The 144,179-nt window shown below is 37.3% G+C and overlaps 1 protein-coding gene across 1 annotated transcript; it reads left to right on the plus strand.

Moving 5' to 3' along the window:
* Positions 1 to 29,075: 29,075 nt before the first annotated feature.
* Positions 29,076 to 91,147, plus strand: LOC128664909 (integral membrane protein 2B-like). Its single transcript, XM_053719701.1, has 2 exons — positions 29,076 to 29,282; positions 90,433 to 91,147. The coding sequence occupies exons 1-2, from the start codon at positions 29,076 to 29,078 to the stop codon at positions 91,126 to 91,128; spliced, it is 903 nt and encodes a 300-aa protein (XP_053575676.1). The 3' UTR covers positions 91,129 to 91,147.
* Positions 91,148 to 144,179: the final 53,032 nt, after the last annotated feature.

Here is a 144,179-nt window from a genome sequence, read left to right on the forward strand (position 1 = left end):
AAAAGTAGAGACCAGACTAGTTTTAACAAACAGTCACTGGAGGAAAAACAAAGTTTTAGCTAAAGGACTTGGAGGTATTCATGAAACACAAACTGAGCTTGTCTGCATGATTACCAAGTAAATAGATGCAGGTGAGAAAGCATTTTATAGGCAAGTTGAATAGTTCAGGTTTGCACATTTAAAGGAGAAGTAGAACTATAGAAAATGTAAAGAAATCCATGTAATTCATTACATAACTTTCCCCCAAAGGATCCACTCAGTGGGTCAAGGCTTAGGAAACCTTCTGTGAAACAGGGAAACCAAACGAGGGGCTGAAAGGTTGGTTGAGGGTTCCCAGGAATCTTCAATTCATCCAAATCCGAACCAACGAATGAGATACTTTAGGTCCCCCCTGAAGTGCCTAGAGTCCAGGATAGATTTGACCTCAAATTCTTCATCAGATAATAGAGGATCTGGGGTTCCAACATGAGATAAAGCTTAAGCAAGGAGACATGAAATGTCGGATAAATTTTATACTTAGATGGGAGTTGTAAAGTCAGAGCATTGTCATTGACAATTCTAAGGACCGGAAAGGTCCGATGAAACGGGCACTGAATTTTCTAGAGGTAGCGTGAATTTTGAAATGTTTAGTTGAGAGCCAAACCGAATCACCTATTTTGTAAGCAGATGGTCTTCTCCTTTTCCTGTCATAGTAGAACTTTTGTCTTTCTTGTGCAGACCTAATATTTTCCTGAAGAGTAGAGAAATTGTGAGAGAGAGAAATAAGTTAAATCATTCAGATGTGGGTAAACGGTTTCACAAAATGAAGTGAAATGTAGGATGGAAAGCGTATTTTGCAAAAAAAGGGGTTTGTTTAGTCGATGTATTGACAGTGTTGTTGTAGGTGAATTCTGCTGTTGGAAGTAAGGACATCCAGTTGTCCTGTTCAGCATTACAGTAGCAACGTATATACTGTTCAAGGCATTGGTTGGTACGTTCACACTGCCCTTTGGTTTGGGGATGATAAGCTGAAGTAAACCAATGTTGAATTTGGAGAATTCTGCACAATTCTTTCCAAAATATGGAAGTAAATTGTGCACAACAATCAGTTGTAATAGACTTTGGAAGACCATGTAAGTTAACAATGTTATTTAGGAATAACCAAGCAGTTTGGGAGGCAGTAGGTAGAGAAGAGAAGGGTATGATGTTGAGCCATCTTGGTCATCAAGTCAACCACAACTAAGATGGTTGAACAATTATCAGATCTGGGTAAATCCATGATGAAATCCATGTTAATTTCACTCCAAGGTCTTTTGGGAATGGGCAGAGAAAGGAGCAGACCATAAGGAAAATTCTTATCTGTTTTAGCAGTGGCACAAATGGAACATGTTTGTACATAACTTTTAGTATCCTTAGATGTAGTGGGCCACTAAAAATTTCTTTTTATAAGATAAAATGTTTTTTGCTCACCTGGATGTCCCGCTAGGGGTGAGTCGTGAACTGTATAGAGGATCTCTTTTCTGATTTCTGGTGGGATGTATAACCGATCTCCATGATAATATTCCCCGTTAATCAAGTTCAGAGAAGAGATGGGTTTATCATCATCTGAGTTTTGGCAGGATTGGATATGTGTAGGAGAGAAGACATTGAAGGCAATAACTAAATCAGAAGGAATAACCAGGTTGTCATTTGGTTGTCTTTTCTAGATAAAGCATCTGCCTTGCCATTTCTGCTGCCAGGCCTATAAGTAATCAGAAAGTTAAACTGAGTAAAGAATAGATTCCAACAAACTTGCCTTGAGGATAAAGTTTTTGTGACTTTCAGATATTGGAAGTTTCGATGATCTGTAAAAATAAGGATGGGAAGGATTGTACATTCTAAAAGGTGTCTCCAATGCTCTAAGGCAATTTTAATGGTGAACAATTATTTTCCCCAATGGGATAATTAATTTCAGCAGCATTCATGACCCTAGAAAAGTAGGCTACTGGGTGGATGGGATGAAGTAAAGATTTCTTTCTAATGACACAGTGAATCCACGGATCATCTTAATTACTGTTGGGAATATCACTCCTGACCAGCAGGAGGAGGCAAAGAGCACCACAGCAAAAGCTGTTAAATACCACTCCCCCTACCCACAATTCCCAGTCATTCTCTTTGCTTGTATCAGTTGCAAGGAGGGGTAAAGATAGGTGTCAGATTCTTCAATCAAGAGTTTGTTATTTTTTAAGCAGAGCAAGTTTGCTCTGGTTTTCTTTGAGGTTTAGCCGTAGTCCATGTCAGTCTCTTCAGTAGAGCAAGTGGTGGCTTTTAAGCATTTGGGAACTTGTGGGGTATTTCATGCTGCCCTTGGTTGAAAGTTTGAGTAAATTTACTCAGCCTTTTCTTTTTTCCACAGGTCAATTTGAGGTAGGAAGCCCCTCTCATACCAAGTGAGCTTTCCTGCTGCCGGACAGATTTTTGAGGTAAGTGCCTATTTCTTTCCCTGTTTTAATATAGGAGAATTTGGCACTTTGACAGCTAATTCTGTCTAAATATACAATCAGCCTTCTAGGTTAACGGTTTATTGTATGGCAGTTTTGCAGGCATTGGGGATGTTTGGAGGCTCAGTTTATTATGTTTTCACTTTGGTGTACATGTTTTTTGTTTGTGTATTAATGGCTACCGGGAGGTTTGTTAGGCCACCCCCACAATATGAGGGCTTATCTGAGATAGCTAGAACATTTTTGACGCCCTTTTAGCTGTTTCCTGTTGTTCCTGGATGTTGCAGCTCTACTGCATAGCTCCTCAGAGGTGGTTCAGCGTTCTCTCCGGTGCTGCTGTACGGGGGACCAGATCATATTCTGACTTTGTTTCCGGCAGCAAGGAGGCCAGGTAGACATCTCAGCAGAGCTTGCTGAGGTGTGGCGGTTGCCTGTTGTTTTTTGTGGGGCTGTTGCTCGGTTTATATTTAAGTTTCTGTCTGAATTTCAGGGACTATAATGTCTCTTTTTGCATTAATTTTGTGAATTATTGTTGCTGCAAGATTTATTGTGCAGTTTATTTAAGGATTTTCTAGTTTGTTTGTTTTTTAAAAAAGGGTCTGTTTAAAATTTAAATGGACAGTAACGTTTTTTTGTTTCATTAAAATTCTGATTTGAACTTTTTTTTTCTTCCTTTGGAATAAGATGGACCAAGAGGCCCTTTTTGTTCTTTTTGTATTGAGAGAACAATACATTACAAGGATAGACTTTTTGATTCTGAGCCTTCATTGTCTAGGGCAGATGTTGTTCAGGAGTCTCCTGTTCAGCTTTCTCCTCATACGTACCAATCTTCTGCAGTGCCCTGTGTTGCGTCTCAGGTTGTTTTTTCCTTGCAGGATATGGCTACCCATATATCCTTGGCAGTATCTGAGGCTTTGTCTGCTTTTCCTATGTTACAGGGGAAGTTCAAGAGGAAGTATAAGGTTTCTGATTCTGTTGCAAGTGTGTCTAGTGTTTCTGAGGAGGAAGATACTTCAGTAGCATCTGAGGGTGAGATCTCGGATTCTGATAGTGTAAATCTTTCTTCTGAACCTGAGGTTGTTTCCTTTAGGTTTAAGCTGGAGCCCCTCCGTTTGTTACTTAAGGAGGTTTTGGCTACCTTGGATGACTCTGAGGCGTCAGTCATGGTTATTCCTAAGAAATCTAGTAAACGTAATACGTTTTTTGATGTCCCTTCCTTGGTGGAGGTTTTTCCAATACCAGATCATGTTTCAGATATTATTGCACAATAATGGGAGAAGCCTTGGATTCCTTTTTCCCCTTCTCCAATTTTTAGGAAGATGTTTCCTATTTCTGATTCTATTAAGGAATCTTGGCAGATGGTTCCTAAGGTGGAGGGAGCAGTTTCCACTCTGACCAAGAGGACCACTATTCCTTTTGAGGACAGCTGTTCCTTTAAAGATCCTATGGATGAGAAGTTGGAAGCTTTGCTTAAAAAGATTTATGTTCACCAGGGGTATCAATGGCAACCGGCTGCATGTATGGCTACGGTTACTAGTGCGGCGGCATATTGGTTTGATGCATTGTCTGATATATTTTATTCAGCAAGGTACTCCTCTTGAAGAAATTCAAGATAGAATTAAGGCTTTGAAGTTGGCTAATTCCTTTATTGCAGATGCTTCTCTACAGGTCATCAAGTTGGGAGCTAAAATTTCTGGTTTTGTCATTTTAGCTCGCAGAGCTTTATGGTTAAAATCCTGGTCTGTGGATGTGTCCTCTAAGTCTAAGCTTTTGTCTATTCCTTACAAGGGTAAGACCTTGTTTGGGCCAGGTTTGGCTGAGATTATTTCTGATATTATGGGAGGGAAGGGGCATTCTCTTCCTTAGGATAAAAGAAATAAACAGAAGGGCCGACAGAGTAATTTTCGTTCCTTTTGTAACTTCTCTGGTAAATCTTCCTCTTCTTCCTGCAAGCAGGAATAGTCCAAGCCATCTTGGAAGTCAAATCAGTCTTGGAATAAAGGGAAGCAGTCCATTAAGCCTGTTGCTGACTCAAAATCAGCATGAAGGGTCTGCCCCGAATTTGGGAATGGGGGGCAGACTCTTTCTTCGCTCAATTTTGGGTTTGAGATATTCAGGATCCCTGGGTGGTAGCTATCATGTCCCAGGGTTACAAACTGGAGTTCAAGATCCCTGGGTGGTAGATATCATGTCCCAGGGTTACAAACTGGAGTTCAAGAACTGGAGTTCAAGAACCCAGAGGCAGATTTCTTCTCTCCAGGTTATCTGTAAACCAGATAAAAGGAGAGGCATTCTTACGTTGTGTTCAAAATCTTTCCGACATTGGAGTGATAGTTCCTGTTTTGGTTCAGGTACAGGGTCTGGGTTTTTATTCCAATCTCTTCGTCATTCCCAAAATGGAGGGAACTTTCAGACCTATTTTAGATCTCAAGAGTGTAAACAAGTTTCTCATGGTTCCGTCTTTCAAGATGGAAACTATTTGTTCCATTCTTCCTTTGGTTCAGGAAGGTCAGTTCATGACCATAGCGGATCTTAAGGATGCGTATCTGCATATTCCCATTCACAGGGATCATCACAGGTTCCTAAGATTTTCATTTCTAGACAAACATTTTCAGTTTGTAGCTCTTCCTTTTGGTCTGGCAACAGCTCCCAGAATTTTTTCAAAGGTCCTGGGAGCATTGTTGGCGGTGCTTTGATTGAAGGGTATTGCAGTGGCTTCTTATATGGACGACATTCTAGTTCAGGCTCCATCTTTTCAACTAGCAAACTCCCACACGTAGTTGTTGTTGTTTTTTCTGCGCTCCTACAGTTGGAAGGTGAATTTAGGAAAAAGTTCCTTAATTCTGACTACAAGAGTGGCATTTTTGGGGACCATTATAGATTCTCTAGAGATGAAAAATTTTCTGACAGAAGCAAGAAAGTCAAAGATTTTCAATATGAGTCTTGCTCTTCAGTCCCTTCCTTGGCCGTCAGTGGCTCAGTGCATGGAGGTTATTGGTCTGATGGTTTCAGTCATGGACATCATTCCATTTGCTCGGTTCCATCTCAGACCTCTGCAGTTATGCTTGCTCAGGAAGTGGAACAGGGATTGTGTGGATCTATCTCCAAAGATTGTTCTAGATCAGATGTCCAGAGATTCTCTTCCATGGTGGTTGCCTCAGGATCTTCTCTCTCAGGGAACTTGCTTTCATAGACCTGCCTGGGTGATTGTAACCACGGATGCCAGTTTGCTGGGCTCGGTTGCTGTCCGGGATTCATTAAGGGCTCAGGGTCTATGGACTCGGGAGGAGTCGGTTCTTCCAATAAATTTTTTGGAACTAGGAGCAATTTTCAATGCTCTTCTAGCCTGGCCTCAGCTAGCTTCAACCCAGTTTATCAGGTTTCAGTTGGACAACATAACGTCAGTGGCTTACATCAATTATCAGGGAGGAACTCAGAGTTCCTTGGCCATGACAGAGTTAGCCAAGATTATTCAGTGGGCGGAGATTCACAACTGTTGTCTGTCTGCTATCCATATTCCAGGGGTGGCCAATTGGGAAGCGGATTTTCTGAGCAGACAGACTTTTCATCCAGGGGAGTGGGAACTTCATCCAGAAGTATTTTCCAGCTTGATTCTCAGTTGGGGGCAGCCGGAGTTGGATCTCATGGCATCTTGTCAGAATGCCAAGCTCCCGAGGTACGGGTTGAGGTCAAAGGATCCTCAGGCTGTTCTGATAGATGCTCTGGCAGTTCCTTGGACTTTCAGTCTGGCATATGTGTTCCCTCCATTTGCTCTTCTTCCTCGGGTCATTGCTCAGGTCAAACAAGAGAGGGCATTGGTGATTCTCATTGCTCTAGCAGGGCCTCGCAGAATCTGGTTTGCAGATCTGGTGGAGAGGTTTTCCCTTCCACCTTGGCATCTTCCATTAAGGAAGGACCCACTTCTGCAGGGTCCCTTCCGTCCTCCAAATCTGGTTTCTCTGAAGATGACTGCTTGGAGATTGAACGCTTGATTCATTCTAAGTGTGGTTTTTCTGAGTCAGCCATTGAGACTATGATTCAGGCTCATAAGCCTGTGCTAGGAATATTTATTATAACATTTTGTGTAAATATTTGTAGTGGTGTGAATCCAAAGGCTACTTGTAGAGTAGAGTTAGGATTCCTAGGATTTTGTCTTTGGAAAAAAGGTTTATCTGCTAGTACCCTGAAGGGTCAAATTTCTGCTTTATCTATTTTATTGCACAAGCGCCTGGCAGATGTGCCAGATGTTCATTCTTTTTGTAAGACCTTGGTTAGAATCTGGTGTTTAAGTCTACTACTCCACCTTGGAGTCTTAATTTGGTTCTTAGAGTCCTTCAACAGGCTCCGTTTGAACCTATGCATTCTTTGGATATTAAGATGTTATCTTGGAAGGGTTTGTTTCTGGTGGCTATTTCTTCGGCTCAAAGCGTTTCGGAACTTTCAGCCTTACAGTATGAATCACCTTTTCTTATTTTTCACTCTGATAAGGTAGTTCTGCGTACTGCCTTGGGTTTTCTTCTGATAAGAATATTAATCAAGAGATTGTTGTTCCTTCTTTGTGTCCTAATCCTTCTTCTCATAAGGAGCGTTTGTTGCACAACCTGGATGTGGTTCGTGCATTGAAATATTATTTGCAGGCGACTAAGGATTTTTGCCAGTCTTCTTCTTTATTTGTTGTCTTTTCTGGGAAGCGTAAGGGTAAGAAAGCTACGGCTACTTCTCTTTCTTGTTGGTTGAGGAGTGTTATTCGCTTAGAATATGAGACTGCTGGTCAGAAGCCTCCTGAGAGAATCATGGCTCATTCCACGAGGGCTGTTTCATCTTCTTGTGCTTTCAAAAATTGAGCTTCTGTAGATTAGCTTTGCAAGGCTGTGACTTGCTCATCTTTGCATACTTTTTCTAAATTTTACAAATTTGATACTTTTGCTTCAGCAGAGGCTTATTTTGGGAGAAAGGTTCTTCAAGCAGTGGTGCCTTCTGTTTAGGTTAACTGTCTTGTCCCTCCCTTATCATCCGTGTCCTCTAGCTTGAGTATTGGTTCCCAACAGTAATTAAAATGATCTGTGGACTCACCATGTCCTTAGAAAGAAAACATTATTTATTCTTACATGATAAATGTATTTCTTTCTTGACACGTTGAGTCCACGGCCCGCTCTGTTTTTCAGACAGTTTTCTTTTCTATGAACTTTAGGCACCTCTGCACCTTATATTACTTCCTTTCTCCTTTCCCTTTGGTTGAATGACTGGGGATTGTGGGTAGGGGGAGTGGTATTTAACAGCTTTTGCTGTGGTGCTCTTTGCCTCCTCCTGCTGGTCAGGAATGATATTCCCAACAGTAATTAAGATGATCCGTGGACTCACAATGTCAATAAATAAATACATTTATCAGGTAAGAATAAATTATGTTTTTCTTTGAGAAAGGATAGCACCTTTTGCGTATTGGGATGCGTCAACTTCAAGGATGTATTGTTTAGAAGGGTCAGGAAACTGGAGAATCGGAGCTGTGGTGATTAACTTCTTCAAGTGATCGAAAGCAGAATTGGCAGAGTTAGTCCAGCGAAAAGGAACGTTGTCTTTTTTAGTAAGATCCATGATGGGCTTGGTTATAGCAGCAAAGTTTTTTACAAACTTCCTGTAGAAACTGGAAAAACCCATGAAACATTGTATTTCCTTTTTGGTTTTTTGGTGTTTTCCAATCCCTAATAACCTGAACCTTACTAGTCTCCATCTCGATACCAGAGGGTGAAATCTGGTAAACTAAAAAAAGTGATCCTATTAGTGTTAAAAGTACACTTTTCTAGCTTAGCATACAAGCTATATTGTCTTAGACGAGATAGAACTGTTTTTACATGAATGATATGTTCATCATAATTAGAGGAATAAATAAGAATGTCATTGAAATAGATGACTAAGTAGATGTCAAGAATATTTCTGAAAACATAATTTATGAAATTCTGAAAAGTCGGGGGTGCATTGCAGAGGCCAAAGTGCATGACAGCATATTCAAAGAAACCATATCTAGTGCGGAAAGCTGTCAGCCATTCGTCCCCCTCTCGCATTCCTAACAAGGTTGTAGCTCCCTGGAGACGTTCTATCAATTCAGGAATTAGAGGTAGGGGATAGAGATTCTTAATGGTTTGCTTATTTAATTGTCTATAGTCTATAATCGGATGTAATGCTCCATCTTTGTTCTGAACAAAGAAAATCCCTGCTCTGGCCGGAGAGGTTGAGGGTTTAAAAAAACCTTTCGCGAGATTCTCATCAATGTAATTTTTAAGATGTTCTAATTCTGGCTGAGAGAAGGGATATATATGACCACAGGGTTTTGTGTCACCTGGAAGCAGATCTATAGGGCAATCATAAATTCTGTGTGGGGGCAGTTAAGTAGCCTCTTTAGGATCAAAAACATCCTTTAAATCAGAATAAACTGTTGGTACTTCAGTATTAGTAATGTGTACGATGTTGGAGGAAGATACACAATTCTCCTTGCAGTAGTCTGAAGAAAAGTGTAATGAAGAATCGACCCAGTTTATAACTGGTTGATGTAACCTAAGCCAATCCAAACCCAGGACAGCTGTAAAAAATGGGAGAAGTAATAACATTGCATGACATTGTTTCAGAGTGTGAATAATGTGTTGTGACAAGAAGGAGAATTGTGTCATGAATGATAGGACCAGAACTGATTTCCTTGCCATCAATAACTCTGACAGAGACAGGTGATGATTTTGCAATAAGGGGTATTTTATTTCTATTTACAAAAGCTGCATCTATATAATTAGCACAGGCACCAGAATCTATGACAGCCTCAATTGTCACCTTTTGGGATGCCCACTGAAGAGAAACAGAAAGGACACAATAAGTGAAGTTATGACATAAATTACTGAGACAAGTGTAGATGTTATGAATCTTACCCTTCTTTTGTTTTTTGAGGTTAGGACAGTCTTTCACGGCATGACTAGTAGCAGCACAGTACATGCAAAGATTAAGAGCTCTCCTCCAGAGCCTTTCTTCCTGTATCAGAGGTCCACGAATAAAGCTGATGCCCATGGGATTTTCCGAACTCTTATTATCTTCTATTGATAGATATAGCAAGGGTCATCAGGCCTTTGAGAGTATTAGAAAGTTCCATTTGGGATAAATCATCTTTTATGTACTCTGACAGGCCTAGTCTAAATTGGTTTCTGAGTGCTTTTAACTGTTTCAGGGACCTCATTGCCGTTTCAGCGAAGATTTGCTTATTGGGCTCCTCGTATATTAATGACATTTCTCTAAAAAAGATAACAACAGAATTGAGGATGGGATCATTAGATTCAAAAAAGGAATTAGCCCAAATTCGGGGTTCTCCTTGTAAAAAGGATATTACAGTGAGGACTTTAATTTTTTTCTGTGGGGTATGTCTTAGGTTTAAGGGTAAAGAGGAGAGCACAGGCATTCTTAAACTCTCTGTAAAGTGGCCTGTCTCCTTTAAATTTGTCAGGTAAACCCACAATTGATTCTGGAGTAAGTGTAGGAGGATTTTTTGCACTCTCATTTAAATATCTTTAAAGCTGTTTGTCCTCCAGTTGGAGTTGATGAATACAAAGTGAAGAGACAGGAGCATCGGCAGATGAAAATACAGCATATATTTTCCAAAATAACGCTGAATATAATAAAGCACAAAGTTCATGAATTATAACATAAGACTTCTTTGGCAATGCTTCAGTGAACACTGACAGCAGCTAGTTGTCCAAATGTGTGATAGAAGGTGCAAAACAGCTGACGCGTTTCGGCTCTTCAGCCGTAGTCTTAGCTGATAAAATTACTAAAAACAAGCAGCCTTTTTCAAGGGCTAACCCTTATCTCATTGGGCAACCAGTTGAGCCAATCCCTGCTCATTGGCAATTACAAGCAAGTCACACGTAAATACATACGGATTAATTTCATTGATATGTTCCAATTTATCAATTAATACAGACTATTCCATGGGGTTTACTCACTTATTTAAAGGTACACATTACCTGACAAACATATTTCATGTATTTCATTGCGGTAAAATGAATGCTCCTTCGCAAACTATATCTAGTGTACTGAGTGACGTAGACTCTTATAGAGGCAGGTAAGGAGTATGAATACACCTATAACATCTATAACAAGTGAAAACTATCTGTATATTGTAAATATGTTCACTTTATGAGCCAATAATATTTGTAGTTCCCTCAGTTTCATGTATGGGCTAAGCTGTCCTAGAACAGCTCGGAACTTACAGTCTGTATACAAAATTGTTAGTAGCCTATAGAATAAAGCTCAGGGTAGTGTGTAGAAATTAAGGTCTGTCTACGGGGAAGGAGCATTCATTTTACCGCAATGAAATACATGAAATATGTTTGTCAGGTAATGTGTACCTTTAAATAAGTGAGTAAACCCCATGGAATAGTCTGTATTAATTTATAAATTGAAACATATCAATGAAATTGATCCGTATGTATTTACGTGTGACTTGCTTGTAATTGCCAATAAGTAGGGATTGGCTCAACTGGTTGCCCAATGAGATGAGGGTTAGCCCTTGAAAAAGGGCGCTTGTTTTTAGTAATTTTATCAACTAAGACTACGGCTGAAGAGCCAAAACGCGTCAGCTGTTTTGCACCTTCTATCACACATTTGGACAACCAGCTGCTGTCAGTGTTCACTGAAGCATTGCCATGAACTTTGTGCTTTATTATATTCAGCGTTATTTTGGAAAATAAACACTGTATTTTCATCTGCCGGTGCTCCTGTCTCTTTACTTTGTATTCATTGCTAACCGGATTCCTTCGCAGTGAGCATGGACGCAGACATCCCCCATAGTGGAGTGCCTCCTCCCCCCTCTCTCCCGGATTGGACCAGAGCACATACCAGGTGGTGACATCCAGGGCTGACGACCAATCAAGTGAGTCGCACGCGTCTGAAGAGGGTGTGGTCTGTATGGTGACGTACAGCTGGCAGACTCAAGGAGTTCCTGGGCACCACGGGCGATAAGGTATCGCAGGATAGAAGAAGGGCCCCCGATGAACAAGGACCGATAGTATCCTGTGTCCAGAGGCCAGACCGGAAACAGATCACCCCCAAGGACTGGACGCGGTAAGTCGGCCCCTAGAGTCGCACAGTTTTATTCATAGTGTGTAGGACTTTTTGTTACTCCAATTGGAGGTCTCTGACATGCTGTGATAGGAGATCTACTTTTTGAGTTAGATTCATGACATGAGCTGGGAGATCTGCTGGATTCATGGTTAATTTTTATGAAAAAAAGGCTTGGTAATATGTCAGAGTTGTCAGACTTATCAAGTAGATAAAACAGCTCCCAATTATCTGCTGAGGAAAAAATAATATGTAGAATCACAACTGCAAATCCTTGGCTATTTTATTTATTACAAATCCTTTATCTTTGAATGAGTAAGTGCTTTATACAATTTAGTTTACAAATGTTTCTCAGAAAGAATGTTAGAGTTAAGAAATAACAAATGGATACATGTGAACAAATAAACTACAAGGAACACTTAATTGCAATTTATGCCTGTTGGAGCTGTTTAATCTCCCCCTGTTACAAACATCATAATACAATAGGTTTGAGGAGACTTGTCCCTGTATTAGAGTTTTGTAAGGGGTACTGATATCAGATACAGGATTGACATGCATGTAAGGTGAAATTAGTGAGCAAAATGGAGACTAGGAAAGTAGTGAAACAACAAGCTTACCGGAGCTGTTACTTCTCTGTGCGGACAGTACAGTAGCAGGGAAACGCTGTGAAGGAGGCGGCGGTGACGTCACACTACTGCGTAGATCCCAGAAGAGACTAAGTTGAAACGGAGCTGTAGGAGAATTCTTCTGAGTACAGAGCAAAGTACTTTAGAAAAGAAGAGACCAGACTAGTTTAAACAAACAGTCACTGGAGGAAAAACAAAGTTTTAGCTAAAGGACTTGGAGCCAGGTATTCATGAAACACAAACTGAGCTTGTCTGCATGAGAATACAGATTACCAAGCAATTAGATGCAGGTGAGAGAGCATTTTATAGGCAAGTTAAATAGTTCAGGTTTTCACATTTAAGTAGAACAACTATAGAAAATGTAAAGAAATCCATTTAATTGATTACATAATGTTAATGTTTAGATAAGTTGGGATTCCAAAAGAAATATTAACAGACCAAGGTACTCCTTTTTTGTTGAGAATTACAAAGGAGTAATCTCCTTCATATAAAGCATCTGAAAACATCAGTGTACTACTGCAAACTGATGGTCTGGTAGAACGATTCAATAAAACACTTAAGGCTATGCTGAAAAAAGTAATTGATAAAGATGGGAAAAACTGGGGCTTCCTTTTGCCTTATTTAATGTTTGCTATCAGAGAGGTCCCTCAAGCTTCTACTGGGGTTTCGCCCTTTGAACTCTTATATGGAAGACACCCCAGAGGGTTGCTAGACATAGCTAAGGAGACTTGGGAACAGGAGTCAACCCCTCACAGAAGTGTAATAGAACATATAACTTAGATGCAGGAATGGATGACAGCCATTATGCCCATAGTTCGAGAGCACATGAAAAATGCAGAACAGCTATAACAGAAATGCCAGGGTTCTTGTGTTTAACCCTGGAGATAGATTTCTAGTTCTGGTTCCCACCATAGAGAACAAATTTTTGGCAACATGGAATGGACCATATGAAGTCATTGACAGAGTGGGGGAAGTAAGTAACAAAGTAAGACAACCTGAGAGGCGAAAGGAGGTACAGATTTACCATGTGAATTTACTTAAGCCATGGAAAGAAAGAGAAACACTTGCGGCTGTAAAAACAGCAGACCCCCCTACAATGAAGAAGAATAACCCTGTAGTCAACATCTCAGAAACCCTGACTATGCACCAGTAGACGGAGGTAAAAGACTTCATCAGACTGAATAAAGATGTTTTCTCCACAGTCCCACTACGATAATAAAGCATGACATTGTCCCTGAACCGGGGAAAATTATAAATCTAAAGCCATATAGAATACCTGAAGCCTGGAGGGAAGCAATCAAATCAGAAGTAAAGAAAATGCTGGACCTTGGGGTAATTGAAGAATCCCAAAGTGACTGGAGTAGTCCAATCATGCTTGTACGAAAGCCTGATGGCACAATCAGGTTTTGCAATGATTACCGTAAGCTGAATGCATTATATAAGTTTGAAGCATACCCCATAGCAAGGGTTGATGAACTCGTGGAGAGACTCGGGAGAGACAGGTACCTTGAGAGAAGAAAACACAGAGGCGCCAACATGGCCTAGTACCATCAAACAAGGGAAAAACAGTATGGTAGATGGAGGTACTCACATAGAGAAAGCACCCAATGAAGCTAGTAGGGTAGACTGGAACTAAAGCACTGGTCCAGCGCACTGTATATAGACAGACCAGGCACCCAATCAGGAGGTTGGCTGGTAAATCACTAGTACCTAGAAGTGAGAAAGCAGAGATATTGTCAGGACATTTCTCTGTTGGTGTATATCCCTTTAATTCCTTTCTATAAATCCTTGCACCTCCCACACACACCTGCCAATTCATTTGTTTGGTAGTGTAGTGTATTGTTCCTAAGAACAAGCTATCTCTGAACTCTCTTGGCTATATTTGATTATCAAATTAAATGATATCTTACAGCGCTCAAAGTATCCCAATCTTGCTTCTTGATAATGGGGTACCTAGCTGCCCCTGAGATTGATATGTATTAGTAGTGAAATATCAGAAAGCGCCTAACTAGAGGCTATTGGGAGGTGGGTTAAGAGATTAAATATGCTTTTCTATCAAGTGTAGATATTCTTGGTAAAAGACAACACAGTTTGATAAAAAAACAACAGAGTTTGATAAATTTAATACATTAAAGTAAATTTATACATATAATTAAAAACATTTAGTTAAGAACATGGATCCATGTACATATTATAAAATATTGTACAATATTAATCGATAAATAACAATTGTTTTAAAACACAAACTTATTCTAAAAATCACAAACTTGTTTTAAAAAATTACTTTAAATATTGGGTTGACAAGAAATTGTTGTTATTCAATTTCTTAAAATGTAGTTTGGGTGTATTGCACCAGTATATTGAGTGTCTCTAATTCCTTAGTGGAAATATCCTCCTCCATGAAAAATGTGAAAAAACAATGATGATTAAAAATAATATTGATGGTATAAAAAATAAAAGTGATTCCTTTAAAGTGTTCCAGAAAAAATTCTGTGTTAAAAACAAAAATTCAAAAATTCTGTGTTGAGAACAAAAAAATATTAGGCCCAGATTTGGAGTTTGGCGGTAGCCGTGAAAACCAGCGTTAGAAGCTCCTAACGCTGGTTTTAGGCTACCGCCGGTATTTGGAGTCAGTGATTAAAGGGTCTAACGCTCACTTTTCAGCCGCGACTTTTCCATACCGCAGATCCCCTTACGTCAATTGCGTATCCTATCTTTTCAATGGGATCTTCCTAACGCCGGTATTTAGAGTCGTTTCTGAAGTGAGCGTTAGAGCTCTAACGACAAAACTCCAGCCGCAGGAAAAAAGCAGGAGTTAAGAGCTTTCTGGGCTAACGCCGGTTCATAAAGCTCTTAACTACTGTGCTCTAAAGTACACTAACACCCATAAACTACCTATGTACCCCTAAACCGAGGTCCCCCCACATCGCCGACACTCGATTAATTTTTTTTAACCCCTAATCTGCTGACCGCCACCTACGTTATACTTATGTACCCCTAATCTGCTGCCCCTAACACCGCCGACCCCTGTATTATATTTATTAACCCCTAACCTGCCCCCCTCAACGTCGCCGCCAGCTACTTACAATAATTAACCCCTAATCTGCCGACCGCAAAGCGCCGCCACCTACGTTATCCTTATGTACCCCTAATCTGCTGCCCCTAACACCGCCGACCCCTATATTATATTTATTAACCCCTAATCTGCCCCCCACAACGTCGCCGACACCTGCCTACACTTATTAACCCCTAATCTGCCGAGCGGACCTGAGCGCTACTATAATAAAGTTATTAACCCCTAATCCGCATCACTAACCCTATCATAAATAGTATTAACCCCTAATCTGCCCTCCCTAACATCGCCGACACCTAACTTCAATTATTAACCCCTAATCTGACGACCGGAGCTCACCGCTATTCTAATAAATGTATTAACCCCTAAAGCTAAGTCTAACCTTAACACTAACACCCCCCTAAATTAAATATAATTTTAATCTAACGAAATTAATTAACTCTTATTAAATAAATTATTCCTATTTAAAGCTAAATACTTACCTGTAAAAAAAAATCCTAATATAGCTACAATATAAATTATAATTATATTATAGCTATTTTAGGATTAATATTTATTTTACAGGCAACTTGGTAATTATTTTAACTAGGTACAATAGCTATTAAATAGTTAAGAACTATTTAATAGTTACCTAGTTAAAATAATAACAAAATTACCTGTAAAATAAGTCCTAACCTAAGTTATAATTAAACCTAACACTACCCTATCAATAAATTAATTAAATAAAATACCTACAATTACCTACAATAAAACCTAACACTACACTATCAATAAATAAATTAAATACAATTTCTACAAATAACTACAATTACATAAACTAACTAAAGTACAAAAAATAAAAAAGAACTAAGTTACAAAAAATAAAAAAATATTTACAAACATAAGAAAAATATTACAACAATTTTAAACTAATTACACCTACTCTAAGCCCCCTAATAAAATAACAAAGACCCCCAAAATAAAAAAATGCCCTACCCTATTCTAAATTAATAAATTTAAAAGCTCTTTTACCTTACCAGCCCTGAACAGGGCCCTTTGCGGGGCATGCCCCAAGAAAATCAGATTGAGCTCGCATTCTATTGGCTGATCGGAACAGCCAATAGAATGCGAGCTCAATCTGATTGGCTGATTGGATCAGCCAATCGGATTGAACTTGATTCTGATTGGCTGATTCCATCAGCCAATCAGAATATTCCTACCTTAATTCCGATTGGCTGATAGAATCCTATCAGCCAATCGGAATTCGAGGGACGCCATCTTGGATGACGTCCCTTAAAGGAACCGTCATTCGTCGGGAGACGCCGGAAGAAGAGGATGGATCCGCGTCGGCTGCTTCAACATGGACCCGCTCCACACCGGATGGAAGAAGATCGAAGATGCCGCTTGGATGAAGATGTTTGCCGGTCCAGATGTCCTCTTCTTGCCGGATAGGAGGAAGACTTTGGACCCTCTTCTGGACTTCTTCAGTGGATGTCTAGCCCCCGCTTGGGTTGGATGAAGATATCGGAGCCAGGACCGATCGGTGATACCCGGTGAGGTGAAGACAAGGTAGGAAGATCTTCAGGGGCTTAGTGTTAGGTTTATTTAAGGGGGGTTTGGGTTAGATTAGGGGTATGTGGGTGGTGGGTTGTAATGTTGGCGGGGGTATTGTATGTTTTTTTTTACAGGCAAAAGAGCTGATTTTCTTGGGGCATGCCCCGCAAAGGGCCCTGTTCAGGGCTGGTAAGGTAAAAGAGCTTTTAAATTTATTAATTTAGAATAGGGTAGGGCATTTTTTTATTTTGGGGGTCTTTGTTATTTTATTAGGGGGCTTAGAGTAGGTGTAATTAGTTTAAAATTGTTGTAATATTTTTCTTATGTTTGTAAATATTTTTTTATTTTTTGTAACTTAGTTCTTTTTTATTTTTTGTACTTTAGTTAGTTTATGTAATTGTAGTTATTTGTAGAAATTGTATTTAATTTATTTATTGATAGTGTAGTGTTAGGTTTTATTGTAGGTAATTGTAGGTATTTTATTTAATTAATTTATTGATAGTCTAGTGTTAGGTTTATTTGTAACTTAGGTTAGGACTTATTTTACAGGTAATTTTGTTATTATTTTAACTAGGTAACTATTAAATAGTTCTTAACTATTTAATAGCTATTGTACCTAGTTAAAATAATTACCAAGTTGCCTGTAAAATAAATATTAATCCTAAAATAGCTATAATATAATTATAATTTATATTGTAGCTATATTAGGATTTTTTTACAGGTAAGTATTTAGCTTTAAATAGGAATAATTTATTTAATAAGAGTTAATTAATTTCGTTAGATTAAAATTATATTTAATTTAGGGGGGTGTTAGTATTAGGGTTAGACTTAGCTTTAGGGGTTAATACATTTATTAGAATAGCGGTGAGCTCCGGTTGTCAGATTAGGGGTTAATAATTGAAGTTAGGTGTCGGCGATGTTAGGGAGGGCAGATTAGGGGTTAATACTATTTATGATAGGGTTAGTGAGGCGGATTAGGGGTTAATAACTTTATTATAGTAGCGCTCAGGTCCGCTCGGCAGATTAGGGGTTAATAAGTGTAGGCAGGTGTCGGCGACGTTGAGGGGGGCAGATTAGGGGTTAATAAATATAATATAGGGGTCGGCGGTGTTAGGGGCAGCAGATTAGGGGTACTTAAGGATAACGTAGGTGGCGGCGCTTTGCGGTCAGCAGATTAGGGGTTAATTATTGTAAGTAGCTGGCAGCGACGTTGTGGGGGGCAGGTTAGGGGTTAATAAATATAATATAGGGGTCGGCGGTGTTAGGGGCAGCAGATTAGGGGTACATAGGGATAATGTAAGTTGCGGCGGTTTACGGAGCGGAAGATTAGGGGTTAATAATATAATGCAGGGGTCAGCGATAGCGGGGGCGGCAGATTAGGGGTTAATAAGTGTAAGGGTAGGGGTGTTTAGACTCGGGGTACATGTTAGAGTGTTAGGTGCAGACTTAGGAAGTGTTTCCCCATAGGAAACAATGGGGCTGCGTTAGGAGCTGAACGCTGCTTTTTTGCAGGTGTTAGGTTTTTTTTCAGCTCAAACAGCCCCATTGTTTCCTATGGGAGATTCGTGCACGAGCACGTTTTTTAGGCTGGCCGCGTCCGTAAGCAACTCTGGTATCGAGAGTTGCATTTGCGGTAAAAATGCTCTACGCTCCTTTTTTGGAGCCTAACGCAGCATTTTTTGGGACTCTCGATACCAGAGTTAATTTTATGGTGCGGCCAGAAAAAAGCCCGCGTAGCGTTAACAGCCCATCTACCGCCAAACTCCAAATCTAGGCCTTAGTGTTTTAAAATCGGAAATATGTAGATCAAAAATAAATTGAATAAAATATGATAAAAGTGTAGAAAATTTAACTCAAAAATTTGTAGTGATCCAAAAGTGATGATAGTGAAAAATTAGTTGGTGAAAAAAAGGTTGTATGGTATGGGTGTAGCTCCAAATCCTTTATCAATAGTTATTTGATGGTATAAAGTAAATGTGTTGATAATAATGATGATTTAAAATCCTCCTTTCCTTTCTGGCAAATGCCTTGTTGTTGGAGTGTTTTCTAGGGTGTTCAGTCTATATTATAAGACTCTATCCTCATAAAACCTGTAAACAACAAAACAACATAGTGCAATAATGCTACAAATAGAAAAGAAAGTAATGGAATATTGCTCACCAAATTCTGTCAACGCGTTTCGGCCTCTCAGTTAGGCCTTTTTCAAGACTATGTTTTCTGGTGAGTTATGGTGGCTATTTAAGAAAGGACAATTCCTAAGGCTTAAAAAGAACTGTTCCAACCCAAATAAATGGGAAGAACAAGTGACCACCTTAAAAGAAAAATTTTTGGAAAGAGGCTATGACGAGGAAAGTCTCAATAGGAACATCGAAGAAGTACGACAGAGGGATAGGAGAGAACTTCTAACATATAAATCTAAGAAAACAAATATAAACCCAGAGGATGACCATCTCACCATTCCTTTTATCACAGAATTCAGTGAAAACAGAAGAACTGTGGAAAAAATCATAGAAAAACACTGGCCACTTCTTAAAGACGACGAGGTGTTAGGAGATAAGCTAACTACCCGACCAGTCTTTATATACAAGAAAACAGAGAATTTAAAAAACCTAGTGTACCGAGAAACATAAAGAATAAAACCAGAGATGTATTTGGGAAAGAAATTAAAGGTTTCTTCCCTTGCTTGAACTGCAAAGCGTGCAAAAGAGGCATTAAAACGAAGGAAATTATCTCGCATAACACAAAGGTCAAGTACAGGATCAATGACCTGATAAGATGCACCAGCAAGAGAGTAATCTATCTGATATGGTGTAGCTGTGGGCTCCAATATATAGGACAAACATCCCGAGTCCTTAAAGATAGAATTAGGGAGCATTTACTAAAAATCAAACACAAAAACACAGAAACTGCACTGTACAGACACTTTACGAATCATCACCAGGGAAATAAGAAAGATTTCCACTATACAGGAATACAAATAGTGAAACCGAATTGGAGAGGAGGCAACTACGAAAAAAGTCTACTAACTGCCGAATCCAGATGGATCTTTGATATGGACAGTCTATACCCTAGGGGATTGAATAACAGGGAAGACTTCTCACACTTATTTAATCTTAAATGATAAATTGGTAAAACTGTAGTGACAAATTACACGAATCGTTACGAGATGACACATAGCCAATCAGCATGTATTTTCATACTAGCTCCTAAAGCTATCCGTCACCAAACACTTCAGCACCAACATAGGACCTCACTTTGGGAGTAATAGTACCTGTATAAGAAAAAGATCTAGATATATCCATAGAATATTTATCTCCAGTTTTATTCCTAGTCTTACTCCTAACAATATTCAGATAACTAGTACCAATTAATACCCTCCATTTCAGCTTATGGGACTATAATAATTAGTGGACCAGACCATCCAGATAATATACCAACAGATAGATGAAAAGCAAAAATCAGGACCTCATTATTAACAAGATTACTATTTTTAGAGACATTTTGAGAGTTTTAGATTTTAATATATTACCTGCACTAATTTCTAGTATTTTATTATTATATGATTTTAATAAACATCCAAAGGGTCTCTTAATATATTAAAAATCTTATGACCAGCAATAGAGTTTTTACTATTTTATAATTTATTTTAAATATAAATTTTATACTCATTTCCAAGTTCATTTCTCCCCCTTTTTCAAGTATTTATTTTTAGTAGATTTTTTATAATATGTTCGTTCCACGTTCCAGCAATAGAGTATTTTATATGATTCAATTTTAAATATCAATTTTACACGAATTTCCAAGTTCATTTTTATCCCCTTTTTAAAGTATTAACCTCTTAGTAGATTCTTCTATAGTATGTTCGTTCCATGTAGGAACGATCGTAAAAGGCATCCATAAAACAAACCAAACCCTTGGTACCTAAAAAATCTCCGCTAAATTATCTGTCACCTCTGTAAAACACAACACCGGAGGTATTGTCATGGCAACCGACAATGTTTGTAAACACTGGGTAGACCGGAAGTGACGTAAGAGACAAGACGTCACTTCCGGTTTTACTTAGATACAAACATCCGGTTCAACGAGTGAAACCTTCCACATCTGACACTTCCGGTTTCACTAAACCACAAACATCCGGTTTTAACGAGGGGACAAAACAAACGAAATGTAAGCAACCAAGCAGAAAATACTAAATGGAATCCCAATATAAAGAGAATCAACAATAGAACACTTAGAATAATGAAACAGAAAAAAGAGTTCATAGGAAAACCGTAAGGGAAAGATAATACTTCCGGGTCAAGTTAGGCTAACGTTTTTTGGCGCCAAATACACGACCCCCTGATTGGTAGAACACACCTTAAATAGCCACCATAACTCACCAGAAAACATAGTCTTGAAAAAGGCCTAACTGAGAGGCCGAAACGCGTTGACAGAATTTGGTGAGCAATATTCCATTACGTTCTTTTCTATTTGTAGCATTATTGCACTATGTTGTTTTGTTGTTTACAGGTTTTATGAGGATAGAGTCTTATAATATAGACTGAACACCCTAGAAAACACTCCAACAACAAGGCATTTGCCAGAAAGGAAAGGAGGATTTTAAATCATCATTATTATCAACACATTTACTTTATACCATCAAATAACTATTGATAAAGGATTTGGAGCTACACCCATACCATACAACCTTTTTTTCACCAACTAATTTTTCACTATCATCACTTTTGGATCACTACAAATTTTTGAGTTAAATTTTCTACACTTTTATCATATTTTATTCAATTTATTTTTGATCTACATATTTCCGATTTTAAAACACTAATATTTTTTTGTTCTCAACACAGAATTTTTGAATTTTTGTTTTTAACACAGAATTTTTTCTGGAACACTTTAAAGGAATCACTTTTATTTTTTATACCATCAATATTATTTTTAATCATCATTGTTTTTTCACATTTTTCATGGAGGAGGATATTTCCACTAAGGAATTAGAGACACTCAATATACTGGTGCAATACACCCAAACTACATTTTAAGAAATTGAATAACAACAATTTCTTGTCAACCCAATATTTAAAGTAATTTTTTAAAACAAGTTTGTGATTTTTAGAATAAGTTTGTGTTTTAAAACAATTGTTATTTATTGATTAATATTGTACAATATTTTATAATATGTACATGGATCCATGTTCTTAACTAAATGTTTTTAATTATATGTATAAATTTACTTTAATGTATTAAATTTATCAAACTCTTATATTGCTTACATATTCATCTTTATACAACCTTGTGTTGTCTTTTACCAAGAATATCTACACTTGATAGAAAAGCATATTTAATCTCTTAACCCACCTCCCAATAGCCTCTAGTTAGGCGCTTTCTGATATTTCACTACTAATATATATTTGATTATCAGTCAGTTTCCTATCATACTTTCCACTCCTGGAGGACTACATCAAGCAAGCTACTGGTATCACAAAATCTATACTTATAACAACTTCTCCTATGCATTGCGGTCCTGAGTATTTACGGATTACCAGAATACCGGATACTGCTAAGCAGACACAAGACCCCAGCAAGGTTACCAGTCATCTTATTGTTGCAGTATCTTATCCTGCCTCTGCCTATAATTTACTGCCTTTACAACACTTAAACTGTAACCACCAAGTAAGCAAGCTTTATTGTTGCTAGTAAGTTCTCTCACCACAACCGCTGCATTTTCTATCAATCCTGCTTGAGAAAACTGCAAACCAAAACTGTCAGCATTTCCAGCTCCCTGATTGGCGGATCCCCACACACCCTCTCTGCAGCGACACAGAAAACACACAGAGCCGATTCTAAGCCTGTCAGTGTTTCAGCCTCTCCTATTGGCTGGCCTCCACACACCCACTCTGCAGAGTCACAGAGAACCACAGAGCAGATATTTAGCCTGCATGTTTACACTGCTGCAAACACCCACGTTTAACAACAGAGGCTACAGCAGGATTCACATTGAGTCTGCTTACAGGCAAGTAAAGAACTTTTATACTACTAAGTAAAAACGGACTTACAACATCCTCTTTCTACAATAGCTCACAAAGCTATACTAAGCTGTATAGGACTCATTCTCTCCTGTAACAAGATAATAAGCAAACAAATAACAATTGAGTATACTACATAGAATTACTGTCCAAAATTAAGTAGTCTGCAGTTGAGATCCATAGACTTTTTCAAATCAGCACTGAGATATATGACATATTAATTGGCCACCATTATGGATCCAGCAGACTTACCTAACATAGTATACAGTTTATCACAGCAGGTAGATCAACTCACACAGGGGTTAAAAGAATTGCAAGTACAAAATCACAGCCTCAGGGCAATAATTAAAGATAACACCCCAGAACCACAGGTCTGTCTGCCAGAAAGATTCTCAGGTGACAGAAGGGTATTCCGGCAATTCCGCAATGCTTGCAACCTTCTTTTCCAAATTAGACCTAAAACCTACCATTCTGAGAGGATAAAGGTAATGACTGTCATCTCTTTTTTATCCGGAGAACCTAGAGTATTGGCAGACTCATTCTACGAAAGTAACAACCCCATACTAGGATCACTCTCAGAATTCTTCACACAAATTAGTTCTTTATACGAAGACAGCCAGAAGCAACTAACCGCTGAAGCTAAAATGCGATCTCTGAAGCAGGACAGGCGCCCAGTCGAGGAAAACAGAGTTTAAGCTCTACATCAAGGATTCAGAATGGAGTGATGTTGCACTGCGTAACCAGTACCGTCTAGGTTTATCAGACTCCCTCAAGGATGAACTTGCTAGGATCGAGCTCCCCAGAACTCTAGATGGATTGATCAAACTCTCCATACAGATTGACAGACGTCTCTGAGAGAGACGTGCAGAATGCCAACAACCAGAATACACCCTGAAGTACTCAGCTTTAGCATCTCCTGGCAAGGAACCTGCAGTACCAATGGAAATAGGATTCACCAAAGGCCCTCTGCAACCCGAAGAAAGACTTTGCCGTAAACAAAAGAACCTCTGTATGTAATGTACATCCCCAAGTCACACAGTGAAGGATTGTCATATTTTGCAACGGCAGAAGAGAAGTAAGTTCTATAATATTAACAACTGTCTTACAAATAAAGTCTCTAATATTGCTTACTTTACCCTGTCTCTGTCTCTCCAGTGGGATCATCAAACACTACAATCTGAAGCCATTGTGAATTCCAGAGCCTATTCCAATTTCATTGATTTGTCACTTTTTAAAAAGAATAAAATACCACTTCAATTAAAAGCAAAACCTGTGTCAATTTGAGTCATTGATGGTTCCTATGTTAGATCTTGTCCTATCACTCACTACACCATCCCTCTTAAGGTCACCATAGGTATCCTGGCTTCAATTACACCAACCTCATATTCACTGGCAGTCTCTCCAAGTAGATTTGGATTCAACCTATTGCCAAAATACGTGCTACCCCCACCAGCATCTCTTACAGCTTTCCCAGGTAACCATACCTGAACAATATCAAGACTTCCTTGACGTCTTTGATAAAAAGCAAGCAGAATCACTTCCTCCACATCAAATATATGATTGTCCCATTGACCTTCTACCCGGATCTAGTATACCTTATGGGCACATATACCCGTTATCACAACCAGAGTTGTAATACTTGAAAACATATCTAGAAGAAAATCTGCAGAAAAGTTTCATCAGACCTTCAACATCACCTGCTGGAGCAGGTATCTTCTTCGTGAAGAACAAAGACAACTCACTCCGACCCATTATCGACTACCACGAACTTAACAAGAGGACAAGGAAAAACAGATACCCTCTACCCCTCATACTGGAATTAGTCGAACGACTCAGCCAAGCAACTATCTATACCAAAATAGACCTCAGAGGGGCGTACAACTTGGTCAGGATAAGAGAGGGGGATGAGTGGCTCAAAGCGTTTAGGACTCGGTATGGCCTGTACAAGTACACTGTGATGCCATTCTGCAATGCCCCCGCCATGTTCCAGTATTTCATAAATGACATCTTCAGAGATCTATTGGATGTGTGCCTGGTGATCTACCTCGACGATATCCTGATCTATTCAGACAACATGGAAAACCATATTAAACATATACGTTGAGTACTAGGTCTACTAAGGACACATCAGCTCTATGCAAAGTTAGAAAAGTGTTCTTTCCAATCTACGGAAATATCATTCCTAGGATACCACATTTCATCCTCAGGTATCAAGATGGAAGATGGCAAAATAGACACTATAAAGAAATGGCCAACACCTACTTGCAAAAAAGACATCCAGCGCTTCCTTGGATTCGCAAATGTTTACCGCAGGTTCATTAAAGGTTTCTCCCAAATTGCCAAGCCACTCAGTAGGCTTACCGGTAACCTAGGCCATTTCTCCTGGAATTCAGAGGCTCGAAAGGCATTCAAAACACTAAAAGAATCATTTACTATAGCCCCAATTCTTCAGTTTCCGAACTTGGACCACCAGTTCATTCTTGAGGTGGATGCCTCCAAATATGCTATGGGTGCAATCCTGTCGCAAAGAAGTTCCCCATCGGAGCCAATACATCCCATAGCCTATTACTCCAGATTGATGACTCCACCAGAGATAAACTACCCTATCGGTGAAAAGGAACTTCTCATAATTAAAGCCTCTCTAGAACACTGGAGACACCTTCTTGAAGGAATGAAACTACCAATACTTATTTACACAGATCACCGTAACCTTGAATACTTGCAATCCAGTAAAACCTTATCTGCTCGAAAACTCCAATGGAGTATGTTTTCCACTAGATTCAACTTCCACATCACTTACCGCCCTGGATCAAAAAACAGTAAAGCTGATGCTCTCTCCAGACAACTACACCCACTGACTCGAAACACCTCTCCCCAGTCTATACTGACACCAGAACACTTCATTGGCACTACTACTAGCTGTTATAATATCTTCCGATCTAAACAAAACAAGGATACTACTTATCCAAAGGATCGCTTACAAATCCATCCAGACAGTCTCAGATATGCCAATGGCAAGATATATATTCCTCCCACCTTGAGGAATTCCATACTCCAGAATCACCATGACTCACGTCTAGCTGGACATCTTGGAGTCCACAAGACCACCAAATTAATTAAAAGGAATTATTGGTGGCCTAAAGTTCACAAAACAGTCAAAAACTACATCAAGAGCTGTCAGATATGCGCTACTTAGAAATCTGAAAAATTCCGACCTTATGGCCTGCTGAAACCTCTTCCAGTACCAGAAAGACCTTGGCACAAAGTAGGCATGGATTTCATTGTCGAACTTCCTCCATCTAACAATTGTAACACCATCATGGTAGTCGTTGATCTACTCACCAAAATGGCTCACTTCATACCGTACAAAAAACTGCCTTCATCCTCGGAAACAGCTGACTTATTCCTAACCCACATAGTACGCCTACATGGAATTCCTAGTGATAGGTAGGGGCAGCCAATTCACCTCCAGATTCTGGAGACAACTCTGCACCGTTCTCAAAAACAATCACCGCTATAGTACTGCTTATCATCCCCAAACGAACGGTCAATCATAACGGGTAAATCAATGGCTTGAGCAATACATTAGATATTACTGTGCTTATCAGTAAGACCGGTGGTACCATGACATACCTATGGCAGAATATGACTATAACAACTCCTCAAACAACTCCACCAAGTGCTCCCCTCTTTATTCAAACTATGGATTTCATCCAACATTTCACTTGTACCCTTACTTAAACACCATATCACCACAAGTTGACGAGACTGCTAACTCTTTAACAGAGATTTTTACTTTTCTACAAGACAATATAAAAGCAGCTCAAGACAGACAAAAGAAATATTTTGACTGCAAAAGGAGGAGACCTCCCCCATACTCGATAGGGGATATGGTATGGCTCTCCACTCAACATCTGAAGATGAACACACCCTGCAAGAAATTCTCCTATCTCTTCATAGGACCCTTTGAGATCACTAAAGTGGTGAACGATAATGCTGTAACTTTGGCTCAGCCAGCGGACTTCCGTATTCACCCAACATTCCACGTCTCTTTGTTGAAACCCTTCACTCCAACGAGACTCCAAACTACGGTCTTACCTCAAGTACCAGTACTGGTTGAAGAAGAGCTTTTTGAAATTGGTTCCATTTTGGATTCTCGCCTATTTCGTGGGGTACTGCATTATCTCATTTGGTGGAAGAGTTACACATCTGATGAGGATTCCTGGGAGCCTTCCACGAACTTGAATGCATCTTGCTTGGTTGCTCAGTTCATCGAGCACATCCTGATCTCTGTTGGTGTATATCCCTTTAATTCCTTTCTATAAATCCTTGCACCTCCCACACACACCTGCCAATTCATTTGTTTGATAGTGTAGTGTATTGTTCCTAAGAACAAGCTATCTCTGTACTCTCTTGGCTATTTCTGATTATCAGTCAGTTTCCTATCATACTTTCCACTCCTGGAGGACTACATCAAGCAAGCTACTGGTATCACAAAAAATATACTTATAACAACTTCTCCTATGCATTGCGGTCCTGATATTATGGATTACCAGAATACCGGATACTGCTAAGCAGACACAAGGCCCCAGCAAGGTTATCAGTCAAGCTTATTGTTGCAGTATCTTATCCTGTTTGTAAATGAGAGAAAGTGCTGAAAGTCCTGCAAGCATATGACCGATTTTATTCAGTTAAATCAATATTGAAGTTGGAGTTAAGAACGTTAGGTAACAAATACTGACATTAAGGTTCACCTTATATGAGTTGAAGATCTTACTTGATATTTGTGAGGAGTTTCGTTCCGTGAGCAGATGACCTGCAGGATTAGGGAGCAGTGTCCATTGCAGCTGTACAGCTGAGACCGGAGAGCATGTGACGTCACCGCTAGGAAAGAAGAGTTGGTTCCGAATGCTAGAGGTGCGCTGTGAAGCGCTGTCTAAGCCACAATTCTAGGATCCAATAATGAAAGTACTAGGAACGTATTTTTAAGGGAACTTCTTAGGAAAGAACTACAGAGTGTAGTCAGGCTTGACTAGTAATCCCCTGTGCATCTTAGTAAGTGGAGCAGGAAGAGGAAAAAATTACCAAGCAAAGTTTGAGGGGAAGGCTAGGCATTTATACCGTATAAGCTTAGGTACCTCCCTTATTTAAAGGTACAAGATGTTACCTGAAAGTTACACTTTTATTTTACAGCATAATTATTTTTTGTATCAAAGTAGATATTATTTATAGATAAAAGGAACGGCCATGGGCACCAGGTTCGACCCTAGTTTTGCGAATTTTTTCATGGGACAATTAAAAAAAGTATATATATATGAATACCTTTTCGCAGAGAACCTGGTGTTCTATGACCGGTATATAGACGACCTCTTATTCATCTTTAGAGGTCCTCATTCACTTATTTTAGATTTCATTGATCATCTTAATAATAATTCTTTTGGAATATCCTTCACACACAACATCCAAAAAGATAAGATCAAATTTCTGAATCTGATCTTGGGGAGGGGTTGTGATGGAGCTGTGTCTTCTGAAATCTTTTTTAAAAACAGTGGATTGTAGCAGCATTTTCCATTATGAGAGCAACAAAATCAGAGGTGTAAAAATAATGTGCCATATGGCCAATTTAGAAGGATCAGGAGTAAGTGCTCCACACTAGCGGACTATGATGAGCAGGCTAGGGTAATTGGGGACAGATTTTTGGAGAAGGGTTACCCAGAAGAACTTGTGACTAGAGAATTGGTGAGAGTTAGAAAGGAAGATAGAGAACAATATTTTCTGAGGAAAAATAAGAAACAGGATAACTTTAAGGATACGAACCCTCCACTTTTCATCACTAGATATAACTCCAACTATCGGGTTAATAAAATCCTTTCGAAACGGCCTATACTGACCAATAATCCTTTATTAAAGAAAATCATTGGTCCCAAACCAAAAGTGGTCTTTAGAAGAGCCCCCACTCTTAAGACCACTTTAGCTCCCAGTAAAGTAGTGAGGGACAAATATAAAGGAGATATTGCATCACAGCTCAGACAATCAGAGAGGGTTTCCCTTAGGTATAAGATCTCAAAGTGTTGTAGGAAATGTTGTGTTATGTGTAGTCACATTTCACACAGAGTATCTACTTTGACATCCCACAGCACGGGTGAGATCTTCAACATAAAAAGTTTTATGACCTGCGAATCATCATTTGTTATTTATTTGTTAAGTTGCAAATGTGGGGTCCAGTATGTTGGCTGTACCTGCCGCAATATGAAAAAAAGATGGGGGGAACATGCATCTAACATCAAAACCAAAGCCCACAGTGTCTCTAGAAATTGTGTCCTTCTACATGGGGGACAAAAGAATCCCATTAGCATTCTGCCCTATATCACATAGTAATGCCTTCATGACTTTGAGGAGAAGAGAATCCTATTGGATTACCAAACTACAGACACTCCAACCCAATGGTCTCAATGAGAATCTTGACATGGCAGCTTTTGTATAACTTCATCAAGAGCTTACCATTAGTTGCTAGTGGATATATACTCATACCCATACACATATACATTTATGTTTGGGTACAATGTGCATGTATATTAGTAGCATCCACATGATTATATATGATCTGTTATTAACATATACACATGTATTGTAGAAACCTTTACACACACATAGGTGACATGCAAATGTTTATATTTCTCTTTTTTCTCACATTTACTACAGATATCCTACACCCCTCATGGTCTTATAGGAGTATTAGGTTCTTTATATCACTTTTTTACTGATTACTAGAATATGACATATTACTTCATTTTTACCTTTAAGTGAAATTCTGATATTTAGGCTTTCTAGCCAACATATTTCTCAGTAGGTGGCACTCCCCTTGACACTGTTTTTACACATGGTGCTTTACTACTTTAGCTTGTTTTGAAACTATTGAGCACTATTATGATACCCTAGCTGAATCATTATCAGTTCCTGATGTTATCTAATCCTGGTCTTGTGTTAACATAATGATTCCTGACTTTTGGGTACTTTTATTGTTTATGTTTTCTTCTGATATGATTATTAATATTTTGCCCTCTTATTTTATTATTATTTAATGTAATTAGCATTTTTGGTCACCACGGTGACTGCAACTAATTTTCACTTTTTATGATTGCGATCACTCTTTTTTCATTTATTAGCATATATATTGTTTTACCCTCACATAATTTTAAATAAGGTGTTTATTACATTGTATATTTAGTGGGTATTAACACCCTTTCCATATCACTTCCCTTTTGAATATTATCACTCCACAATGTTGTAGATATTGTTTGGCTATTATGATTTTGTCATGCCAGTATAGCCTTATGGCTCTTAAGTTTGTGCACACACAGGTTACGGTTATCTATTTCAAATAACGATACTATCACATTGCATATTTAGTGGGTATTATCACCCTTTATACATCAATTTCCTAACAATATTACTACAGCACAATTTTGTGAAGATTGTTTTGCTTTCTTTAGATATTGGTATGCCATTATAGCCATCTGGTTCTCAGGTTTGTACACACATAGGGAACGGTTCCCTTTATGGAGGCGGATATTTACCCTGAGTTGTGACAGTTTCGCCATCCCTTGCACTGGGCCTATGGGGTCGTTTCAATTGGGTCTGAGGACACATACCCCTGGTTGGGGGAGGGACCCGGTAGCTTGGTGTGATGGTGGCAATTTTGCCGCATATTACAAATTTGAAGCCTCGGATCTCCTAACAGGCTTGTTTACACATGTTTTTTCCTTTTTCTATAGCACCTTTGTTATACTTAGCGGGTCACACAAAAATATATGAATAACAGATAGTTACGCTAAGTCATGCTTCTCCTTTAGGAGTGGGCACACCTTAGGGGGGTCCAGGTTTTTTTTTGGGGGAGGGGGGATTGTATATTTGTTTATATGCTCTTTGGGTGCGTGTGTATATATATATATATATATATATATATATATATATATATATGTATGTATATATATATATATATATATATATATATATATATATATATATTTATTTTTTCTTTTTGGGTTTGCAAACTTCAACATTTAGACATGTGTCCTTTATGATTAGCAATTATTGATAACCTTTTTTTAAAGATTTTTTTATAGGCCTGCATCCCACAGTATAGCCGATTGTGTGTTTATATTATATTTTTGATGTTAGGTTGTCATGGTAGCCCACGCTATTAAGATTCATTCACAGATGTTACAACTTGATTGTTTGCACTGATTTGACTGCTAATGTTTGGCTACCAGGATAACTGATGTAATAGTATGTTATGCAAAGGTTTTGGTTATTGTCTAATTAACCAATCACAGGATTGGACATGTTTTATATAACAAGTGTATCATTCATTATTATATTGTATTGCCTGAAGAAACAGCCTTTGAGAGGCTGAGAAACGCGTTGCTCTGTTTTAATAAAGAATTGTTTTTATGATACATTTGCTATCTTTTGGATCTTTTAACCTTTTGTTTGGTGGAGTTGAGAGCGGATCCAGTTTACAAGAATGTGCAGTCTACTGGGCAGCTGAGAGGTCCCAGATCATTTATACTGCACCTGGAGGTGCGCTACATATTGTAAGTGTTACCATTCATTACTACTCGGCCTGAATATACTGTATTAGGCTATGGTAGCTCTGCTTTCTCACTTCTAGGTACTAGTGATTTACCTGCCAACCTCCTGATTGGGTGCCTGGTCTGTCTATATACAGTTGCTTTAGTTCAAGTCTGCCCTACTAGCACTATTGGGTGCTTTCCCTATGTGAGTACCTCCATCTACCACACCGTTTTTCCCTTGTTTGTTGGTACTAGGTCATGTTGGCACCTCTGTGTTTTCTCCTCTCCAGATCACTGCATACCAGGGATTGATCATCCTTTTAACAGAGTGCTGCCTCCATATTGGATTTCAATTACTTTTATGCTAACACCCTATATTGGTTGATGTGTTTTATATTTTGTTTTGGAAGTTTGCCTCTATACATCACTCCCATTGTATGAGACAGCTACCTTACCACAATGGATTTAACCAAGGGTTATTGGCAAGTGCCACTTACAGGATGGGTAAAGGGAAAGATTGCCTTCTCTACTCCAGATGGGCTCTTCCAATACAAGGTGTTACCTTTTGGCCTACATGGGGCTCCAGCAACATTTCAAAGAATGATGGACAGGATCTTAAGACCACATGCTCGTTATGCCGCAGCTTACTTAGGATCCGGGACAAGCACAAGCGATGGGCTGCCCACCCGCATCCCTGCAATGTCTCCCTCCCATCAATGATTGGCACCATGCTGGCCAATGCAGAGACGGCCACAGAGTGGCTCTCTCTGCATCGGATGCTAAAAAAAACGGTATTGCAGGATGCTTCAATATCGAGTCATCACTGCAATACCCTTAAAGCAGCTGGAAGCGATCATGATTGCTTCCAGTGCTTTAAAACCCTGAGGATGTACAGTGGTCATTAAGTGACATTTTTTGTAGGACGTACCCTGTACGTCCTTGGTTTTTAAGGGGTTAATACTTGCATTTCTGTAATGTTAATATACAATCTTTTCATTCATAAAGGCAGTTTGCCTCAGCAATCGCACAGGTGTGAAGCAGCGAAGGAACCCTAAAACATGTTGAACCTCCACCATGTTTGACTGTAGGGACTGTATTCTTTTCCTTAAAAGCCTCATTTATTTTTTCTCAAAACAGTAGAATGATGGGCTTTACCAAAAAACTGTAATTCTGTTTTGTCTGTCCACAGCACATTCTACCAAAAGAATTTTGGCTTCCTCAGGTAAGTTTTGGAAAACTTCAATCTTTTTTATGTTTCTATGTCAGCAGTGGGGTCCCCCTGGGTCTCCTACAAAGCATCCTTTTTCATTCAGATGGCGACGCATAGTGCGAGCTGACATATTTGTACCCTGTGCCTGAAGTTCAGCTTGAATTTGTCTGGAAGCTGATCAAGGTTCTTTATCCACCATTTGAACAATCCTTCGTTGCAATCTTTGATCAATTTTTCTCTTTCGCCCATGTCCAGGGAGATTAGTTCAAGTGCCATGGGCTGTAAACTTCTTGACAATGTTGTGCACAGTGGACACAGGAACATTACGATCTTTGGAGATGGACTTGTAACCTTAAGATTGTACATGCTGTTCTACTATTTTTTTCTCAAATCCTCAGACAATTCTTTGCTGCTTTTTCTCTTCTCCATGCTCAGTGTGGCACATAGACACACACAACAGAAAGGTTGAGTCGATTTTTCACCATTTTAACTGGTTACCGGTGTGAATTCTAAATGGTAAGCACCTGTTAATTGATACAGGTGAGTTAAATTACAAAATACAGGAGCATCACAAACTTGGAATGCAATTATTTCTTACAATTTTGAGAAGGTGCCAATAATTTTGTCCATTTCATTTTTGCAGGTTTGCATAGAATGTGTCATATTTGGCTTTTTTTCTCTGCTTGGAAAGAAGAGTGGTCCAAAATTCCAGTAGTGAGGTGTAAGAAACTCATTGATGGTTACAGGAAGTGATTGATGTCACACCAAGGGGTGTGCTACCAAATATTAAATTGAGGGTGCCAATAGTTTTGTCCAATCCATTGTTTTGCTTAGAGTGTGCCAGATTTTGCTTCCCCCCCCCCGCTTTTTTGTGTCATACCAATACAAACAAAAGAAATAAACATGAGAATGCCTAAACATTTGTAATTGCAACAATGTTTACTGCCCATGGCACTGTTGCTAATCTCCCTGGACGTTGATCAAAAATTGCAACGAAAAATTGTTCGAATGATGGATAAAGAACCTTGATCAACTTCCAGACAAATTAAAGCTGACCTTCAGGCACAAGGTAAAAATGTGTCAGCTCGCAATATACGTTGCCATCTGAATGAAAAGGGATGCTATGGTAGGAGACCCAGGAGGACCCCACTGCTGACACAGAAACATAAAAAAGCCAGATTGGAGTTTGCCAAAACTTACCTGAGGAAGCCAAAATCCTTTTGGGAGAATGTGCTGTGGACAGACGAAACAAAATTACAGCTTTTTGGTAAAGACCATCATTCTACTGTTTTCAGAAAAAGAAATGAGTCTTTTAAAGAACAGAATACAGTCCCCTTTTTTAAGAAGGTGCCAATAATTTTGTCCAGTCCATTTTTTGAGTTTTGCGAGGAATATGTCAGATTTGGCTTTTTTTCTACACTTTTTTTTATAATACCAATACAAACAAAAGAAATAAACATACGAATGCCTAAACATTTGTAACTGCAACAATTTTCTGTGTGTAGTGGTGCATTATCTGACAGAAATGCAGGGGTGCCAATATTTTTGGCAATGACTGTATGTGGGTACATATGTATTTATGTATGTTTATATATGTATTTACAGACATATATTCACATATAAACACAAATACATGTGTAATCTGGCCCAATGATTTCTAAACATTGGCTTATATTGTTTTTCCAGAACGAAGTTGATAACTCCCAAAAAATGTAAAAAATTATTTTCCTGTTAACCTCATAATATCAATATTAAAAATTAAAAACCATAGGATAAGACAAAATGAAACAGGTGAAGTGCCTGTATGTTGACGAATCCCTTTTAATAATGTATTGTAATACTAATATGTTCCATTTGCAATTAACCTGTTGTGCTCTGGGCATTATGGGTACACTGCATACAGAAACTTGTTAGCTTGTTCTATGACAATTTACCACCTGGGTGTAACCGCATATAGCCCAGTAATGCTTTTCACAGAGAAGAACTTTCCTGAAGTATATATATATATATACTGTAAGTCTTATCCCACCTAGCAAGGTCAATCCAGTCCCTTGCTGAACAAGGAACATGGCAAACCCAGACAATAGTTTCGCCCTTCAATAGGTCTTGTCATTGAGGTGCAGATATATTTCTCTAAGCACATTGAGCAAGGAGTCCACATATGTTTTCCCCTTTTCCCTATTAGGGAGACTAAATACATACAGAAAGAGAAGCGCACTCTCAAGAATGAACACCAGCTCAAAAACTTGATAGCTTGTTCTATGACAATTTACCACCTGGGTGCAGCTTATTTTAGCCCAATAATGCTTTTAACATTGAAGAACTTTCCTGAAGTAAATAAGTCTGATTCAGTATAACAAGTTCAGTCCAGCCCCGAAATACCCAGCAACCCCAGACAACCAATTCAGCCTTCATTGGGACTTGTCAGTGAGGTGCAGCCATACTCCTTTATGCACATTGGGCAAGGAATCCATGCTTGGTTTCCCATTTTCTGCTTAAGTAGACTGAAAACATACAGAAAGAGAAGCTCACTCTCACAAACAAACACCAGCACAATAACTTGTTAGCTTGTTCTATAGTGATGTACCACCTGGGTGCAGCTTCTTTTAGCCCAATAATGCTTTTAAAAGAGAAGAACGTTCCTGAATTATATCAAGGGGAAAACAGGCTTGGACTCCTTGCGCACATGTCCTAGATAAATGTAACTGCACCTCGCTGACGAGCTAGCCCAATGAGGCCGAAACGTACCTCTGAGGTTTGTTGTTTTCTCCTGTTCAGAGGAGAGTTGCCTGGTATTTCAGGGCTGGACTGTCATTGGGCAGGAGCAGACTGATATGCTACAGGATATTTATTCTCTGTGAATGGTATAGTGGACTAAAAGAGACTTCACCCTGAGGGGCACTGGCCTTATGAAGGAGCATGGGACTTTTTCTAACTGTATTCTGTCTCAGTTGAGTGTGTCTCTCTTTTTTTTTTATAATTATGGGTACAGTGGTCATGTGTGTTTAATGGGTTATTGAGTGCGCTACTTTGTGATAATGTAACAGTGCTTATTATTTTTTATATTTTTTTAACTTTTCCTGATTAAGAAGTAGCCTTTGTAGCTGTTTGGTGATGTTATCCTATATGGTGGAGGCAATGTGAATGTGTTTTGTGCAGGCACTCTGAAACGCACTCTTGTGACCGTGTTTGGACTTATGTGCATGAAGAAGTGTCCCCTATAAAAATCCAGCCTGGAAAACGACAGTTTCAAATTATTGTACTATGCATATGTTCAATAAAGATGAAAATTCTTAAACAAACAAACCAGGTCTCGAAGGTGCAACTCTTGTTTAAGGGTCTCTTAGAAAGATACAATGTAGCACGGTAGAGGGTGGTCATGATTTACAGTTGAAGTAAAGTTAACATCCAGTAAAAAAAAAGTGTTTTGCATAGAAACTCATAGTCACCATTTTGTTCTTAGTTCACCCCAAAATGGAAATGGTGCTTTAACCAACACTTCTTGTAAACTATGTTTAAAAAAAATACTTGTAAAATTTGCAAAATTACCATATAGCAATAGAAAAAGAGTGCCGAGCCTGTCAATCCTGACAGCCTAAATGATGCTTTAATATGGGTTAAAGGGATATGAAACACATCAATCTTTCTTCATTCTCTTGATATCTTTATTTGAAAAAGCAGGAATGTAAGCTTAGGAGCAAGCCCATTTATGGTTCAGCACCCTGAATAGTGCTTGATGATTGGTGGCTACATTTATCATGTAAAACCAAAAATGGTCTTGAAAAATTGTGATTCAAATAAGTATTGTTCAGGCTTAGTCAGGGCATATCCAGTGTCTAAACCAATGTCTCCTCTTTGGAATATTAATTAGTTTTTTTTAAAAAACTTTATCATTTCCTAGCCTTATACTTCCTCTTCTTGACTATATGTGGGACTGGAATATCAAATAGGTGGGAGGGATTAGGTACTTTTAGGACTTTAGGAATCTTTGTCTCCTCCTATTTTGGCCAGGATTTGAATCCCAGGAGTAACATTTTGTGGACTCTCACCACAATGGAAAAAATTAATTTATCAGGTAAGCATACATTCTGTTTGTGCAGCCATAATTTGCACTTTTTATTTTTTAATAGTTGCTTTTCCTGTATATCTTGTTTACAGTGCAGAATTTCATATACGAAATGCATAAACTTGTGATAATTTCTGTCCCTCTAACTGCTGACGGACTATACACTAGGAATGAATTGAATTTTAATTACTCTAGACCATATGCACTTTTTATTTTTTAATAGTTGCTTTTCCTGTATATCTTGTTTACAGTGCAGAATTTCATATACGAAATGCATAAACTTGTGATAATTTCTGTCCCTCTAACTGCTGACGGACTATACACTAGGAATGAATTGAATTTTAATTACTCTAGACCATATGTACAAATACACATGTAAAATATAATCTGCGGCTATTTATGAGTGTATTGTACATGTACAGGATAATAGAATTACTCTAGACCATATGTACAAATATACAAGTAAAATGTCCTCTGTGACTGATTCTGAGTGTATTGTACATGTGCAGGATAATAGAATTACTCTAGAGCAGGGGTGTCCAAACTTTGCTCTCCAGAGGTTTTGGAACTACATTTCCGATGATGCATTTTATCTAGCTGAGCATCATGGGAAATGTAGTTCCAAAACCTCTGGAGAGCAAAGTTTGGAAACCCCTGCTCTAGAGCATATGTACAAATACACATGTAAAATGCCTTCTGTGGCTATTTCTGAGTGTATTGTACATGTGCAGGATAATAGAATTACTCTAGACCATATGTACAAATACACATGTAAAATGTCCTCTGTGGCTGATTCTGAGTGTATTGTACATGTGCAGGATTATAGAATTACTCTAGAGCATATGTACAAATACACATGTAAAATGTCCTCTGTGGCTGATTCTGAGTATATTGTACATGTGCATGATAATGCAATTACTCTAGACCATATGTACAAATACACATGTAAAATATCATCTGTGGCTATTTCTGAGTGTATTGTACATGTGCAGGATAATAGAATTACTCTAGACCATATGTACAAATACACATGTAAAATGTCCTCTGCGGCTATTTCTGAGTGTATTGTACATGTGCAGGATAATAGAATTACTCTAGAACATATGTACAAATACACATGTAAAATATCATCTGTGGCTGATTCTGAGTGTATTGTACATGTGCAGGATTATAGAATTACTCTAGACCATATGTACAACGACACATGTAAAATGTACTCTGTGACTGATTCTGAGTGTATTGTACATGTGCAGGATAATAGAATTACTCTAGAGCATATGTACAAATACACATGTAAAATGCCTTCTGTGGCTATTTCTGAGTGTATTGTACATGTGCAGGATAATAGAATTACTCTAGACCATATGTACAAATACACATGTAAAATGTCCTCTGTGGCTGATTCTGAGTGTATTGTACATGTGCAGGATAATAGAATTACTCTAGACCATATGTACAAATACACATGTAAAATGTCTTCTGTGGCTATTTCTGAGTGTATTGTACATGTGCAGGATTATAGAATTACTCTAGACCATATGTACAAACACACATGTAAAATGTCCTCTGCGGCTGATTCTCAGTGTATTGTACATGTGCAGGATTATAGAATTACTCTAGACCAGTGTTTTTCAACCAGTGTGCCACGGCACACTAGTGTGCCGTGAGAGATCCTCAGGTGTGCCGCGGGAGACTGAGAACAGTGACATATTTTTTAAATTTTGCTTGTTTTGATGTGACAGGCTCATCAGGCAGACAGGCAGGCATCATTTACAACCATGACATATTGGCATTCATTCACAGACAATCATTATGATGTATAATATATGCTGTATTAGGCTACAATGTGTGATTTTGTAAAATTTTGGGATGGTGGTGATGGTGGTGTGCCGCAGGATTTTTTAATGTAAAAAAGTGTGCCACGGCAAAAAAAATGTTGAAAATCACTGCTCTAGACCATATGTACAAATACACATGTAAAATGTCCTCTGTGGCTGATTCTCAGTGTATTGTACATGTGCAGGATTATAGAATTACTCTAGAGCAAATGTACAAATACACATGTAAAATGTCCTCTGTGGCTGATTCTCAGTGTATTGTACATGTGCAGGATTATAGAATTACGCTAGATCATATGTACAAATACACATGTAAAATGTCCTCTGTGGCTGATTCTGAGTGTATTGTACATGTGCAGGATAATATAATTACTCTAGATCATATGTACAAATACACATGTAAAATGTAATCTGCGGCTGATTCTCAGTGTATTGTACATGTGCAGGATAATAGAATTACTCTAGACCATGGCCTCTAGTTATCAATGTGTCTACTTACCTGCCTTCGACGGACCCAATACGCCCGACTAAACTCACCTCACATCGCTGCCGCAGACCTGAATACGCTTGCCAAAGTTATTAACAAAGCTGTCCAAAAGCCGCGCACCAAGTACGGGGCGATGAGCAGCGGACTGTGATAGTTATCACACATCGATCTCGCTGCTCTTCGGCTTTTCTACAGCTTTATTAATACCCCTATCACTAAGCACTCACACTATACTATACTGTTCTACCCCCTATACCGGCGCCACCGGAGCCCCCAGCAACTAAATAAAGTTATTACCCCCTAAACCGCCGCTCCTAGACCCCGCCGCAACTATAATAAAGGTATTAACCAATAAACCGCCGCTCCCGGACCCCGCCGCCACCTACATTATACCTATTAACCCCTATCCTGCCCCCCACTACCGCCGCCACCTATAATAAATTTATTAACCCCTATCCTGCCGATCCCGTACCCCGCCGCAACAAAATAAATTGTTTAACCCCTAAACCGCCGCTCCCCGACCCCGCCGCCACCTATATTAAACTTATTAACTCCTAATCTGCCCCCCCTACACCGTCGCAACCTATAATAAAATTATTAACCCCTAAACCTAAGTCTAACACTAACCCTAACACCCCCCTAACTTAAATATTAATTAAATAAATCTAAATAAATATTACTCTTATTAAATTAGTTATTCCTATTTAAAACTAAATACTTACCTATAAAATAAACCCTAAGATAGCTACAATAGTACTAATAATTATATTGTAGCTATTTTAGGATTTATTTTTATTTTACAGGCAAATTTCAATTTATTTTAACTAGGCACAATAGCTATTAAATAGTTATTAACTATTTAATAGCTACCTAGTTGAATTAAAGACAAATTTACCTGTAAAATAAAAACTAACCTAAGTTACAATTACACCTAACACTACACTATCATTAACTAAATTATTCCTATTTAAAAATAAATACTTACCTGTAAAATAAACCCTGTCGGCTAGATTTGGAGTTCGGCGGTAGATGGGTTGCTAACGCCACGCGTGTTTTATGTCTAACGCACGGCATTGTTTGACTCCGGTATTTAGAGTTCAAAACAGACCATCTAACGATGCTCCTAACGCGTGTATGTCACACGCGTAATACTGCCCGCGTAAGACAGTCTCCCATAGAGATCAATGGGAAAGCAAAAAAATAGCTTTTTTCAACTAACACTCGATCTCGCGAGAATACGCACAGCTCGGTCATATGACGCATACCACATCATGCACAACAATAACACGCCGCAAATGTCACAACAACAATCAATCAACAAAGCACACAAGCATTACACATTCACAAACGGGGGATTTGAAATAAAATTTAATACGGGGAATACGCATATACTTTAAGATGCGGAAAATCGCAAAATAACAACAAGGAATAAAAAATATATACATACACTAGAAAAATAATCGCATTCAATATCACTATATATTAGGACAAACATACATATATAACACTTCACTAATAACACACCATTGCAAATTCACATTTAAAAAGAATACTATTGAACAATGTTAGAGAAAACGACCACTATGACATCATCGCATTCTACACATTCCACAAATACTAACTCAAAATGAGCATGCGCAAATTCACACAACTAATACACATTGCACTAATAGTAATTGCTAATAAAGCACACCTGAACACAATTTACAACGGAAATTGGTACATCATTAAACATTTACACAGGGTATATAAGCACCACACAAGCAGGGCTTCTTTGACAGTGTTGCTGGTGGGTCTTTGGAGATTGGAGGTTTAAGATTAGAGAGTTGGTGCATTATTGTGAGTGAGTTAGTGTTAGCGTGAGAGAGTCAGTTGTTAGTGTTATCGTGAGTGAGTTAGTGGGAGTTAGTGGGAGTGGGAGAGAGTCTGTTAGTGGGAGCGTGAGTGAGTTAGTGGGAGTGGGAGTTGTTAGTGAGAGTTGTTAGTGGGAGCGTAAGTTACTGGTAGTTAGTGAGAGTTAGTTGGAGTGTTTGTTAGTGAGAATTAGTAGTAGTGTGTTAGTGAGAATTAGTAGTAGTGTGAGTTAGCGAGCGAGTGATTTTTCTGTACACGTAACACATTTACACGCAAACACATTCAATACATACATACACTTATCAATAACACTACATACACTCCATACCCCCTACCCCCTCATACTACACTCCATACCCCATTCCCTGTAGTCCCATTCCCTTTCATCCCATTTTCTCTTATCCCATACCCCATACCCATCCCATACCCATCCCCTAGTTACATTTAGTTTACATATCCTCCTTTTAGTCTTCTTCTTCTTTTGGTTTATTTAAATACGCCTTACCCTCTTTGTTTTTTTACATCCCTCTCACACTTTCAGCACTTTTTTTGTCTTTTTAGTTCTTTATTTTGACCCCCTTTCATTTCATCACACTCACTTTTTGTTTGATTATTTGGGGTTTAGTTTAGGGAACAGATGGAGGCCAGGCAGGGGAGAGGTAGAGGGGGGAGGAGAGGGAGGGGGAGAGGAACAGGGCAGGAAGGGGGGCAGGAAGGGGGGCAGGAAGCGGGGGTGGAAGCGGTGGGTGGACCCAGCCACTTGGTTCAAGATGAACAAGTGGCTGGGCCCAGTGGCGGACAGAGTAGGGCTTCACAGTCCGGGAAACAGAGGGCATCGCCACAGGGGAAGGCCAAGGTGACTAGGGAGGCGAGGTTTTCGATGGAGGAGAAGGAGGCCCTCATAGAGGCCTATATGGCCAGGTATAGGAGGCTGCAGCACCAGAAGACTACCCCGACTGACAAGAGGAGGCTCTGGAATGAGATAAGAAATGCAGTCAATGCAGTGGGTGGCCGGAACAGAAATCTTGATTCGATAAAACATCGCTACCGGGACTGTAAGATGGATCTCAAGAAAAAGTTAAGCCTGGAGGCCCGACATGCCACAGGAACCGGTGGCGGACCTGCCCTGGAAATAGAGTACTGCCGATGGGAGGAAATGTTGCGGCCCAGCATCTCCAAGGTGGAAATAGTCGGTATCGGAGGAATTGATACCGGGAACCTGCCACTTTCATCTGACGGTAAGCTCATTGAACAATAATTTCACATACGAATGTATTTCAAGGGACACTATACGCAAACCTTTACTTTCATGATTGAGGTAGCAAATACAATTTGACAAAACATTCAAATGTACTTATATTACCTAATTTGAATCATTCTTGAGATATATTTTAATTAAGAAATAGCCATGCACACGGTGAAACAATCACAGGAGGCAGCTATATTCAGCTAACAATCAGCATCTTATAAGCATATTTAGATATGCTTTTCAGCAAAGAATATCCAGAGAATGAAGCTAATTAGATAAGAAAAGTACATTAGAAAGTTGATAATAAATGTATGCTTCTAAATCATGAAAGATAAAACATTGGGTTTCATGTCCCTTTAAGGATCAGATTAATGCTATAAAGTTGTTTACACGCATTCACAATTACTTTGCGGTTACATCACTATCTAGGCTATAGGTTAGGTGTGCATTTAAACAGACTGAAAACAAACGCGAAAACATTCAGATTGACCAGAGATATCACAAACACAGTTTTGAAAAAGCGGAAATCGTATTGATTGTTTGTTAGATTTCAAAGTGGATTAATGATTCTGCATTTGTAATTGTATCGTAAGCTAAGTCATTTAAAGCTTGATTTGCAAATATGCTAATATATACATTTTTCTTTTTTTTTTTTTAATATACAGAGTCAGGGGAGGAGGCAGCACAAGAAACACAGCCTCATCTATCTCCCCGGGATGAGAGTGGTGGGGAGGAATTTCCACTTCAGAGGGAAGAGGCCCCCCGTGACGAAGAGCGCACGGAAGCTGATGAAGAGGCCCCGGAAGCAGAGGAGGAGCACGCAGAACCAGAGGACCCTCAAGGACCCGCACCCCGCCGTGCACGGGCACCCCGCCGTGCACGGGTACCCCGCCAAGCACAACAAGAGGAAATAGCGGAGGTGCGGGTTCTACTGGACTACATAGACCAGATGCGTAACTCCCGGATACAAAATATCGAAGGCCGCACTCGAATTCTTGATGGACAAAACCAAATAATAAACATACTCAATAGAATCGAACAAGGCCAAAACAAAATCTTTAATCTGCACCAAGAGATGTTCAATTTTTTCCGAGAGGCGCATGCTGGTCTACCTCCTGGTCCGCCTCCTGCTGCTGGGCCTCCTGCTGCTGGGCCTCTTGCTGCTGGGCCTCCTGCTGCCGGCCCATCTACTCCTGCCGGCCCATCTACTCCTGCCGGCCCATCTACTCCTGCCGGGCCATCTACTCCTGCCGGGCCATCTACTCCTCTTCAGCCATCTCATCCTCTTCAGCCATCTCCTCCTCTTCAGCCAGCTTCTCCTCCTCAGCCATCTTCTCCTCCTCAGCCATCTTCTCCTCCTCAGCCATCTTCTCCTCCTCACCTTGGTCATCCCAGTACTCTTCCTTCCACTCTTCCCACAACATCTCCAAGGAGAACTCTTCGGAGTCGGCAGTTGCCCCTCCCAGAGCCTCAGCCCCGTGGGAAGAGGGGAAGGAAGAGGAAGTAAGTATTTATTTTCATCTTTAATGTTTTTTTTATTTAATGTGTAATGGATAGGTATGTGATGATGTGGTTTTCATACACTTGTGGACCACACTCTGTATATAATCTACTTCTATGGGACCGGGTCCATGGAGGAAGATTGTTTGCAGAGTGTGGGTTATAAGTGTGTGAAAACCACATCATCACATACCTATCCTTGTTCATGATATTGATTGGTTTCTGTGATGTGATGTCCAAACTGTTTCCCGAATCGCAAACAAAATTACCATTACAATTATCCATGATGGCATATTACTGTTTGAATGCCAATAACACAGCTTAAAGGGACAGTCAGAAAATTATTGATTACAAAGAAAACACTGTATTACGCATTATCAAGTTGGAAACAACAAAACATGGAGAAATACGTGTGACTTATGTGCTTAACCTTGTATCTATGATTAGGAAAAATGACCACTTATTTGTTGTTCTGACATAACAACCTTTTAGATATCAATGATCAATACATGGTAAATAATATGCTGTATGAGCACAAGGTTTTACATATACAAATGCTATCCAAATGCCCTCTAGTGGTCAAATTGTATAATGATTACATGCACTCTTCAAGCTCGAAGAAATGAGCACACGAACCTCATAGGTTTAGCTAGCAAATTTAAATAAACAAAGACAAATGATTAATTGGTGAGAAACCTTTGATATCATTGATATTACAAAATTGACTTTTATAATAATGCAAAACATTATTTGTTTTCTAAACTGTCCCTTTAACAAAATTACATATGCTAACACATATTTGAAGCTTGTTGGTATATCTACATGTACTTGGTCAAAAATTAAATATTGAAATCAGATTTATATTGACGTGTTAAATAAAGTATATTTTCTTAAAGAGACATTATTGTGTTAAATTTTTTTTAGAAAGACATTTGTTTGAACAATGAATATGGTTTAAAGTCCTTTTAGGAGTGGGGGGTGAAAATATGCTAACAATAATATATTTGAAGATTAAACAATGTGGAACTCATACATGATACAAAAATCAACATTTGCATTAAAGGGACAGTATACTATATTTTTAACAGAACTGTATGTAATAGACACTACTACAAACAACAAGATTAACATATACTGATATCAATATTACAAAGCTTCAAACACTTTCAAAGAAAATCTGGTTAGCTCTATTGAAAATATAGATGAACCCCCATTACAACCGTAAAACAAGACAATACCCCATCATTAACATATGAAAAGACCCTTTACACAAACAGGAGAAAGCTGGAGATGGTACTCACATGAAACTCAGAGGCTGGGTGAGGAGTCTGAAAATTAATTACATTTTCTTTGAACAGAAGCAAAATGAAACGTGTATTTGTTAAACAATGGACTATCTAACTAGAGACAAAATAAAAAGTTTTGATTTATAATGTGAGTGTCTAATGAACCTTTAATAAAATATACAACGAAATTACATTTAGAAGAAGTCGGCATCATATATTTAGCATATGATAAAGCTAAATGCATATTGATTACTTTATTCTAACACAATAGCGCATATTTATTAATTAGATATCTTTAACATTAAAAACAACAGTCATTTTTATGAAAAAGGAACATATTGTTGACAAACATATTAAACAACATGGACTATAGAGATTTGCACTTGCCTCGAAATATCATATGCATGAAAACATTTTGCTTTCGTTCGTTTATTCAACCAGACATCCAGCAAAAGAGAATGTGGTGGTCTTTATCAGCTACGGGTCAACAATGTAACATGATGCAAATAATACATATTCGCAAGGTTTTTAAAATTGGCTGCAGTCACAAACGTGTTTAACGTGCACAAACAAATATTGCGGGACTACGTAATCCAATCATACGTTTTTTTACCTTTGCATGTGACGTCTTAACATGGCGCTTCCTTGATCACGTAAGAACGCCATCCAATAAAAGGCACATTCTTGATCACGTAAGAACGTCAGTCAATACAAGGAATCATTGGACAGCCTGGCAGGTGACGTTTTAAGCAACATGGCGCATCCGAGATAGCTGAAAAACCGCAGCCAATACAAGGACTCAGTTGACAGCTTGGCATATCACTAAAAAACGTATTTATATTTTAGGAACTAGTATGTGTCTAGATTGCTATCTAGGAATGTCACCAAATCATGAATCATCTTTTCAGACTTGACTGTCCCTTGAACTATAGCTATGGTGTATATCTTTAACATTTAAAAGATACACATGAGAAATACATATGCCATTGATGTTTTAAGATATGTTTTGATTGTTTTGGAATAACAATAATGATACATGGATTGATTAAACGTGTCATTTATTCAAGTTTAAATATGGTCAGCCTACCTATAGCCATATATGGGAGTAGAATTATTTTGTTAACATATTTTTAAAAAAATATTCATCATCTAAAATATTTGCATTACACACAGAGATTTATTTGGTTACACTTTTACAATAAGATAGAATAGAAAATGAAATACATGTGCTGTCAACATTACAATAAGATTGTTTATTAATAAGATTATATGTCCTTGTTCATGTAAAAAGGACAAAAACACTTTAGAAATGGAAATACATTCATTAACAATTGTGCTCACCATCCCTTAAAGGGACATTATTTTGTTTTTAAAAAGAGGATACACATAGACAATACTATTTCAATAAAATGAACACTTTACAGGGATTATATCATTGTATCAATCCTCAGATCATTTGTTAAAGGTGCATCAATTCATGCAGAGTTTCTAAATACACACATGGATGTGAAAATTTAAATATACATATATACACAAATAACAATCTATATATACATATATAAAAAAAATTACTATGCTAATCATAATCATGCAATGATAAAGCTAAGAGAAAAATATATAAAGACAAATAATAAGATTACATTGGAGATGTTAATCTTAGAGTCATTTACAATTGTCTTACATATATGATTTTTAATAAAAAAATATTTTTGGTGGGTCCCTTTAAGGATCAACAAGATAAACTAGAGCTTTAAAAAAATAACATGAAGAATGAGGACAAAGAATCGTGCAATTACATGTCTTTTATTAGTATGTAAGAAAACATCAACAACATTTAGATGCCATATGACAAGGTAACAGAGTGCATCACAGTCCATGAAGAGAGTTACCAAGGGCCACCATAGCCCCATTGGAGACATATGACAAGGTAACACAGTGCATCACAGTCCATGAAGAGAGTTGCCAAGGGCCACCATAGCCCCATTGGAGACATATGACAAGGTAAAAGAGTGCATCACAGTCCATGAAGAGAGTTGCCAAGGGCCACCATAGCCCCATTGGAGACATATGACAAGGTAAAAGAGTAAATCACAGTCCATGAAGAGAGTTGCCAAGGGCCACCATAGCCCCATTGGAGACATATGACAAGGTAAAAGAGTGCATCACAGTCCATGAAGAGAGTTGCCAAGGGCCACCATAGCCCCATTGGAGACATATGACAAGGTAAAAGAGTGCATCACAGTCCATGAAGAGAGTTGCCAAGGGCCACCATAGCCCCATTGGAGACATATGACAAGGTAAAAGAGTGCATCACAGTCCATGAAGAGAGTTGCCAAGGGCCACCATAGCCCCATTGGAGACATATGACAAGGTAACACAGTGCATCACAGTCCATGAAGAGAGTTGCCAAGGGCCACCATAGCCCCATTGGAGACATATGACAAAGTAACACAGTGCATCACAGTCCATGAAGAGAGTTGCCAAGGGCCACCATAGCCCCATTGGAGACATATGACAAGGTAAAAGAGTAAATCACAGTCCATGAAGAGAGTTGCCAAGGGCCACCATAGCCCCATTGGAGACATATGACAAGGTAAAAGAGTGCAACAGGCACAACAATAAACTTTTAAAAAGGTCAAATGGCAACAATAAAAAAAAACATCAACATGTGGACGGAGGATTCTTATCTGCCACCTTGGAGCATCTCCAGATCCTCCACTTACTGGTCATCCTCTTCATTGTCCTGTGCATGTCCAGCTCCAGATTCAGGCCTTGAACTTAATCGCATAATTTCATGCAGAGTCAAGTCCTGAACCCGGAGCTGGGCCTGCATAGTGTTGTTCATCCCTCTCAGGACAGCTGCGTTCCTCAACACGGCCTGCTCTACTCTTGCTATACCTTCTAGCATGAGCCATGCTGAGTCACAGCCTAAAATAAAGAATAAATTAAATATTAATGATAATTACACAACAGACGAAAAAATTAGAAAAGATACATTGTCATCATAAAGACAAATCATTCTTTACATCAATTAGTTTAAATTTATTCTTTACACATGAATTATGTTATTCAGACAGACCGAAATTATTAAAGGGACAGTTTACTCAAACATGTTGTCCCCTTTAATTGGTTTTAGATGATCCACTTATACAGCTTGAGTGTATAAAATCTTGTTAAAGGATTTACATTGTACTTACATTAGCAATTTAAATATTTTAATTATACTGTGGTAGGTACACCTATCCTTAAACATTTTGGCATTGAGGACAAGCTGTGTAAACATAGCAACCTGAAGAAATTACATTCCCACTGGGTTAGACAAGAGATAATGTATAAACATTTGTACATTAATTGTTGGATCCAAGTAGTGGTGATTGGTATATGTAGTGATATCCAATTAAAGGGACACTGAACCTAAATATTTAATTGACTGATTCAGATAGAGCATGACATTACAAATATTTAAAAATTACACATATTCTTTAAATGTTTGAATTCTATAGCTAGATTTTGAATGCAAGAATGTCGGTTTTTAGGGCAGGCCATATTTGTTTATCAACTTTGTTTGTCCCTGCTGGTTGATGGATACATTCATCCAACAATAAAGAAATGATGTCCACAATTATTTTATTTTTTAAAATAATTATAGGCATTTCTTTGTTTCAATAAAGATATCAAGAGAATGAAGAATAATTCATAAGAGTAGTAAATTATAAATTTGATTAACATTGCATGCTCTATTTGAATCACAATAGAAAATATTTTCCTTCAGTGTACCTTTAAGTATCTTATAATGTTGATTTTGAATGATACTTACAGCTGTGCCTGGGAAGGACAATCCGACACCCAGGACAATGAAGGTTGAGACAGGGGGAGGGATGGGATTGGCTTGGGGAGGGATGGGATTGGCTTGGGGAGGGATGAGCTGATGCTCCGGGGTAGGCCGTACAGCTGGGGAGTGGGGAGTTGGGGTCTGGGCAGCTGTACGGGCCATAATACGGGGAGAGCGGCGAAGGGGGTTGTAGGGGCGTTTTTTGGGAGGGGCAGGAAATGATAAATGGGAAGGGCCGGCAGGGGTCTGGGCATGGGCAGGAGTCTGGGCATGGGCAGTGGTCTGGGCATGGGCAGGGGTCTGTGTCTGGGCATGGGCAGGGGTCTGGGCATGGGCAGGGGTCTGGGCAGGGGTCTGGGCATGGGCAGGGGTCTGTGACTGGTCAGGGGACTGGGCAGGGGCGGAAACCAGATGACCAGAAGTGGTGGATCCATCTGAAAATTTAATAAATATATATTAACATCTCATACATCATGAAAACAAATCAACGCATTTCAAATTGATTATGTTTTCAATATACTTAGAAGTGTGTTTGAATTTGTAAACAATTATGAAATAAGGATATGGTATGCATATAGGCACTCAGATGAATATCAATTACTGTCTGTACAATTATAACATTATTATTGTGTTTTGGCCTGGAATATGCATGTGACATAATGATGGCATGAATTATACATTTTTAAAATTAAAAAAAATTTCATGCTGCCTGATATAGAAAGGGGGCAGTAGTGTATTTGAACAGACAAATAATATTCTTTTTTAAAGTGCAAAAGCTGTAGACTTTGAATGTCTTCAATGAAATGATTTCAAATAAAGCAACATGTTGGAAATATGATAGATATATTTCACATACCATTAGACTCCAAGGCAGCCTCTTCCTCCTCCGTCACATATGTTAAATCAATCTCTGTAAAACATAACATGTTGTGTACACGTTAAGAACAGATATTATAACATATGTTACTGTTGTTCAAAGACACACATCAATGTTGCATTAAAGATATACACACCCAAAGTTATGATTTACATCATTTTGATGGAGCATACAAATTACATTAGATTTGTTATTCTCAATGATTCATATTTTCGATGTATTGTTTGTATTAATTTAAAAATCATAAAAGCATAGTACATAGAACATTTAAGATTTCTCATGTGTGTATCACTTGATGACTGTTGTCAAAAATGAACATGGAAACAAACATATGCTATACATCTTCTGAATAACAAATGTGTAGACTAATAAAGTTTTAATTATTAATCTTTCAATATTAAAAGAAAATTAATATATAATCAGAAGAGAAAATTATATGTTTGTTTCAAATGTTATGCTTCATCAGAATCATGCTCATAATATTGATTACCAATACACCTTCAATGACATATAAATGAGTCAATGGACTTACCAGGAGACCGCAAAGGCGGCTCTATGTCACTGCTGGATTCCTGTGGGCTCACCACACCAACTCTCTCTATGAATGATATAGATATATATTAGGAAACACATTTGGGATATCACTAAATCACATCTGTATCGGATTTTAAGATTAATCAACTTGAAAATGTGAAGAATAGAGCAGTCATTAAACCAGAAAATGCTTGATTGAATCAAGGGGATTCTGTTAAAAATTATGTATTGAACATATGTTTAATTTCAGACTATATTAGACATCAAACTCATCTCATACGATGCTATTGCATATCTAAATATACCCATTGATCAATGTTCTTAAAAGAATACACACAAACCACATTTTGAAGAGCAGCTGTTGACAAATCTAAACAAACACATGTGGCACATCGAGCCATTTGTGCAATGTACAGTAATCTTGTTTAGGACACAACACATATTTATCACAATACAAAACCAAATTGATTAGTACAAATATGTAATCATGGTGCTGTTAGAGTATGCTGATATCTATAAAGTAACTCCAACAGTGAATATGTGAATTATATATCAATATTGTTTAATCCAAAGAATGTAAAGATGAATGAATCTATTGTTTATTAAAGGGACACTGACATGATTAATTTAAATCATTGATTTCTCTGTTCAAACTGTTCAAAATGATTTAACATTGACTCCTATTATAATTTGAATGTTGCTACATTTTAATCTTAAAGGCAGATAAGCAATATTGTATTCAATAAATATTGTTTGTTGAAGGTATCCACCAATCATCAATAAAAACCCAGGTTGTTCAACCAAAATTGAGATGCAGATAAACGTACATTCTTGATTTTAAAATACATTTAGCAATAGAATATTTCACATATGATGATAGTATTATATTTAAATGTTTATTAATATTGCATACTCTATCTGAATGACAACATTAATAATTGTAGATCAGTATCCCTTTAATATAAAATTATATTGATTTGACAATGTTGGTGTTAATGAATTCTCTACTCCATATGTTGATGTAATGAATGGGATTGAGCATGCAATTCAAATCTAATATGTTATTTAAGGATATCCGAAGAATTATTTAATTTTCATCTATTAAAGAGACATTACATATAAATATTGAACAATGTGTATTTAGTATGTAATGTTCAGTCCATGTTTCTAAGACAAATGTCAATTAAAATGAGACATACCATACTGTGACAAGCCCTGCCTTAAGGATCCAGCAGCAACATCCATATCTGTAATATATTAAATGAGGATTGCATATCATTAATACAAATCATGCCATGTTTAAAATCTTTACATTATTAGCAAATCAATTTAAAACTATTAATCCTTTGGTAGTCCCATGAGTTAATTGTTTCCTCAATTCAATTCATGATAAATATATCCTGTACTCTTATTTTCAATCAGTTGTGTTGTTTACTGTAGCTTTAATTATTTTTTGGTGTTATTTCATTCTCATCAATTGATGTGCATATGTTATAATTTATTTGGATTCTTCTTTTTTTATTATGTATAATATTGAAAATAAGAATACTGTATTCTTCACATACATAATAATTCACATTTCATTTTGAATAACATGTATAAAGCAATGCCACTTACAGCAAAGCCATGTTAACGTGTATGCGCAATTCCATTTTCGAGATCATTGCGCAATGATTCAAAGCGGAATTACGCATCCGTCATTTGACCAACATGTATAAAGCAATGCCACTTACAGCAAAGCCATGTTAACGTGTATGCGCAATTCCATTTTCGAGATCATTGCGCAATGATTCAAAGTGGAATTACGCATCCGTCATTTGACCAACATGTATAAAGCAATGCCACTTACAGCAAAGCCATGTTAACGTGTATGCGCAATTCCATTTTCGCGATCATTGCGCAATGATTCAAAGCTAAATTACGCATCCGTCATTTGACCAACATGTATAAAGCAATGCCACTTACAGCAAAGCCATGTTAACGTGTATGCGCAATTCCATTTTCGCGATCATTGCGCAATGATTCAAAGCGGAATTACGCATCCGTCATTTGACCAACATGTATAAAGCAATGCCACTTACAGCAAAGCCATGTTAACGTGTATGCGCAATTCCATTTTCGCGATCATTGCGCAATGATTCAAAGCGGAATTACGCATCCGTGGACCAGTGCAGCGCTCTCCTCCTTGGTGAACCTGGGAGCTGACATGCCTGCTCGGTTTGATAATATAATATATAAATATATAAATATATATACTGCCTGCAGGCATTAGAGAACTGACAAAGATGGCAACGTGTAATGGACTTTTATATGGTGAAGTAAACATGAGATGCACCATGGGACAAGTTATCTGTACATCTGATTGGATAAAAGTTTGAAATATTGTTAGAATGTCTGTGAGACCATCCTGACTCAAGTTGTGTTTGTGTGATGAACTCTGATTGGTCGTTCCTTAATGTTTCATATCTTAGTAACTTCCTTACACATACCTCATGGTGGTGCTGTAACTTCATTTTTCATGTAGACTTATTTGTAACTCATGGGCCTGTCATGCGGATATGTGTGACGCAGATTTAATATCCGTGATCCGTTAAATATTAATGATTAAATTCTATTTAACATCTAATACTGTCACATTATTAATGTTGTAGACATTTCTCGGTTTAATAACGGTCTGTTTCTTTAAAGGATTACTTTCTGTTATAATTTTTAAGCTAAACAACTAACATATTAAAGTTAATAAACATTAATTAAAACCTACTGACCTATATTTTCTCCAAAACGAAGTTTCATAACGTTCTAAAAGTGATATCTTTTATTCGCTGATGATGTCACGTTATCCTGCCCACTATTTTCAGTACTGAGTGTTCAAAATACTTAAACCAATAACTTTGTGTTTAAAGCGCCATTTTGAAACCTAGGTATTGTAAACGGATTGGTACAGAGCAAAGGATACCCACGGAGTGGGTTTGGAAAACAATTAAATTTGCAGACAAGATTTCTGATATACGGTAGAGATATGTTAATGAAATGCTATTGATAAAAAGCGTATTTGGGGTAGTTAGTTAGTAACAGGCATAGAAAATATTTACTTACAGTGGCCCTTTAATACAAATACACATTTAATATTGTATGTCTTTATTGTTCATAAAATCCATTTATTGACTTATTGTGAAGTATTGATATTGCTCTATTAAATGTATTTCATAATGCACATTGATTGTGTGCTATTGCGTGACATTAGACTTTAATGTTTAAAGATGCTAATCTGGTGTTTCAAGATGCGTTTCCCACGCAATATTTCTGAATGTTCAAATTCAGGTTATAAGGTCAGTAACTTGGATAATCTGTTTATAAATGTTAAACTACAGGTTTGTTTGTTATTAGTAAATAAACCTCGAGCTTGTAGTTGTCTGAAGTGCTCATCTATGTTATTGTGCAATGGCGTCTTTATTTTTAAATAGACATTACAAACAAACAATTGTATCAAATGATCTGTAGAGATAGAAAATTGTTTAGACTTTAAAATGTAAATCAATTTATCTTAGTATTTAGATATCCTCAACAGAAGAAATTTAAATGCACATGGTTGAGACAATCACATAAGGCATCTCTGTGCATCCACCAATCTTCATCTACTGAGCCTATCTCGATATGCTTTTCAAGCAAAGTATGTCAAGATAGGAAGAGAAGTAAATACACTCTTTAAATCTCTTAAAGGGACACTGTCCAAACAAATTTAGCGTTGGTGATTCAGATTGAGCATGAAATGTTAATCAACGTTATAATTTAATCCGATTCTCAAATGTTAACAATTATCTTGTTATCTTTCTTTGCAAATCAATAATGATATTTGACATTACGGACAATTGTTTCAAAAACCTGGGTTGTCCTTGATGATTGTTGGATAAATTAATCCACCACAAAAAACCAAGTTCAGTCCAGAGTACTGAAGCTAATAAATTATCTATTTAATGCCTTATTTTTAAAGTAATGATCACAAGGAGCATTCATAATATGAGACAATTTTTAAAGTTGCTTAAAATAGAATACTCATTCAGAATGTATAAATCATTAATTTTTTAACTGTCTCCCTTTAAGTATATTTTTAGTTCATGTCCCTTTAAATAAACATTTCACAATAATGCTTGAAATATCTGAAACCTAGGCACCTTCCTTTTGATAAATTAGTATAACATATGAGTCAATTAAATTTAGATTAACTTCTGGATTGTTTTACACACTGACTGAAATATATATTGTAAAGGAGGTATTTCGGAGTCTTCAGCTTAGAGGGACATTAAGCTATATGTTATGTATGCATTTTGGATAAGATTATAATATTTGAACAACTTAATATGTTTTGGTATTCAATCATTAGATTGTAATTATATATATTTTTGGATTAAATACATATCTACATAGGCTATTTTGATGCTGATTGTTGGTTGCACATAGATACCTTATGTAATTGACTAAGATATGTGCATTGATTTTTTTTTTTTACAAAGTATATTTAAAGACTGAATGTAATTCTATAGTACTTTCTAAATATGTTTAAATTCTTTTATGAATTATTTAAAAATCAATACACAATATACTTTGTGAATGTCCCTTTAAGGACCAAAACATTTGTAATGTTGATTTAACATTGTCAAAATAAACTAAAGGGGAATGAAAATTATATATAGATATGTGATGTCTAACCCAAGAGGTAAGATTTTAAAAACTACATAATATTATTAACTATAGTTAAATGACTCCACTAGAAAATCAAATCGATTAACCTGCCATCCAATAACTAGCTTGTGAAAAATATAAAGTTAAATGACCTACCATTTATAAATGTAAAAATTAAAATAATTTAGCAAATAATGTTTTGAGATACCTAAGGAAGATACAAGATCTTATAAAATTAATTTTACATTCAACAACACTGTCACTTTAATGTAATTGAACCACTTCCCCTTCTTAAAAGTGAAAAAAAATATTTTTTGTGAAATTGACTACATATCTGAAATTATTTTAACATCTAAGAATTTCAAAAGAAAAGCATTGATGGATCTCACTCCCCAATGAATGTTAAAAAAGATAGTTTAATGTAATATTCTCTGAATCAGTGGATTTTCAACAATTAATGCATTATTTGATCTTATGCATGTGCTTGTCAAATAGACAACTACCAGTCATGGGAGTCAAATTGATTTTTATTGACAGATTATATGGATATTTATTATAATCTGTTCCAAAGAGTGTATTTAATACTAAACTTGTTATTATTACCATTTTAAAATTTAATAGTTTCTGAACCAAAAATAAGAATATATTCCTGGAAGTCATCAGATGCCAATCTGAAATGTAAAAAAAAAGTTTACAAAAGTTAATACACACGTAGTCAAAGAATCATAAAATACATTTACAATCATCTTGTGTCTATGCTCTAACTTTGTTCAACATTTTTTAAAGATATTTATTAATTATATTTAAAAAAAAATATATGATTTTCGAATTATACATAAAAATGTATATCACATTTCAATAATATATATGTTAAACATAAATGTCATATTTCATGTCCATTCAAATACCTCTATATCAACTATAATATGTATTCCTTTTTATGATTGTGATCCTTAAATATCTAATGATGAAATATGTATGACTAATGTATGTAAGCTACCAATAATCAACATTCTTCCTGTGATTATTAACTAGCATGCATTGGTACACCAACCTGGATAATGCATGGTCTTTGAAAGTCAATTCAGGGCTAAACAGTTGATCTTCAATAGGTGTCTTATTCATCATTTCAAAAATAGAGGACTGAAATCCCATCTAAAAATTAGAAATTCATCTAAGTGTCTGATTGTGATCCTTAAATATCTAATTAAGAACTAAATATGACTAATGTATGGAAGCTACTAATATTCAACATTCTTCCTGTGATTCTTAACTAGCATGCATTGGTACACCAACCTGGATAATGCATGGTCTTTGAAAGTCAATTCAGGGGTAAAAAGTTGATCTTCAATAGGTGTCTTATTCATCATTTCAAAAATAGAGGACTGTGAAATACCATCTAAAAATTTGAAAATCATCTAAGTGTCTCCAATAGGATGCCTCAACAGCCTTATTCTATTAAATAGTTGGCACTTACCATGTGAACATGTCTTTGTATGCTTTTCAAGGTCAGCAGATTTGAAAGATAATGCCAGACATGATCCCATTGGTATACTTCAATTTCAATCTTGGCTTTTTCCACTGTCAGTCTGGGCAATCTTCACTGTCAGGCTTCTAATTCTTCCCTTTCAGTCTTTAGATTAAGTCAGCTACCTAATGGCATAAAAGGTTTATTCAAAATTACTACAAGTGTGTGAATCATTTCTCTAGCCCTCTCCCACCCCCCATTTCATAAGAAATTTCTGTCACTAGCTTACTGTGTAGCATCTTGTGTTATGTTCTATCAAGTGTGAAGATGAGTCATATTGAGCAGAACAAACCTCTAATGTGTGACATTGAACCATAGTCATGCTAGAGGATCCCTTTCTGAGTATTTTCATTTTAAGTAATGTGTAAACTAAATACTAGTTTATAAAATGTATGCCATATGATGTATTTGTGTACAATTCATGCCAGCAACAGTCCAGACATTTATACTTACCAGCTGATGTCCTCTTTAAAAACCAGGTGGCAAAGACTCGCTACAGGACCCAATGGCCAGAGCATCACCTATATTAATAAATGAAACACATTTTTAGCATTTGATGAACAATCCTAACATGTTTGCACAATTCTCTACTTGTCATTTCCCTACAGTTCACATCTATTGATAATACTCCAGTCTAACTTCTATTCTTTACCGTCTAAAGTTGCGGTTGATGATGTCTGCTCTGACATTGAGCCCCTCGTCCCGGAATGGCCCCTCTAGAACAGGATCATCCTCCTCATCTCTGAGGAGGTTTCTGTCCGGCTGGACGGCCTGCAGCATCCCAGCCCGCTGTGCAATATTATGCAGGACGCTACAGGCTACAACGATCTTAGCCACCTTCTTTGGGTTGTACTGGAGGGCTCCTCCCGACCTGTCCAGGCACCTGAACCTCATCTTCAGGAGCCCGAACATCCGTTCAACCACCTCCCTGGTTCTCTTATGAGCCCTATTGTAGCGCTCCTCAGACACATCAGTCGGGCTACGCAAGGGGGTAATGAGCCAAGGCCGGCTCATGTACCCAGAATCACCTATAAATTATGAACAGAACATAATTCCAACAGAATCCTCAAAATAGTATTTGTAGTACAATAAAAAGTTTTGTACACGATAATCCATTAACAAATGTTTATTTTAACTTTAAAATATCTAGTTCAATATTATTCTCTATCTTCCCATTTCAGCTAAGACATGCTACATATGCGTATTTCTCCTAAATCAAGCCTTGTGTAAAATGCTAACTACATGGTTACATTACATTCTCTATCTGAGCATTTAAGGTAAGACATGCTACATATCTGCATTGAACTAAAAGACATTTGCGGAAAGAGACAATGACATGGTTAAATTGCATTAGCTAATATCTTCACATTTCAGCTAAGACATGCTACATATGCGTATTTCTCCTAAATCAAGCCTTGTGTAAAATGCTAACTACATGGTTACATTACATTCTCTATCTGAGCATTTAAGGTAAGACATGCTACATATCTGCATTGAACTAAAAGACATTTGCGGAAAGAGACAATGACATGGTTAAATTGCATTAGCTAATATCTTCCCATTTCAGCTAAGACATGCTACATATGCGTATTTCTCCTAAATCAAGCCTTGTGTAAAATGCTAACTACATGGTTACATTACATTCTCTATCTGAGCATTTAAGGTAAGACATGCTACATATCTGCATTGAACTAAAAGACATTTGCGGAAAGAGACAATGACATGGTTAAATTGCATTAGCTAATATCTTCCCATTTCAGCTAAGACATGCTACATATGCGTATTTCTCCTAAATCAAGCCTTGTGTAAAATGCTAACTACATGGTTACATTACATTCTCTATCTGAGCATTTAAGGTAAGACATGCTACATATCTGCATTGAACTAAAAGACATTTGCGGAAAGAGACAATGACATGGTTAAATTGCATTAGCTAATATCTTCCCATTTCAGCTAAGACATGCTACATATGCGTATTTCTCCTAAATCAAGCCTTGTGTAAAATGCTAACTACATGGTTACATTACATTCTCTATCTGAGCATTTAAGGTAAGACATGCTACATATCTGCATTGAACTAAAAGACATTTGCGGAAAGAGACAATGACATGGTTAAATTGCATTAGCTAATATCTTCCCATTTCAGCTAAGACATGCTACATATGCATATTTCTCCTAAATCAAGCCTTGTGTAAAATGCTAACTACATGGTTACATTACATTCTCTATCTGAGCATTTAAGGTAACACATGCTACATATCTGCATTGAACTAAACGTAGACATTAGCGGGGGGGGAAATATATGGTTAAATTGCATCCTATAGCTGAACATTACACTAACATTTTAAAACTACAGTGGCAATTGTCAAACTAATTAACCATGTTGTGCACAAATACTCACCAACGAGATAACCAGGGGGCATTTGTCTTTCCTCAAACTGTCTCCACAGGGACGACAGAGAGAGGATGCGGGCATCATGACAAGCTCCTCCAAAATTCGCACACACATGCATAATCCTCATCTGTGCGTCACAAACATACTGCACGTTGAGGCTATGAAAATGTTTGCGATTTCTGAAGGGCGAGTCATCAATTGGAGCACGCAGCGCAATGTGGGTACAATCTATGGCTCCCAAGACATTGGGCATTTGAGCAATATCAAAGAATTCCCGCTTCAGGCTCCTCCAATCACCATCATTCTGTGGGAATCCTATGTATTGCTTACTGATACATACCATGGCGTCCAGAAAGTTATCAAACACCCCAGAGAATGTACCTTGAGCCAGGCCATGCATGTACAGTTCTCCGGATTGAAAACTCCCGGAGGCCAGGACGTATAGACAGCTTAGCATCCTACTCATGGCGGGAACAGCAGTCCTTATTCTTATACGTGGCTCCAAATGAGGTTTAAGAAGATCGTAAAGGCCAGTGAGCTGTTCGCGATCGAGCCGATACTTATCAAAAACCTCAAAGTCGCTCATGTTTTCCAAGGTGGGTCTCACCCTGTAGACACGAGGACCTCGAACCAGATGACCCCTTCGTCTCAGTCTGAGCTGCCGAGGCTGCCTGATTCGACCAACAGCTAGTTTGCCAATAGCAGCACCAGCAGCGTCTACCATGTCATCGTCATCCATCTTTCAAAACAGCGTAACAAGGTAAGCACTTGATCTGATGTGGATCACAAGTGATGCATTGGCCATGTTGTTTGGGGGATTTATAGTACGATTAGTCCAATGGTATTGAGTTTGTAATGATTGCTGATTGTATTCACCTGTTTGTATGTGAGCGGCGCGAATGCTTTCACAGTGGGCGTTTATTTGTTGTTTGCTGAAATGTTATTTTCAAACAATGATTCTCAATGTGAAAGTGTCAAATATCACACATACAGTGCATGTTTGTAATGTTTGTTCATATGCGTAATCAATATTTCTTAAACGCGATCTTATAGTAACAAGCACACGTCCAGGCTAACATGAATGAAAGTGCATAGTTGTGTATAATGTGCATCGAATGTGATCGATCAATGTTGCTGCAATATTGTTTGTAAACGATAAAGTAACAGCTGCCATCTGTAGTATTGTATATATAAGTGATTTCCGAGATGTCAATATTGTATGCGTCCCTTTAAAATCGCACTAATGCTGAATAACTTCCGGCTGTCATCTGTAGTATTGTATATATAAGTGATTTCCAAGCTGTCAATATTGGTTACATTACATTCTCTATCTGAGCATTTAAGGTAAGACATGCTACATATCTGCATTGAACTAAAAGACATTTGCGGAAAGAGACAATGACATGGTTAAATTGCATTAGCTAATATCTTCCCATTTCAGCTAAGACATGCTACATATGCGTATTTCTCCTAAATCAAGCCTTGTGTAAAATGCTAACTACATGGTTACATTACATTCTCTATCTGAGCATTTAAGGTAAGACATGCTACATATCTGCATTGAACTAAAAGACATTTGCGGAAAGAGACAATGACATGGTTAAATTGCATTAGCTAATATCTTCCCATTTCAGCTAAGACATGCTACATATGCGTATTTCTCCTAAATCAAGCCTTGTGTAAAATGCTAACTACATGGTTACATTACATTCTCTATCTGAGCATTTAAGGTAAGACATGCTACATATCTGCATTGAACTAAAAGACATTTGCGGAAAGAGACAATGACATGGTTAAATTGCATTAGCTAATATCTTCCCATTTCAGCTAAGACATGCTACATATGCATATTTCTCCTAAATCAAGCCTTGTGTAAAATGCTAACTACATGGTTACATTACATTCTCTATCTGAGCATTTAAGGTAACACATGCTACATATCTGCATTGAACTAAACGTAGACATTAGCGGGGGGGGGAAATATATGGTTAAATTGCATCCTATAGCTGAACATTACACTAACATTTTAAAACTACAGTGGCAATTGTCAAACTAATTAACCATGTTGTGCACAAATACTCACCAACGAGATAACCAGGGGGCATTTGTCTTTCCTCAAACTGTCTCCACAGGGACGACAGAGAGAGGATGCGGGCATCATGACAAGCTCCTCCAAAATTCGCACACACATGCATAATCCTCATCTGTGCGTCACAAACATACTGCACGTTGAGGCTATGAAAATGTTTGCGATTTCTGAAGGGCGAGTCATCAATTGGAGCACGCAGCGCAATGTGGGTACAATCTATGGCTCCCAAGACATTGGGCATTTGAGCAATATCAAAGAATTCCCGCTTCAGGCTCCTCCAATCACCATCATTCTGTGGGAATCCTATGTATTGCTTACTGATACATACCATGGCGTCCAGAAAGTTATCAAACACCCCAGAGAATGTACCTTGAGCCAGGCCATGCATGTACAGTTCTCCGGATTGAAAACTCCCGGAGGCCAGGACGTATAGACAGCTTAGCATCCTACTCATGGCGGGAACAGCAGTCCTTATTCTTATACGTGGCTCCAAATGAGGTTTAAGAAGATCGTAAAGGCCAGTGAGCTGTTCGCGATCGAGCCGATACTTATCAAAAACCTCAAAGTCGCTCATGTTTTCCAAGGTGGGTCTCACCCTGTAGACACGAGGACCTCGAACCAGATGACCCCTTCGTCTCAGTCTGAGCTGCCGAGGCTGCCTGATTCGACCAACAGCTAGTTTGCCAATAGCAGCACCAGCAGCGTCTACCATGTCATCGTCATCCATCTTTCAAAACAGCGTAACAAGGTAAGCACTTGATCTGATGTGGATCACAAGTGATGCATTGGCCATGTTGTTTGGGGGATTTATAGTACGATTAGTCCAATGGTATTGAGTTTGTAATGATTGCTGATTGTATTCACCTGTTTGTATGTGAGCGGCGCGAATGCTTTCACAGTGGGCGTTTATTTGTTGTTTGCTGAAATGTTATTTTCAAACAATGATTCTCAATGTGAAAGTGTCAAATATCACACATACAGTGCATGTTTGTAATGTTTGTTCATATGCGTAATCAATATTTCTTAAACGCGATCTTATAGTAACAAGCACACGTCCAGGCTAACATGAATGAAAGTGCATAGTTGTGTATAATGTGCATCGAATGTGATCGATCAATGTTGCTGCAATATTGTTTGTAAACGATAAAGTAACAGCTGCCATCTGTAGTATTGTATATATAAGTGATTTCCGAGATGTCAATATTGTATGCGTCCCTTTAAAATCGCACTAATGCTGAATAACTTCCGGCTGTCATCTGTAGTATTGTATATATAAGTGATTTCCAAGCTGTCAATATTGTACGCGTCCCTTTCAAATCGCAATAATAATTCCGAACTTCCCGTCTGCCATCTGTAGTATTGTATATATAAGTGATTGCCGAGATGTCAATATTGTATGCGTCCCTTTCAAATCGCAATAATAATTCCGAACTTCCCGTCTGCCATCTGTAGTATTGTATATATAAGTGATTGCCGAGATGTCAATATTGTATGCGTCCCTTTCAAATCGCACTAATACTGAAGAACTTCCGGCTGTCATCTGTAGTATTGTATATATAAGTGATTGCCTAGATGTAAATATTGTATGCGTCCCTTTCAAATCGCACTAATACTGAATAACTTCCGGCTGTCATCTGTAGTATTGTATATATAAGTGATTGCCGAGATGTCAATATTGTATGCGTCCCATTCAAATGGCACTAATACTGAAGAACTTCCGGCTGTCATCTGTAGTATTATATATATAAGTGATTTGCGATCTGACAATATTTATTAATTGTCCCATTGAAATCGCCTTAATAATGCTGTTCCAAACTGTTGTTTACGTATATGTTGTATTGTAGTATTGAGTGTTAAAGTTCCGAAAGGGGCGGTACAGTGGTGAATCTGTGGTGTGTATGGTTGAATCTTCTAATGACGTCATGATATTATTAACCTGCCTATGTAGTTCTGAAATCCTCATTGTGTTGTTGTATTGTGCTACATTGTTATTGTGTTCTGAATAAAATCTAAATGTGTGCTTTGTGGTTGCGTGATGGGTGATGCGTGTTATGTACATGTACGTATATATTGTGATTGTGTCCCACATATGCTGACTTCTATATAGCGGTCTGGCATTGTTGTTCCTTCCCATAAAGTGACATCTGTAATCTGGTGTACTGATGTTCTTGTTGTACGTAATTCCTAATGGTTTCTGGTGATGGAATCATGATGTTAAAAGTACAGTAAAATCCATATGTTGTGTTTTGTGATTCCTCTAGAGAATGTAATGTGTTTTTCCCCCATCATTTGAATGCACATGTATGAGTGAATGTTAAAAGTAATGTATGTGCATCCATGAGTGATCATGTGTTAAGCCTATGTAGATATGCTGTTGCTGCAAGCATATGAGTTGAATAACTGAAATGCAATAATAAAGGTAAATTAATGGTGTTGTGAATATTCAAACAGTAAAATCCATAAATCCACCATAGGGAAATAGTCATTTCTTGATCTATTTATCATAGCTGGGTCTAACGCATGAGATCATGTATTTTCTAGCGCTGGTATTTGGAGTTTTTCTGTCTACGCTATTTGCGTGCGTTAGGGAAATGAGGGTTTCGCGTGCACGAGCACGTCTTACCAATAGAAGTGAATGGAGGCTCTAAAATTTGTTCTTGTTTTTTTTCTAAGACTGGTTTTCCTCGTAAAGTGAATGACGTCATGAGCTTTTTTGAAAAAGTAACTAAATCGTGTTCTTTTTGTAATAAATAAATATTTTGTGTATGTCATGTGGTGTATATTGTTTGTATGCATCGATGAGTGTATGTTTGTGATAATGTTATTAGTTAGATGTAGGTATATGAGGGTCTTTTCCCGTGTGTCAATGTAAGTCAATGGGAAAATGGATTTGTGTTGTTTTTTTCAAACACCCGAGATCTCGCAACTTTAATCCTTTGTATTTTGATGAAAAATTATTAAATATGAAAAATAAACATAGTGTAGTGTTTGTATGACTGTAAGTGTAGTTTGTGTAATATTTTTTATTTGATTCTTGGATCTTTTTTTTGTTTTATGGTATATGATAGGATTCTATCAGCCAATCGGAATTAAGGTAATAAAAATCTGATTGACTGATTCAATCAGCACATCAGATTGAAGTTCAATCCGATTGGCTGATCCAATCAGCCAATCGGATTGAGCTTGCATTCTATTGGCTGATCGGATTTAATGATAGTGTAGTGTTAGGTTTAATTGTAACTTAGGTTAGGATTTATTTTACAGGTAATTTTGTATTTCTTTTATCTAGGTAGTTATTAAATAGTTAATAACTATTTAATAACTATTGTACCTAGTTAAAATAAATACAAACTTGCCTGTAAAATAAAAAATAAATCCTAAAATAGCTACAATGTAACTATTAGTTATATTGTAGCTATATTAGGGTTTATTTTATAGGTAAGTATTTAGTTTTAAATAGGAATAATTTAGTTAATAAGAGTAATATTATTTAGATTTATTTAATTATTATTTAAGTTAGGGGGGTGTTAGGGTTAGTGTTAGACTTAGGTTTAGGGGTTAATAATTTTATTATAGTGACGGCGGTGTAGGGGGGGCAGGATATGGGTTAATAAATTTATTATAGGTGGCGGCGGTATAGGGGGGCAGGATAGGGTTTAATAGGTATTATGTAGGCGGTGGCAGGGTCCGGGGGCGGCGGTTTAGGGGTTAACATATTTATTATAGTTGCGGCGGGGTCCAGGAGCGGCGGTTTAGGGGTTAAACATTTTATTAGAGTTGCGGCGGGGTCCGGGAGTGGCGGTTTAGGGGTTAACATATTTATTATAGTTGCGGCGTGGTCCGGGAGCGGCGGTTTAGGGATTAAACATTTTATTAGAGTGGCGGCAGAATGTCCTCAGCGACTGATTCTGAGTGTATTGTACATGTGCAGGATAATAGAATTACTCTAGACCATATGTACAAATACATATGTAAAATGTCCTCTGTGGCTGATTCTGAGTGTATTGTACATGTTCAGGATAATAGAATTACTCTAGACCATATGTACAAATACACATGTAAAATGTCCTCTGTGGCCGATTCTGAGTGTATTGTACATGTGCAGGATAATAGAATTACACTAGATCAAATGTACAAATACACATGTAAAATGTCCTCTGTGACTGATTCTGAGTGTATTGTACATGTGCAGGATTATAAAATTACTCTAGAACATATGTACAAATACACATGTAAAATATCATCTGTGGCTGATTCTGAGTGTATTGTACATGTGCAGGATTATAGAATTACTCTAGACCATATGTACAAATACACCTGTAAAATGTCCTCTGTGGCTGATTCTAAGTGTATTGTACATGTGCAGGATAATAGAATTACTCTAGACCATATGTACAAATACACCTGTAAAATGTCCTCTGTGGCTGATTCTGAGTGTATTGTACATGTGAAGGATAATATAATTACTCTAGACCATATGTACAAATACACATGTAAAATGTCCTCTGTGGCTGATTCTGAGTGTATTGTACATGTGCAGGATAATCGAATTACTCTAGACCATATGTACAAATACACATGTAAAATGTCCTCTGTGGCTGATTCTGAGTGTATTGTACATGTGCAGGATAATAGAATTACACAAGATCATATGTACAAAAACACATGTAAAAAGTCTTCTGTGGCTGATTCTGAGTGTATTGTACATGTGCAGGATTATACAATTACTCTAGAACATATGTACAAATACACATGTAAAATATCATCTGAGGCTGATTCTGAGTGTATTGTACATGTGCAGGATTATAGAATTACTCTAGACCGTATGTACAAATACACATGTAAAATATCATCTGCGGCTGATTCTGAGAGTATTGTACATGTGCAGGATAATAGAATTACTCTAGACCATATGTACAAATACACATGTAAAATGTCCTCTGCGGCTATTTCTGAGTGTATTGTACATGTGCAGGATAATAGAATTACTCTAGACCATAAGTACAAATTACACTAGATCATATGTACAAATACACATGTAAAATGTCCTCTGTGGCTGATTCTGAGTGTATTGTACATGTGCAGGATTATAGAATTACTCTAGAACATATGTACAAATACACATGTAAAATATCATCTGTCGCTGATTCTGAGTGTATTGTACATGTGCAGGATTATACAATTACTCTAGAACATATGTACAAATACACATGTAAAATATCATCTGTGGCTGATTCTGAGTGTATTGTACATGTGCAGGATAATAGAATTACTCTAGACCATATGTACAAATACACCTGTAAAATGTCCTCTGTGGCTGATTCTGAGTGTATTGTACATGTGAAGGATAATAGAATTACTCTAGACCATATGTACAAATACACATGTAAAATGTCCTCTGTGGCTGATTCTGAGTGTATTGTACATGTGCAGGATAATCGAATTACTCTAGACCATATGTACAAATACATATGTAAAATGTCCTCTGTGGCTGATTCTGAGTGTATTGTACATGTGCAGGATAATAGAATTACACAAGATCATATGTACAAAAACACATGTAAAAAGTCTTCTGTGGCTGATTCTGAGTGTATTGTACATGTGCAGGATTATACAATTACTCTAGAACATATGTACAAAAACACATGTAAAATATCATCTGAGGCTGATTCTGAGTGTATTGTACATGTGCAGGATTATAGAATTACTCTAGACCGTATGTACAAATACACATGTAAAATATCATCTGCGGCTGATTCTGAGAGTATTGTACATGTGCAGGATAATAGAATTACTCTAGACCATATGTACAAATACACATGTAAAATGTCCTCTGCGGCTATTTCTGAGTGTATTGTACATGTGCAGGATAATAGAATTACTCTAGACCATAAGTACAAATTACACTAGATCATATGTACAAATACACATGTAAAATGTCCTCTGTGGCTGATTCTGAGTGTATTGTACATGTGCAGGATTATAGAATTACTCTAGAACATATGTACAAATACACATGTAAAATATCATCTGTGGCTGATTCTGAGTGTATTGTACATGTGCAGGATAATAGAATTACTCTAGACCATATGTACAAATACACAAGTAAAATGTCCTCTGTGGCTGATTCTGAGTGTATTGTACATGTGCAGGATAATAGAATTACTCTAGACCATATGTACAAATACACATGTAAAATGTCCTCTGTGGCTGATTCTGAGTGTATTGTACATGTGCAGGATAATTGAATTATGCTAGATCATATGTACAAATACACATGTAAAATGTCCTCTGTGGCTGATTCTGAGTGTATTGTACATGTGCAGGATAATAGAATTACTCTAGACCATATGTACAAATACACATGTAAAATGTCCTCTGCGGCTATCTCTGAGTGAATTGTACATGCGCAGGATTATAGAATTACTCTAGACCATATGTACAAATACACATGTAAAATATCCTCTGTGGCTGATTCTGAGTGTATTGTACATGTGCAGAATTATAAAATTACTCTAGAACATATGTACAACTACACATGTAAAATATGATCTGTGGCTGATTCTGAGTGTATTGTACATGTGCAGGATTATAGAATTACTCTAGAACATATGTACAAATACACATGTAAAATGTCCTCTGCGACTGATTCTGAGTGTATTGTACATGTGCAGGATAATAGAATTACTCTAGACCATATGTACAAATACACATGTAAAATATCCTCTGCGGCTATCTCTGAGTGTATTGTACATGTGCAGAATTATAAAATTACTCTAGAACATATGTACAACTACACATGTAAAATATCATCTGTGGCTGATTCTGAGTGTATTTTACATGTGCAGGATTATAGAATTACTCTAGACCATATGTACAAATACACATGTAAAATATCCTCTGTGGCTGATTCTGAGTGTATTGTACATGTGCAGGATAATAGAATTACTCTAGACCATATGTACAAATACACATGTAAAATGTCCTCTGCGGCTGATGCTGAGTGTATTGTACATGTGCAGGATAATAGAATTACTCTAGACCATATGTACAAATACACATGTAAAATGTCTTCTGTGGCTGATTCTGAGTGTATTGTACATGTGCAGGATAATAGAATTACTCTAGACCATATGTACAAATACACATGTAAAATATCCTCTGTGGCTGATTCTGAGTGTATTGTACATGTGCAGGATAATCGAATTACTCTAGACCATATGTACAAATACACATGTAAAATGTCCTCTGTGGCTGATTCTGAGTGTATTGTACATGTGCAGGATAATAGAATTACACAAGATCATATGTACAAAAACACATGTAAAAAGTCTTCTGTGGCTGATTCTGAGTGTATTGTACATGTGCAGGATTATACAATTACTCTAGAACATATGTACAAATACACATGTAAAATATCATCTGAGGCTGATTCTGAGTGTATTGTACATGTGCAGGATTATTGAATTACTCTAGACCATATGTACAAATACACATGTAAAATATCATCTGCGGCTGATTCTGAGACTATTGTACATGTGCAGGATAATAGAATTACTCTAGACCATATGTACAAATACACATGTAAAATGTCCTCTGCGGCTATTTCTGAGTGTATTGTACATGTGCAGGATAATAGAATTACTCTAGACCATAAGTACAAATTACACTAGATCATATGTACAAATACACATGTAAAATATCCTCTGTGGCTGATTCTAAGTGTATTGTACATGTGCAGGATTATAGAATTACTCTAGAACATATGTACAAATACACATGTAAAATATCATCTGTGGCTGATTCTGAGTGTATTGTACATGTGCAGGATAATAGAATTACTCTAGACCATATGTACAAATACACAATTAAAATGTCCTCTGTGGCTGATTCTGAGTGTATTGTACATGTGCAGGATAATAGAATTACTCTAGACCATATGTACAAATACACATGTAAAATGTCCTCTGTGGCTGATTCTGAGTGTATTGTACATGTGGAGGATAATTGAATTACGCTAGATCATATGTACAAATACACATGTAAAATGTCCTCTGTGGCTGATTCTGAGTGTATTGTAGATGTGCAGGATAATAGAATTACTCTAGACCATATGTACAAATACACATGTAAAATGTCCTCTGCAGCTATCTCTGAGTGTATTGTACATGTGCAGGATTATAGAATTACTCTAGACCATATATACAAATACACATGTAAAATATCCTCTGTGGCTGATTCTGAGTGTATTGTACATGTGCAGAATTATAAAATTACTCTAGAACATATGTACAACTACACATGTAAAATATCATCTGTGGCTGATTCTGAGTGTATTTTACATGTGCAGGATTATAGAATTACTCTAGACCATATGTACAAATACACATGTAAAATGTCCTCTGCAGCTATCTCTGAGTGAATTGTACATGTGCAGGATTATAGAATTACTCTAGACCATATATACAAATACACATGTAAAATATCCTCTGTGGCTGATTCTGAGTGTATTGTACATGTGCAGAATTATAAAATTACTCTAGAACATATATACAAATACACATGTAAAATATCCTCTGTGGCTGATTCTGAGTGTATTGTACATGTGCAGAATTATAAAATTACTCTAGAACATATGTACAACTACACATGTAAAATATTATCTGCGGCTGATTCTGAGTGTATTGTACATGTGCAGGATAATAGAATTACTCTAGACCATATGTACAACTACACATGTAAAATATTATCTGCGGCTAATTCTGAGTGTATTGTACATGTGCAGGATAATTGAATTACGCTAGATCATATGTACAAATACACATGTAAAAGTCCTCTGTGGCTGATTCTGAGTGTATTGTACATGTGCAGGATAATAGAATTACTCTAGACCATATGTACAAATACACATGTAAAATGTCCTCTGCGGCTATCTCTGAGTGTATTGTACATGTGCAGGATTATAGAATTACTCTAGACCATATGTACAAATACACATGTAAAATATCCTCTGTGGCTGATTCTGAGTGTATTGTACATGTGCAGAATTATAAAATTACTCTAGAACATATGTACAACTACACATGTAAAATATCATCTGTGACTGATTCTGAGTGTATTTTAAATGTGCAGGATTATAGAATTACTCTAGACCATATGTACAAATACACATGTAAAATATTCTCTGTGGCTGATTCTCAGTGTATTGTACATCTGCAGAATTATAAAATTACTCTAGAACATATGTACAACTACACATGTAAAATATTATCTGCGGCTGATTCTGAGTGTATTGTACTTGTGCAGGATAATAGAATTACTCTACACCATATGTACAAATACACATGTAAAATGTCCTCTGCAGCTATTTCTGAGTGTTTTGTACATGTGCAGGATTATAGAATTTCTCTAGACCATATGTACAAATACACATGTAAAATGTCCTTTGTGGCTATTTCTTAGTGTATTGTACATGTGCAGGATTATAGAATTACTCTAGACTATATGTACAAATACACATGTAAAATGTCCTCTGTGGCTGATTCTGAGTGTATTGTACATGTGCAGGATAATAGAATTACTCTAGACCATATGTACAACTACACATGTAAAATGTCCTCTGTGACTGATTCTGAGTTTATTGTACGTGTGCAGGATGATAGAATTACTCTAGACCATATGTACAAATACACATGTAAAATCTCCTCTGTGGCTGATTCTGAGTGTATTGTACATGTGCAGGATTATAGAATTACTCTAGAGCGTATGTACAAATACACATGTAAAATGACCTCTGTGGCTGATTCTGAGTGTATTGTACATGTGCAGGATAATAGAATAGGATATGGGTTAATAAATTTATTATAGGTGGCGGCGGTATAGGGGGGCAGGATAGGGGTTAATAGGTATTATGTAGGTGGTGGCGGGGTCCGGGGGCGGCGGTTCATGGGTTAAACATTTTATTAGATTTGCGGCGGGGTCCGGGAGTGGCGGTTTAGGGGTTAACATATTTATTATAGTTGCGGCGGGGTCCGGGAGCGGCGGTTTAGGGATTAAAAATTTTATTAGAGTGGCGGCAGGGTCCGGGAGTGGCGGTTTAGGGGTTAACATATTTATTATAGTTGCGGCGGGGTCCGGGAGCGGCGGTTTAGGGGTTAATAAGTATAATGTAGGTGGCGGAGGTTTAGGGGGGGGCAGATTAAGGGTGTTTAGACTCGGAGTACATGTTAGGGTGTTAGGTGCAGACATCTCCCATAGGAATCAATGGGATGTCGGCAGCAGCGAATATGAACTTTCGCTTTGGTTAGACTCCCATAGATTCCTATGGGATCCGCCACCTGCAGGGCGGCGGATTGAAAACCAGGTACGCTGGGCCGGAAAAGTGCCGAGCGTACCTGCTAGTCATTTGATAACTAGCAAAAGTAGTCAGATTTTGCCGAACTTGCGTTCAGCACATCTGGAGTGATGTAAGAATCTGTAGGGCATGATAACTAGGTCGAATCAGCCTCGCCACAAATACGCTGCTGAATTCCAGCGTATTTGCGGTTGACGGCTTGATAACTAGAGGCCCATATGTACATATACACATGTAAAATGTCCTCTGCGACTGATTCTGAGTGTATTGTACATGTGCAGGATTATAGAATTACTCTAGAACATATGTACAAATACACATGTAAAATGTCCTCTGTGGCTGATTCTGAGTGTATTGTACATGTGCAGGATTATAGAATTACTCTAGACCATATGTACAAATACACATGTAAAATATCATCTGCGGCTGATTCTGAGACTATTGTACATGTGCAGGATAATAGAATTACTCTAGACCATATGTACAAATACACATGTAAAATGTCCTCTGCGGCTATTTCTGAGTGTATTGTACATGTGCAGGATAATAGAATTACTCTAGACCATAAGTACAAATTACACTAGATCATATGTACAAATACACATGTAAAATGTCCTCTGTGGCTGATTCTAAGTGTATTGTACATGTGCAGGATTATAGAATTACTCTAGAACATATGTACAAATACACATGTAAAATATCATCTGTGGCTGATTCTGAGTGTATTGTACATGTGCAGGATAATAGAATTACTCTAGACCATATGTACAAATACACAATTAAAATGTCCTCTGTGGCTGATTCTGAGTGTATTGTACATGTGCAGGATAATAGAATTACTCTAGACCATATGTACAAATACACATGTAAAATGTCCTCTGTGGCTGATTCTGAGTGTATTGTACATGTGGAGGATAATTGAATTACGCTAGATCATATGTACAAATACACATGTAAAATGTCCTCTGTGGCTGATTCTGAGTGTATTGTAGATGTGCAGGATAATAGAATTACTCTAGACCATATGTACAAATACACATGTAAAATGTCCTCTGAAGCTATCTCTGAGTGTATTGTACATGTGCAGGATTATAGAATTACTCTAGACCATATATACAAATACACATGTAAAATATCCTCTGTGGCTGATTCTGAGTGTATTGTACATGTGCAGAATTATAAAATTACTCTAGAACATATGTACAACTACACATGTAAAATATCATCTGTGGCTGATTCTGAGTGTATTTTACATGTGCAGGATTATAGAATTACTCTAGACCATATGTACAAATACACATGTAAAATGTCCTCTGCAGCTATCTCTGAGTGAATTGTACATGTGCAGGATTATAGAATTACTCTAGACCATATATACAAATACACATGTAAAATATCCTCTGTGGCTGATTCTGAGTGTATTGTACATGTGCAGAATTATAAAATTACTCTAGAACATATATACAAATACACATGTAAAATATCCTCTGTGGCTGATTCTGAGTGTATTGTACATGTGCAGAATTATAAAATTACTCTAGAACATATGTACAACTACACATGTAAAATATTATCTGCGGCTGATTCTGAGTGTATTGTACATGTGCAGGATAATAGAATTACTCTAGACCATATGTACAACTACACATGTAAAATATTATCTGCGGCTGATTCTGAGTGTATTGTACATGTGCAGGATAATTGAATTACGCTAGATCATATGTACAAATACACATGTAAAAGTCCTCTGTGGCTGATTCTGAGTGTATTGTACATGTGCAGGATAATAGAATTACTCTAGACCATATGTACAAATACACATGTAAAATGTCCTCTGCGGCTATCTCTGAGTGTATTGTACATGTGCAGGATTATAGAATTACTCTAGACCATATGTACAAATACACATGTAAAATATCCTCTGTGGCTGATTCTGAGTGTATTGTACATGTGCAGAATTATAAAATTACTCTAGAACATATGTACAACTACACATGTAAAATATCATCTGTGACTGATTCTGAGTGTATTTTAAATGTGCAGGATTATAGAATTACTCTAGACCATATGTACAAATACACATGTAAAATATTCTCTGTGGCTGATTCTCAGTGTATTGTACATCTGCAGAATTATAAAATTACTCTAGAACATATGTACAACTACACATGTAAAATATTATCTGCGGCTGATTCTGAGTGTATTGTACTTGTGCAGGATAATAGAATTACTCTACACCATATGTACAAATACACATGTAAAATGTCCTCTGCAGCTATTTCTGAGTGTTTTGTACATGTGCAGGATTATAGAATTTCTCTAGACCATATGTACAAATACACATGTAAAATGTCCTTTGTGGCTATTTCTTAGTGTATTGTACATGTGCAGGATTATAGAATTACTCTAGACTATATGTACAAATACACATGTAAAATGTCCTCTGTGGCTGATTCTGAGTGTATTGTACATGTGCAGGATAATAGAATTACTCTAGACCATATGTACAACTACACATGTAAAATGTCCTCTGTGACTGATTCTGAGTTTATTGTACGTGTGCAGGATGATAGAATTACTCTAGACCATATGTACAAATACACATGTAAAATCTCCTCTGTGGCTGATTCTGAGTGTATTGTACATGTGCAGGATTATAGAATTACTCTAGAGCGTATGTACAAATACACATGTAAAATGACCTCTGTGGCTGATTCTGAGTGTATTGTACATGTGCAGGATAATAGAATAGGATATGGGTTAATAAATTTATTATAGGTGGCGGCGGTATAGGGGGGCAGGATAGGGGTTAATAGGTATTATGTAGGTGGTGGCGGGGTCCGGGGGCGGCGGTTCATGGGTTAAACATTTTATTAGATTTGCGGCGGGGTCCGGGAGTGGCGGTTTAGGGGTTAACATATTTATTATAGTTGCGGCGGGGTCCGGGAGCGGCGGTTTAGGGATTAAAAATTTTATTAGAGTGGCGGCAGGGTCCGGGAGTGGCGGTTTAGGGGTTAACATATTTATTATAGTTGCGGCGGGGTCCGGGAGCGGCGGTTTAGGGGTTAATAAGTATAATGTAGGTGGCGGAGGTGTAGGGGGGGGCAGATTAAGGGTGTTTAGACTCGGAGTACATGTTAGGGTGTTAGGTGCAGACATCTCCCATAGGAATCAATGGGATGTCGGCAGCAGCGAATATGAACTTTCGCTTTGGTTAGACTCCCATAGATTCCTATGGGATCCGCCACCTGCAGGGCGGCGGATTGAAAACCAGGTACGCTGGGCCGGAAAAGTGCCGAGCGTACCTGCTAGTCATTTGATAACTAGCAAAAGTAGTCAGATTTTGCCGAACTTGCGTTCAGCACATCTGGAGTGATGTAAGAATCTGTAGGGCATGATAACTAGGTCGAATCAGCCTCGCCACAAATACGCTGCTGAATTCCAGCGTATTTGCGGTTGACGGCTTGATAACTAGAGGCCCATATGTACATATACACATGTAAAATGTCCTCTGCGACTGATTCTGAGTGTATTGTACATGTGCAGGATTATAGAATTACTCTAGAACATATGTACAAATACACATGTAAAATGTCCTCTGTGGCTGATTCTGAGTGTATTGTACATGTGCAGGATTATAGAATTACTCTAGACCATATGTACAAATACACATGTAAAATATCATCTGCGGCTGATTCTGAGACTATTGTACATGTGCAGGATAATAGAATTACTCTAGACCATATGTACAAATACACATGTAAAATGTCCTCTGCGGCTATTTCTGAGTGTATTGTACATGTGCAGGATAATAGAATTACTCTAGACCATAAGTACAAATTACACTAGATCATATGTACAAATACACATGTAAAATGTCCTCTGTGGCTGATTCTAAGTGTATTGTACATGTGCAGGATTATAGAATTACTCTAGAACATATGTACAAATACACATGTAAAATATCATCTGTGGCTGATTCTGAGTGTATTGTACATGTGCAGGATAATAGAATTACTCTAGACCATATGTACAAATACACAATTAAAATGTCCTCTGTGGCTGATTCTGAGTGTATTGTACATGTGCAGGATAATAGAATTACTCTAGACCATATGTACAAATACACATGTAAAATGTCCTCTGTGGCTGATTCTGAGTGTATTGTACATGTGGAGGATAATTGAATTACGCTAGATCATATGTACAAATACACATGTAAAATGTCCTCTGTGGCTGATTCTGAGTGTATTGTAGATGTGCAGGATAATAGAATTACTCTAGACCATATGTACAAATACACATGTAAAATGTCCTCTGAAGCTATCTCTGAGTGTATTGTACATGTGCAGGATTATAGAATTACTCTAGACCATATATACAAATACACATGTAAAATATCCTCTGTGGCTGATTCTGAGTGTATTGTACATGTGCAGAATTATAAAATTACTCTAGAACATATGTACAACTACACATGTAAAATATCATCTGTGGCTGATTCTGAGTGTATTTTACATGTGCAGGATTATAGAATTACTCTAGACCATATGTACAAATACACATGTAAAATGTCCTCTGCAGCTATCTCTGAGTGAATTGTACATGTGCAGGATTATAGAATTACTCTAGACCATATATACAAATACACATGTAAAATATCCTCTGTGGCTGATTCTGAGTGTATTGTACATGTGCAGAATTATAAAATTACTCTAGAACATATATACAAATACACATGTAAAATATCCTCTGTGGCTGATTCTGAGTGTATTGTACATGTGCAGAATTATAAAATTACTCTAGAACATATGTACAACTACACATGTAAAATATTATCTGCGGCTGATTCTGAGTGTATTGTACATGTGCAGGATAATAGAATTACTCTAGACCATATGTACAACTACACATGTAAAATATTATCTGCGGCTGATTCTGAGTGTATTGTACATGTGCAGGATAATTGAATTACGCTAGATCATATGTACAAATACACATGTAAAATGTCCTCTGTGGCTGATTCTGAGGGGCCCATTTATCAAAGGGCTTGCGGACCTGATCCGACACTGCGGATCAGGTCCGCAAGACCTCGCTAAATGCGGAGAGCAATACGCTCTCCACATTTAACATTGCACCAGCAGCTCACAAGAGCTGCTGGTGCAACGCCGCCCCCTGCTGACTCGCGGCCAATCGGCCGCCAGCAGGGAGCTGTCAATCAACCCGATCGTATTCGATCGGGTTGATTTCCGGCGGTTCCTGTCCGCCTGCTCAGAGCAGGCGGACAGGGTTATGAAGCAGCGGTCTTTAGACCGCTGCTTCATAACTTGTGTTTCTGGCGAGTCTGAAGACTCGCCAGAAACACGGCCCTTCAAGCTCCATACGGAGCTTGATAAATGGGCCTGTGAGTGTATTGTACATGTGCAGGATAATAGAATTACTCTAGACCATATGTACAAATACACATGTAAAATGTCCTCTGCTGCTATCTCTGAGTGTATTGTACATGTGCAGGATTATAAAATTACTCTAGAACATATGTACAACTACACATGTAAAATATTATCTGCGGCTGATTCTGAGTGTATTGTACTTGTGCAGGATAATAGAATTACGCTAGATTATATGTACAAATACACATGTAAAATGTCCTCTGTGGCTGATTCTGAGGGGCCCATTAATCAAAGGGCTTGCGGACCTGATCCGACACTGCGGATCAGGTCCGCAAGACCTCGCTAAATGCGGAGAGCAATACGCTCTCCACATTTAACATTGCACCAGCAGCTCACAAGAGCTGCTGGTGCAACGCCGCCCCCTGCTGACTCGCGGCCAATCGGCCGCCAGCAGGGAGCTGTCAATCAACCCGATCGTATTCGATCGGGTTGATTTCCGGCGGTTCCTGTCCGCCTGCTCAGAGCAGGCGGACAGGGTTATGAAGCAGCGGTCTTTAGACCGCTGCTTCATAACTTGTGTTTCTGGCGAGTCTGAAGACTCGCCAGAAACACGGCCCTTCAAGCTCCATACGGAGCTTGATAAATGGGCCTGTGAGTGTATTGTACATGTGCAGGATAATAGAATTACTCTAGACCATATGTACAAATACACATGTAAAATGTCCTCTGCTGCTATCTCTGAGTGTATTGTACATGTGCAGGATTATAGAATTACTCTAGACCATATGTACAAATACACATGTAAAATATCCTCTGTGGCTGATTCTGAGTGTATTGTACATGTGCAGAATTATAAAATTACTCTAGAACATATGTACAACTACACATGTAAAATATCATCTGTGACTGATTCTGAGTGTATTGTACATGTGCAGGATAATAGAATTACTCTAGACCATATGTACAAATACACATGTAAAATATCCTCTGCGGCTATCTCTGAGTGTATTGTACATGTGCAGAATTATAAAATTACTCTAGAACATATGCACAACTACACATGTAAAATATCATCTGTGGCTGATTCTGAGTGTATTGTACATGTGCAGAATTATAAAATTACTCTAGAACATATATACAAATACACATGTAAAATATCCTCTGTGGCTGATTCTGAGTGTATTGTACATGTGCAGAATTATAAAATTACTCTAGAACATATGTACAACTACACATGTAAAATATTATCTGCGGCTGATTCTGAGTGTATTGTACATGTGCAGGATAATAGAATTACTCTAGACCATATGTACAACTACACATGTAAAATATTATCTGCGGCTGATTCTGAGTGTATTGTACATGTGCAGGATAATTGAATTACGCTAGATCATATGTACAAATACACATGTAAAATGTCCTCTGTGGCTGATTCTGAGGGGCCCATTTATCAAAGGGCTTGCGGACCTGATCCGACACTGCGGATCAGGTCCGCAAGACCTCGCTAAATGCGGAGAGCAATACGCTCTCCACATTTAACATTGCACCAGCAGCTCACAAGAGCTGCTGGTGCAACGCCGCCCCCTGCTGACTCGCGGCCAATCGGCCGCCAGCAGGGAGCTGTCAATCAACCCGATCGTATTCGATCGGGTTGATTTCCGGCGGTTCCTGTCCGCCTGCTCAGAGCAGGCGGACAGGGTTATGAAGCAGCGGTCTTTAGACCGCTGCTTCATAACTTGTGTTTCTGGCGAGTCTGAAGACTCGCCAGAAACACGGCCCTTCAAGCTCCATACGGAGCTTGATAAATGGGCCTGTGAGTGTATTGTACATGTGCAGGATAATAGAATTACTCTAGACCATATGTACAAATACACATGTAAAATGTCCTCTGCTGCTATCTCTGAGTGTATTGTACATGTGCAGGATTATAAAATTACTCTAGAACATATGTACAACTACACATGTAAAATATTATCTGCGGCTGATTCTGAGTGTATTGTACTTGTGCAGGATAATAGAATTACGCTAGATTATATGTACAAATACACATGTAAAATGTCCTCTGTGGCTGATTCTGAGGGGCCCATTAATCAAAGGGCTTGCGGACCTGATCCGACACTGCGGATCAGGTCCGCAAGACCTCGCTAAATGCGGAGAGCAATACGCTCTCCACATTTAACATTGCACCAGCAGCTCACAAGAGCTGCTGGTGCAACGCCGCCCCCTGCTGACTCGCGGCCAATCGGCCGCCAGCAGGGAGCTGTCAATCAACCCGATCGTATTCGATCGGGTTGATTTCCGGCGGTTCCTGTCCGCCTGCTCAGAGCAGGCGGACAGGGTTATGAAGCAGCGGTCTTTAGACCGCTGCTTCATAACTTGTGTTTCTGGCGAGTCTGAAGACTCGCCAGAAACACGGCCCTTCAAGCTCCATACGGAGCTTGATAAATGGGCCTGTGAGTGTATTGTACATGTGCAGGATAATAGAATTACTCTAGACCATATGTACAAATACACATGTAAAATGTCCTCTGCTGCTATCTCTGAGTGTATTGTACATGTGCAGGATTATAGAATTACTCTAGACCATATGTACAAATACACATGTAAAATATCCTCTGTGGCTGATTCTGAGTGTATTGTACATGTGCAGAATTATAAAATTACTCTAGAACATATGTACAACTACACATGTAAAATATCATCTGTGACTGATTCTGAGTGTATTGTACATGTGCAGGATAATAGAATTACTCTAGACCATATGTACAAATACACATGTAAAATATCCTCTGCGGCTATCTCTGAGTGTATTGTACATGTGCAGAATTATAAAATTACTCTAGAACATATGCACAACTACACATGTAAAATATCATCTGTGGCTGATTCTGAGTGTATTGTACATGTGCAGGATTATAGAATTACTCTAGATCATATGTACAAATACACATGTAAAATATCATCTGTGGCTTATTCTGAGTGTTTTTTACATGTGCAGGATAATAGAATTACTCTAGACCATATGTACAAATACACATGTAAAATGTCCTCTGCGGCTGATTCTGAGTGTATTGTACTTGTGCAGGATAATTGAATTACGCTAGATCATATGTACAAATACACATGTAAAATGTCCTCTGTGGCTGATTCTGAGGGGCCCATTTATCAAAGGGCTTGCGGACCTGATCCGACACTGCGGATCAGGTCCGCAAGACCTCGCTAAATGCGGAGAGCAATACGCTCTCCACATTTAACATTGCACCAGCAGCTCACAAGAGCTGCTGGTGCAACGCCGCCCCCTGCTGACTCGCGGCCAATCGGCCGCCAGCAGGGAGCTGTCAATCAACCCGATCGTATTCGATCGGGTTGATTTCCGGCGGTTCCTGTCCGCCTGCTCAGAGCAGGCGGACAGGGTTATGAAGCAGCGGTCTTTAGACCGCTGCTTCATAACTTGTGTTTCTGGCGAGTCTGAAGACTCGCCAGAAACACGGCCCTTCAAGCTCCATACGGAGCTTGATAAATGGGCCTGTGAGTGTATTGTACATGTGCAGGATAATAGAATTACTCTAGACCATATGTACAAATACACATGTAAAATGTCCTCTGCTGCTATCTCTGAGTGTATTGTACATGTGCAGGATTATAAAATTACTCTAGAACATATGTACAACTACACATGTAAAATATTATCTGCGGCTGATTCTGAGTGTATTGTACTTGTGCAGGATAATAGAATTACGCTAGATTATATGTACAAATACACATGTAAAATGTCCTCTGTGGCTGATTCTGAGGGGCCCATTAATCAAAGGGCTTGCGGACCTGATCCGACACTGCGGATCAGGTCCGCAAGACCTCGCTAAATGCGGAGAGCAATACGCTCTCCACATTTAACATTGCACCAGCAGCTCACAAGAGCTGCTGGTGCAACGCCGCCCCCTGCTGACTCGCGGCCAATCGGCCGCCAGCAGGGAGCTGTCAATCAACCCGATCGTATTCGATCGGGTTGATTTCCGGCGGTTCCTGTCCGCCTGCTCAGAGCAGGCGGACAGGGTTATGAAGCAGCGGTCTTTAGACCGCTGCTTCATAACTTGTGTTTCTGGCGAGTCTGAAGACTCGCCAGAAACACGGCCCTTCAAGCTCCATACGGAGCTTGATAAATGGGCCTGTGAGTGTATTGTACATGTGCAGGATAATAGAATTACTCTAGACCATATGTACAAATACACATGTAAAATGTCCTCTGCTGCTATCTCTGAGTGTATTGTACATGTGCAGGATTATAGAATTACTCTAGACCATATGTACAAATACACATGTAAAATATCCTCTGTGGCTGATTCTGAGTGTATTGTACATGTGCAGAATTATAAAATTACTCTAGAACATATGTACAACTACACATGTAAAATATCATCTGTGACTGATTCTGAGTGTATTTTAAATGTGCAGGATTATAGAATTACTCTAGACCATATGTACAAATACACATGTAAAATATTCTCTGTGGCTGATTCTCAGTGTATTGTACATGTGCAGAATTATAAAATTACTCTAGAACATATGTACAACTACACATGTAAAATATTATCTGCGGCTGATTCTGAGTGTATTGTACTTGTGCAGGATAATAGAATTACTCTAGACCATATGTACAAATACACATGTAAAATGTCCTTTGCAGCTATTTCTGAGTGTTTTGTACATGTGCAGGATTATAGAATTTCTCTAGACCATATGTACAAATACACATGTAAAATGTCCTTTGTGGCTATTTCTAAGTGTATTGTACATGTGCAGGATTATAGAATTACTCTAGACTATATGTACAAATACACATGTAAAATGTCCTCTGTGGCTGATTCTGAGTGTATTGTACATGTGCAGGATAATAGAATTACTCTAGACCATATGTACAACTACACATGTAAAATGTCCTCTGTGACTGATTCTGAGTTTATTGTACGTGTGCAGGATGATAGAATTACTCTAGACCATATGTACAAATACACATGTAAAATCTCCTCTGTGGCTGATTCTGAGTGTATTGTACATGTGCAGGATTATAGAATTACTCTAGAGCGTATGTACAAATACACATGTAAAATGACCTCTGTGGCTGATTCTGAGTGTATTGTACATGTGCAGGATAATAGAATAGGATATGGGTTAATAAATTTATTATAGGTGGCGGCGGTATAGGGGGGCAGGATAGGGGTTAATAGGTATTATGTAGGTGGTGGCGGGGTCCGGGGGCGGCGGTTTATGGGTTAAACATTTTATTAGAGTTGCGGCGGGGTCCGGGAGTGGCGGTTTAGGGGTTAACATATTTATTATAGTTGCGGCGGGGTCCGGGAGCGGCGGTTTAGGGATTAAAAATTTTATTAGAGTGGCGGCAGGGTCCGGGAGTGGCGGTTTAGGGGTTAACATATTTATTATAGTTGCGGTGGGGTCCGGGAGCGGCGGTTTAGGGGTTAATAAGTATAATGTAGGTGGCGGAGGTGTAGGGGGGGGCAGATTAAGGGTGTTTAGACTCGGAGTACATGTTAGGGTGTTAGGTGCAGACATCTCCCATAGGAATCAATGGGATGTCGGCAGCAGCGAATATGAACTTTCGCTTTGGTTAGACTCCCATAGATTCCTATGGGATCCGCCACCTGCAGGGCGGCGGATTGAAAACCAGGTACGCTGGGCCGGAAAAGTGCTGAGCGTACCTGCTAGTCATTTGATAACTAGCAAAAGTAGTCAGATTTTGCCGAACTTGCGTTCAGCACATCTGGAGTGATGTAAGAATCTGTAGGGCATGATAACTAGGTCGAATCAGCCTCGCCACAAATACGCTGCTGAATTCCAGCGTATTTGCGGTTGACGGCTTGATAACTAGAGGCCCATATGTACATATACGCATGTAAAATGTCCTCTGCGACTGATTCTGAGTGTATTGTACATGTGCAGGATTATAGAATTACTCTAGAACATATGTACAAATACACATGTAAAATGTCCTCTGTGGCTGATTCTGAGTGTATTGTACATGTGCAGGATTATAGAATTACTCTAGAACATATGTACAAATACACATGTAAAATGTCCTCTGTGGCTGATTCTGAGTGAATTGTACATGTTCAGGATAATATAATTACTCTAGACCATATGTACAAATACATATGTAAAATGTCCTCTGTGGCTGATTCTGAGTGAATTGTACATGTTCAGGATAATAGAATTACTCTAGACCATATGTACAAATATATATGTAAAATGTCCTCTGTGGCTGATTCTGAGTGTATTGTACATGTGCAGAATTATAAAATTACTCTAGAACATATGTACAATTACACATGTAAAATATGATCTGTGGCTGATTCTGAGTGTATTTTACATGTGCAGGATTATAGAATTACTCTAGACCATATGTACAAATACACATGTAAAATATCCTCTGTGGCTGATTCTGAGTGTATTGTACATGTGCAGAATTATAAAATTACTCTAGAACATATGTACAACTACACATGTAAAATATTATCTGCGGCTGATTCTGAGTGTATTGTACATGTGCAGGATAATAGAATTACTCTAGACCATATGTACAAATACACATGTAAAATGTCCTCTGCGGCTATCCCTGAGTGTATTGTACATGTGCAGGATTATAGAATTACTCTAGACCATATGTACAAATACACATGTAAAATATCCTCTGTGGCTGATTCTGAGTGTATTGTACATGTGCAGGATAATAGAATTACTCTAGACCATATGTACAAATACACATGTAAAATATCCTCTGTGGCTGATTCTGAGTGTATTGTACATGTGCAGAATTATAAAATTACTCTAGAACATATGTACAACTACACATGTAAAATATCATCTGTGGCTGATTCTGAGTGTATTTTACATGTGCAGGATAATAGAATTACTCTAGACCATATGTACAAATACACATGTAAAATATCCTCTGTGGCTGATTCTGAGTGTATTGTACATGTGCAGAATTATAAAATTACTCTAGAACATATGTACAACTACACATGTAAAATATTATCTGCGGCTGATTCTGAGTGTATTATACATGTGCAGGATAATTGAAATACGCTAGATCATATGTACAAATACACATGTAAAATGTCCTCTGTGGCTGATTCTGAGTGTATTGTACATGTGCAGGATAATAGAATTACTCTAGACCATATGTACAAATACACATGTAAAATGTCCTCTGCGGCTATCTCTGAGTGTATTGTACATGTGCAGTATTATAGAATTACTCTAGACCATATGTACAAATACACATGTAAAATATCCTCTGTGGCTGATTCTGAGTGTATTGTACATGTGCAGAATTATAAAATTACTCTAGAACATATGTACAACTACACATGTAAAATATCATCTGTGGCTGATTCTGAGTGTATTTTAAATGTGCAGGATTATAGAATTACTCTAGACCATATGTACAAATACACATGTAAAATATCCTCTGTGACTGATTCTGAGTGTATTGTACATGTGCAGAATTATAAAATTACTCTAGAACATATGTACAACTACACATGTAAAATATTGTCTGCGGCTGATTCTGAGTGTATTGTACATGTGCAGGATAGTAGAATTACTCTAGACCATATGTACAAATACACATGTAAAATGTCGTCTGCAGCTATTTCTGAGTGTTTTGTACATGTGCAGGATTATAGAATTTCTCTAGACCATATGTACAAATACATATGTAAAATGTCCTCTGTGGCTATTTCTTAGTGTATTGTACATGTGCAGGATTATAGAATTACTCTAGACCATATGTACAAATACACATGTAAAATGTCCTCTGTGGCTGATTCTGAGTGTATTGTACATGTGCAGGATAATAGAATTACTCTAGACCATATGTACAAATACACATGTAAAATGTCCTCTGCGGCTATCTCTGAGTGTATTGTACATGTGCAGTATTATAGAATTACTCTAGACCATATGTACAAATACACATGTAAAATATCCTCTGTGGCTGATTCTGAGTGTATTGTACATGTGCAGAATTATAAAATTACTCTAGAACATATGTACAACTACACATGTAAAATATCATCTGTGGCTGATTCTGAGTGTATTTTAAATGTGCAGGATTATAGAATTACTCTAGACCATATGTACAAATACACATGTAAAATATCCTCTGTGGCTGATTCTGAGTGTATTGTACATGTGCAGAATTATAAAATTACTCTAGAACATATGTACAACTACACATGTAAAATATTATCTGCGGCTGATTCTGAGTGTATTGTACATGTGCAGGATAGTAGAATTACTCTAGACCATATGTACAAATACACATGTAAAATGTCGTCTGCAGCTATTTCTGAGTGTTTTGTACATGTGCAGGATTATAGAATTTCTCTAGACCATATGTACAAATACATATGTAAAATGTCCTCTGTGGCTATTTCTTAGTGTATTGTACATGTGCAGGATTATAGAATTACTCTAGACCATATGTACAAATACACATGTAAAATGTCCTCTGTGGCTGATTCTGAGTGTATTGTACATGTGCAGGATTACAGAATTACTCTAGACCATATGTACAAATACACATGTAAAATGTCCTCTGTGGCTGATTCTGAGTGTATTGTACATGTGCAGGATTACAGAATTACTCTAGACCATATGTACAAATACACATGTAAAATGACCTCTGTGGCTGATTCTGAGTGTATTGTACATGTGCAGGATAATAGAATAGGATATGGGTTAATAAATTTATTATAGGTGGCGGCGGTATAGGGGGGCAGGATAGGGGTTAATAGGTATTATGTAGGTGGTGGCGAGGTCCGGGGGCGGCGGTTTAGGGGTTAACATATTTATTATAGTTGCAGCGGGGTCCAGGAGCGGCGGTTTAGGGGTTAAACATTTTATTAGAGTTGCGGCGGGGTCCGGGACTGGCGGTTTAGGGGTTAACATATTTATTATAGTTGTGGCGGGGTCCGGGAGCGGCGGTTTAGGGATTAAACATTTTATTAGAGTGGCGGCAGGGTCCGGGAGTGGCGGTTTAGGGGTTAACATATTTATTATAGTTGCGGCGGGGTCCGGGAGCGGCGGTTTAGGGGTTAATAAGTATAATGTAGGTGGCGGAGGTGTAGGGGGGGCAGATTAGGGGTGTTTAGACTCGGAGTACATGTTAGGGTGTTAGGTGCAGACATCTCCCATAGGAATCAATGGGATGTCGGCAGCAGCGAATATGAACTTTCGCTATGGTTAGACTCCCATTGATTCCTATGGGATCCGCCACCTGCAGGGCGGCGGATTGAAAACCAGGTACGCTGGGCCGGAAAAGTGCCGAGCGTACCTGCTAGTCATTTGAGAACTAGCAAAAGTAGTCAGATTGTGCCGAACTTGCGTTCAGCACATCTGGAGTGACGTAAGAATCTGTAGGGCATGATAACTAGGTCGAATCAGCCTCGCCACAAATACGCTGCTGAATTCCAGCGTATTTGTGGTTGACGGCTTGATAACTAGAGGCCCATATGTACATATACACATGTAAAATGTCATCTGCGACTGATTCTGAGTGTATTGTACATGTGCAGGATTATAGAATTACTCTAGAACATATGTACAAATACACATGTAAAATGTCCTCTGCGACTGATTCTGAGTGTATTGTACATGTGCAGGATAATAGAATTACTCTAGACCATATGTACAAATACACATGTAAAATATCCTCTGCGGCTATCTCTGAGTGTATTGTACATGTGCAGAATTATAAAATTACTCTAGAACATATGCACAACTACACATGTAAAATATCATCTGTGGCTGATTCTGAGTGTATTGTACATGTGCAGGATTATAGAATTACTCTAGATCATATGTACAAATACACATGTAAAATATCATCTGTGGCTTATTCTGAGTGTTTTTTACATGTGCAGGATAATAGAATTACTCTAGACCATATGTACAAATACACATGTAAAATGTCCTCTGCGGCTATCTCTGAGTGTATTGTACATGTGCAGGATAATTGAATTACTCTAGACCATATGTACAAATACACATGTAAAATATCCTCTGTGGCTGATTCTGAGTGCATTGTACATGTGCAGGATAATAGAATTACTCTAGACCATATGTACAAATACACATGTAAAATATCATCTGTGACTGATTCTGAGTGTATTGTACATGTAAAATGTCCTCTGTGGCTAATTCTGAGTGTATTGTACATGTAAAATGTCCTATGTGGCTGATTCTGAGTGTATTCTACATGTGAAGGATAATAGAATTACTCTAGACCATATGTACAAATACACATGTAAAATGTCCTCTGTGGCTGATTCTGAGTGTATTGTACATGTGCAGGATAATAGAATTACTCTAGACCATATGTACAAATACACATGTAAAATATCATCTGTGGCTGATTCTGAGTGTATTGTACATGTGCAGGATAATAGAATTACTCTAGACCATATGTACAACTACACATGTAAAATGTCCTCTGTGGCTGATTCTGAGTGTATTGTACATGTGCAGGATAATAGAATTACTCTAGACCATATGTGCAAATACACATGTAAAATATCCTCTGTGGCTGATTCTGAGTGTATTGTACATGTGCAGAATTATAAAATTACTCTAGAACATATGTACAACTACACATGTAAAATATCATCTGTGGCTGATTCTGAGTGTATTTTACATGTGCAGGATTATAGAATTACTCTAGACCATATGTACAAATACACATGTAAAATATTATCTGCGGCTGATTCTGAGAGTATTGTACATGTGCAGGATAATAGAATACTCTAGACCATATGTACAAATAAACATGTAAAATGTCCTCTGCAGCTATTTCTGAGTGTTTTGTACGTGTGCAGGATTATAGAATTTCTCTAGACCATATGTACAAATACACATGTAAAATGTCCTCTGTGGCTGTTTCTTAGTGTATTGTACATGTGCAGGATTATAGAATTACTCTAGACTATATGTACAAATGCACATGTAAAATGTCCTCTGTGGCTGATTCTGAGTGTATTGTACATGTGCAGGATAATAGAATTACTCTAGTCCATATGTACAAATAAACATGTAAAATGTCCTCTGCAGCTATTTCTGAGTGTATTGTACATGTGCAGGATAATAGAATTACTCTAGACCATATGTACAAATACACATGTAAAATGTCCTCTGTGGCTGATTCTGAGTGTATTGTACATGTGCAGGATTATAGAATTACTCTAGACCGTATGTACAAATACACATGTAAAATGTCCTCTGTGGCTGATTCTGAGTGTATTGTACATGTGCAGCATAATAGAATTACTCTAGACCATATGTACAAATACACATGTAAAATATCATCTGCGGCTGATTCTGAGTGTATTGTACATGTGCAGAATTATAGAATTACTCTAGACCATATGTACAAATACACATGTAAAATGTCCTCTGTGACTGCTGCTGAGTTTATTGTACATGTGCAGGATACTAGAATTACTCTAGACCATATGTACAAATACACATGTAAAATATCATCTGCGGCTGATTCTGAGTGTATTGTACATGTGCAGCATAATAGAATTACTCTAGATCATATGTACAAATACATATGTAAAATATCATCTGCGGCTGATTCTGAGTGTATTGTACATGTGCAGAATTATAGAATTACTCTAGACCATATGTACAAATACACATGTAAAATGTCCTCTGTGACTGCTTCTGAGTTTATTGTACATGTGCAGGATAATAGATTTACTCTAAATCATATGTACAAATACACATGTAAAATATCATCTGTGGCTGATTCTGAGTGTATTGTACATGTGCAGGATTATAGAATTACTCTAGACCATATGTAGAAATACACATGTAAAATGTCCTCTGTGGCTGATTCTGAGTGTATTGTACATGTGCAGGATAATAGAATTACTCTAGACCCTGGTTTCTCAACAGCCGGGCTGTGGCCCAGTACCGGGCCGTGATAGCCCTGCTGGTGGGCCCTGACCGGTCATACCCCCACTGCACACTCTTACCCCACTGCAAACCAGGTGCAGACTGAGACCAATCAAGGCCCCAGGAACACTTACTCACACTGACCAAAATGTATTAAATTGTATGCAAATGTACATGGTAGCCTTCCTGCCCTGCCCCCAACATGCCCCTCATCCTACAGAGCCAGGACCCCCAACATTAAGGGCCAGAGAAAGGGCACCCAACCTCCAGGGCCAGACCCCACACTCCATGGCCCTCACAGCGACAGACCCCTGCCAGGGTCTAAACCCACACTTATTTGCTTAGTTACTGATAGGGCAACTGAAAACTCCAGCTTAAGGAATGTACCAAGATCCGTGGAGATACCATTTGTGGGCCCCCCTACTTGCTGGTCCCTCGGCCCAGGTCCTATTTGCCTGGCTGATCAGCCCGCCCCTGCTGCTCACTATATATATATATATATATATATATATATATATATATATATATATATATATATATATATATATATATATATATATATATATATATATAAATAAACTACTGGGCCCCGGACATGTCTAGCTAAAATTTACCGGGCCTTGAGGTCACTTTGTTTGAGAACCACTGCTCTAGACCATATGTACAAATACACATGTAAAATGTCCTCTGTGGCTGCTGCTGAGTTTATTGTACATGTGCAGGATAATAGAATTACTCTAGACCATATGCACAAATACACATGTAAAATGTCCTCTGTGACTGCTTCTGAGTTTATTGTACATGTGCAGGATAATAGAATTACTCTAGATCATATGTACAAATACACATGTAAAATATCATCGGTGGCTGATTCTGAGTGTATTGTACATGTGCAGGATTATAGAATTACTCTAGACCATATGTAGAAATACACATGTAAAATGTCCTCTGTGGCTGATTCTGAGTGTATTGTACATGTGCAGGATAATAGAATTACTCTAGACCATATGTACAAATACACATGTAAAATGTCCTCTGTGGCTGATTCTGAGTGTATTGTACATGTGCAGGATAATAGATTTACTCTAGACCATATGTACAAATACACATGTAAAATGTCCTCTGTGACTGATTCTGAGTTTATTGTACATGTGCAGGATAATAGAATTACTCTAGAACATATGTACAAATACACATGTAAAATGTCCTCTGTGACTGATTCTGAGTTTATTGTACATGTGCAGGATTATAGAATTACTCTAGATCATATGTACAAATACACATGTAAAATGTGCTCTGTGGCTGATTCTGAGTGTATTGTACATGTGCAGGATTATTGAATTACTCTAGAACATATGTAAAAATACACATGTAAAATATCATCTGTGACTGATTCTGAGTGTATTGTACACGTACAGGATAATAGAATTACTCTAGATCATATGTACAAATACACATGTAAAATGTCCTCTGCAGCTATTTCTGAGTGTATTGTACATGTGCAGGATTATAGAATTACTCTAGACCATATGTACAAATACACATGAAAATGTCCTCTGCGGCTATCTCTGAGTGTATTGTACATGTGCAGGATAATAGAATTACTCTAGACCATATGTACAAATACACATGTAAAATGTCCTCTGCGGCTGATGCTGAGTGTATTGTACATGTGCAGGATAATAGAATTACTCTAGAACATATGTACAAATACACATGTAAAATGTCCTCTGTGGCTATTTCTTAGTGTATTGTACATGTGCAGGATTATAGAATTACTCTAGACTATAAGTGCAAATACACATGTAAAATGTCCTCTGCGGCTGATGCTGAGTGTATTGTATATGTGCAGGATAATAGAATTACTCTAGACAGAAGATGTTGCTAGCAACTAGCCTACATAGGAGACGCGTATAAATGAGCAAGAAGATGTTGTGCCACTTGGACAAAGACGTGCTTGGTGCTGGTGTATGTGCTTTGGTTTAGCTTTTATGCTTGCAGGAATAGTCCTTGGCAGTGCTTACCTTTACAAATATTTTGCTCTTCAGCGTGGTGTTTACTTCAGCGGAATAAGATATGTTGAGGATGAATACTCAGTAAGTGAGCCTTTTGGAGAGAACCCTGTTGCTTACCACTCATTTCAAGAGCGAATCCAGATTCTGGAATATGATAATGTTGCGCTTATCAATGTACCTGTTCCTGAATTTGCAGACAGTGACCCTGCTGACATTGTTCATGACTTTCACAGGAAATTGACTGCATACCTTGATCTGAGTTTGAATAAATGCTACGTCATTCCTCTGAATACTTCCATTGTTATGCCACCCAAGAATTTCTTGGAATTGCTCATCAACATTAAGGCTGGAACATACCTTCCTCAGTCTTATTTGATTCATGAACAAATGGTAGTTACTGATCGCATTGAGAATGTTGATCAGTTGGGATTCTTTATCTATCGCCTGTGTCATGACAAGAAGACCTACAAACTCCAGCATAAACCAACCACTAGAGGAATTCAGAAACGTGAAGCTGAAAACTGCCGCACGATTCTTCACTTCGAGAATAAGTTTGCTATGAAGACTACTATTTGCAAGCAATAAAAGGATAAACAATCAAAAACGTGAACATGTCTTCTACCATTTTAACAACAGTATAGCCCCTACCCTTTTGTTGTGTGCAGTAATTTTTTTTAAGGAAGGGTTTTGTTATTAGTAGCCAGGCCTTAGCATCCATTTTGAAACTTTTATCTTATACAATACCAACAATAGTTTCTTAAGCATTTCTTCTCCTCTCCATTGTTTCAGTTGTTAAGTGTGGTATTTTATTTTTTAATATATAAGTGAGTAAATAATGGATGGATGAGATTTTCCAGTGAGATGGGCTTCTAAGCTTTCTAACTAGTGTAATCCCTATGAGGGATGCTAATGTTTAAGGTCACATTGAACTCACTGCATTTTGTTTTATAAAATCTAGTTATTCCATAACACTGCTTACACCAGCTATAGCAAACTATATGCATTCCTTTGTCTGAAAGCCTGTTTAATATTTGCATGTTCAGTCACCTTAAAGACCTACATTTAATGTTTTTTTTTAAAACTAGAAAAACATGTTTCCGTAGAGCTCAGGGCTAAAATAAAAGGCAAGACAACTAGAATGGTATTGAACACATAAGTAGAAATAAAGTTAAATAGATCTACTATGAAACATAGATAAACTATTAAAAACTTTGTTGTAGAATTGAGATTTTTTTTTTTTGTATGAGGATGCAAGTGCTTATAAAAGGCATTGTTTACTTTGTCATTTTATAAACTGTAGAGGAGACTCGCACAAAAGAGCAATAGCTATAATCCTATCATTTTGATTTGGGCGGGATCACAATTATCACATTTCTGCAGGTCAGAAGCTACAAAAGTAAAATACCCATTTTGTGGTAAATTGTAAGAAGAACATTGGCACAAACCTGCAAGAAATCTGCTAGATCGGGATAATAATAATAACAAATTGGGTATTGTTTGACTTTTTTTAACTACAAATAATTACAGTTGCTTAACTATTAATAATTAGCATGCTTAATATTAAAAGCCCTCTATGACTTTAGCTTTGTCACGGGTTGTAAATGTGTTCAGAGTTCACAAGCCAAAGTCTGAGACACTACACAAAGACCGCACATTATCTGGCAGCAGGTATTAGCAGCAATAATTGTTTTGCCTGTATGCATTGCAGTGGATTACAGCTAAATTACAGCCATGTAGTTTAAAAACACCTTTTTTTTTTTTTTTTTTTTTAAATCACTTACATACATGAACAAATTGAGGCATAAATTAGCTTTTTCCCTCCTGAAAGAACCTGCTAGCGTTGGCTAGTGACCTGCGTTCCAGCTCTGCTGAATGGTAATCGTTTTAAAGTCAAAACTACTAAAAAGAAGTGCAATTTTTTTTAAGCTTTTCTTACATTGGCTTTAGATTCTGACGCACTTTGATGGTTTGGGATGTCCTCACCTCTTAATATTTAAAGCAAGTGGAAATAATAAATTAGGCAGTAACGTGTGTTACTAATTTGTATATAATCGTACTTGTAAAGGAATAAATCTTACACAAACTGTTTAAAAAAAAAAAAAAAAAAAGAATTACTCTAGACCATATGTACAAATACACATGTAAAATGTCCTCTGTGACTGATTCTGAGTGTATTGTACATGTGCAGGATAATAGAATTACTCTAGACCATATGTACAAATACACATGTAAAATGTCCTCTGTGGCTGATTCTGAGTGTATTGTACATGTGCAGGATAATAGAATTACTCTAGACCATATGTACAAATACACATGTAAAATGTCCTCTGCGGCTGATGCTGAGTGTATTGTACATGTGCAGGATAATAGAATTACTCTAGACCATATGTACAAATACACATGTAAAATGTCCTCTGTGACTGATTCTGAGTGTATTGTACATGTGCAGGATTATAGAATTACTCTAGACCATATGTACAACTACACATGTAAAATATCATCTGCGGCTGATTCTGAGTATATTGTACATGTGCAGGATTATAGAATTACTCTAGACCATATGTACAAATACACATGTAAAATATCATCTGCGGCTGATTCTGAGTATATTGTACATGTGCATGATAATACAATTACTCTAGACCATATGTACAAATACACGTGTAAAATGTCCTCTGTGACTATTTCTTAGTGTATTGTACATGTGCAGGATAATAGAATTACTCTAGACCATATGTACAAATGCACATGTAAAATATCCTCTGTGACTGATTCTGAGTGTATTGTACATGTGCAGGATTATAGAATTACTCTAGACCATATGTACAAATACACATGAAAAATATCATCTGCTGCTGATTCTGAGTATATTGTACATGTGCATGATAATACAATTACTCTAGACCATATGTACAAATACACGTGTAAAATGTCCTCTGTCGCTATTTCTTAGTGTATTGTACATGTGCAGGATAATAGAATTACTCTAGACCATATGTACAAACACACATGTAAAATGTCCTCTGCGGCTGATGCTGAGTGTATTGTACATGTGCAGGATTATAGAATTACTCTAGACTATATGTACAAATACACATGTAAAATGTCCTCTGTGGCTGATTCTGAGTGTATTGTATATGTGCAGGATAATAGAATTACTCTAGACCATATGTACAAATACAAATGTAAAATGTCCTCTGTGACTGATTCTGAGTGTATTGTACAATGTACATGTGCAGGATAATAGAATTAATCTAGACCATATGTACAAATACACATGAAAATGTCCTCTGCGGCTGATTCTGAGTGTATTGTACATGTGCAGGAAAATAGAATTACTCTTTTGCATATGTACAAATACACATGTATGGCGATGTAGGGGGCGGCAGATTAGGGGGTTAATAAGTATAATCCATATCATATTATACAATCCATATCATATTATACTTAATGTAACCTAATCAGTATCATATTATTAATACTCCCAAGTACTCTCTGAACCTACCATATGTTTGATTCTGTGCTTGAACTGATTTCATTTCTGCTCATATCTTGCTGGTAAAAGTTGAACAAAACAGTTTAGTACTTGATCATGTTTGATATAGCAGATTCATTCCAGAATTTCTGATTATCTAGTATGATGAGCAATGTTTCACTTGAAAATAAACCTAGCATGTGTGTTAATGAATACCACATTTTCTAAAAAAAATGTAATGAAAAGAAAAAATGGTGCTTTGGACAGTATCAAAAATCTGCTGTTGCATCTATTCACATTTTATTCAGCATTTGTCTTCAATACATGCAAGAAATTCCAAACTTACTTATAATAATTTAAATATAATGGATAGAAAAAATTTGTTACATATTTCCTAAAAAAATTAAATAATATATTCTGTAAATTTCAGATACTAGTATCGCTAAACGTAAAAAATCAGTATAAAGCAATAACTGTTTAACGTGATTTTATGAAGTGCTATAATTAGGTGAAACATTATTCCTTTTTTGTTCCAACCCAACCCAATTATAGGCCTTGAACACAATCTATTGGTCGTTTTGTTTTTGGTGGGTTTTCTGAGGAAATTCTAGCCAACCACAATTAGGAGTTTTATTGGGGTTTTCTGAGGAGAAAACATGTTAAAGGGACAGTCTACTCCAGCATTTTTATTGTTTAAAAAGATAGCTAATCCCTTTATTACCCATTCCCCAGTTTTGCATAACCAACACAGTTATATTAATACACTTTTTACCTCTGTGATTAACTTGTATCTAAGCCTCTGCAGACTATCCGCTTATCTCAGTTATTTTGACAGACTTGTATTTTAGCCAATCAGTGCTTACTCCTCGGTAACCACAGGCGCGAGCACAATGTTATCTATATAGCACACATGAACTAACGCCCTGTGAAAACCTGTCAGAATACACTGAGATTAGAGGCAACCTTCAAGGATTTAGAACTTAGCATATGAGCCCTACCTAGGTTTAGCTTTCAACTAAGAATACCAAGAGAACAAAGCAAATGTGATGATAAACGTAAATTGGAAAGTTGTTTAAAAATACATTCCCTATCTGAATCATGAAAGTTTAATTTTGACTAGACTGTTCTTTTAAGCAACATTTTTAACATGGAGCCAATAGAATGCAAGCTCAATCCTATTGGCTGATTGGAACAGCCAATAGGATTGAGCTTGCATTCTATTGGCTCCATGTTAAAAATGTTGCTTAAAAGAACAGTCTAGTCGGGGGCTTCCGGAGGAGGAGCACAGGTGTGTGATCAGGTGCTGCACCTGTTCTGATCTCTCCTACCTACAAGCTGTTGGTGTGGAACCGCGCCTAAAACCCTCTAGTTTAGGGTGGCTTGTATTGCTGAATATCACCGCTGCTGGAAACCCCATAGTGCCTTGACAATGCACTAAATAGCTGCAGGTAGCAGCCCTGAAAAAGGACTTATCACTATACTAATATCTTTAAAAAAAAAAAAAAAAAAATGGTTGTTATCACACAGTCTCTCTATCAAGCCGAGGCAACCCAAGAAAAAGTGCTCAGCTAAATCGACAGGCAAGTTAAATTCCTGATTATTGCTGAATAATCTGAAACGGAGGACGGAGGTGAGAAGCGCTGCACCTATTCCAAGTTGTCTGGATTCTGAGAACTTACCTGTCTCCTGGGCCGGAGCTCCCTGTGCATCATGCCGGCGTTTGCGGCTGGAGCGGTGGGTGCGGATGGTGTGGCCTGCTGTTTTTTCTCTGTGTATTCCTGTGTTGAGGTGGCGTTCCCCCTCCCACCGGTGCTGCGTGGGGGGGGGGGGGCCACCGCCGGAGGAGACGGGTCGATCCCTGGTGCGGTGTTGGTTCCGGGGAGGATGGCGCGGAGCTGCTGCAGCGGTGGTTGTGGCTGCCTTCCCCCCCCCCCCGCTCTGCCCACTTTCTTCCGTCTCTAGCCAAAGTGACGAGACTCAGGAGTGTTATTAATGTCGGCTGGTGGCGTAATTGTAGTAACATATGAGACATACCTTTGAGAATAGCTGACCTGCTTTTTTGAAACAAACACAAGAGCCGAGGATATTGGTACCCTTGTGTCACAGCCTGTTGATTTGTTTCCCGGCACTCGCTGTTCCTTCGATCTGGAAGACGCTCCCCTTCCCACCGATGCTGCGTGAGGGGGGGCTGAGGCTGAGGTTTGCTGGCTGTCCCCTGCTCAAAAATTAGTCTATCTGTTATGGGTAACGTAGAACTCTTGGGATAAAATGTGCAGTTTTGTCTTCTCTATCAGCTGCCTCTACCCTGGAATGACTTGGCTCAGTATTGGACCTTTATTATTTGCTCTTTTTTTTTTTTTTTCGCTTTTTTGGGGTTTTCCAAATGATATTAATGTACATAACCTATAAGCTATGATAGTTGGCCTGACCCTGATTTAAATAACAGCTATTGGCCTGCAAGCGTTGTATAACACCTAAACTTGTTAGGTTTCTTTCTCTTTAGCTTGTATTCATGATAAGTTAAAACCTAGAACCCTCTAGTTTATAATTGGTATATATTTCTCCCTGAAACCGTATGCTGTTAATATGTAGCAGCAAAATGTGAAACATTGTATTATCATATTTCCTGAACCATTTAGACTGTTACTAACTGTCTGGGGGTTTTCTTTTGTTTCTCTTCTAGACCCACAGCAAAGGTACTATAACACTGGGTTACTGTATATAGCTTTGCTTAAGTTCTGAAGCTACATCCAGTTGTATTAAAATACACCATGAGTATTGGTTTCATAGAAGTAAAATATATTTATTTTAGAGGTGTGTTTGACCCTGATATAAATAACGGCTATTGACCTATCCCCCTAGTTTCTAATTGGTATACATTTCCTTTGGATACTGTATGTTGTTAATGTGTAGCAGCAAAATGTGAAACATTGTATTATCATATTTCCTGAACCATTTAGACTGCTACTAAACGACTGGGGGTTTTTTTTTTCTTTTTTTTTTTTTTTTCTTTTTTCTTTCTCAGACCCACAGCAAATGTATTATAACATCGGATTACTCTACATAGCTTTGTTTAAGTTTTAAAGTTACATTAAGTTGTGTTAAAATATACCACGAGCATTGGTTTCATAGAAGTGTATTATACTCATTCTAGAGGTGTGTTAATAGCCTACAAGTAATCCTGTGTGCTAGACACACACAGGTAAAACAATCTGAGTATCAACTAGTTTAAAAGTACCTTAAAAGCTGATTTTTTCTAAAACTTATAAAATATTGAACTGATGGCCTCGGATTAGGAGGCCTGTGTTGTTAAATACTGTTTTTTCTGTTCTTAGTTGAAGATTTAAAACGGTATTTTAATTGCTAATTGAGGACCTTCTCAAAGGTTAGAAAGCTGCAGGCTCCAAAGTAGGACCCCTTTTCTGTGTTAGGATACATCTTACCCTGTCACCAGCATGACTGAACCTGACTCACTTAGTTCACGGTTATTCTTTTTTCTTTCTCTCTCCCTTCAGAGGAGAAGATAAACTTAAACAATACACAAAAGAGTGCACCTTTTTTTTTTATCACATATCCTTCTCACTTCCCTCCCTTTTTCAGTAGATTAGTTTGTCTCTTTCTTCTTTTTCCTCTCCCCCACAATTCATTCCCATTATTTTATGGATAAATTTCTATATACACAATCTCGCACATCACCTTCAGTCATGTCGGCTAGACAGAGGGATAAAAAACATAAACCTAATACAGAGCCTGTGGGTGAGCCACAATTGGTAACCCAAGAATCGTCAAATTTACTTGATTCTGCTGATACACAGTCTCTAGTCTTAAATATCTCTGCTGCTCTTGCACCCAAGTTTGATTCACTTAGAATAGAAATCAAACAAGATATTGCGCAGCTTGCTACAGAAGTCAAACAATTTTCAGAAAGATTTTCTGAAGTTGAACAGAGAGTCTCTGACTTAGAAGATCTCACTCTAGCTCAAAATAGTAAACTAGAAGCCACTTCCTCAGCCCTTGCTAAATTTTAAAATAAAGTAGAAGACTTGGAAAATCGCGCTAGGTGCAATAACCTGAAAGTAGTGGGGGTACCTGAGGGGAAGCAGTTTGAGGATCTAAATAAATTTATAACACAAACATTACCAGCATTGCTTAATATACCTCAAACTCAGCCAGTTATAGAAAGGGTACACAGGTTAGGGCCACCACCTTTATCTAAAGAAAATATGAGGCCGAGGCCAATTCTAGCTAAATTCCTGAATTACCAGGACAAGATTGCATTCTTGCAAGCATTTCGTAAAAATCAACCTATATTACTGGATGGTACAAAAATCCTATTATTTCAGGACTATGCAGCTGAAACTGCCTCAAAAAGAAGGCAGTTGGCTCCGATATGTACTAGGTTCATACAGCAGGGGCTGCGAGCGACAATTTTACATCCTGTCAGGTTGCGACTTGTGTGTAACAACACTTTGCATTTTTTTGATTCTGCCCGTACGGCAGAATCTTTTTTCACCAAAAACTGCACACCTGAGCAGTTGAGGTGACACACTATTTCGTTTCCTTCTCCTTGGTAAAAATTAGAATAGATCTGATATTTTTTCTTTCTCTTCTAAGATGGGCCCTTTTCAGCAAATGGGCAACAGACGGCTCAGGTTGACTGGTCGTATGCTTTGGGGTTTTTCTTTTTCCTTTTTTTTTTTTTTTTTCTTCTTCTTCCCCTTTCTCCCTCACCATCTTCCCTTCTTGAACATAGATACCTATTATAATGTCTGGGATTAAATTTACTTCATGGAACATAGGGGGGCTAACTTCTCCTATTAAGAGAAAAACGATAATTTCTTATTTGAAGAAAATAGGTACTGCTATTGCTTTTCTACAAGAAACCCATTTAAAGACTCAAGAAATTCTTAAACTAAAATCTTCTTGGGTTAAGGAGGTCTTTTTTTCATCTAGTTCTAGCCGAAAAGGCGGAGTTGCTATTCTTCTAGGTAAAAAACTTAATTATGAGATAATACACAGTGAATCAGATGAGGAGGGGAGATATATCATACTAAAAATTAAGGCTGCTAATGTTTTGTATACTTTATGCAATGTATATGCTCCAAATGTTTTCAATCTCTCATTTTGGGATACACTTCAGGCCAGGCTTATGACATGTGCAGAGGGTTTTTTAATTTTAGCCGGTGACTTTAATATGGCTCCTCAATACCCAATTGATAGAATGAGGCAGCAGCCATTAGTCAAAAAAACTAAAAGAGACAATCTCGAGGCAAAGTTGTTTTCCAGGATCTTTTCTAATCTGAGAGTTAAGGATATTTGGAGGATATTGAATCCGGATACACGTGATTTTACATGTCTCTCAAAAGCACATAAATCATTGTCACGGATTGATTTATTTTTGGTTGATGAAAGACTTTGTAAACACAAAGTATCAGCTCAAATTTTGCCTATTGTGGTATCTGACCATGCTCCAATATGCTTCCAGATTTATACGTCTGGCCTTTCACATACAAGTACTCGTTTTTTTTTCCCTAAATATTTGTCTGCTGATTCTGGATTTAGAGGCTTCCTCGAAACTAAGTTTCTGGACTTTGCCTTGTTCAATGCGGAGGCTAGAGCCCGTCCTCCTTTGTTCTGGGAAACTGCTAAAGCAGTGCTGAGGGGGGAAATCCTGGCATATACCATTAGGCGCACCAAGAAATTTAAAAAACGTGAAACCGAACTCCTTCGTGCAGTTACAAATGCTTATAACTCATATCTATTAGAAAAGACATCTCAGAAATGGGCTAAATATATTACTGCATTAGAAGAGAGAGATTCATTTCTACTTTATAAATCCACTCAGCAGGAAGTTCGGTTTTCTGCGAAACTTTATAAATATGGGAATAAGACTGGAAAACTCTTGGCTAGATTGGTAAGGCAGGACTTGGGTTCTCAACTAATAGATTCCTTAGAAAAAGAGGGTCAGATGTTTAGTTCCTCTCAGGATCTTGTTCAAATTTTCTATGATTACTACAAGGGAATATACTCCCCCAGGATTTCCGACTTCACAGAACGTCAAAAATTTTGGGAAGAAATCTCTTCTCCATTATTAACACCTAGTCTAATTGAGGAACTTGAATCCCCTATTACGGAAATAGAAGTTGCAAAGGCAATTAAAAATCTGGCATATAACAAAGCACCCGGTCCGGATGGAATACCTAATGAGTTCTATAAAATGATACCCTCCACCGTAATACCTGATTTAACTTCATTATTCAACTATATATATATATAGAGGGAAATGAACCCTCATCTAATTTTACAGCTTCACACACGTCTTTAATCTTAAAAAAGGGCAAAGATGCAAGTATGGTGGAATCATATAGACCCATAGCTTTGATGAACACCGATTATAAATTGTTGACTACGATTCTCGCCCAGAGGCTCCAGTCCCTTATTCCTTTGAATATTAGCCCAGATCAGGCTGGGTTTATGAAGAATAGGAATTCTGCGGCCAAAATAAGGGAACTCCTGCTCACCCTGGATTACTTTTCGAATGGTATGGATGCTGATTGTCCAGAGGAGGGAGGTATTTCAGACTTGGCAATTTTGGCTATAGACGCCGAAAAGGCCTTTGACTCAGTTTATCATGATCATCTTCTATTTTCGTTAGAACAATTTGGGCTAAAAGGTAATTTTGCTAAGTTCATTGAAAAATTATATCGCACAGCCTCCACAAGAATGATAGTAAATGGCCAGCTGTCCCCAGAAATAATCTTGCATAGGGGGACTAGGCAGGGGTGTCCCCTCTCCCCGCTCCTTTTCAATATTGCTATAGAACCTTTTGCTATAATGATAAGACAGAGATTGGAGGGGATTGGGGTGGCTGGGCGGGAGTTGAAAATAGCATTATATGATGATGATATCCTCATTTATCTTTCTAATTTACGTAGAAACTTACCGATTCTCTTATCAACTATACAACAGTTTGGTTCCTTCTCAGGATATAAGGTAAATATAAAGAAATCTGAACTTCTCTGGATAAGGCACACAGACAGCTCTCCTATAAATGTACCCTTTTCTATAGTGAATGACTCATTTAGATATTTGGGTATAAATGTCTCAAGTAATCCTGATTCTTGGTACTCCCTGAACATTCTTCCTGTGATGAATAAGGTCAAATCAGTTTTTAAGAATTGGCAGACTTTACCGTTGTCCTTGTCCGGACGCATAGCAGCCTATAAGATGATCTTATTGCCAAAAATACTATATGTCCTGCAAAATACTCCTTTGATTTTAAGGAAGAACGATTTGAGTTTGTTCAATTCACAGCTCCGGTTTTTCCTGTGGCAGGGTAGGAAACCCAGAATATCACTTGCAAAACTGTCCCTTCCAATAGGATCCGGAGGCTTGGCTTTACCTGATTTACGAGTTTATAATTATGTATTTCTGGTTCGTACTCTGGCAGATTGGCTTTTTGCTCATAACTATGTTACAAATAATGATTTAGAGACCAGTATTTTGTATCCTTTTTCACCTATTGCGCTGATTCATCTCGACACTATTCACATCCCACCCCAAGTTAAACGTTGTAGATCTATATATAATATAATTCTAGCTTGGAAAAAGATATGTACTTTGTTAGGAATAGAACACCGGGTGTCGAGATTCCTAGGTTTTCTGGGGAACCCACAATTTCATTTAGGAACACCATCTTCAATCTTTTTAGAGTGGAAGACCCAAGGGCTTGTTAATGTTTTTCAGATGCTTGACATAGAAAAAAGATGTGTGAAATCATTTGATGATCTTAGGGTGGAATTCAATATCTCCCAGAGAAACTTTTTTGCCTATCTTCAGGCTAGACACTATGCTATGAAGTTAGTAAATGAGTACGGCTGGAACTGGTCGCTGGGGCATATAGAGAACTGGTTTACTCTGGCAAAAAATGGACTTATGTCAATATCTCCATGCTATCTGATTATTGTCTCAGACAGGGGTACAATTAATCTTGATAAAATTGCTATTAACTGGGCAACATTGTTATCTCATGAAGTAGAATCTAAAATACCTTCTCTCTCGATTCGAAAGGTTTCTCAAACAACCCTTTCTGCCACATGGAGAGAATCTCATTTGAAGTTGTTACATATGACATATTTTACACCAGAAAAAGGAGCGAGATGCGGCAGTATGAATTTTACTATATGTCCTAAATGCTCGTTTCCCTATGCAAATCTTCTGCACATGTTATGTACCTGCCCTAAAATTAAAAACGTATGGTCCAAGGTCCAATTTTGGCTATGCAAGACACTAAAGCTCTCATCATTAAATTTGACAAGCAGACACATAATTTTCCTCTATCTTGACCCAGAAGATAGACAACTCAATGTGAAGTTTATTAATATAACTATACTGGCTGTTAGATATCTTATTTTTAAAAAATGGAAAACACTCACGGTCCCTAGCATATCAGAAATGAAAAACTGTCTAAAAAAACAATGTATTCTTGAACAATACAATATTAGCGTTGATAATGATGTCCAGGTTGTTAAATTCTTTCTCAAATGGTCAGCATTCATAAAAGCTTTTTCTCCTACGGAAATTGAATATTTGATACATCCCTTACGTAATTCTGAACTAGTTCTGCTGAAGGGTTCTCTTTTTCCCCCTCTTTTTTTTTTTTTGTTTGTTTTTTTTTGTTTTGGGGCGCTGTGTTGTTTTTCTATGTAAAAATAAAAACTCAACAAGGTATAGAGTATTAAGAAGCATAGTGTTATCACATGGGTTATTCTTATTATTTATATAAGGCACATTCAAAGAGTTGATGTATATCTATAACATAGTATTGAATGCGCAATATTTTGTATACTATATGTATATTTGTTATACCCAAGCTATGCTTTGGAAAAAGCTTTACTTTTGTTTTTACTCAATGGCTATGTTTCTTTATTATTATCTGATTGTTATGGGTCCTTGTTGGATATAAATAAATATTTTTAAAAAAAAAGAACAGTCTAGTCAAAATTAAACTTTCATGATTCAGATAGGGAATTTGCATCAGCCAATAGGATTTTTTCTACCTTAATTCCGATTGGCTGATAGAATTCTATCAGCCAATCAGAATCTAAGGGACGCCATCTTGGATGACGTCACTTAAAGGAACCTTCATTCGTCGGGTAGTCGTCGGCCGAAGAGGATGCTCCGCGTCGGATGTCTTGAAGATGGACCCGCTCTGCGCCAGATGGATGAAGATAGAAGATGCCGTCTGGATGAAGATAGAAGATGAAGTCATCTGCCCGTCTGGAGGACCACTTCTGCCCAGCTTGGATGAAGATTTCTGCCCGTCTGGAGGACTACTTTTGCCTGGCTTGGATGAAGACGTCTCCCGGTAAGTCGATCTTCAGGGGGTTAGTGTTAGGTTTTTTTAAGGGTGTATTGGGTGGGTTTTATTTTTAGGTTAGGGCTTTGGGCCGCAAAAAGAGCTAACTGCCCTTTTAAGGGCAATGCCCATCCAAATGCCCTTTTTCAGGGCAATGGGGAGCTTAGGTTTTTTTAGTTAGTATTTTTTTGGGGGGGTTGGTTGTGTGGGTGGTGGGTTTTACTGTTGGGGGGTTGTTGTATTTTTTTTACAGGTAAAAGAGCTGATTACTTTGGGGCAATGACCTGCAAAATGCCCTTTTAAGGGCTATTTGTAGTTTAGTTTAGGCTAGGGTCTTTTTTATTTTGGGGTGGCTTTTTTATTTTGATAGGGCTATTAGATTAGGTGTAATTAGTTTAAATTTCTGTAATTTGTTTAATATTTTCTGTAATTTTGTGGGGGGGTTTTGTACTTTAGATAATTTAATTTAATTTAGGTTATTGTATTTAATTTAGTTAATTGTATTTAATTTAGTTAATTGTATTTAATTTAGTTAATTTATTTAATTATAGTGTAGTGTTAGGTGTAATTGTAACTTAGGTTAGTTTTTATTTTACAGGTACTTTTGTATTTATTTTAGCTAGGTAGTTATTAAATAGTTAATAACTATTTAATAAATATTCTACCTAGTTAAAATAAATACAAACTTGCCTGTAAAATAAAAATAAACCCTAAGATGGCTACAATGTAACTATTAGTTATATTGCAGCTATCTTAGGGTTTATTTTATAGGTAAGGAATAATGTAGTTAATGATAGTAATTTTATTTATATTTATTTAAATTAGATTTAAGTTAGGGGGTGTTAGGGTTAGACTTAGGTTTAGGGGTTAATAAATTTAATATAGGGGCGGTGACGTTGGGGATGGCAGATTAGGGGTTAATAAGTTTTATGTAGGTGGTGGCGGTGTAGGGGGGGCAGATTAGGGGTTAATAAGTGTTATGTAGGTGGCGGCGATGTAGGGGGGCAGATTAGGGGTTAATAACATAATGTAGGTGGCAGCGGTGTAGGGGGGCAGATTAGGGGTTAATAAGTATAATGTAGGTGGCAGCGGTGTCAGGGGGCAGATTAGGGGTTAATAAGTATAATGTAGGTGGCGGCGGTGTAGGGGGGCAGATTAGGGGTTAATAACTATAATGTAGGTGGCGGTGGTGTAGGGGGTGGCAGATTAGGGGTGTTTAGGCTCGGGGTATATGTTAGGGTGTTAGGTGTAAACGTAACTTTATTCTCCCATAGGAATCAATGGTATATCGGGCAGCAGCGAACATAAGTTTTCGCTGCTTTCAGACTCCCATTGATTCCTATGGCATCCGCTGCCTCCAGGGTGGCGGATTGAAAACCAGGTACGCAGGGCCGGAATAGTGGCGAGCGTACCTGGTAGAAATTTGTTAACTTGCAAAAGTAGTCAGATAGTGCCGCATTTGCATTCGGAACATCTGTAGTGACGTAAGCATCGATCTGTGTCGGACTTTGACCGGCGGATCGTATGTTACGTCACAAAATTCTACTTTTGCCGGTCTATAGGGTTTGATAAATAAGGGGAATCAGGCTCACCACAATTACGCTGCGGAATTCTAGTATATTTGCAGTTGACAGCTTGATAAATAGGCCCCATTATCTAATATGGCTTTCCACTGTCTTTTAATTTCATACCAAACCTACTTATCGTGCGGCCTTACAGATAATTTGCCCTGCTCTAACTTTTTCAACAACATTGGGAGAATATATAAGGGACATTCCAATCCATCAAAAAAAAATTAAAAAAAATTAAAATGAGATTTTCATAGATTTTTGGACTTTTCTGTTTCAATTGCCTTGATTCATTTTTGCTGCTCCATTGTACAACGTTTAATAATATATATAATTACAATTTTAAGCTATAAAACTTAAATCATTTGTGATTAGAGCACGTTTCTGGATATTTGCATAATGTTTATCACAAACTTAGAAAAATTATATGAAATTGTTAACTGCACACAACTTGGAATGTCTGTTTCTGTAGGTTTTTTGCATTTATCTAGATTTTCAGTTTAACTTGTATATAACAATATTAAGAGGTTGTATTCTTCTAATGAACTTTAACTGTCATACTTTTTTTTTTTTTCAAAAATATTTTTTTATTATAAAGTAAGCTTGATAACGACAATTACAGATTAATCAACTTCTTTTACATATATAGATTTTACAGAAGTCTTAGTAAGAATGTCTCCATGAACAAGCACAGGTAATATCATATACATACCAAGGTTCTCCAGTTTACAAAATCATACAGAATGGACATTATGCATTAGCTGGACATAAATGCAGTGATTGGTGTATTACAATAATCCTAGATATGAACACAACATTATAATGATTTCGACTAGTCAGCCTAAGGAAAACTTTTACCATGTTTCTCCTAGTAACCCAACAGGCCATTCGTGGTGCGCATCTCCATGCGGGGCAAACAACCCCAGAAAATGAAGACTGAGGGGGGAGTAAAGGATAGGGTAGGGATAATAGGTTGCATATTATGGGAGGGGAGAGTGGGGGGAGGAGGAGCAGAAGAGGAGGGAAAGAGGGTGCGAGGCAGTGATTGCAGACAAGAAGAAGTGGCTATGGAATACTCATCAGGAGTCAGGTTACCACCGTATGTTAGGACTAGGTTATACTAGTGAGGGTGCCTGGGGGCTGCATCCCGTCTGCCTCCCTGCCTACAGTCCTCTTGATAGTGAAACCAGGGTTCCCAAATCTGCCAATAGAGATCCTCTTTGTCAACACTGAAGTAGTAACCCTGTTCCATCTTCGCATATACCTGTATTATGGAAGTGATAGCTGCAGTGTCTGGGGGGTTGCGTCTGTTTCCAGGCTCTTGCTATCGCCAATTTCGTGGCCGCGAGTATGAAGATTAACAGTTTAGTTAAAGGAGTCAGGACATTTCGCGGGAATATATGCAGTAGGGCAATCTCAGGGGTTAGTGGTATTCTCAGCCCGAGACTAAAACAGAGGGTAGATATTTGAATCCATGTAGGTTTTAAGTTAGGGCAATCCCACCATATATGTATATCTGAACCTCTTAACTCACATCCTCTCCAACATAGAGAGGATGCTGTAGGGAACATCTGCGATAGTCTGGAGGGGGTATAGTACCATTTCAAGAATAATTTCATGTATGATTCTAGAGTGTTCGCACAGTGTACAGTCTTGGTTAGTGTCATAGCTATATGCAGATCTTTGTCAGTGATTGGTCTGGATAGATCTCCTTCCCAGGCCCTAAGTTGCCAAGGTCTGTCCCTGTTTGTGGACGACTGTAGTAAGTTATAGTGGAATGATATAAGTCTAGGGGTCTTGACCTGGAGCTGCCACAATTTTTCCCAGTTGGTCAGGGGTCTATTGGGGACTTTAGGGAATCCCCAAGACATCAGGAAGGCATATAGTCTGGAGTATTCAAAAGTAGCCCACATGGGGGGATCTTGAATAACAGACCTTATATTGCTCGGAGTGAGCAGAGTGCCGGAGGGGTATAGCTGGGAGACCAGTCTCAGATCCCAATCACCCCATTGCTGCACATGCATATCAGGCAAGGCTGCAAACAAGGCGGGCAAAGAGTGTATAGGAGACGAGTGAGGAGCAACCTCAGGTAGATTCCTAAGATTATGTCACAGTTTCAAATTGTCTCTGACAATAGCATTCTTAATTCCCAGAGTGTCTAATTGGTAGTCAGGAATCCAGGGCAAGTCTGCCAAGCCCAATCCCATGGGGAGATCAAAAATCTCTATGCTCTTCCATCCCTGCGGTTCTCCCTTGTCTGCCCACGCCGAAATGTGCGAGAGCCTGGCAGCCTCATAATACCCGCGTATGCTGGGCATAGCTACTCCTCCCTTTTCATATTTTTTCTGGAGTATTTTTGCAGCAATGCGAGGTTTAGACTTACCCCAGATATACTTTTGACCAATAGATTGGAGCTTATCAATCAGGGCACTAGGAACATTGAGAGGGATACACCGGAAATAGTAGAGAATTTTGGGTAAAATCGACATTTTAAAAGATGCTATACGGCCTAGCCATGATAACTCTTTAAGGCTCCAGGAGGTGGTGAGCTCAGTCACTTCTTTAATAATGTCTGAATAGTTTATGGCAAGTACAGATTTCGGGTCCGGACCCAGCTGTATTACCAGGTGCCGGATGGTGGTATGTGACCACTGAAAAGAATACAATGTTCGTAGAACATCTAGTTCAAATGCAGGAATATCAACCGGTAAAGCCTCAGTCTTAGAGACGTTAACCTTGTAATAGCTATGGGCACCACATTTGGAAATAAGGTCAAGGAGTGCAGGCAAGGAGCCCAGTGGGTTTGTGAGAAATAATGTCACATCATCCGCGAACAATGCTACCTTTGCAGTTGTTCTACCAAACTGTACCCCACGTATCGCGCGTGAATTCCTAATGGCTTGGCCAAAGGTTCGATGGCCAATGTGAAAATTAGGGGTGATAGGGGACACCCCTGTCTGGTAACATTAGTAATGCGTATTTCCGGGGAAGCAAATCCCAGGCCCTTAACCACTGCAGATGGACAGGAGTATAGGGCTCGAATTGCTGTTATCACTTCGCCTGGTATGCCGAACTGGGCAAGCATGCACCATAGGTAATCCAATCTGACCCTGTCAAACGCTTTTTCTGCGTCTAAAGACAGGGCCAGCATGGGTAGTTTTAGTTGGGATGCCTCTGTGAGGATGCCAAGCGTTTTCCGGGTGTTATCTGGCCCCTTTCTGCCAAAGGTGAACCCGACCTGGTCAGAGTGTACTACCTTCGGGAGTAGGGTATTAAGGCGATTGGCCCAAAGTTTTGCTTATAGCTTTACATCTCCATTAATCAATGAGATTGGTCTATAGCTGGTACATTGTGAAGGATCCTTGTTTGGTTTGGGGATAGGTAGAATTGTTGCCTGTAAGTATTCCTTATTAAACAACCCCGACTCTCGGGCCTCTGAAAAAACCTTGAGGAGGATTTTGCTTAATTCTACCTTAAAGAGTTTGTAGAAGGACGCCGGGTACCCATCCGGACCCAGAGCTTTGTTGTTTTGGGAATGCTTAATAGCTAAGTTAATTTCCGATAGAGAAAATGGAGCCTTGAGTGCTTCTTTATCATCTTCTGATAAAGTAGGCAAGTTGAGGTTTTGCAGGAAGTCAACCACTTTTTGTACAGAATGGAAGATAAACAAGGGGCGCCAACATAGTGTGAATCGTTCAAACAACAAATATAAAAGTGATGTGCAAAAAACTACTCACAAGGAAAGTGGCACCTTAAATGAATAAGGTGCGATAAAGCAGGCTGACATTCAAATTCCAGCAGTCAGTACGCTGGAGGTCTCACCCAGAGGACCTGTGGAATCCAGATAGGCGTCTAGAAAGTAGCACCCACGTTTTTTAGGGCCAATGGTACCAGGTTCGCCCCGAGCTTTGCAAATTTGTTTATGGGAATCTTTGAAGACCGATATATTTATTCCTCAAGCTTTTGGGCGAACCTGGTATACTATGGCCGCTATACAGATGACCTGATTTTTATTTTAAGAGGGAGCCACGAGCTAGCTAACACACTAATAGAACATTTAAATCAGAATCAGATGGGTTTAACCTTCACAGCTAATATACAAAAATCTTCAATAGAATTCTTGGATCTATTACTAAGTTGGGATAATCAAGGTAACATCATTTCTCAAACTTTTTTCAAAAAAGTCGATAGCAACAGCTATCTAGACTTCTCTAGTAACCACCATATAGGGTGGAAAAGAAACATCCCATACAGCCAATTTAAGAGAATACGCAGGAATTGCTCCAATTTAGAATATTTTGACATTCAAAGCAAGGTTCTTTACCAACGCTTTGTAGACAAAGGTTATCCTATAGATCTACTAAATCAATGTCTTAAAAAAGCACGCAATCTAGATAGAGAATTAATCTTTGAAAAAGTCCAAAATAGCACCAACAATCAAACCAAAAAGAAATCCACAAACAACGTTGTTTGTGAACCACTTTTCATTACACAATACAATAACAACCACTACAAAATTCAAAACATACTACATAAACATTGGAACATTATCCAAAAGGATCCTTTCCTTAAAGATATAGTCGGCGAAAAACCCAAAATTGTATATAGACGAGCTCCCACTTTAAGGAATCAATTAGCCCCCAGTAAAAGAGTAAAACATTGCCAATTTCGGTCCAATAAACAAACCAAAACTTTAAACTTTTTAGCTTCCCATGGATCATTTAAATGTGGCAAAAGAGGTTGCAACATGTGCAAATTTACAATTTCACAAAAATCTTTTAAATCCAATATTACTGGTTTAACTTATCAAATCACACATCGTCTCAATTGCGAATCTAAATATATAGTGTATCTCCTTAATTGTATTTGTGGCGTCCAGTATGTAGGGCGCACTATTAGAAATCTCCGTACCCGTTGGGGTGAACATCATCGAAATTGTAAAAATTGTAAAAAAACTAAAACCAACCATAGTGTCCCCAACCATTGTGAAACGATACACGACGGGAGTCCAGATATCTATAAAATTATCCCTATTGATCATGTACCACCTTCCACAGGTTATGATCGTCTGATTAAACTCAGACAATTAGAAACATATTGGATACACAAACTCAAAACCTTGTATCCATTAGGCTTAAATGCCAATGTAGATTTGGCAGCCTTCACATAAATTATCACTTTTATACAGGTTACATTTATATCTAACATGAGATTTAGCTTTTAGGGTCTAGTACATCATATTTTCTTATATTTTTTGATATACATTAACAAACACTACCATATGTTGATACCACTACAATATATCTCTCTTATTTATTTTTCTCTTCTTTGTCAGTCTTCAATAATATATTGCATTAATGCAATTTAGACACATATAGAATATGTTATGTTTCCATACACTTATATTTATGTGTATATGCCCATGACGAGCATGTCCACATAGTTGTGTATATGTATGCACTTGTCTATCCGGTTCTAAACCTAATAGTCCAAGCACCTATATAGTTTCATATTATATTATATTTTACATACCTGATTTATATTATTTTTTACGATACACTATTTTGCACATTTCATCTTTTTGAATGTTTGATTATTCATCAATACATACACCTACAATTGTTTATATACATTCTGGATACACTTTTTAGTCTATTTGGTTGTTGTATATGATTGGAAACAATTAATAACATAATTCCTAAATATATTTCTGCCCCAATATATAACATAAACTTTCAAGATAGCTTTACCAATTTCTTGTTCGCCTAACATACAGATGGTCCCAAGTTCAAGTCCAGTGGAGTCCCAAATATATATATACATATTATTAATAACATAATTCCTAACATATTTCTGCTCCAATATATAACATAAAAATAGGCCTTCAAGATAGCCTTATCAATTTCATGCTCGCTTAACATACAGAAGGTCCCAAGTTCAAGTCCAGTGGAGCCATAAAATAAAATATATATATATATACACATATATTTTTTACAATTTTTATATGTCACTTATTTATAGTAAGCATTTGTCACAAACATTTTTTTTTTTAGTTTTATATTTATAAGAAAATTCCTTTTAGTTTGGTTTTAAAAATTAGAGTCATTTATTAAAAAGACCAAATAAGATTATCTTCTAGACATTGTGAGACATGTAGATCAATTTATATATCTTGTATCAATACTAATCCTTTTTGCAAGAAATTCAAACAAGACATAAAGGTAGCCTTTAGATTTTTCCATTGCCTAGCACACATTAGGTCCTGGATTCGAATCCAACCAGGAGATGAGATATACATATACACACATGTTAATATATGTCCAGTTTACTATGAGATATTTTATTTTTTTCCAGATATATTTGGTAATTGCGAATAGGATTTTTTATATACTTTTTATTTAAGTGTTATCTGTGTGGTCACAATTGTTCAAACCAATTTATACAATGTATCAAAAGATAAATGTTTTTGCAATTGCAACATTGTTAATAGAGTTGACCTTTTGTTTCAATTCCGGGTCACTGTGGGTTTAAATTATTGTTAACTATAATTATGCCTGATGAAACGGTCTGGAATAGACTGAGAAACGCGTTGCAAAATAAATACTGTTTGTTTTATACCACGACCCGGTATTTTTGCTTCTTTCCACGATCCACTTGTTTTTGAAACAGGACTTTTACCACGGAACCTTTCATACACTGACACTGTCAGTTTTGGAGAAAAGTCTCGGTGGCGTGAGTGCAGCAGGAGAACACCTATCAGCTTGCAGCTCACCTGGTCTGGCCATTGGCCCTAAAAAACGTGGGTGCTACTTTCTAGACGCCTATCTGGATTCCACAGGTCCTCTGGGTGAGACCTCCAGCGTACTGACTGCTGGAATTTGAATGTCAGCCTGCTTTATCGCACCTTATTCATTTAAGGTGCCACTTTCCTTGTGAGTAGTTTTTTGCACATCACTTTTATATTTGTTGTTTGAACGATTCACACTATGTTGGCGCCCCTTGTTTATCTTCCATTCTAGACACCCTGACCCATTGCACCGCGGGACACAAGAGGAGCACGCCAAACACCTGAACACATCACCGTTCACATATTAGGATTGGACACTTATTTTTTACATCACAGCAATTTTTGGGACATTGATAAGTACTTTTTTTTATATATTTTACTCATCGCCACAAATATCATTGTTTATCTGTGATATCTGATTATTTCAATGTATCACTAATATTATACACAAATTGTCCTGAGCACTTGTTTTACACACAATTTATTTTCGTCATTATTATTAATTTTTCACACATACCAAACACTGTGCTGTTTATAACAATAATTTTTTTATTTATGCATACGGGTACAAACCCAATCATAAAGTGTTAGGTCCTACTTTGATAACCTGTGTTCCAAGCGCATCCTCTAAAGTTTTTTCCTCCTCAGGAATTTCTTTTTATACTTTTTGTACAGAGGACTCCTTACCAGCCATTGAAGGTTGGAGATGGTATAGATCTGAATAGTAGGCCGCAAAAGTTTCACCGACTTCTTTAGGCGAAGTGACCAATGTGGTCCCCCATTGGAGTGCCAATATTCTGGCTGCCGCGGTTCTACCTTTCAGTTTATGTGCTAGTAGTGTTGAGGCTTTGTTGCCCTGACAATATAGTAACTTCCTAAATCGAGTATAGGATTCCTTTACTCTCTCCAGCTCTCTGTCTGCCAATTGTGCTCTGAGCTTTTTAATTTTATCAGCTAGTGGAACCGATGGGGAATTTTTGTTTTCTTGTTCTGCCAATCGTAATTCAGTCATAAGAAGGCCTAAGGGGGCGCCTGTTTGACGTCTAAGCATCGCCTGTCTCCTAATACAAATCCCTCTCACGTATGCCTTTAAAGTGGCCCATACTGTTTGAGATGGCATGCCTGGGGTTTCATTTAATCTCAAGAACTCAACAATAGAGTTCTGGAGGGATGCCCTAAAGGTTTTGTCATGGAGTGCTTGCTTCGGGAATTTCCAACTAGGTCCAGACATTTTGGTTAGGTCAGTGGAGAGGGTGAATGTGAGGATATCGTGATCCGACCATGCACAAACCTTAATATGTGACATCAGTGTCCATGAGTTGGTGAAAAAATGGTCTAGTCTCGAGTAAGAGTGATGAGGTCTAGAAAAATAAGTGTAGTCTCTGTCATTGTGGTGTTGTGCCCTCCAGATATCATATAGGTTATGTTGGATTATGTGCTGACGAAATCTGTTGGCGGTATTTATAGTGTATGCATCAATGTTTTTCCCCCTCTGAACCTGCTTGTCTACTAGGGGGTCCCATACCATATTAAAGTCCCCCCCCTAGAACTAAAGTTCCAACCTTATATTTCTCAATTTTGGACAGTATCCCCTTCAGGAACTTGGGTTGTGCTTGGTTAGGGGCATATATGTTTACCAGTGTGAATAAAATACCGTTGAGTTTACAGGTAAGCAGTAAATACCTCCCTTGATTGTCTTTCTCTACATGGATATGTTCATAATGCACGGTTTTATTTATGGCAATCGCTACACCCCTAGACTTCTCCGTGTGGGAGGCCAGAATCACTGTGGGGTAATCTGGGGTTCTGTATGGATTTTGGGATGATGCTAGCCAGTGGGTTTCTTGTAGAAAAATAATCTGTATTTTGAGAGCCTTCATGGTGTTTGTAAGCATACTTCTTTTTTCTTGTGAATTAAGTCCCTTAGCGTTTAGTGTTGCGAAGGAGATGTTACTGGGAGTTATCGACATGGTAGGCCTAGGGGAATGGGAAGGTGGGAGGAGGGAAGGTAATGGAAAAAAGAATAAGATTTGGGTAGAAAACTTACCCCGCCTGGATCTGCGCAGCCAAACGTGGTCCCCGGCAGTTTCAGGTCAATATGTTCAAATCAATGTTCAAAGAAGCCACAAGGGACCAGCTTCCAAGGGATCTGCACCTATCGCTTAGAAGAAGGAGTAAGATTAGTTTGAAATACACGTGTGCAAAAAAGAGTGAAGAAAAAAGAAACAAGAAAGAAAAAAGGGAGAACACAACATATATAATCAAGCTGGCACCGGACGTACTCAGATTTAACTACTTAAAGCGTAAGTGCCTTAACAAGGATGGTGACCCTCTGGATCACCAAAAGGAGAAGCGTATCCAAAAAGATAGACTGACTTCTCCAGTCCCCTTAAAAGGGGATATCACAAATATAATTTGCGTATATGGGGGGGGGGCGGTATAAGTATACCAACTGGTATAAGTGGATTGACAATCTACGGGGGAGTGTTAACTATAGGACAACAATATTAACTCAAATGGACTAATGTAGTAACATAGTTTTACATTCGGTGCAATTGGTCTAAATTATATTATAACCACATACTCAAATTTTAGTTGTAACTAGATTTAACTTTGAACAAGTTTTACCATATGTTTGTTAAACAGCATACAGCCTAAACCACTTAGGGGAGGGGAGATACTCGCGACCCCCAACTTTTGAGGAAAAACAGAGGTGTTTAGAAGGTAGAGGTAAAATGCCTCAGGACGGATTTACTGTCTCTTGCGAGAAATCCCGAGTCTCCCCACCCCTCGTGTTAAATAGGCAGCTAGACAGGGTATAGGTAAATAAAACTGAACACATATATGATTATTTGAATAAGTGTTATCATATCACTTTCAGTCCTGCAGAAGAGCAGCAGCATGGGAGATTAATTTTCATGTAGTGAGCCTTTGTGACCTAGGGGTGAAGTCTGGGGCTCCAGCTCGAATTTTAGGTTGCGAGGCCAGGGTAGGTGGATCAGAGCCAATCGTAGTGGGTGTAGAGTTACTTCTTGATCGGGGTTCGGGTGCCACCAGACCCCACTCTTTTAGTAGATCAAATCCCTCCTGAAGGGCGATAATGGTGTGGGTTTCCCCATTCTTGGAGAGTTTTGTCGGGTAGCCCCATCTATACCTGATGTTCTCTGCTCTCAGAATTTGGGTGATGTTTCTAAAGGTTCTTCTTCTTTGCAGAGTGTAGCTCGAGATGTCTGGGAAGACCGAGATTTGTTGGAATTTAGCCGGTAATTGAGGTTTATTGGCCAATTCCCTCATTATCTTCTCTTTATGGGTGAAAAAATGTATCCTAGCGAGGACATCTCTCGGCTTATCTTGAGATACTGATCTTGGCCTTGCCACTCTGTGGACTCTGTCTAATAGGAAACTTGTCGGGTCTGTAGAAGGTAGTATGGCTTTACAGAACTCCAGGATATAAGACTCTAGATCTTGTGAGCCGATGTCTTCAGATATCCCCCGGAACCTCAGATTATTCCGTCTGGACCTGTCTTCCATTTCAGCTAATTTTAGCTCTAGGTCAGATATCTGGGTTGCCGTTAGATCTTCTTGCTTGCGTTCTAGGGTTTCCGTCCGTTCCCCCAGTGACGCAATCTCTCTGCGTAATTCGGCTGTAGAACCTTTAATTTCTTTAGTTAACGTGTCTTGTAGGAGGTTCATCTGTTTGGTGAGAACATCAACAATAGATGCTGATATTGCGTCTGATGCGGGGGATTGGGAATCCATGCTGTTGTCAGATTCACTCTCATCCATCATAGGAGTAGATTCTCAGGGAACTGTCATACTGTTTGCTTTTTGCTTTGTTTTCTCACAATTTTAACCATTTCTGAACGTGACATGATTTTAGATGTGTCTTGTTTCTCACACTGTGATATTGGCCTCTCTGACAATCTTGATGCAAGTTCATTTTTTAAATATTTAAAAGAGATTTTAGATGTCTTTATCTGACAACGAATATGTTGTGTTTCTCTAACAGCGGTACTAATACTTCACATTTTATTTGGCCCCTGGGTTGAGACAGTTTTTATCCTTTTAAATGATAATCCTGTGCCTTTTGTCTGAAGCATTGGATCCTGACTTTGGTACGAATAAGTGTGTATTTGATTTAGGTCTGTTCTAACCTCTCTGTGGATCATGGATAAATTGATATTTGTATAACTCCAGTTTATGATTGTGATTTACCAGGCCAATGTCACCTGTATTCCTATCCTTACTCTTCGTCTGCAGTTGTGGTCAATTCTCCTAAGATCTACCAGGAATCTTCTCTTAATTGCAGCAAGAATTAGTAGGTACCAGTATATTCAGCATCCAGGATGTTTTGGAATTGGCTACACTCAAATTCTGCCTCCTGGGTACCACTTCTGGAAAAACTTTACACAGCATTATAGGAATAACAAGCAAAATAAAATAGTTTACATACATCGTTTTCACAAAGGACTTCTGAAGGATTGATACAGGTTGGGTAATGATACTACTGGTGGAAATAGGTAAAGGTAAGTTTAGGTCACTAGAATATCACATGTGCATTAGTTTCTGAACTAATGCACAAACTAATTGAAAGAAATATAACATATACAAAAGAAAATTAGGAGAAGGTCCTTTAGGGCAGTCTCTGGGCTCCACTGCACTAAGCTTCCTATGAGTGTGGCACTGTGCTCTGTGAAGAAAGGTCGGGAATCGGGATTAGCGTTTCTCCCCCAGCGCACTATATGTAAGTATAAAACTTCAGGGGACACTTTTTCGCCTGCAGTAAAGGAACATTTACATTTGTTTTAATGAAAATGAAGGTAAATGCTACAGAATATTCAGGATTAGTTTAGATTTAAACTAAACCAATACTGAATAATGCAGCAAACGTATATTCTGAAAAAAGAATTTTTCAGAATTTTGTTACAAATGATTAGTCTGAAACAAATTATTTGCTGCTGCACAAGTCTATTACTGTCAGGGTTTTTTCCCTGTTTTGTTTGCCATGTGCTGCTGGCAGCCATTTTACTCACCTCTCTTGCTGACTATGGTGCATTGTGGGGGATGCTACTCATTTCCTGCAATTCCTTTTATGGCCAGACTGGTGTGCATCATCCGTGTGAGACAGGATGCAGTCTCAGAATTGTGATGTCATCACTTATTATTTAAAGGGCTCCTGTTCAGTATGCTTTGCCTTTGCGTTGTCTCAGACCTGTTTGTGAGAGTTCCTGTGTATTACCTGGCTGCCTGACGTCCTTCCTAGTTCCTGATCCCTGGCTTGTTCCTGACTCTGCTGTTTTCCTTGTTCCTGATTCCGGCTTGTCTGACTATTCACTTTGGCTCCTGACTCGGCTCGTCTGACTACCAGCTCTGGTTTTGACTCCTGGCTTGTTATTTGACTTGTGGACTTTTTATTATTTTTTGCTATTAATAAAGGTGTGATTATTTTTGCACTTCTCGCCTCAGTCTGATTCCTGACACCCTGACATTACGCAAAGGCCATGAATCCTGATGGTGCTAATAATCCACCTTTACCTGCTATCATTTCCAGGATGGATGTACAGGATCACCGCTTGGATCAATTTGCACTAGCCCTGTAAACCCTGTCGACTCGCACTGGACATTTGGACCAAAGTGTCCTGCAAGTTATGGCTGCTCCTGTTTCCGCTGCTGCACCTATGCCTACCAGGAGCATGTCCGGTTCTGCACCTCTGCCTCAGTGATATGGAGGTGATCCTATTCAGTGCAGAGGGTTTTTGAACCAGGTGGGCATTTACTTTGAGGCGTTTCCCTCTGACAGAGCTAAGGTGGGATTTCTCATCTTGTTACTCTCTGACACAGCTCTTGCCTGGGCTAATCCCTTGTGGGAGACTAATAAACCTGTGATTTCAAATTACCCTGAATTTGTGGCCTCCTTTCGAAGGGTATTTTATGTTCCAGCTCGACTCATGTCCATTCAGCAAGGTACAAGATCTGTTGCTCAGTATGCTATTGAGTTCCATATGCTTGCTGCAGGGGTAGGTTGGAGCAATGAAGTCCTTGTTGCTGCCTTCTTTCATGGGCTCTCTGATGCGATTAAAGATGAAGTTGCTGCCAGAGATTTACCAGAGGATCTCGATGCATTGGTGTCTTTTTTGATCCTAATTTACATCAGACTCAGAGAGAGGCCCTGTTTCAAGGAGCGCTTACCGAAGCCTCCTGTTCTGTTGACTCCTACATGTTCGTTCCCACCCATGCCTCCCTCTCCTCCCATGCCTCCTGGTCCCGAGTCACCAGGTACTGCTGAGCCGATGCAGTTGGGATTCACGTGTCTCTCCGTGGCAGAGAGGGCCTTTAGGAGGAGGGAGGGGCTCTGCCTCTATTGTGGGTTACAGGGCCACCTTTTGAAGTCTTGTCCTACACGGCTGGGAAACGCTCACACCTAAGGTCCGGTTGGGGGCAGACCTTGGGTGGTTTATCCTCGTCCCCGGAACCGCTTAAGGAGAAACCTTTGGTCATGGTTGTCCTTTCCTGGGTGGACTCCTCCATAGTCACTCAGGCTCTTGTTGACTCCGGTGCTGCGGGCTATTTCATTGACAGTGCTTTTGTATCAAAGCACTCCATTCCTGTTTTGCCTCAGTCCGTTCCTCTTGCTATTGAGGTCATTGATGGCAGGTCCCTTCATCCTGCACTCGTTACTCACGAAACTGCTCCATTGTCCATGGCTGTTGGGGTTCTCCATTTTGAAACCCTCCAGTTCCAGGTGATAAAATCTCTGCATTTTCCGGTTGTTCTGGGTTATCCCTGGCTCCAAAAGCACAATCCCAGTCTCTACTGGCACAGGTCTGAAATTTTGTCGTGGTCCCCGCAATGTATTTCCACTTGTCTTCAGAAACCAGTTAAAGTCTTGTGCACTTCTTCGGTATCTCAATTGCCAGAGGAGTACTAAGAGTTCCTAGACATTTTTGACAAGGTGCGTGCCGGTACGTTGCCTCCTAACCGGTCTTACGATTGTGCCATAGACCTGCAACCCGGAGCCATTCCTCCTCGGGGCCAGGTGTATCCTCTGTCTGTTGCAGAGAATTGTGCTATGGAGGAGTATGTTGCCGATGCTCTGTCGCAGGGGATCATCCGCAAATCCTGCTCTCCTGCAGGGGCTGGCTTCTTCTTTGTGAAGAAAAAGGGTGGCGAGTTAAGACCATGCGTCGATTATAGGGGTCTTAATCGTCTTACCATTAAGAATGCTTACCCTATTCCGCTCATTACGGAACTCTTTGACCGCCTCAAGGGAGCTACGGTCTTTACTAAACTTGATTTGAGAGGAGCGTAAAATCTCATTAGGATTAAGGAGGGCCACAAATGGAAAACAGCATTTAACACCAGGAGCGGGCATTATGAGTATCTTGTAATGCCCTTTGCTCCTGCTGTTTTTCAGGAATTTATTAATGATGTCCTACGAGATATGTTACAACAGTGTGTTGTGGTGTACTTAGACGACATCCTCATACGCTCACCCACACTTGAGGCTCATTGTTCTGATGTTACACGGGTTCTACAGGTTCTTCAGAGACTACGTGAGAACGGCCTGTTTTGTAAACTCGAGAAATGTGAGTTCCATCAGACTCAAGTAACCTTCCTAGGTTATGTTATATCCGTTGCAGGGTTCTCCATGGATCCTCACAAGTTCTGCAGTGGCCTCGCCCAGTTGGTCTTCAGTCTATTCAATGTTTTTTGGGGTTTGCCAATTACGCTAGAAAGTTTATTAAAAACTTTTCTTCCTTGGTCAAACCTATCACAGACATGATCCGTAAAGAGAATGATCTACTCCATTGGTCACCTACTGCCATTAAGGCCTTTGATAGTCTTAAGACTGCCTTTGCTGCCACTCCAGTCCTGGCTCATCCTAACCCTGTCTTGCCTTTCATTCTTGAGGTCAGTGCATCTGAGACTGGAGTAGGTGCCCTATTGTCTCAACATCCTACGCCTGACGGTTCCTTGCATCCGTGTGGCTTCTTCTCTAAGAAATTGTCTTCAGCAGAGTGCAATTATGAAATTGGCGACAGGGAATTACTGGCCATAATTTTGGCACTCAAGGAATGGAGGCATCTTCTAGAGGGTACTAGCATGGTGTGCATCATCCGTGTGAGACAGGATGCAGTCTCAGAATTGTGATGTCATCACTTATTATTTAAAGGGCCTCTGTTCAGTATGATTTGCCTTTGCGTTGACTGTTTGTGAGAGTTCCTGTGTATTACCTGGCTGCCTGACGTCCTTCCTGGTTCCTGATCCCTGACTTGTTCCTGACTCTGCTGTTTTCCTTGTTCCTGATTCTGGCTTGTCTGACTATTTGCTTTGGCTCCTGACTCAGCTTGTCTGACTACCAGCTCTGGTTTTGACTCCTGTCTTGTTATTTGACTTGTGGACTTTTTATTATTTTTTGCTATTAATAAAGGTGTGATTATTTTTGCTCTTCTCACCTCAGTCTGATTCCTGGCACCCTGACAATTACACACAAACGGCTAGATTATGAGTGGAGCACAAATTAGTGCTCCCGCTCCCACATTAACTTTGCTTGGAGTAAGCTTTTTTGCTTGTGTAGGGTATTACAAGATGAAAATAAAAAGTTTGTGCGAACTTAGAATATTGTGACCCATTAAAGTATTCCCCATAGATTTCAATGGAGCAGGAAAAGTGGGGGGAAATATAACAAACATGTGACAATCCGATTGTGTTTAACCAAGTCCTCTAACCCAATATGAAATATGTATATTTCATATTCCAATGTTCTTCACATAGCAGAATATGCTCTATTTATCGTTAAATCCTTTTTCCTTACATTTCTAAATATGTCTGATTATTTTTTGGTATAATATATTTGTATACATATTCCCCTATATGAAGAACATTGGAATGTGAATCATTTACAGTAAATACACAGTTAAAAACTTAAAAAAATAAATATGAATATTGCATAAATATGTTTTTACACGTTTGACTGCATAGGGCTCCAATTCTATATATGTCCACATATGTATGCATATGTTTTATCTGGTTATATCTGTATATATGTCTGTAAATACATATATACACATATAAATAAATAAATACATATAAACACACATATAAACATATCAGGTAAGGAAAATAAGGGAGAAGTCTAGGTCATCCAATACTGAATACAAAAATAGAACTAAATTATAATCCTTATTGACTAATCTAGGCCACATACTCTCTAATTTATTTATCCATGCTACATATCTTTGTGTTAATTTTGTAATCCTATCTTGACCTCTTTGTTGTGAAGGAAAATGTTCTAATACTTGAAATCTCACTTGATTGGTCTCATTTCTTTGAAATGGGCTGCTACTGGTAAATCTAGTGCACCTTTACGTATTGTATATTTATGTTGAATGATTCTATTTTTTTAACTTTTTGGCAAGTCTCTCCAATATATATTAGGCCACAGGTACATTTTAAGAGATAGATGACATAGGGATAGATTACAAGTGTTGGGTATTTATATTTTTCACGACCGTGAAAACTCTGCTAGAATTAAGCTTTTTGCGCTAGTTGGGTTGCGTTCGTATTAAAAATCCGTTATTTTGTGCTAGCGTTAACCAGAATAGCACGAAACACCTAACTTAATTTTCTGCGTGCTTGTGCATGTATTCCCCCATAGAAATCAATGGAGAAAAATAGTGGAAAAAACACCTGAGATCGCGCAAAACCTAAACATCCATTGTGCAAACATATTCCCATTAGCAAATGTGAAATATTTATAGTAAATAAATAGTTATAATCTTTATTAAATATGAATATTGCATAAATATATTTCATCATGTTTTCATCTTCTTAATGGCAAAGGGCTATAATGCGCTTATATATATATAATTAATATATACAGTATGTACAATATATATATTGTGACAGAAAGCAAGGCCTGGTTATAAATGGAAGATATTTAAGACCAAGCATTTTACATGCTATTTCTCCTTTCAGTTAAAACCCCAGGGAGAAAGAGTGTGCATTTGATTATGCAGTTGATAAACTGTGTTCTGGGTCCCTGAGGTTTGGGATAATTGGAGAGAGGGTGGGCCATTATCCCAGACAGCTGTGAAGCTGTCAAGCAGCTAATCACAGGTGTGGCTAATTAGAAGTTGTGAGGGTTTAAATAGCAGCCTCACTTAGGCCTTGAGAGAGAGTTACACAGCTACAGAAGCTGGTGTGTGTGTTTGTTACACTGTGTAAAAGACTTTTGTTCCTGTGAACTGTAAAAGGACATTATTTTTACAAAGCACTTGTGGAATGCTGTGAAGTGCTGGGACACATTTAAAAGTACTTAACTTTGCTGCAGAGGAAGGATTTCCCTCTTTTGAAAATGAACTGCCTGTTTGTTATTGCTGTGAAAAATAAAGCCTTTTAAACTACTGTGTACTGTCCTGTGCTGCATTTGTGCCCTAGAAGACAGTGGTTAAAAGTGTTCCTGTTACACTTGGTGGAGAAAACGGGCAACCACGTTGTATGTCTGTGGGCATAATAATCTGCAAGCAACATGGAGGAAGTCATTAAAGCTTTGATCCATTTTAATGCTATACAGCAGGAGACTTACAGAAAAGCTGCTGAAAATAGTGCAGCACTGCAACAGTTGGTCTTGGCCCAGTCAGAGAGTGCTATGCTGCTGGCTAAATCACAGAAGGAGAACACTGAATTGTTGATACAACAGATGGCTACTGTGCAAGCTGAGACATTCAGGAAGACCCGGGAAGAGCAACAAAGTGCTACACAAACTCTGCAACGAGAGGTTCAAGCCATATCAGAAAAACTGAACTCTGAATATGTTGGTGGCAGCCAAGGTTCCAGAGTAATAAGGGCTAGTCATTATCTTAAAAAAATGACAGCAGCTGATGATGTTGATGATGTATCTTTTGGCATTTGAACGCACAGCAGAAAGAGAAAAATGTCCGACAGTTGAGTGGGCGAGTATACTTGCGCCATTTCTTAGTGGTGAACCTCAGAAGGCCTACTTTGATTTAGAGCCAGCACAAGCCAGTGACTATGAGAAATTGAAAGCAGAAATCCTTGCACGCCTGGGGGTGATTTTGGCAGTCCGTGCACAAAGATTCCATTCCTGGATGTTTTCATCTCATAATGCTGCAAGATCCCAGATGTTCGACCTTATACACCTTGCCAGGAAGTGGCTGCAACCAGAGGTTAATTCGGCTACCAAAATAGTGGAATTACTGGTGATGTACCGGTTTCAGCGTGGATTACCTGCTTCCCTGCGGCGGTGGGTTAATCAAGGTGACCCTCAAACAGCGGATCAGTTCATTGTATTGGTCGAAAGATTTATAGCTTCAGGAGAAGTTTTGCAACAATCTTCAATGGATCAGCCCCACAATCCCAAGTCCCAGAGCTCTACAAGAACTGGTAAGACTGTTCAGGGGATAAAGGGGATAAGAGAGCAGCAGGTGTATAGGCAAAACACCAGAGACATTTCCCCAGGAATTAAGGAAACAGTTAAATAAACCTGTAAGATGTTTTAAATGTAATGAGGTTGGGCATATTGCTAGAGACTGTGATAAAGATGAATTTATGGACTGTAATGTTGCACATTCACTATTGTCTAATAGCAACAGCTCTGTTAATAATGATTCCCATTGGTGTACTGTGACGGTTAATGGTAAAGTGTCTAGGGCTTTGCTTGATTCAGGAAGTATGGTCACACTAGTGGCTAAATCTTTAGTACCAGATGCAGTATTAGATTATGGGGAAAAAATGGGAATTATCTGTGTTCATGTAGATAAACGGGAATATCCTACAGCTGAGGTGGAGATTGAGACTCAGTGTGGTAAATTAAAATATTGTGTGGGTGTAGTACCAAATTTAGCCCATGAGGTGGTGATAGGGAGAGATTTTCCAAAATTTCTGGAGTTATGGGAATCTCCAGAAATATGTCAAACTTCTGATATTTATGTATTTCCTTTCTCTGAAACTGATTTTGAAGGGGGTTCCATTGAAAAGGAGAAAAATAAGATTTATTGCCCTATGCCTGTATTAGTAGGTGATCAACCTTCTCAGAGTAATGATGCCTGTATTAGTAGGTGATCAACCTTCTCAGAGTAATGAAGTACCAAGTACTAGCTCGGAAAATATTGAGGATTTGATAGATCTGGTTGGTGGCCCTGGTAATTTTAAAAAAGCCCAATGGGAGGATCCAACATTGGTAGAGGCAAGAAATAATATCAGGGTTATAAATGATGTTGTGACACAGCCAGGAAATGTATTACCCTATCCTTATTTTGAAGCAGTTAATGATTTGGTATATCGTGTAGAGAAGAAAGGAACAGACATTTTTAAACAACTTTTGGTGCCCCAGACTTTTAGAAACACTGTATTAAATCTTGCACATAACCACATTCTAGGGGGGCATTTGGGAGTTGAGAAAAACAAAGAGAGAGTTCTTAGAAGGTTTTATTGGCCAGGGATATTTGTAACCATCAAGGATTATTGTGCTTCATGCACTAAGTGTCAACTTACAGTTCCTGCTAAAGATTTTCCTAACCCTTTAGTGCCCTTGCCTATAATTGATGTGCCTTTTGAAAGAATTGCTATGGACTTGGTGGGTCCGCTGGTTAAATCTGCTAGAGGACATCAGTATATACTGGTAATCCTTGATTATGCCACACGTTATCCTGAGGCAGTTCCCCTTCGTAACAGCTCTGCAAAGTCCATAGCAAAAGAACTCATGCTAATGTTTAGCAGGGTCAGGATACCTAAGGAAATTTTGACAGACCAAGGAACACCATTTATGTCCAGGGTTACAAAAGAATTGTGTAAGTTGTTTGGCATAAAGCAACTAAGGACCTCAGTATATCACCCTCAAACTGATGGTTTAGTAGAAAGGTTTAACAAAACTCTCAAAAGTATTCTAAGAAAGGTAATTGACACAGATGGGAGAAATTGGGACCTTCTGTTACCCTATTTAATGTTCTCTATCAGGGAGGTTCCCCAGGCTTCTACAGGTTTTTCCTCATTTGAACTGTTATATGGGCGGCATCCCAGGGGATTACTAGATATATCCAAATGTACATAAATGTGTGCAAAAAGACTTGCACGACAAAGAAAAAGTCTGCAGGTAACTGGACTAGTGTAATACTGGACCCATTGAAATAAGTTTAGACAAAGAAAAGTGAGAACAATGTAATAATCAAATCACACACACATCCCCATTTATACTAAATAACTTTATTGAAGAAAAAATAGGAGCCCGACTGGACTCATACTCATGCACACACACACACACTGTTAAAACTAGCTGAAACTCAGAGTGATATATTTTCCTATCGAAAAGCACGAAAGTGGATAATTGTAGGTTGCTACCAAGGTATACAAATATGTTTAATAATTCACACCAGGGAATACACCAATGATTTATAGACAGTACAAATATAAATCTCTCCTTTATAACAGTCTTTGCAAGAATCACAACCTCCAGGTAAGGAACAATTGCGGTATTATATGATTGTTGTACAGGAGAATCAATGTATAAGAATAACTAACCAACACAAAAATAAATGTGTCTGGTAGCTAGTTCCAAACTGATTAGAGGTTAGCTATAACTATTTTTTGCAAATATTGCAACTGGCGAATTCGGATCTAAGATATATAAGATCTGCTAATGTTTTTGTGACAACATTAGATTGGTTATACCGTTAGGCTGATATTCTATGTCCCAGTGGCTATATATGCAAGCACTAGAGTTATTGTATCTGTCCAATAACTAAATAGGATTTTATGTATCTAATCAAATGTTTGCACCGCTGTTAGCGATGGAAATAACGTAGCAGAAAGTATAATGGGTCACTATCAGTAGCTGTCCCTATGAGATATACGATTTTCTGTAGTGCTGCGATATTCAAAATCAACAAGTATATTTAAATTTAGCCGTGTTATAAAGTTCAAGGCCAGTATTCAGATATAACAAATTATACGTCCAGCACCAAATCTCACTCTCACTGAAGCCTGAGATCATAAAATCCACCGGTGTGAGCTAGCTACTTGTATCAATATATATAGCCCATTAATCTAAGTATCGACCCCTCTGAGGAAGCGTAATGTGAAACGCGCGTCAGGGGCACCAGTACCGGGTTATGTAACCCGCATTTTTTAATTGCTGACTCAGCATAGCACTTTTGGTTAACGGTTGCGACCACAAATAGACAGTTAAAAGTAAATAGGTCTCCGCTATAGAAGAGACCTTTTTCAGTTTAGCCTTTGCTTATTTGTCATATTGCCACTGGCTGGCGCCTTAAATTAATGGGCTATATATATCGATACTTAGATTAATGGGCTATATATATTGATACAAGTAGCTATCTCACACCGGTGGATTTGTGCAGGGTGTGTGATTAGGCTAATGTTTGCACCAAGGAATATAGGGAGCCAATGATATATGATCTCAGGCTTCAGTGAGAGTGAGATTTGGTGCTGGACGTATAATTTGTTATATCTGAATACTGGCCTTGAACTTTATAACACGGCTAAATTTAAATATACTTGTTGATTTTGAATATCGCAGCACTACAGAAAATCGTATATCTCATAGGGACAGCTACTGATAGTGACCCATTATACTTTCTGCTACGTTATTTCCATCGCTAACAGCGGTGCAAACATTTGATTAGATACATAAAATCCTATTTAGTTATTGGACAGATACAATAACTCTAGTGCTTGCATATATAGCCACTGGGACATAGAATATCAGCCTAACGGTATAACCAATCTAATGTTGTCACAAAAACATTAGCAGATCTTATATATCTTAGATCCGAATTCGCCAGTTGCAATATTTGCAAAAAATAGTTATAGCTAACCTCTAATCAGTTTGGAACTAGCTACCAGACACATTTATTTTTGTGTTGGTTAGTTATTCTTATACATTGATTCTCCTGTACAACAATCATATAATACCGCAATTGTTCCTTACCTGGAGGTTGTGATTCTTGCAAAGACTGTTATAAAGGAGAGATTTATATTTGTACTGTCTATAAATCATTGGTGTATTCCCTGGTGTGAATTATTAAACATATTTGTATACCTTGGTAGCAACCTACAATTATCCACTTTCGTGCTTTTCGATAGGAAAATATATCACTCTGAGTTTCAGCTAGTTTTAACAGTGTGTGTGTGTGTCCATGAGTATGAGTCCAGTCGGGCTCCTATTTTTTCTTCAATAAAGTTATTTAGTATAAATGGGGATGTGTGTGTGATTTGATTATTACATTGTTCTCACTTTTCTTTGTCTAAACTTATTTCAATGGGTCCAGTATTACACTAGTCCAGTTACCTGCAGACTTTTTCTTTGTCGTGCAAGTCTTTTTGCACACATTTATGTACATTTGGATGTATATCACTGCTTGAGGTTCTGGAGTTCAGGGTCTGTTAATATTATTAGATTCGATTTTGCACCCCTGAATTCAATAGCAAACCCATTTTTCCTATCCCTCACCATTTCTAGTTTAACGATTACTAGATATAGTTAAAGAGACTTGGGAGCAAGAGACAACACCTTATCGAAGTATTATTGAACATATTTCCCAAATGCAGGATCGTATGGAAGCTGTCATGCCCATTGTAAGGGAACATATGGGAAAAGCACAGGAAGCACAAACGTACAGCTACAACAGTAATGCTAGAGCCAGGGTGTTTCAACCTAGGGATAGGGTGTTAGTTCTGGTCCCTACAGTTGAAAATAAATTCTTGGCTACTTGGCAGGGCCCATATGAGATAATTGAGAAAGTGGGTGATGTTAATTACAAAGTAAGTCAGCCAGGGAGAAGGAAACCTGAGCAAATATATCATATAAATCTGTTAAAACCTTGGAAAGATAGGGAAGTTTTAGTTGCCTTAAAACCTACAGAACTCCCTGTCACTGAACCAGAGGTAAATATATCGGAAACCCTATCTGTACATCAGAAGCGAGAGGTCAATGATTTTATTAGAATGAACAAAGAGGTATTTTCTGTGGTACTGGGAAAAACTAATGTTATTAAGCATGACATAATAACAGAACCAGGGAAGAAGGTCTGCCTTAAACCCTATAGGGTCCCTGAGGCTCGTAGAAAGGCTATTAAACTGGAGGTAGAAAAAATGTTAAAGCTTGGAGTAATTGAGGAATCACAAAGTGAGGGGAACAGTCCAATAGTGCTTGTTCCAAAGCCGGATGGTTCATTAAGGTTCTGTAATGACTTTCGTAAGCTTAATTGTGTTTCCAAATTTGACACCTACCCAATGCCTAGAGTAGATGAGTTGATAGAAAGGCTAGGAAAAGCACGTTATCTCACTACAATTGATTTAACGAAAGGGTATTGGCAGGTGCCTCTCACTAGTCAAGCAAAGGAAAAGACAGCTTTTTCAACCCCAGAGGGCTTATTTCAGTATACGGTGTTGCCATTTGGTTTACATGGGGCCCCGGCAACATTCCAGAGGATGATGGATAGAATTCTGAAACCCCATGTTCGTTATGCGGCAGCATATTTGGATGATGTTATAATTTATAGTACAGATTGGGAATCCCATCTTCCAAAAGTTCAAGCAGTACTTGATGTAATACGGTCCGCTGGGTTAACTGCCAATCCTGCAAAATGTACTGTTGGTTTACAGGAAGCTAAGTACTTGGGTTATACTATTGGTAGAGGATTAGTTAAACCTCAGACAACAAAAGTAGAGGCCATACAGAACTGGCCACAGCCTCTAACTAAAAAACAAGTAAGAGCATTTATTGGGATAACTAGTTATTATAGAAGGTTTATCCCGAATTTCGCTACAATTGCGGCACCCTTGACAGATCTCACAAAAGCAAGGGCCCCAATTATGATAAAATGGCCCCCAGTAGCAGAACAAGCTTTTAAGCATTTGAAAGATGCCCTTTGTGCCCATCCAGTTTTGGTAACCCCCAATTTCGCTAAAGATTTTATTGTACAGACAGATGCCTCTGATGTTGGTTTAGGAGCAGTTCTCTCGCAGGAGTGTCAGGGAGAAGAGCATCCTGTCCTTTTCCTAAGCAGAAAACTTATTTCACAGGAAAAGAACTATTCTATAGTGGAGAAAGAATGCCTTGCCATTAAGTGGGCTTTAGAGACCCTTAGGTACTATCTGTTGGGAAGAAAATTTAAATTAATAACAGATCATGCTCCTCTCACATGGATGAGTCAGAATAAGGAAACAAATTCAAGGGTTACTAGGTGGTTTCTTAGCTTGCAACCCTTCAATTTTACTGTTGAGCACAGGGCTGGTCTTTTGCAGGGCAATGCTGATGGTTTGTCTCGGGTACATTCATTGATGTCCATGGTCGCTCAACCCACTGGGTGTGAGCTGGGGGGGGAGGATATGTGACAGAATGCAAGGCCTGGTTATAAATGGAAGATATTTAAGACCAAGCATTGCACATGCTATTTCTCCTTTCAGTTAAAACCCCAGGGAGAAAGAGTGTGTATTTGATTATGCAGTTGATAAACTGTGTTCTGGGTCCCTGGGTTTGGGATAATTGGAGAGAGGGTGGGCCATTATCCCAGACAGCTGTGAAGCTGTCCAGCAGCTAATCACAGGTGTGGCTAATTAGAAGTTGTGAGGGTTTAAATAGCAGCCTCACTTAGGCCTTGAGAGAGAGTTACACAGCTACAGAAGCTGGTGTGTGTTTGTTACACTGTGTAAAAGACTTTTGTTCCTGTGAACTGTAAAAGGACATTATTTTTACAAAGCACTTGTGGAATGCTGTGAAGTGCTGGGACACATTTAAAAGTACTTAACTTTGCTGCAGAGGAAGGATTTCCCTCTTTTGAAAATGAACTGCCTGTTTGTTATTGCTGTGAAAAATAAAGCATTTTAAACTACAGTGGACTGTCCTGTGCTGCATTTGTGCCCTAGAAGACCGTGGTTAAAAGTGTTCCTGTTACAATATATATATATATATATATATATATATATATATATATATATATATATATATATATATATATATATATATATATATATATACATACATACAATTACATCTTTGGCAATGTACAGTATGTGTCTCAATGTTAAAACCCTTTGCCTGCCGTTTTTTTCTTACACCCGAGATCTCCTATCTTTGAACCCTTATAACTTTTTTATGCAATTTTTTAATAATTTGATTTAGAAAGTGTTAATATCAGTGTACGTGTACTTGGTAATGTCTTTTTGAAGTGTTTTGTGCAACTTTTTTGTTTCGGAAAATAGTTATATAGATTTCGCTTCACTTGTAATATCAGCACAATGAAAATGGCTCGCAAAAACACAATAACGCTAGCGCAAAACCGTTTGCGTCTCACTTGTAATTTAGCCCATAGTCTGTCTGATAAGTAAACAATCCCAACCATTTTATTGTTTTGCCTTAATGGGGATGTACTACTATATCTCTCCTGTGAGCAGTTATAACAGTGGTAAGTACCTTTTTGCTACTGATCAATTTTATTTGTTCCTTGCTGCCAATATCTGAATGTACCAAACTATCTTATAAGTTTTTTGATCTTTTATAGGCTAATATTGACATATTTTGAAATACTTGTATTTCAGGATAAGATTTTTTCAAGATATAATGGGGCATATTTATCAAGGTCTGGTGGACCTGATCCAACACTGCAGATCAGGTCCGCCAGACCTCGCTGAATACGGCGAGCTATACGCTCGCCGTATTCAGCATTGCACCAGCAGCTCACAAGAGCTGCTGGTGCAACGCCGCCCCCTGCAGACTCGCGGCCAATGGGCCACCAGCAGGGAGATGTCAATCAACCCAATCGTACTCGATCTGGTTGATTTCCGGCGATGTCTGTCCGCCTGCTCAGAGCAGGCGGACAGGTTATGGAGCAGCGGTCTTTGTGACTGCTGCTTCATAACTGCTGTTTCTGGCGAGTCTGCAGGCTCGCCAGAAACACAGGGCATCAAGCTCCGTTCGGAGCTTGATAAATATGCCCCATTGTATTTTTTAACATGTAGTTATATGTATCTTCAATAAAAAAAACATTGTTCTATAGTGAAAAACATTGGAATGTGAAATATGAATAACTTCTGTTGGATTAGCACGCAAGCAAAAGGTGCTAGTTTTTTTTCTTTTGGACTTTCCATTGATGTCTATGGGTAGAATACATTACTGCGGTTGCGATATTGCGAAGTCCGGTAGTAGTTAGCATGTGTCTGGTTTTGCTAGCACGCAAACTTTTTATTTTCAACTTGTAATACGCGTGTTACCCGATGCACGCAAAAAGATTACTTCTATCGAAGTTTACTCTCAAGGGGGAGCCATAATAGTGCGCCACTTGTAATACAGCCCTATGTCAGCAACTTCAGAAATGCGACACAAGACTGGAAAGTCAGTAACCTGAGAACTACATAACAAGATTTAGCCAAATTGCAGTTCAGAACAGACAGAGTTAGCCACATGGAAATTGCAGGACTTGACAAAATCATAGTCAGGAATTGACTTGTTCAGCAAATTTAAAATGACAAAACAAGACCAGCTGCAGGAATAGGATCCACTTGCAAGATGCAAACAGAATTCAAAGGTGAGGCCTTTTGTGACCTTCTGTAGCTCATTCTCATTAAATGTATATGAAACATGTTTTGTCTCTGGTAAGTTTAAATCCCTTGTTAATGCATTTGGGCATAAACTACTGAGCTACTTATGATAATGAGAAATGGGTTCCTTCTAGAGGATGACACTTCTTCAGGACAATTATTAGCCATAATAACTCACTAGTATAGTTCACTGTATCAGAACAAAATGTAGTAAAGATTTCATCACACGTATAATACTGTGATTTAGTATTAAAAACTCAACACAAGATGGCGCTCTTCTGTGCTAAAACAGCAGTAGGCTCAATTAAAAAAAAGATAAGTAGGTTTAAATCTTCTAAACTGATCTCAACATTAAAATGCTAAAGTTCACATATTTCCCACAGTTTTAATATATTTTTATTAAAACATTTACATTTGTTAAAAATGTATTTTGTTAAAGATTCAAAATTGTTATTTGCTAGGTAAATACAGAAGTACAGTATACACTTCTTTGTTTCCTATCGATTATATTCAGGGAAATGAAAATACAATTATTCAATTTAGTTTGCAATAGTGACCATCTGCATTTTTGACACTGCTCTTTCTGAGCTGGAGTAAGAATATAAAGGGCCAGATTACAAGTGCAGCATTATCGTTTGCATGCAAGCGATATCGGGTTTTCCTATTTCTTTGCACGCAAGTTAAATTGCGCACGTATTACAAGTTGAAAGCAAATTCGAACACGTGAGTGCAATCACGATTTATGCTAGAATGTTTACCGAGACCTCAGAGCTCTGGTTAAAGGAACAGTCTGCTCCAGAACTTTTGTTGTTTAAAAAGATAGATAATCCCTTTATTACCTATTCCCCAGTTTTGCATAACCAACACTGTTATATTAATATACTTTTTACCTTTGTGATGACCTTGTATCTAAGCCTCTGCAGACTGCCCCTTATCTCAGTTATAGTAATATACTTTTTACCTGTGTAATGACCTTCTATCTAAGCCTCTGCAGACTGCACCTTATTTCAGTTTTTATGACAGACTTGCATTTTGGCCAATCACTGTCCTCTCATAAGTAACTCCACGGGTGTGAGCACAATGTTATCTATATGGCACACAGGAACTAACCCTCTTTACCTGTGAAAAACTGTCAAATGCATTCAGATAAGAGGCGGCCTTCAAGGGCTTAGAAATTAGCATATGAGCCTACCTAGGTTTATCTTTCAACTAAGAATAACAAGGGAACAAAGCCAATTTGATACTTACAATGTGCGAGCGGACATGATACAAAGTAGCATATTATGTCCGCTGCACATCGCTGCCCATCGATAAATGCCGATAGCATACGCTGCCGGCATTTATCATTGCACCAGCAGTTCTTGTGAACTTCTGGTGCAATGCCGCCCCCTGCAGATTTGCGGCCAATCGGTCGCTAGCAGGAGGTGTCAATCAACCCAATCATATTCAATTGGGTTGATTTCTGTCCACCGCCTCAGAGCAGGCGAACAAGTTATGGAGCAACGGTCTTTCGACCGCTGCTTCATAACTTCTTGATAACTTCTGGGAGCCTCAAACTCCATACAGAGCTTGATAAATATGCCCCTAAAAGTAAATTGGAATGTTGTTTAAAAATACATGTCCTATAAAGTCTCACAAAGCACATCAAAAATACATTACACAGTACAGTTACACTTATAATAACACTATCTGATAAATATACATTACACAGTACAGTTACACTCATAATAACACTATCTGGTAAATATACATTACACAGTACAGTTACACTTATAATAACACTATCTGATAAATATACATTACACAGTACAGTTACCCTCATAATAACACTATCTGATAAATATACATTACACAGTACAGTTACACTTATAATAACACTATCTGATAAATATACATTACACAGTACAGTTACACTCATAATAACACTATCTGGTAAATATACATTACACAGTACAGTTACACTTATAATAACACTATCTGATAAATATACATTACACAGTACAGTTACCCTCATAATAACACTATCTAATAAATATACATTACACAGTACAGTTACACTTATAATAACACTATCTGATAAATATACATTACACAGTACAGTTACACTCATACTAACACTGTCTAATACATATACATTACACAGTACAGTTACACTTATAATAACACTATCTAATAAATATACATTACATAGTACAGTTACACTTATAATAACACTGTCTAATAAATATACATTACACAGTACAGTTACACTTATATTAACACTATCTGATAAATATACATTACACAGTACAGTTACACTCATACTAACACTGTCTAATACATATACATTACACAGTACAGTTACACTTATAATAACACTATCTAATAAATATACATTACATAGTACAGTTACACTCATAATAACACTGTCTAATAAATATACATTACACAGTACAGTTACATTCATAATAACACTGTCTAATAAATATACATTACACAGTACAGTTACACTCATAATAACACTGTCTAATAAATATACATTACACAGTACAGTTACACTCATAATAACACAATCTAATAAATATACATTACACAGTAAAGTTACACTTATAATAACACTATCTGATAAATATACATTACACAATACAGTTACACTCATAATAACACTGTCTAATAAATATACATTACACAGAACAGTTACACTTATAATAACACCATCTGATAAATATACATTACACAATACAGTTACACTCATAATAACACTGTCTAATAAATATACATTACACAGTACAGTTACACACATAATAACACTGTCTAACAAATATACATTACACAGTACAGTTACACACATATTAACACGGTCTAATAAATATACATTACACAGTACAGTTACACTCATAATAACACCATCTAATAAATATACATTACACAGTACAGTTACACTCATATTAACCCTATTTAATAAATATACATTACACAGTACAGTTACACTCATGTTAACACTGTCTAATACATATACATTACACAGTACAGTTACACACATAACACTATCTAATAAATATACATTACACAATACAGTTACACTCATAATAACGCTATCTGATAAATATACATTACACAGTACAGTTACACCCATAATGACACTGTCTAATAAATATACATTACACAGTACAGTTACACTAATAATAACACTATCTAATAAATATACATTACACAGTACAGTTACACTAATAATAACACTATCTAATAAATATACATTACACAGTACACTTACGCTCATAATAACACTCTCTAATAAATATACATTACACAGTACAGTTACACTCATAATAACACTCTCTAATAAATATACATTACACAGTACAGTTACACTCATAATAACATTCTCTAATAAATATACATTTCACAGTACAGTTACACTCATAATAACACTATCTGATAAATATACATTACACAGTACAGTTACACTCATACTAACACTGTCTAATACATATACATTACACAGTACAGTTACACTTATAATAACACTATCTAATAAATATACATTACATAGTACAGTTACACTTATAATAACACTGTCTAATAAATATACATTACACAGTACAGTTACACTTATATTAACACTATCTGATAAATATACATTACACAGTACAGTTACACTCATACTAACACTGTCTAATACATATACATTACACAGTACAGTTACACTTATAATAACACTATCTAATAAATATACATTACATAGTACAGTTACACTCATAATAACACTGTCTAATAAATATACATTACACAGTACAGTTACATTCATAATAACACTGTCTAATAAATATACATTACACAGTACAGTTACACTCATAATAACACTGTCTAATAAATATACATTACACAGTACAGTTACACTCATAATAACACAATCTAATAAATATACATTACACAGTAAAGTTACACTTATAATAACACTATCTGATAAATATACATTACACAATACAGTTACACTCATAATAACACTGTCTAATAAATATACATTACACAGAACAGTTACACTTATAATAACACCATCTGATAAATATACATTACACAATACAGTTACACTCATAATAACACTGTCTAATAAATATACATTACACAGTACAGTTACACACATAATAACACTGTCTAACAAATATACATTACACAGTACAGTTACACACATATTAACACGGTCTAATAAATATACATTACACAGTACAGTTACACTCATAATAACACTATCTAATAAATATACATTACACAGTACAGTTACACTCATATTAACCCTATTTAATAAATATACATTACACAGTACAGTTACACTCATGTTAACACTGTCTAATACATATACATTACACAGTACAGTTACACACATAACACTATCTAATAAATATACATTACACAATACAGTTACACTCATAATAACGCTATCTGATAAATATACATTACACAGTACAGTTACACCCATAATGACACTGTCTAATAAATATACATTACACAGTACAGTTACACTAATAATAACACTATCTAATAAATATACATTACACAGTACAGTTACACTAATAATAACACTATCTAATAAATATACATTACACAGTACACTTACGCTCATAATAACACTCTCTAATAAATATACATTACACAGTACAGTTACACTCATAATAACACTCTCTAATAAATATACATTACACAGTACAGTTACACTCATAATAACATTCTCTAATAAATATACATTTCACAGTACAGTTACACTCATAATAACACTATCTGATAAATATACATTACACAGTACAGTTACACTCATAATAACACTATCTAATAAATATACATTACACAGTACAGTTACACTCATAACACTATCTAATAAATATACATTACATAGTACAGTTACACTCATAATAACACTATCTAATAAATATACAGTACACAGTACAGTTACACACATAATAACACTATCTAATAAATATACATTACACAGTACAGTTACACTCATAATAACACTTTCAGATAAATATACATTACACAGTACAGTTACACACATATTAACACTATCTAATAAATATACATTACACAGTATAGTTACACACATAATAACACTGTCTAATAAATATACATTACACAGTACAGTTACACTCATAATAACACTATCTGATAAATATACATTACACAGTACAGTTACACACATATTAACACTATCTAATAAATATACATTACACAGTACAGTTACACTCATAATAACAGTATCTAATAAATATACATTACACAGTACAGTTGCACTTATAATAACACTATCTAATAAATATACATTACACAGTAAAGTTACACACACATTAACACTATCTAATAAATATACATTACACAGTATAGTTACACACATATTAACACTATCTAATAAATATACATTACACAGTACAGTTACACTTATAATAACACTATCTGATAAATATACATTACACAGTACAGTTACCCTCATAATAACACTATCTAATAAATATACATTACACAGTACAGTTACACTTATAATAACACTATCTGATAAATATACATTACACAGTACAGTTACACTCATACTAACACTGTCTAATACATATACATTACACAGTACAGTTACACTTATAATAACACTATCTAATAAATATACATTACATAGTACAGTTACACTTATAATAACACTGTCTAATAAATATACATTACACAGTACAGTTACACTTATATTAACACTATCTGATAAATATACATTACACAGTACAGTTACACTCATACTAACACTGTCTAATACATATACATTACACAGTACAGTTACACTTATAATAACACTATCTAATAAATATACATTACATAGTACAGTTACACTCATAATAACACTGTCTAATAAATATACATTACACAGTACAGTTACATTCATAATAACACTGTCTAATAAATATACATTACACAGTACAGTTACACTCATAATAACACTGTCTAATAAATATACATTACACAGTACAGTTACACTCATAATAACACAATCTAATAAATATACATTACACAGTAAAGTTACACTTATAATAACACTATCTGATAAATATACATTACACAATACAGTTACACTCATAATAACACTGTCTAATAAATATACATTACACAGAACAGTTACACTTATAATAACACCATCTGATAAATATACATTACACAATACAGTTACACTCATAATAACACTGTCTAATAAATATACATTACACAGTACAGTTACACACATAATAACACTGTCTAACAAATATACATTACACAGTACAGTTACACACATATTAACACGGTCTAATAAATATACATTACACAGTACAGTTACACTCATAATAACACCATCTAATAAATATACATTACACAGTACAGTTACACTCATATTAACCCTATTTAATAAATATACATTACACAGTACAGTTACACTCATGTTAACACTGTCTAATACATATACATTACACAGTACAGTTACACACATAACACTATCTAATAAATATACATTACACAATACAGTTACACTCATAATAACGCTATCTGATAAATATACATTACACAGTACAGTTACACCCATAATGACACTGTCTAATAAATATACATTACACAGTACAGTTACACTAATAATAACACTATCTAATAAATATACATTACACAGTACAGTTACACTAATAATAACACTATCTAATAAATATACATTACACAGTACACTTACGCTCATAATAACACTCTCTAATAAATATACATTACACAGTACAGTTACACTCATAATAACACTCTCTAATAAATATACATTACACAGTACAGTTACACTCATAATAACATTCTCTAATAAATATACATTTCACAGTACAGTTACACTCATAATAACACTATCTGATAAATATACATTACACAGTACAGTTACACTCATAATAACACTATCTAATAAATATACATTACACAGTACAGTTACACTCATAACACTATCTAATAAATATACATTACATAGTACAGTTACACTCATAATAACACTATCTAATAAATATACAGTACACAGTACAGTTACACACATAATAACACTATCTAATAAATATACATTACACAGTACAGTTACACTCATAATAACACTTTCAGATAAATATACATTACACAGTACAGTTACACACATATTAACACTATCTAATAAATATACATTACACAGTATAGTTACACACATAATAACACTGTCTAATAAATATACATTACACAGTACAGTTACACTCATAATAACACTATCTGATAAATATACATTACACAGTACAGTTACACACATATTAACACTATCTAATAAATATACATTACACAGTACAGTTACACTCATAATAACAGTATCTAATAAATATACATTACACAGTACAGTTGCACTTATAATAACACTATCTAATAAATATACATTACACAGTAAAGTTACACACACATTAACACTATCTAATAAATATACATTACACAGTATAGTTACACACATATTAACACTATCTAATAAATATACATTACACAGTACAGTTACACTTATAATAACACTATCTAATAAATATACATTACACAGTAAAGTTACACTTATAACAACACTATCTAATAAATATACATTACACAGTACAGTTACACTCATAATAACACTATCTGATAAATATACATTACACAGTACAGTTACACTCATAATAACACTATCTAATAAATATACATTACACAGTACAGTTACACTCATAATAACACTGTCTAATAAATATACATTACACCGTACAGTTACACTCATAATAACACTATCTGATAAATATACATTACATAGTACAGTTACACTTATAATAACACTATCTAATAAATATACATTACACAGTACAGTTACACTCATAATAACACTATCTGATAAATATACATTACACAGTACAGTTACACTCATAATAACACTATCTGATAAATATACATTACACAGTACAGTTACACTCATAATAACACTATCTGATAAATACACATTACACAGTACAGTTACACTCATAATAACACCATCTAATAAATATACATTACACAGTACAGTTACACTCATAATAACACTTTCTAATAAATATACATTACACAGTACAGTTACACTCATAATAACAATATCTGATAAATATACATTACACAGTACAGTTACACTCATAATAACACTATCTGATAAATATACATTACACAGTACAGTTACACTCATAATAACACTATCTGATAAATATACATTACACAGTACAGTTACACTCATAATAAAACTATCTAATAAATATACATTACACAGTACAGTTACACTCATAATAACACTATCTGATAAATACACATTACACAGTACAGTTACACTCATAATAACACCATCTAATAAATATACATTACACAGTACAGTTACACTCATAATAATACTATCTGATAAATATACATTACACAGTACAGTTACACTCATAATAACACTCTCTGATAAATATACATTACACAGTACAGTTACACTCATAATAACACTATCTGATAAATATACATTACACAGTACAGTTACACTCATAATAACACTATCTGATAACTATACATTACACAGTACAGTTACACTCATAATAACACTATCTGATAAATATACATTACACAGTACAGTTACACTCATAATAACACTATCTGATAAATATACATTACACAGTACAGTTACACTCATAATAACACTATCTGATAAATATACATTACACAGTACAGTTACACTCATAATAACACTGTCTAATAAATATACATTACACAGTACAGTTACACTCATAATAACACTGTCTAATAAATATACATTACACAGTACAGTTACACTCATAATAACACTGTCTAATAAATATACATTACACAGTACAGTTACACTCATAATAACACAATCTAATAAATATACATTACACAGTACAGTTACACTTATAATAACACTATCTGATAAATATACATTACACAATACAGTTACACTCATAATAACACTGTCTAATAAATATACATTACACAGAACAGTTACACTTATAATAACACCATCTGATAAATATACATTACACAGTACAGTTACACTTATAATAACACTATCTGATAAATATACATTACACAATACAGTTACACTCATAATAACACTGTCTAATAAATATACATTACACAGTACAGTTACACACATAATAACACTGTCTAACAAATATACATTACACAGTACAGTTACACACATATTAACACGGTCTAATAAATATACATTACACAGTACAGTTACACTCATAATAACACCATCTAATAAATATACATTACACAGTACAGTTACACTCATATTAACCCTATTTAATAAATATACATTACACAGTACAGTTACACTCATGTTAACACTGTCTAATACATATACATTACACAGTACAGTTACACACATAACACTATCTAATAAATATACATTACACAATACAGTTACACTCATAATAACGCTATCTGATAAATATACATTACACAGTACAGTTACACCCATAATGACACTGTCTAATAAATATACATTACACAGTACAGTTACACTAATAATAACACTATCTAATAAATATACATTACACAGTACAGTTACACTAATAATAACACTATCTAATAAATATACATTACACAGTACACTTACGCTCATAATAACACTCTCTAATAAATATACATTGCACAGTACAGTTACACTCATAATAACACTCTCTAATAAATATACATTACACAGTACAGTTACACTAATAATAACACTCTCTAATAAATATACATTTCACAGTACAGTTACACTCATAATAACACTATCTGATAAATATACATTACACAGTACAGTTACACTCATAATAACACTATCTAATAAATATACATTACACAGTACAGTTACACTCATAACACTATCTAATAAATATACATTACATAGTACAGTTACACTCATAATAACACTATCTAATAAATATACAGTACACAGTACAGTTACACACATAATAACTCTATCTAATAAATATACATTACACAGTACAGTTACACTCATAATAACACTTTCTGATAAATATACATTACACAGTACAGTTACACACATATTAACACTATCTAATAAATATACATTACACAGTATAGTTACACACATAATAACACTGTCTAATAAATATACATTACACAGTACAGTTACACTCATAATAACACTATCTGATAAATATACATTACACAGTACAGTTACACACATATTAACACTATCTAATAAATATACATTACACAGTACAGTTACACTCATAATAACAGTATCTAATAAATATACATTACACAGTACAGTTACACTTATAATAACACTATCTAATAAATATACATTACACAGTAAAGTTACACACACATTAACACTATCTAATAAATATACATTACACAGTATAGTTACACACATATTAACACTATCTAATAAATATACATTACACAGTACAGTTACACTTATAATAACACTATCTAATAAATATACATTACACAGTAAAGTTACACTTATAACAACACTATCTAATAAATATACATTACACAGTACAGTTACACTCATAATAACACTATCTGATAAATATACATTACACAGTACAGTTACACTCATAATAACACTATCTAATAAATATACATTACACAGTACAGTTACACTCATAATAACACTGTCTAATAAATATACATTACACAGTACAGTTACACTCATAATAACACTATCTGATAAATATACATTACATAGTACAGTTACACTTATAATAACACTATCTAATAAATATACATTACACAGTACAGTTACACTCATAATAACACTATCTGATAAATATACATTACACAGTACAGTTACACTCATAATAACACTATCTGATAAATATACATTACACAGTACAGTTACACTCATAATAACACTATCTGATAAATACACATTACACAGTACAGTTACACTCATAATAACACCATCTAATAAATATACATTGCACAGTACAGTTACACTCATAATAACACTTTCTAATAAACATACATTACACAGTACAGTTACACTCATAATAACAATATCTGATAAATATACATTACACAGTACAGTTACACTCATAATAACACTATCTGATAAATATACATTACACAGTACAGTTACACTCATAATAACACTATCTGATAAATATACATTACACAGTACAGTTACACTCTTAATAACACTATCTAATAAATATACATTACATAGTACAGTTACACTCATAATAACACTATCTGATAAATACACATTACACAGTACAGTTACACTTATAATAACACCATCTAATAAATATACATTACACGGTACAGTTACACTCATAATAACACTATCTGATAAATATACATTACACAGTACAGTTACACTCATAATAACACTCTCTGATAAATATACATTACACAGTACAGTTACACTCATAATAACACTATCTGATAAATATACATTACACAGTACAGTTACACTCATAATAACACTATCTGATAAATATACATTACACAGTACAGTTACACTCATAATAACACTATCTGATAAATATACATTACACAGTACAGTTACACTCATAATAACACTATCTGATAACTATACATTACACAGTACAGTTACACTCATAATAACACTATCTGATAAATATACATTACACAGTACAGTTACACTCATAATAACACTATCTGATAAATATACATTACACAGTACAGTTACACTCATAATAACACTATCTGATAAATATACATTACACAGTACAGTTACACTCATAATAACACTGTCTAATAAATATACATTACACAGTACAGTTACACTCATAACAACACTGTCTAATAAATATACATTACACAGTACAGTTACACTCATAATAACACTGTCTAATAAATATACATTACACAGTACAGTTACACTCATAATAACACAATCTAATAAATATACATTACACAGTACAGTTACACTTATAATAACACTATCTGATAAATATACATTACACAATACAGTTACACTCATAATAACACTGTCTAATAAATATACATTACACAGAACAGTTACACTTATAATAACACCATCTGATAAATATACATTACACAGTACAGTTACACTTATAATAACACTATCTGATAAATATACATTACACAATACAGTTACACTCATAATAACACTGTCTAACAAATATACATTACACAGTACAGTTACACACATATTAACACGGTCTAATAAATATACATTACACAGTACAGTTACACTCATAATAACACCATCTAATAAATATACATTACACAGTACAGTTACACTCATATTAACCCTATTTAATAAATATACATTACACAGTACAGTTACACTCATGTTAACACTGTCTAATACATATACATTACACAGTACAGTTACACACATAACACTATCTAATAAATATACATTACACAATACAGTTACACTCATAATAACGCTATCTGATAAATATACATTACACAGTACAGTTACACCCATAATGACACTGTCTAATAAATATACATTGCACAGTACAGTTACACTAATAATAACACTATCTAATAAATATACATTACACAGTACAGTTACACTAATAATAACACTATCTAATAAATATACATTACACAGTACACTTACGCTCATAATACCACTCTCTAATAAATATACATTACACAGTACATTTACACTCATAATAACACTCTCTAATAAATATACATTACACAGTACAGTTACACTCATAATAACACTCTCTAATAAATATACATTTCACAGTACAGTTACACTCATAGTAACACTATCTGATAAATATACATTACACAGTACAGTTACACTCATAATAACACTATCTAATAAATATACATTACACAGTACAGTTACACTCATAACACTATCTAATAAATATACATTACATAGTA

The sequence above is a fragment of the Bombina bombina genome, chromosome 6, assembly GCF_027579735.1.
Source record: "Bombina bombina isolate aBomBom1 chromosome 6, aBomBom1.pri, whole genome shotgun sequence".
Taxonomy (NCBI): Eukaryota; Metazoa; Chordata; class Amphibia; order Anura; family Bombinatoridae; genus Bombina; species Bombina bombina.

Bases quoted from the DNA above. Each gene is read 5' to 3' on its own strand.
- LOC128664909 (XM_053719701.1), top strand. From the start codon at position 29,076: ATGCATCTAACATCAAAACCAAAGCCCACAGTGTCTCTAGAAATTGTG. The intron at 29,283-90,432 runs GTATAACTTCAT...TAGCCTACATAG, and splicing joins ATCTTGACATGGCAGCTTTT to GAGACGCGTATAAATGAGCA.